The sequence below is a fragment of the Trachypithecus francoisi genome, unplaced genomic scaffold, assembly GCF_009764315.1.
Source record: "Trachypithecus francoisi isolate TF-2019V2 unplaced genomic scaffold, Tfra_2.0 Lachesis_group5, whole genome shotgun sequence".
Lineage (NCBI taxonomy): Eukaryota > Metazoa > Chordata > Mammalia > Primates > Cercopithecidae > Trachypithecus > Trachypithecus francoisi.
In genome coordinates this window covers 127658510-127802688 of record NW_022681470.1, presented here as the reverse complement: position 1 = coordinate 127802688, position 144179 = coordinate 127658510, and the positions used below count along the sequence as shown (strand labels likewise).

Sequence of the window (144179 nt, the reverse complement as noted above, 5' to 3'; positions counted from 1 at the left end):
AAAATGGAATAAAATTACAAACCAGGAACACCTCCTTGTTCTTCCCCCCTGTTATTCTTCCCAGCGCAACTTCTAGAGCAAACACTGATGTCTGGCAGTTCATCACCCCTTGTGTTTACCTCCTTTCTTTTCTTGTTTTTTTTTTTTTTTTTTTTTGTTTTTTGTTTTGAATGGTTGATTATCTTTTAGAAATGTTTTCTTAACTTTTCACAAAGTGAAATTGTCTTTTTTCCCTGGAAAGGTTGTAAGTTCCTAGGAAAGATGACAGAAGCAAAGCATTGCCTTTGCGATTTTCACCTACCCCTTTGCAGTAGGCAGGACCATTTTAAAGGTGAGGAAATGGAGGTTCTGGAGAGGTCAACTAAGTTGCCCAAGATCTCTCAGCTGATTGATGATGGGACTGGGATTCTTACTGAACATGCCTGGTTCAGAACTGCCAAATCACCAGCCTGTCTCTTAGGGTGCCAGAGCTGGTGGCTCACACTTACCTGAGTACCCTAGAGAGCTGAGCTCAGAGCTGGCCCACAGCAGACACTCGAAACTATTTATGGACTTGACTTGATTTAAATAAATGCAGTGGTTTGGCTGATGCAAGGCAATTAACCTGACAGCACTTCTTCCCTCATGTTATAGACAGATGGTGGCTCTTCAGGAGAAATGTGAAGACCTGGAGTGTTGTGAATCATTATCTCTTCCTCTCCCCAGCTAACCGAGATAAAAGCTGCAGGCTTGGCCTTGACATTGCCCTTTTTCAATTTCTGTCAGAACAAGCCACAAACCTTAATGCGTTTGAGTAGCCCTCAGCCAGCTTGCAATTATTTGTGGTGACACGGAGCAAGGATGGCAACCACCAACCCCACCAAGTTTTCTTTGGACCACAAATGTCATCGTCTCTCTCCTGCCCTTAAAGCAGAGGTTTGCGGGCTGCAGGATGTTGGGAGGGCCCAGAACAGGTTTGCAGGAGTGAGAGTGCAAGATGCCACCAGGAGTGGGCTCAGAAGGAGCCAAGAGCTAGCTGCCTATGTCTTAACACACTCTAAAAACACAATGGCTATTTAAATGCTCCTTTGGTGTTGAAAAATGAATTCTAACAAAAGACCTTTTGCACTTTTCTAATTTTGCACCATGTGTATGTATTATTTATTCAAAAATAAGTGAACTTTAAAAGAAGATCTGCATATTCTTACATCCAAAGCCTGAAATAGCAATAGCATACAGTTGATGTCACAGTACTGGCCTGAAGTCAGTGGAACTGGGTATTAGTAGTTTCTACTTTGCCACTAATATGGTTTGTAAAAAACCAATTCCTCCTGCTCAAAACCCACTGAAGCTCAGTCACCTACAAGATAAATTCAAACTCATTAGCTTGGCCTATGAGATCAGGGGTGATCTAACTCTTAGCTCTCTGTCTTAGCATAGATTTCCCCAAAACCAGGCCCTAAAAGGATTTGGTTTCAAGTAGGGCAAGATCACTTGAGGGAGCTGATCCCCAGAGTGTGGTAAGGTAGAGAGGACATGAGACAACAAAGGGAATGCCGAGAAAGGGTGCCTCACGAGCAGGTGACCGCCTTGGGAAACTTGGGTTCCATCTCCCACAGCGCCTTGGAGAATCTGTATAGAACACACCTTGAAATTATCTGAATAAGGGAAAGGAACCTGGGGGATTTGTCCATTAGCTCCCCTCCTCATTGGTTGAGGGCTGACTGGAGGGCATCCACTCTGATCTTCTAGTCTGCTTTATGCAGGAGATGGACATGCTCTCAGGAGCAGAGCGTGCACTCAGGCAGGGAGACGCAGGTGCGCGAGCGGGGAAGCTGTAGATGGGCTCAGTAGATATACACTGAGGCCACAACACTTTGCAGTTCTATCAACAGGTGGAATCAGTTTCTCTGCTCCTTGAATGTGGGCTGGCTTTTGATGAATAGAATGCAGAGGTTACAAGGTTGTAGAGGTTCTTAGCTAGAACTCAAGAAATCGCACAGTATCTACTTATACTCTTAGATCTGTGCTGTGCCATGTGAATAAGTCCAGGCTAGGCTGTTGATGGATGAGAGACCTCATGGAGCAGAGAAGAGTCATCCCAGCTGAGTACTCCCAGATCAACCAGTCCCCAGCCAACCTGCTAGCTGACCACAGACACATGAGGGAACCCAGCCCAGCCCAGAAGGAGGCCCAGCTGAGCCCAGTCAAAATTGCTGAGTTTGTAAACATGAATTAAATACATTGTTGTTGCCTTGAACAACTAAATTTGGGGGCAGTTTGTTAGGCAGCAAAAGTTAGTTGATTTCGCATTTAGGCCAAGGGCTACACGGAAGTAAGAACTGGAGATAAGAGGCTGGACGCAGTGGCTCACGCCTGGAATCCCAGCACTTTGGGAGGTCGAGGCGGGCAAACTGCCTGAGGTCAGGAGTTTGAGACCACCCTAGCCAACATGGTGAAACCCCGTCTCTACTAAAAACACAAAACAATTAGCCAGGTGTGGTGGTGTGCGCTTGTAATCCCAGCTACTCAGGAGGCTGAGATAGGGGAATTGCTTGAACCAGGGAGGTGGAGGCTACAGTGAGCTGAGATCACGCCACTGCACTCCAGCCTGCACAATAGAGTGAGACTCCACCTCAAAAAAAAAAAAAAAAAAAAAAAGCGCAACGAAAAAACAAAAAAACAAACAAACAAAAAAAAACAAAATGGAGATAAGAAAACTGTGCACAAGCAGACTCCTATCTTCAGGTGACAGGATGGTTTCCTTTGCAGGGTTGTTATTGGGGCTGCTCATTATGGAAAAGATACGTAAGAGTCTGAGAGTGTGGCCTGCGTTTTTGGAGGGGTCTAAGCTTAATATTAAAAACAAAATCAAAGCAATTGCAAATCTCTTTTATTCACGGTGGCAGAGGGTTGAACTTTTTGTTTGTTCATTCGCAGATTACCCTAAAAAGACAGGGAAGCCTAAAGTTCACTTCACTTGGTTGTCACTTGGTTCTGTTTGTCACATTTAATATTTCCAAGTGTCTAAAGACTTTCACTGGAAACTTCCACCTCTTAAAGTAAAATAATAAATTTAAACATACTCCTGTATACTTGTAGCAGATGCTGAATTCCAATCAGAGGATGAGGAGAAGTTTCATGTCAAAGGATGTTATTTGACCAGAGTCTGGTTAAATAAATGGGATCTGGGCAGGTAGAAAATGAAAGAAGACAGAAGTAGTTTTCTAAACTTTGATACATATGATGAGACACTCCCTAGAAAGACGGAAGCCACTAGACACCAAAGATGAAAGTAGAATGCGTACTAATACAGCAGGGTGAGAAAGCGCCAGCATGCGGTGCAGAGGGAGGCTGCAGCCTGAGGAGCGATGCTGGGCCAGGACACTGCGGTATGATGGGAGAAGGGCACGGATTCTGGGGTCAGGTTTAACTACTGGCTCTTCCATATCCTAGCTGTGGCCTTATGCGCACTACTTCACACCTCTGGGTGGGCCTCGATTTCCTCAACTATAAAATGGAGATGACAGATACATCAAAGGGCTGTCATGAAGATTAAGTGAACTGATGTAAAGTCCCTCCAGGATGCTTGGCCATAAAGTAAATGCTCTCTAATTTTCACAACCATCTGAAGTACATTCTTCTTCTTCTTTTTTTTTTTTTTTTATTCCGAGACAGGGTTTGGCTCTGTTACCCATGCTGGAGTGCGGTAGTATGATCTTGGCTCACTGCAGCCTCAACCTCCCAGGCTCAAGCAATCCTCCCATCTCAGTCTCCTATGTAGCTGGGACTACGGGCATGCACCACCATACTCAGCTAATTTTTTTTTTTTTTTGTAGAGACAAGGTCTCCCTATGTTGCCCAAGCTGGTCTTGAACTCCTGAACTCAAGCAATCTGCCCGCCTTGGCCTCCCAAAGTGTTAGGATTATAAGCGTGAGCCACCATGCCCAGCTGAAGAATATTCAAAGAGATGTCAATAGCTTCCTGGATGATGGTGCCTCACATGGTCACTTGCCTCCCCAGACCACCAATGGAGTTGCAGGTTTATTAGTTTATCTTTTTCCCCCTGTAAAATCGTTTCCGAGGAAAAGGGAAGCCTCCAAATAAACCCCACTCTTATCTCCAGGTTCTCATAGAGTCCACTACACTGGAAGGTCCAGCTGGGACCCTGCCATTAGCAAATGGTTGATGCTCCATGTTGTATGAAGGCCCTATATTGCATCAGCTTTTGCTTTGACAAAGAAATTAAAAAGCAGTAAGTTAGTCTCCATATTTAAACTTTCTTTTTTTTTCTTTTTTTTTTGAGACGAAGTCTGGCTCTGTCACCCGGGCTGGAGTGCAGTGGCGAGATGCCGGCTCACTGCAACCTCCGCCTCCCGGGTTCACGCCATTCTCCTGCCTCAGCCTCCCGAGTAGCTGGGACTACAGGCTCCCGCCACCATGCCTGGCTAATTTTTTTGTATTTTCAGTAGAGATGGGGTTTCACTGTGTTAGCCAGGATGGTCTCGATCTCCTGACCTCATGATCCGCCCGCCTCGGCCTCCCAAAGTGCTGGGATTACAGGCATCAGCCACCGCACCTGGCCTCTATATTTAAACTTTCAATGTGGAAATGCAGGCATGTAATTAGTTTAATGAGCTAAGCACTGGTGATAAATGCTGAACTGCAGTGGAGAAGTCCTTTGAACATGTACATAGACAATCAGCAAGTGTTTCATTATGTTCATGTTTATGGCAATTCTGATGAAGAGAGAATCTCTGATCGCTCTGGGAAGAGGAATTGGTTCCCTTGATGCATGAAGATTTGAATGTTCACTTATGATTTGCTCAAAATTGAACTTTACAATTTTTATTTTAGAGACAGAATCTCATTATGTTGCCCAAGCTGGAGTGCAGTGGCTGTATTCACAGGTACAATCATAGTGCAATATTGCCCTGAATTCTGGGCTCATGTAATGTTCCTGGGCACTGGTATGTTGTAGAGTAAACCGATGGGTCTTTCTTATAAAAATCCTCAGTCAAGCAAGAGACTGGGATTTGTGAAGCACTTCCTTGGGAAGCCCTCTCCTTCCACCTGTTTCTCCCCCGAAGTTCCACAGGGTTTTAGGATGCTTTGGGCTGCCTGGGGCCTCAGCTCTGTGGACCTGCAGCTTCCCCTGCATGTCGCATCTCTGAATGAAAGCTTCCTCTGGAGGTTTTAAGAAAAAAGCGTTAAGACACAAAGAGGACAAGTTGAAACCGTGAGCTACTGCAGAAAGGAAGATCCTGGACTTTGAGTGCCACTCTTTCCTGGCTGTGTGCTCTTGGGCACAACAGGACCTAACTTCGGAGGCTCCTTCTTCACTTGCTGATACAGGGGCCTGCAGGAGCACTCAGTAGAGGGGCTTCTGCCTCCAGACCCTGGTCTCCCTGGACGGTGGTGCCTTACACGGCCACTCGCCTTCCCGGAGCACAGCACCTGATGGAGATCTGAAGTCAGGTCGATGATCAGTGCTGCGACTGCCTCCTCCACAGGCCAAGACTTAAAACTCCTACTGCCTTTGCTCCTTGTGTGTTTGTTTTTTCCTAATAAAAACTCAGAATCACTTTGTTAAAATAAATGAACAACTACAAACAAAAGGGAGAAAGGAGGAGGATGCTCCCAGGAGCCAGAAGAACACAGACCCACCCGCCCCTACACCCCCTGGGCCTGAAGGCCTGAACCTTTGGCCTTCCTTGTATCTTTTTTCTCACCTGGGGGGAGGGGAGAAGAATGAAGAAGCTGCCGGAACCCCCAGGCCCTGTGCTTTTCCCTGTGCTCTCATGGTGTCTGCCTGCCCTGCTGTTAGCCTGCCGGGGTGGCTGGAGTGGAGCAGGGTTGGGAGTGCATCAGGGTGTTGGGCAGCAGGGCAAGCCTGAGCCAGCTCCGCAGGTGCTTCTGGCCGAGGCGAGGCTGACCCTGGGAGCACCGCTGGAATAGCGGCCACTGGCAGCGACTAGATTGGCAGCTTTGGGCACTTGAGAAGTTCAGGGATGCCTCAGACTGGAAGGGTGGCATCTAGGTGGGGCAGGAAGGAAGAGTAGGAAAGGTTCCTCTGAAGTCAGCATGGCGGGGATTAATAGTAGCTGGGAGGGGACAGTTACTCAGTTCCTGCCATGCCCTACAGACTGGAGCCCAGGGCCCAGTGGCTCCGAATCGTTGGGAACAAAATCCTCAAGAACATCTTGAACCCGGTGGAATACAGCAGTGGTTTGCCCAAATTGTCCCCTCTGCCCAGAGAGTTCACCTCCACTTTGTCAACCCAGAAGAATCCTGGCATCCGTTAGGATCTAACTTGAATGTCCCCTCCCCTGGGAAGCCCTCCCTGACTGCATGCAGGAAGCATTCCTCTCTAAGAGCACACTTGACTTTGTATTGTTATTCTCCTGGAAATACAACGGAACTTTTCTTGGTGATCCAGGGCCCAGTGGCCAGGAGACCTCTAGAACAGACTGGAAACCTTGGTAAATGTTTGCTGACCTAAGTATGATGGAGAATGCTTGAGGCACACTTCTATCTGTGCTCCAAGAAGGAGAACGACCCCTCACCAGGCCTGTTCTCATGGCCTCCACTTAGGAACTGATGCCTCTCACCGATTCCAATGGGAGCTGTTCTTTCTGAGCCTTTAAGTTCTGCCGCTGCTCACCTCCTGAGACGCCATGAGACAAAGTAGGGGAGGTGGCCTCTGGAGCAAGGATTCCTCAGGTCCAAATTCTGTTTCCACCACCTACTAGCCATGTGGCTCTGGCTGGGTTAGAAGATCGCCAGAGTGCCTACTGGCTGTGAGGACTAAAGGAGTTACCACATGCAGGAGCACTTAGGTCAGTGGCTGGTGTATCACAAACACTCAGTAATGACAACTATTATTATTATTGTCTCCCCAAATCACAGAAGCAGACCTCCACACTGCCTCAGGGACTGTCCTGAGTGCATCGGGGGACAATGGGTGTGTGGGGACTGGCCATCCTACAGCTCTCCACAGCCTCAGCCAGGTCCCATGGGGGAGGGGCAGCCATGGCCAGTGGCTAAGGACAGGTCTATGGAAGGGAGGGCCTGGGAGTGACCTGGCTCCTGGTACCGGATCCCATGCACTCATAAGCCTCTTCAGAACTCCCGAGTGAGGGCCTCCTAGAGCTCAGGACTGCCTTTCTGTTTTTGGCTTCTTGGCCTTTACTGCGTCCTTAGGGACAGGCTACTATTTTAGGTAGCAGTCAAAATAAAACTGAGATTAACCCAGAATTCTTGGCAGTCAAACAATACCATAATTATGTGCTTTTTAACTTCAGAAATCAGGCAGCCACAGCTGACCTGCCGCAGGCCATGGGGTGCCCTGGGGATACTAAGGCCTCCGTCCTGCGCTGGGTCACCTCTGCACACTCTAAGCTGCAGGCAGCCACTAGAGGACTGTGGGGCTCTGAGGGATGCTATTTCTCCTCCTGGGAGCCATTGTCTGCACAACAGTACAACTTGCTTTCACACCAGACGTTGCCAGGTTGGAAGGGTGACTTTTTACTTTCTATATCATAAATCCTCTCGCCTAAGTCCCAGTCCCAGGGACTGGTGGGCTGTGAGGGAACAGAGGAGGTTTGTGTTCCGGGCTGGGCTCTCAGGGCAGGAAATCACCCGGAGGGATATGTTTGTGCTTTGATTGCCGACAAGGGCAGCAGACCCTTTAGTCGGGCGAACAGGCCCCTTCCTCTTTGCGGGAGCCGAGGGGGAGGGGAGGGATTAGTCACACGCAAGAGCAACAGGATTAGGCCCCTGAGAGTAAAATCCTTCACTCTAACCCAGAAAGAGGAAAAAAGAATGGGAGATTCAAATAGATGGGGGTTGAGATGATGTCAGTAAAGGTCACTGCCTGAGGAACAAAGAAGCAGCCGAGATTAGAGGCTTGAGCAGATCTCTAAACTCTGAGGCAAGACCTCAAAATGCCTGGAAGAAAGAAAGGAACCAATAGACCCCAGCTCCAGGGGCAGTCCCAGAGGTGTAGCTGGAAAAAAACAATTTTCCTTGAAACACTGACTTGGCCCCAGGAATAAGGTACTTCTGGAAACCTGATGCTCCTAGCAGGGGTACACATCTTAGTGAGGAAAGTGGTTTGCAGGGAGTTTTGAAATAGAAAAAGACACTCCAGTGTCCTCTGGCAGAGCTGCCCTGTTGGCATGGAGGCAAACAGATACCCTGCATGGTGACAGGCCTGCATTCCTTTAGGGAAAGGCCATCTGGACGTGGGCACCCAGCATTCAAAGGAGCGATGTGCTGGAATGGCCTGGCTGCTCCCTCCCCAACAGGATGGAAGCCGCTTTTGCTGATGACTGGAGCTGCGCACTGTGCTCGTCTCAACCTTCAGCATCCTCCATTGACTCCTCGCCGCAGCATCCTCAGGCCCAGTCTTTTCCACCAGCTCCCTGGGAGAGTCTCCTGGGAAGAGCACATCTCTTTAAAGATGGATTCTGACTTTCCACTTGGTTTTAGTTTGTTTGATTTCCACCCCATTAACACCTTTATTAAATGTCTTTCTCTACCACAGGAGCCTCAGGAACAACAAGCCTTGGGAGGTTGTTCTTGGGGACTGAATGATCCCGAGACATGAACCTTGTCTCAGAGACAGGACCTTGAATTTGATCCAGGAGGCAGGCAAAGGAAAAAGAGGCTGTGATAACCACTGAAGGAGGCCAGGAGTTTTAAACAGCTGGGACTGGAATGCAGGGCCTCTCGGCGGTTCTCTTGGTAAAGGCGGATGGGTTTTCACGCTAGAAGGACTGCCCTGCTCTTATTTTCCCATCCTGTGTGGTCGCTAATTACAAGGAGATGTCAAATTCCATTATGAAAGAGAAGCCACTTGGCCACCTCCCTCTGGGGACCTCATAGCAGTGCCTTTGTCCCTGCAGATCTGGAAGAAATGAACTGAGCCTCTGTCCAGGGCAGGAGGAGCTTCTGATGAGCAGGTTGGGGGGGCAACAAAGTGATTAAAGAGGGCTGAGCACTAATCCCACCGGGCTGCAGCCTGTGCTCGGGCAGCTTAGCCAAAGTGAAAACAAGGGGAGCCACAGAGGGGAGCCCCGCACAGTGGAGTCGAGGCTCCCAGAGTTAGGATGCCAGTGCTGGTGGCTGGGGGTCCATGTCCAGCCTCTCAGGTGGGGACATTGGTAAAGAAAGGGCCGCCATCACACCAGTGCCATTGTGAGTGACTTCCAAAAGGCTGTGTCTGTTACTGGCCTGCAGTGCCTTCCTGGGCTGTTGCTGCTGCTGGGGGCACCCTATCTTTGGGCTTTCACACACAGAAGCCCTTGTTTGTTGGACTGTTATAACTCCCAAGGAAGAGACACCACCAGATCTGTACATGTAAGTGGTGCCTGCAGAATTCAGAATGCTGCCATAGATTCTTTCTAGTGCAAAAGGGGTGCATCAAAGGATCACATTGCAGAAAATGCCTGCTTCCTGCAGCGCGGTGAGCCTTTGTCTACAGGGATGACCGGCTGTCCAGTCTGAGCTACTTGGCTCCCCTCCTGCCACCCAGCCTGGTGTCCAAGGACCCTTGTCTGGGAAAGGTCCCATCTAGTGAGTCTTGGAGAGGTGGGCTTCTTCTCTGGGATGGGCCACAGGAGAGGGAGGTGCTGGAGAAGATGGCGGGAAGCTGATGCAATGTCCTTCCTACCCGTGACCTGCCATTGGCATCTGAATAGGATGGGGCTGGTGGAGGTGTCCTCAAGGGTTTCTCTCCACTTCCACCCACCTACCCATAAAGACCTCTGAGAGGCATTAGCCCTCTAAACTGTTCTTAGCTGATACCCCAGGAAGAAACCGCCTGAAGGAAGGGTCCAAGGGAACTGATGCATGAGGGAAATGCTGTGAGCACCCGTGGGGTAAGTCCCACCCGCCAAGAGCCTCTGTCCCTGCCACCCACTTCTCCTTACCCTACTCTGCTTTGTCTTTTGTAGGCTGCAGCACTCGTCACTTCCCACCACACCACTACATAGTTCACCTCCTTCTCTTCATTGTCTATGTCCCACTCACATGTAAGCTCACGGGGCAGAGACGCTGTCTCCTTCGTTCAGCAATACTTCCCAAGCACATATAACATTTCCTGGCAACAGCAGGCACTCAAAAATATATACTGAACAAATTTCATGTGGGATGTGAATGCATGATAGTATGTGAAATATTACAAGATTAGGCCTCCAGAAATAAGCATTACGTAGGGCCTGTGAGGGCCTTAAAATGGCCCAGCCTGCCTGTACTTCCTTTGCTAATGATTAGGCTAAGCATCTTTCCACATATTTATCATACATTTGTGTTTCTTCTTTTGTGAAATGCCTGCTTATGTCTCTTGTTCATCTTTTCTCTTGGGTTGTCTATTTCTTTCTGATTTGTAGAAATCTTTTACATATTCTGGAAACAAATCCTATATTGATCCTATTGTGTATCTCCCAGTTTGGAGTTTGTCTTTTCTATTTCTTTGTGGTATATTAATTTTAATGTAGTATAATTTATTAATCTTTTATGATTAACGCTATCTGTGTCTTATTTAATGGATTTTTTGTATTCTGAAGCCATAAAGATATTCTTCAGTATTCTCTCTAAAAGTTTTAAAGTTTTGTCTTTCACACTGAAATCATTAATCCACTAAGATTTGATATTTGGGTAGGGGTAAAGTAGCGATCCAATTTTTTGCCTTATTAACCACCAATTATTGTTACTTATTTACTAGTCTGTTCTTTTTCCAGGAATCTGCAACTTTACTTCTGTCTTATATCAAGATTCCATATTTGGCAGGTCTATTTCTGGGCTCTCTATTCTGTTCCATTGGCCAGTTTTTCCATTCTGGCATCAGTACATTTTGTCTTGATCACCACTTCATAATAAGTCAATAATATCTGAAATTCCCTCTTCCTTATTCTTCTTCTTCAGAGGTTATTAGTTTTTTGTTTGTTTGTTTTTGAGACAGGGTCTCACTCTGTTGCCCAGGCTGGAGTTCAGTGGTGAACACAGCTCAATGCAGCCTCAACCTAGGCTCCAGCGGTTGTCTCACCTCAGCCTCCCAGGTTCTCCCACCTCAGTCTCCCGAGTAGCTGAGACCACAAGTGCATGCCACCATGTCCGGCCAATTTAAATAAATTTTTTTTTTTTTTTTTGAGAGAGACAGGGTCTCATTATGTTGCCAAGGCTGGTCTCAAACTCGTGAGTTCAAGCAATCCTCCCAGCTTGGCCTTCCGAAGTGTCAGGATTACAGGCATGAGCCACTGTGCCTGGTCTAGTAGCTATTCTTAATACTTTACAGTCCACCTAAATTTGGAATTATCTTGTCATATGTCTCAAAAAAATTCTATTGGGATTGTGAGGCCAATTGCACTGGCTTAATTGCTTTAATTAATTATTTTAGGGAAAGCTGATGTTGTTGCGATAGGGAGCTTTCCTGTCTATGAACTCAGATTACTTCTTGACTTTTAGAACTTCTTTAGTACCTTTGAATAAAGCTATACTTTTCTCCACGTAGCTCTCATACTTTTGCCCACAATCTGGGTTGTGTCTTATAGTTGATGGCATCTAGAAATTATAATTGGTAGTCTTTTTCCTTTCTTAGAGTGTATAAAGTCATGGTTCATCGTATCACTGATGGCGTCTTAGATTCTATGAAATACACTACTTTTGTTGCTTTGCAGTAGTATCTTTTAAAAAAAAACCACTAAATTTCTGCTCACACATGGTGACTACAATTAATTTTTGTGTATTGATTTTGTATTCAACAGCCTGTACTTCCTTTACTAATAAGGCTGAGCATCTTTCTACATGTTTATTAAACATTGGTGTTTTTTTCTTTTGTGAAATGCCTGTTTCATGACTCCTTTCATCTTTTCTCTTGGGTTGTCTTTTTCTTTTTGATTTGTAGAAATCCTTGCAGAACTTTTATTTATCTAATAATTTTTAATCTGTTGTCTGTTCCTTCCACTGACTCTTGTACATGGTGGCTTTGTTTCCTTGTGCGTTTGGCTTTCTTTCATTGTAGGCTTACATTGTCATAGTCTTAATCTGTGGAACTATGGTCCTAAAGTGGGGATACTTTCCTGCATAGGGAGTTTGCATTTGCTTCTGTCTAGATCCAGAGGATGCATTAATCTGGAACCACACAAGCCCCTTAAGAGGTCCCTGGACTTAATGTGGCAGCCTTACCTTACCTCTAGCCCAAGCCTTTTTCTTCTGGACTAGCTCCTAGATAGGCACTTACTCTCAGGTCAAGTTTCACTCTTGGTTATTTACTGCTTTACCCAGGTTTAGTTTCAACTCTTGAATTTGGGTCAGAAAAAACTGGGAGAGAACTTAAGGATTCACCATACTTTTTGTAAGCCTGGCAATGTATTAAAAATTGGACTTTATTCAAGAATTTGGGATCCAGTCATTTTTTAATGGGAGAATCCTTCAGCCTATCTGTGGCCGTTACCTCTTGCCCTCCACTCACGAGGCAGGTACCTTTTAATTCAGACTGTGCACTTTAGGCTAAACCATCAACTCTAAAAAATTACCATTACAGAAGTTATACATGCTTTCTGTACAAAATTTGGAATAAACAAAATAGTACAAAGAAGAAAATTAAAGTTACCTGTAAATCCCATTCCCACCCTGGGATATAATCACTTTAATATATTGGTGTACGTAGCAGGTTGACTAGTGGCCCCCCTAAAAGACACATCCACTTTGGAATCTGTAATTATAATCTTATTTGGAAAAACGGTCTTTGCAGATGTAATGAAGTTAAGAATTTCAACACGGCCGGGCGCAGTGGCTCAAGCCTGTAATCCCAGCACTTTGGGAGGCCGAGACGGGTGGATCACGAGGTCAGGAGATCAAGACCATCCTGGCTAACCCGGTGAAACCCCGTCTCTACTAAAAAATACAAAAAACTAGCCTGGTGAGGTGGTGGGCGCCTGTAGTCCCAGCTACTCGGGAGGCTGAGGCAGGAGAATGGCGTGAACCTGGGAGGCGGAGCTTGCAGTGAGCTGAGATCCGGCCACTGCACTCCAGCCTGGGCGACAGAGCGAGACTCCGTCTCAAAAAAAAAAAAAAAAAAGAATTTCAACATGAGAACATCCTAGATTCGGGTGGGTCCTAAATCCAATGGCAAGTCCTTATAAGAGAAGAGAGGGGGCAAGAAACAGACACCAGGGAGAAAGCCATGCAAAGACCAAGGCGGGATTGAAGTGATGCTGCCACAGACCAAGGAACGCCTGGAGCCGCCAGAAGCTGGGAGAGGCAAGGAAGGATTCTCTCCTCCACCCTCCAGAGGGAGTGTATCCCCACTGACACTTTGATGTGAGGCTTTTGGCCTCCAGAATTGGGAGAGAATACATTTCTATTGTTTTAAGCCATCAAGTTTTTGATAATTTTTTTACAGCAGCCGTAGTGAAATGGGAAATTCCTTTGTCCCCCTCGCAGGGCGTGTGACAGAGAGAGTGCCTCACTTCCTTAGTACCCCGCTGCTCAAGCCTCTAGGGGAGCACACAGAAGGGCAGGTCATGGGGCTCCGACCCCATGGCAGTGTTGAGGGGTTGATGTTCACAGCTCCTGAATCCCCAGTGGGCGTGTGTTACAGGGTGCTCTTTTAGTTTTGCTGTCTATAGGTGGCTTGTGTTAACCAGTTCAATTGGACCCTCTACCCTGTTGCAAGGATAGAGAGCTTTCTGTATCCCGGGTTCTTGCCTTGGTGTACCAGAAGAATTGGATCCCACGTGGGCTTGGAGAATGAGTGCAAGGTTTTATTGAGTGGAGATAGCTCTCAGCAGACAGGGGAAGCCAAAAAGGGATGGAGTCAGGCTACTCAGCTGCCTGGGCTCTCCTCCAACTGCCCCAGACAAACTATGCCTTCTTCCAGTGCTGGTCGATGACCTGCGGGTGTGCCGGTATCTGTCATGTCCTCTTTTGCCAGCGTACTTCCTCGACGTCCTCTTGAGGTCGAGCCGCTTGTGTCTTCCTCCACCGATCTGCTCCTCTCAGTGTCCAGCTGTCTGTGTGTCTGCCTGCTAGGGTCTCAGGGTTTTTACAGGCGTAGGATGGGGGCGTGGCAGGCCAGGGTGGTCTTGGGAAACACAACATTTGGGCAGGAAAAAAAAAAAATGCTTGTCCTCACTTAGGTCCGTGGGGGTGGTGCCGTAGCCAGGGACCACGCCCTCCTCTACCCAGCACTTCCCTTCCCCGCTTCCCTATCATTTAAAGGAACCATGCTCTTCCTTTCTGTATCACTAGGACTCTAATACAGTGTATATCTGCTGTACACTGTATTTTCTGGGGTCAAATTCCCCAGGAAATGCATTCTGAGGCAGAGATTTTCATGTAGGCAGTTTATTGGGGAATGCTCTTGAAAACAATACAGATGATCTGGACTTACGGGGTTATGTCCCTATAAACCTATTGTGAGTTGAAAATATCTTAAGTTGAAAATGCACCTAACCTACTGAATATCATAGCTTAGTCTTGCCTCCCTTAACTGTGCTCAGAACACTCACATTAGCCTAGAGTTGGGCAAAATCATCTAGTACAAAGCCTATCTTATAATAAAATGTTGAGTATCTCATGTAGTTTATTAAATACTGTACTGAAAGTGAGAAACAGCACAGTTGTATGGATACTGGAATTATGGGTTCTACTGAATGTAGATAGTTTTTGCACTGTCAAGAAGTCTAAAAATTGTAAGCTGAACCATGATGCTGGGGACCAACCGGATCCGACAGGCTGTGAGAGGAGCAGCACTGGGCAGAGGGGAAGTTGAACTGTGGTGCAGTTGTCACAGAGGCCTTAGCCCACCCCGCTGGGAGCCCTGATGCTGGGATGGCTTCTCAGAGTTGTCTGAGATTGAGGCCAGGGAGCCAGGCCTTGATACCTCTGCATCAGCCAGTCATCAGGAGGGGTATACTGTGAGTGGGCAGCTCCCCTCAGAAGAAGGCAATGCTGAGGGCTGTGAGCCCTCAGCAGGCACCACTCCAGCATCTGGAGAAATGAGAGCCTCTGTCCTGAGATGGAGAACTGGGGCCACATCAGCTTGCACTAAAATACCCTTCCAGTCATTTCTACGCTTCTCTGTAGTACACATTTTCAGTTTTAGCACTTAATTTCTGAAACACTTGAACTTTATGCATGTTTATACATAAATTTAGCAGAATACTAAAGCATAAATCTATTATCAAACACTAGTGCGTTTTATATCTTAATTTTATAGAACAGGCTTATTTTAAGAAAGTAGAACTATTCCATATGACTAAATAATCATGTGATTTTTTTCCAGGAAGCAGTTTTCTTTCCATATAAGCATCTCTCAGTTCCTCCAGATGTCCCTCTTGACACTAGTTTGTTTTTAACACATATTGTTCTCGCCTGGTGAGATTTCTCCTTGGAAGCCCTCCCTGCCCCTCCCCTGCCAACACCTGGCTCACTCCTGCCCATCCTTCATGTCTACAGAGAGGCCTTCACTAACTCCCCTTACCTGAACTCTCCGACAGTACCTGGGACTTTCTTTCCATCTTATTGCTCATCACGCTTCTAACTGCTGCTTCAAAACTGGGCTGACAGTGGGTGTGCAGAGATATCTGGTGAACTGCATGGCATTCCAGCCCGCCACTCCTGGGACCTAGATTGAGTCTTATTTGCCACTCCACACCTTTAGCACCCAGCAGAGTGCTGTGCATTTGTGTACCCTTGCTAAACATTTTTTAATGACTCTGTGATTTTACACAGTGGTTACATGTTTATACACATACGTCCTGTACTCTGCATATCCAAACCGGTTTCTCTCATACCAAGGAACTGAAAACCCCCAGGGTATGGCCCCATGAGATGCTCTACTTGAGGTCTGTGGCACCAGCCTGGCAAAATCCACACATCCAGTACCACTGACCTTTTAGTAAGTGCTGGAGGGAATGTCTGAGTTACTTAAAAAACATGTCTGGGATCTCCCCTACAGAAGATTCCAAGTAGTAAGTGTCATACTCCCTCAACGAGGAGGTGGAGCTTACCTCCTTCCCCCACATCCCTTGAGTGTGGCTTGCTTCAGAGAGTACAGGACGGAAAATGGGGAAAGAACTTGGCTGTAGAGAACCCTGGCAAGCACTCTTCAGCTAGGTGATTCAGGTGAATGGACATAAGGAATAAGTCGCGTGGGCAGCATGTGACCTTGGTACACTGTGATGAGAAAGGTACTGCACCTCCATGGTCTTCCTCCACAGAGTTCATAACCTTAGTCTAGCCATGGGAGAAACAGCAGGCAAATGCAAACTAAAGGACAATCTACAAAACACCTGACCAGTAAATAGTCCTCAGAACTGCCAAGGTCATCAGAACAAGGAAAGTCAGAAACAGGCCAGAGGAGGCCAAGGATAACTCTGTGCAGTGAGGTATCCTGGATGGGATTCTGGAACAGAAAATGACACGGGGAGAAAACTAGTGAAATCCAAATAAAGGGTGAACACAATGGCTATTTAAATGCTCCTTTAGTGTTGAAAAATGAATTCTAACAAAAGACCATTTGCACTTTTCTAATTTTGCACCATGTGCAAAAGGATTTGGTTCCCTAAAAGGATTTGGTTTCAAATAGGGCAAGATCACTTGTTGCCTTGAACAACTAAATTTGGGGGCAGTTTGTTAGGCAGCAAAAGTTAGCTGATTTCGCATTTACACCAAGGGCTACATGGAAGTAAGAACTGGAGATAAGAGGCTGGACGCAGTGGCTCACGCCTGGAATCCCAGCACTTTGGGAGGTCGAGGCGGGCAAACTGCCTGAGGTCAGGAGTTTGAGACCACCCTAGCCAACATGGTGAAACCCCGTCTCTACTAAAAACACAAAACAATTAGCCAGGTGTGGTGGTGTGCGCTTGTAATCCCAGCTACTCAGGAGGCTGAGATAGGGGAATTGCTTGAACCAGGGAGGTGGAGGCTGCAGTGAGCCGAGATCACGCCACTGCACTCCAGCCTGCACAACCGAGTGAGACTCCAACTCAAAAAACAAAACAAAACAAAACAAACCACGAAAAAACAAAAAAAACAAAACAAAACAAAAAAAACGGAGATAAGAAAACTATGCACAAGCAGACTCCTATCTTCAGGTGACAGGATGGTTTCCTTTGCAGGGTTGTTATTGGGGCTGCTCATTATGGAAAAGATACGTAAGAGTCTGAAAGTGTGGCCTGCGTTTTTGGAGGGCTCTAAGCTTAATATTAAAAACAAAATCAAAGCAATTGCAAATCTCTGTTATTCATGGTGGCAGAGGGTTGAACTTCCATGGGAATATAACAGGTTAACAACAGGGAAACTGAGTGAGGAGTTTATGGGAATTTCCTGTACTATCTTTGCAACTTTTCTGTTCATCTAAAGCTAGTTTGTTTTTTCTTTTTCTTAATCTAGGAGAGGCACAACAACGATTCTATGCCAGGGAAAAGCCGCTGGGCCTGCTCCGCCCTCCCATTAACCCATTTGATCTGAGAGGCTGGAAAGGAAGAAGGTACAAGGCCAGGGGCTCAGCTATAAAAACATGCTCTAGATGGGATAAAAACATCAGTGGGAAGCCTGTGTCTTATACAAATAAATAGTAGATGTTAAAGTAAAATAAAATAAAATAATTCAAGTGCCACCTGAATCCAAGCAATCTTCTCTCCCTTTGGCACAGTGCATGGCTGAGAGATTCCAAAATGAGGTTCAAAATCTCCCAAACAGTCCTTTTCAGGCATAATGCCCCAAGCGCCTGGGGAGTAGGGAGTGGGAATATTATCCCCCAGATTTCAAAGGGCCTTCTCCTTGCCCGCCCCCACCGCCTCTAGGCAAAGAAAAGGAAGGCAGCAAGGGCTCTGACCCTGGAGCTGGTAGAGGCAGAGGCCCTGTGGGTGAGGCTCAGAGGTGGGCCTGGCAGGCAAAGCTGGGAAACAAGAGCAAACCGCGAGGACAGGTGACTTCTTTCTAGTGTCTGCACATCCAGGAGAGACTCTATACTCTCCAGGGAAAGTGAGAAAGAAAAAGGGACAGAATTGGCATATTTAAGGAATAGAAAGAGGTTCACAGAACCGGTGGCTTCACAGTGTGGAGCCAAAATTAGCAGGGCTAGTGTTTAGGACAGGGCCCTGGGGGTGATACCTGTTCCTAGACAATGTGTTCAGTGCCAGGGGATGCTCTGTAAAGCCAACGAAGCCTCAGGACAAACAAATCAGCACCAAGAGGTGGAGGGAGACAGAGAACGAAAGAGGTTTGAAAAGGAAGATCTGGCCGGCCACGGTGGTTCATGCCTGTAATCCCAGCACTTTGGGAGGCCAAGGTTGGCACATCATGTGAGGCCAGGAATTTGACACCAGTTTGGCCAACATGCCAAAACCCTGTCTCTACAAAAAATACACAAATTAGCCAGGCATGGTGGTTGGTGTCTGTAATCCCAGCTACTCCCAGCAGGCTGAGATACAAGCATCACCTGTACCTGAGAGGCGGAGGTTGCAGTGAGCTGAGATTGCACCACTGAACTTCAGCTTGGGCGACAGAGCGAGACCCTGTCTCAAAAAAAGAAAAAAGAAAGAAAAGGAAGATCTGATTTGAAAGGACTGAGAAAAAATACTTCAGCAGTTGCCTTGAGGCCCTCCAGGGGAGATCCCACTATCCTTCAGCCATGATGCCTTCTCCAAAACCCCAAACTCCAGAAAACAGCCTCAGGAAAGTAGAGATATCACTTCCTCCCAACCTGCCTGACTTCTCAGGGCAGCAATTTCAGAAACCTTCCATATATACTGAGCACTGCAAAATGGTGCCCCTTCCTCCCACACCTGCAGCAATGATCATTTTTAGACAAAGACCAGCTAAACACAAACAATAACTGCAGAAGGAGAAGCATTTGGACTGCATCCAAACTCTATCAATGGAGTTAATATCTGAGTCCCCCAGCAAAAAGAGCAAAATACAAAACTGAGACCAATGCAGCATTTTACTAGGTCTTCTACCAGAGCAGAATTTTGGACTATGGATCCTTGCTAGACTGCTTTTTTTTATTTTTTAATTTTTTTTAAGTCCCTGAGGAATAAGTGCACTGAAAACTCCAAATATTCTAACCCTCCCCACCAGCAGCTGAAGATTTGTCTCCTATTCAGGCCCACCTGGGGACAAGTTCCCTGGAAGTACAGACACACCAAACCAGAAGAGCCACAGGAAAGATAAAGTTGCCCCAGCTTACTTAGTAGTTTGGATTTTTTTGTACATTCCCTACCCCTGCCCACCCACCTCACAGACAGTAGGCAGGACAGTGGAGGGGGATTAAGGACAAAATGCCCAGGAACAGGAAGCTGGTGTTCAGGAGGAGGTTTGGGCTGGGGGTAAAGGAGAGCTTAGAGGAGACACACAAGGCTCTAGCGGGATATCCCCTAGCACTTGATTGGGGCGGCTGCCTCCCAGTGGGGTGGTGAGGAGTGTGACAAAGCCTGCCTTCCTTGCCAGGAACTTTGTGTACCCCAGATGAAAGGCACAATGCAAACACAGGCCAGTACCCTGCTCTCTAACCAGAGACTTCAGAACAGCTGGATGATGTGTGTGTGTGAGAGTATGTGCACACGCATGCACCTGTATGGGCACTCTTAGAACATATGTGTGCACACATGTGTATGCACGTGGGTTGTGTGTGTGCATGCATGCATGTGTCTACCCTTCTCCAGATCCTCTCATTTTCTCAGAGCCCTTGGCCTGTTGGGTACTAGTATAAAGGTTATTCATTCTTTTTTCTTTTAAGCATGAGGCCAGATAGGCATAGCAGACAAGTTAATTTGAAAAGCAGAACCTAAAACCAAAACCCAGTCTCTGAGGAGTAGAAACCAGTTACCCTTCTCCTGAATATCTGGCCTTATTTTATCTCTATAGGGAGAACTGGGTTTTCTTTGGAGGAGAAAGTTCCAGGCTGCTGAGCAAATGTGGGCTGGCTGTCTCTCTCAGCTGGCAGACAGGATGAAGACAAATAATAATACCCATTTGTAATTACATGGCCTCTTCAGATGGAGTCCCAGGCGTCTTATGTGCCTCACCTAGTCTCTATGAACAACATTTGTGAAGTGTGCAAGAGTACTGACATGAAGTGTCGAGGCACACATTTGTGTTTGCTTTAGAATCATGTCAACTAGAAGAGACTGCATTGTCTTTCAGTGCAGTGTTCCTCAAACTGGAGTGCATGGATATATTTTCAGGATGCATTGGATTCCCTAGTTTGGGAAACGTTGCTCTGTGACTCCAGCATTCTTGTAGGATCTGTCACATGCTGTGGTTGAACCGGGGGCCTGAGCCGGAAGGAAATGGTGGGACTGCAATAGGGTAGATGGCTGACTCCTGCAGTCACCAAGGCCAAAGGAGGGTGACACACAAGGGTGTGCTCTGACCTGGGCTGATCTCTGAGGAGGTCAGATGGGGTGGGAGGGAGTGTGGTGTTCCAGGGCAGTGGCGGCGCTTGGGAACAGGTGGCAGCAGCAGTACAGCTTTGCATGGGCCACCCAGGGCAAGCCATCTAGCGCAGAGGCTGTTACGTCCAGGCAGGGAGGGCCCCAGCAACGTCGGCAAGGCTAGCTGTAGTTCCAGCACTCAGGACAAATCAGGAAGCCAAGGCAGGGATTCGGAGGTGTTACTGGGCCAATCAGAAGGGGCTTCAGAATAGCGGGCACACAGAGGATGCCCATTCCTGGCATCTGACACCATGTTAAGGCAGCATGGGGCTTTCTGTGCAAATGTTTTCCTGTGGCTGACTCCTACTCACCCTTCGGTTATCACACTAAATGTTAGTTCCTCTGAGTGGTCCTCCCTCACTCCTAGACTAGATTAACCTCTCTACCAGACACCCATGATAACCTGCACATCCCTTTGCAATCCTTCTTGACTGGTGGTGAGCTTCTTGGAGTTTGTTTTTTTAACTGCTCTGTAAGTTCCTTGAGGCAGGGATGGTGCCTATCTTGCTCACTGTGGTGTTCCCCATCACTAGGAGAGTTCTAGACACATAACAGGGCTCAGTACATATTTGTTGAGGAAATGCAAACAATGTGTTTTAGGCCCTTTGGGTTTGATGGATCTGGGCCTCTGGTGCCCACTCTAGCCTGATCAGAATTGGCTTGGACCTCAGTGCTAAAAGCTGAGCAGCAATCATCTACACAAATGTCTTTCACGTGTGGAACCACATCCCAAAAGCCTGGATTGTGGGATAATTTTCCATGTGATTCTCTGGATCTGACTGTCCGGATAAGGACCCTCCTCTCTTCCTCTCCCACTCCTCACATGGACTCCACTCAAAGCCATGAGCTCTGTCATGGCAGACAACATGGGATCATTTTGAGAACTTCCCAAACGTCAGGCACTTTTGCTTTCGGAGACCACATCCCATATAAAACATTGTTAAAATGTGCTCCACATGAAATAGAACATACATAACCACATCAGAATTGAGCTCAGGTGTAGTTGGCTAGTTGGAATCATTTTATATTTTGTAGACATTTAATTCAATTTATCAATTTTGATTCTGGAGTTTCCTTTCCTTGTTTTTAAAAATACATACAGTTTTACAAGTCTCAAAAATCTTTATAGGCCCATGAAAAGCTCATTTATCCATTTATTGCATAAAGTGGTCTTGAGATAATATTCTCAGAGAGAAAAGATGATATTTTAGGCCTAGGCAGCTAGCTTCCATGGCCTGCACCACCATATAAGCTTCTAGCTTCCACTGGTAGGAGCCAGACTTCCTTAGGAGACTCAGACACAACTCTTTGAAGCACAGCATTTGGTGGCTTTCCTATGGATTCTGTAGGCAGAGCAGAGAAAGAACATTCCTGCCACCAGAATTGAGGGTAGTATCTATGAGTGGGTGGCAAGCCCTAGCTAAATAAGGTATTTGGAATGCAAAACATCCAGCCAGACTAGTCACTGCACACTGACCACAGTGTGAAACTTGGAGCATCTGGTAGAGAGAAAACAGGGAGTGTGGTAGGAAGAAAGAAGAGCTAGTATAATTATTGAATTAAATTAAGAAAAAAACATGCAATTCCATTTTAAAACAATAGATTGAACATTCATTGTATGAAGATATGTGATAAGAAGTTTATTTTTTTGTTTGTTTTTGAGATGGAGTTTTGCTCTTGTTGCCCAAGCTGGAGTGCAATGGCGCGATCTCAGCTCACTGCAACCTCCACCTCCCGGGTTCAAGCGATTCTCCTGCCTCAGCCTCCTGAGTAGATGGGATTACAAGCGCGTGCCACCACGCCCAGCTATTTTTTTGTATTTTTAGTAGAAACGGGGTTTCATCATGTTAGAGGCTGGTCTCAAATTCCTGACCTCAGGTGATCTGCCTGCCTCAGCCTCCCAAAGTGCTGGGATTACAGGCGTGAGCCATGGTGCCTGGCCAATAAGGAGTTGAATTATAAAATATGCCAGACACCCTACTAAGCCCTACAGAATGGTAGGTGTCCTCAAACTGTTCATGTATGTAGACAGAAATATGTGTGATTCCTTTGCATAATATGGTAATGGAACAAAGAATACCAGCAATAATTATGGGGGAATGGACAAGAAAACAGTAACTAAGGGGGCACTAAGGGGGTCCAGGAAGATTTTACAGAGATGATGGCCTCTTCACTGGATTTTGAAGGATAAAAGAAATTATTCCAAGTGATAAAAGGAGGGAAAAAATTCCCAGGAAAAGTAGGTAAAATGAGCAAAGCTATGAAAATAAAAAATCATCATGGTTAACTTTCATCAAGTGCTTTCTATGTGCTGGGTTCTGTTAGGCTTTTGTATTTTATGCTATAGACCTTTCTGAAAGCATGGCCTCCAGTCCATCTGCATCAGAATCATCTTACGCATGTTGAAATGCAGATTCCAGCTTCTCCCAAGGCCCGCTGAATCAGAAGCTCCGGGATGGAGATCTCTAACCTGAGTTTTAAGAAGTTCTCCAGGTGATCCTTTTGCACACTCAAGTTTGAGAACCACTGCTAGAAGCCATTTAGATATGTGACCATTTTTAAGTTGTGGAGTGCTGTGGTCAGATTTGCTTTTCAGAAAGCAAATTTTTGAGCAATGGATGAATTGGAGAGGGGAAAGCCTCAAAGTGGAACAGTGGTGATGGTGAAAGTCTGGAGTAGAGAGATAGCAGTTGTACTGGGTTGAACGGTGTCCCCCAAGAATTCCTGTTCACCCGGAACCTCAAAATGTGATCCTATTTGGAAATAGGGTCTTTGCAGGTGTAATTACTTAAGATGAGGACACAGCGGATTCGGGAGGGCCCTAAACCTAGTAATTGATGCCTATATAAGAAAGAAGAGAGATAGATGTACCTAGACACAGAGACATACAGGGAAGAAGCCATGTGACAACATAGGCAGAGCCTGGAGTGGTGCAGCTACAAGCCAAGGAATGTCGGGGATGCTTGCAATCACTGGAACCAAGGAGAGAGGCACAGGACGGTTCTCCCCTTGGAGTCTCCAGAAGGAACCAACCCTGCTGACATCTTGATTTTGGACTTTTGGCCTCCTGAACTGTAAGAATAAATTTATGTTGTTTTAAGCCACCCAGTTTGTGGTCATTTGTTACAACAACCCTAGGAAGCCAATACAGTGGTATCAAGAGGCATTTCAGTGGCAAAATCATAAGGACATAGGATCAGATGGGAGAAAGAGTGAGGTATGAACAATTAATTATTCAAAAGTTTCTGCTTGGGTGGCCAGTGATGAAACTATGTAATAATAGAGCATGGGCTTGGGGTAATTTTTTTCAAGATGGGCTCTTGCTCTGTCACCCAGGCTAGAGTGCAGTGATGCAATCATAGCTTACTGTCACCTTGAAATCCTGGGCTCAGGTGATCCTTCCATCTCAACTTCACAAGTAGCTAAGACAAGCAAACACAACCATGCCAGGCTTATTTTTTATTTTTACTTTTTAGAGATGGGGTCTTGCTTTGCTGCCTTGGCTGATCTTGAACTCCTGGTGTGAAGCGATCCTCCTGCCTTGGCCTCTCAAAGTGCTGGGGTTACAAGCATGAGCCACGGCACCCAGCCCCTGGGCTTGAATTTAGAAGACCAGAGGTTAATTCAAGCTTTGAAATCTACCAATAGTAAGATGGTGGCACCTTAGTTTTTCCATCTTCAAAGTAGGGACAATATTACTGACCTCATAGTATTGTTACGAGGATTAAGTGACATATCATCAAGCAATGTGCACATTCCTGACATTCAATATTTTCATGCTCATTTCCAAAAAGGGAAATTTAAAATGAAATGAAATTGAGGAGAATAACTTGTCTAACAAGCATTCCCAAGCCACAGTCACCACTTCAATGCACTCTGAGCCTACCCTGTAGGCCGGTGATGGAGCTAAGCCTGTGCTCTCCACCCTACCCCGCCACAGGTCTCAGTGCCAAGGATGAGCTGCACTGGGAAGGAATGCACAGAGGTCCTGGCAGAGCTGACCACAGGTCAGAGATGAGTCTCCACCTGGCACTGGCGTCTTCCATGGTGGTTAACAGCTTGTTTGTGAAGTCCCCATCAGAGGACTGGGCAGGGCAGGGCAGGGCAGATCAGCTAAGTCTGAGGAAGCCTGGTGGGAGATACTGGTGGGGAGATCACTGGTCTGGGAGCAGTTACAGTCATGAAGAAGCCAGTCCTGAATCAGCCAAGACAGGGTAGGGTGGGGGGTGCCAGGGTTAGGACTGGGGGTGCCAGATACAGTCTATCCAGTTAAATTTGAACTTTGTATTTATTATTAGCTGAATGTGGCAACTTTAGTTAGGACCCTTCAGGTGAACAAAGGATAACCCGAGAGCCAGGGCCAGAGAAGAGGAACCATGGGAAGAGCAGAGGGGCAAAGCCTTGACCTCAGTCCTCTGAGGATATGTTTTCCTGACCCCACCCACGCAACTGGTGGAAAGGCACCTGGCACTGCCTCTAATCTCCTGGAATTCGCACCTCGACTTGCTGGACAATACTGAACGTTTTTCTTCCTCTGTGCTGTAGGTGTTAATCTCCCAGGTTCTGCTGGGTTTCAAGCTGTACAACTGGGAAATAAACTTCCCTTCCCCAGGGAAATGGTCCTCTCTGGGTGGCATGGTTACATGACAGCTACCACATCCTTAGATGACCCCTGCTCCAGTTAAGAGGAGACATTTCAGAGCCACAGAGGAGCCTGTGAGATGGGAAATGCAGTGCTGCTCAAGGATGGGAGAAAATTACGGTTATGTTAAGTAGTGATTAGAATCAGTTAAGTGTTACTAGAAGGAGTGCCTAGATGTTCATATCTCCCAAATGTAAGGACCTCTATATTTAAAAAATAACTAGTAATGGCTGATTAAAATCTTTATGTTTTAATCTTTTAATACAGTATTAAAATATTCTAAAATTTAAAAATGACCAAAAATGTATAGTGTCATCTTTGACCCAGTTAACCTTGCCTATAGAAATGTAGCCTCTTAGAACGCATGCAGGGCCCTGAGCTGGAAGGATCCCATAGCAGGTTTAATGCTCTGCGATTGCCATCTTGTAATTCTTAATAACTTTAGAATGAGGCCCTCCCTGCATGTTCATTGTTAACTGGGACCTACAAATTATGTACTCGGCCCTGCCCTAAGAGGATGGAATATGCCTAAAAAGCAAGTATGGTACATGGAAGAAGAAAAGAGCTGGCCAGGCACAGTGGCTCATGCCTGTAATCCCGACACTTTGGGAGCCAAGCCTGACCTGAGGTCAGGAGTTCGAGACTAGCCTGGCCAACATGGTGAAACCCTGTCTCTACAAAAAATATAAAAAATTAGCCGGGCATCATGGCCCGTGCCTGTAATCGCAGCTACTCGGGAGGCTGAGGAAGGAGAACTGCTTGAACCTGGGAGGCAGAGGGTGCAATGAGCCAAGATCATGCCACTACATTCCAGCCTGAGTGACACAGTGAAATTCGGTCTCAAAAAAAAAAAAAAGAAAGAAAGAAAGAAAAAGAAAAGAGCCTCCGAAATACCAGCCGAAATTTGATATGTGGTGGCACAAAATCACAACAAGAAGGCATTTTCATCTGGGGAGAAAAGTCAATTCAAGCAGGTATCTTGTCACCTAGGAATCTGATGGTAACACCAAATGCCGACAACAATGGCTAGGTGTGTGTGGCATCCAGGCCTAGGAAACTCAGCATGTCAACCAAGATGTTCTTTCCCACAGACAGAGGCGTTAATAGCACAACGTCAAAGGGGCATGCTGTTGAGGAAGAGGCTTCCAGCCTCAGCCACAAGCTGGGCCATCCACTTTTAACTGCACAGAGATCACTCTTTAGATCCTCACCCAGAATCTCCCTGCAACCCCTGTCCCATCAGCCTGTCAGGGTTTGTCCTCACCCAAAGACAGACTTGCTCAGTGGGCCCTGGGTGGGTCTGAACTTCCAGCAAGATGCAGGGAGACCACTAACAGGAAGGGGTCCTTGAGCTTGTCTGCTCTGCTCACTCAACATTCTTTCCTTCTTTTGTCTTCTGCTCAGTCCTCCCCTCACCCCACATGCTGGCCCCTACCCCTTCCAGCCCGCAAAACCCTGATGCATCTAGATTCCCACAGGATCAGTCGCTCAGTGGAGCAGAGGTCAGGGAAGAGGCGGCCTTTCCTATCCTTTTTGTTCTAGTCCAGCAGCCCGGCCTAATATCTTTGCTATCTTAGGTGATAAGCAATAGGGACTGGCTGCCAAGCAGAGAAGCCAAGTGGGAAATTCAGTAGGGCGGGCTTTTTATTTATTTCTAATAGGAAGTTAGGAATTACCCAAAAGCACTGGTTGTGTTTCCAGCTGACAGCCTTATGTTCGTTCAGCCCTTAGATGCAAGCGCATCTGCTGACTTCCACATCCTCTGCAACTGGCTTTATTGATAACAGCTGCAGATGGCCAGGGTGCGAGCTTGGCTTTTTGCCTGTCTGTCTCTGAACTAGAGTCCTTACTTGGCTGACATCAAGTGACCAGTGCCTAAATCTGTTGGGTGGCTTCAGGAAATACGCTCAATGGAACCAGAAATGTAATGGAGAATGTGGCACTGGAAGGAAGTTGTAACTACCATCAGTTGAAGGTAGGGGTTGGTGGTTGGGCCCCAACATCCCAATGACAGCAACGGGAACAGGGCCCAGACTTTTACACTAGCTTGCAACTTGGGGAAAACATGCTGAATAATAATGGCCGATATTATTATTAATGCCTGATACCTCCACAAACCCATTACAGTTCAATATGAAGATCATGGACTCAGGTCAGACTGTTTGTGATGCCTCGCTGTGACACTTGTTAACTCTGACCATGGGGAAGTTACTCTCTGTGCCTGGGTTGTCTTTTCAGTAAAACAAAGATGATGAAAGTGACTACTTCATAAGGTTGTTGTAAGGATTAAATGAGCTAATATTCATAAAGCACTTACAATAATGCTTAGCACATAGCAAGTGCTCAATAACTGGAAGCTATTTTTGTTGTTGTTGTTGTTGTTGAGACAGAGTCTCGCTCGTCGCCCAGGCTGGAGTGCAGTGGCCGGATCTCAGCTCACTGCAAGCTCCGCCTCCCGGGTTTACGCCATTCTCCTGCCTCAGCCTCCCGAGTAGCTGGGACTACAGGCGCCCGCCACCTCACCCGGCTAGTTTTTTGTATTTTTTAGTAGAGACGGGGTTTCACCGTGTTAGGCAGGATGGTCTCGATCTCCTGACCTCGTGATCTGCCCGTCTCGGCCTCCCAAAGTGCTGGGATTACAGGCTTGAGCCACCACGCCCGGCCGGAAGCTATTATTTATTATTATTATTATTATTATTATTGGAGATGGAGTTTCGCTCTTGTCGCCCAGGCTGGAGTGCAATGGTGCTATCTTGGCTCACTGCAACCTCCACTTCCCGGGTTCAAGTGATTCTCCTGCCTCAGCCTCTCAAGTAGCTGGGATTACAAGCGTGCACCACCATGCCCAGCTAATTTTTTTGTATTATTAGTAGAGACAGGGTTTCATCATGTTGGCCAGGCTGGTCTCATACTCTTGACCTCAGGTGTTCCACCCGCCTTGGCCTCCCAAAGTGCTGGAATTACAGGCATGAGTCATCACACCCGTCCTTATTTTTTAAATTTGATCCTCACAATGATGTGGTAAGGAATGCATACTGATAGATTAAAAAGTAGCTCCAAAGAGGTTAAATCATTTGTCCATCTAACCCAGATGATGAGTGATGGAGTCTTAATTTAAATCAGAGCCCATGTACCTGCCTCCACCACACGGTGCTTCAGTGTAGACAGGAGAATGGAGAGTTGTCTAGGTCTGGCATCTCCAACCAGCGTTCCTCACTCCTAAAATGTCCGTTTGAATTTATCCAGGGCACTGGAGAAGGGGAGGTGGGTGGTGCAGGGTATCAGAGTGAAGACATCTCTTTTGAAGAGCAATTTGCTAATCAGAAGACTTAGGAGCAGGAGAATTAAGGTGAGGGACATTATGCTTGCTGGATTATGCCTCCTGCTATAATCCAAAGAGCTCTCTGGAGTGAGAATTCAACAAGCAGAGTTGCTCCATATAACCACTAAAACTGTGTCTTTATAGTCTTAGGAAGAAAGTAGAAAACTACAGTTCAAAGTTTAAAGCAAGAGGCTTACTGACTCCTGAGTTGACAAGGTGCTAATAGTTTCTAATAATCTCCCAAATCTCAGTTAAGTGTTCCTCACACAGGCTGTGATTAAAACCCGCCACTCCCAGGGGACCCTGGAAACAGTCTCTCCATTTGCCAGGTTCCATTTTCTCTAATTGGCTCGCACACCTGGGTCTGCTTATAATGGGATTTACACCCATTAGAAGCAGTTTTCTATCTACATAGATTTCATCCTTGTTGTCTATTTTTGGTGAACTCTTTCCCATGCTGAATTAGTCTGGGAATAAAATTGCTGGTACTAAAAATCTCTTGTGTTTAAAACCACTGACAAGACCTTCCTAGGTTTCTGCTGAAGTAGATTATTTTACAAATTGAAACAGGGATCTTTTTTTGTAAATCTACTATTTCAAAAACAACAAACAACAAACCCACATATAATTATTTCAGAAATGGTACCACACAGAAAAGAAATCCTCTTGCCAAAATGCCATCACACAAAGAAGGGAACCGAAGAAAGGACATGTGTTGAAATGCCACCTCTTTCATACTGAGTAGAATTGAAAAGAAAATGAATATTCTGCTTAACTCCATAAGTTTTCAAGTAATTCTTTATTTTAAAAAATGCAATCTATTTTATTAAATCATATGTATTGAATCATAAGCAATCAAATTCTTTATATAGGTTAATCCAAATTATTTGATCAGTTTTTGGTATCAGAAAAAAATGTTGATATGGTGCTAAAGTGAATACAGTTGAGAGATTGCTGGGTTGGGTAACAGAAGACCTGTTTTTAATATAGGTGCCAGGTGCATTTAAAAAAATTATGCTGTGTATTTTTTCTTAAAACATTTCATCTAATAGGGAATGAGAAATAGACTATAAATTAATTAATTGCACTTTCTCAAAGTTTTATCATCATGCAAGAGAGAAAAATTGAGTCCAGGAAAAAGACAGATCTGGGGGTGACCCTTCTAGATCAGGGGGCTAGTAATACAGGCAGAGCTTAAGAGTCCTATAAACAGCCCCAACTGCTCCATAAATCTCACATATTCTAGCTTAGTTTCCACTGCTCAGGAGCATACAGCCTCTGCATTGGGCGGTTCATAAAAAATAAATTCATTTAAACTTACCAAATATTCCCTGTACACTGTTAAAACATGGACCTTAAAGGAGAAAGTACTGATACGGTTTTTCCTTGAGACACTTGTCTAATTTGGATCTAAGCACATGGTGTTTTCCCAGGTTAACTCTGGAAAATGTGGTAGGGACTTTGCTAAAAGCACTCAATCAGCCAGGAAGTACAGACAAGCCCATTCTTACCCAACTACTCCTAAGTACACTGACTACATTATTTGTCTATAATGTAAATAGGTATTTATTTAATGTGTCTCTTTGTATAAAGATCGTAGATTGGTCTGTGTGCCTGTCATCTCTCAGTCCACATTACTGTTGTTTGTTTCTTAATATGGTGCCAACAGTATGATATCACGATGTCACGTAAAAAGATGCTGGGGAAGGGCATGGGGATGTGTAGTGGGAGGGGACAGAAAGTGCAGGGAAGACCTATGGATCTAACCTAGCCAGGCCTGATTAGCCTGAGGCCTGGGAGTCAGCAGGCTGTATGCAAGAATCGCCCCCACTGGCCGGGCGTGGTGGCTCAAGCCTGTAATCCCAGCGCTTTGGGAGGCCCAGACGGGTGGATCACGAGGTCAGGAGATCGAGACCATCCTGGCTAACACGGTGAAACCCCGCTTCTACTAAAAAATACAAAAAACTAGCCGGGCGTGGTGGCGGGCGCCTGTAGTCCCAGCTACTTCAGAGGCTGAGGCAGGAGAATGGCATAAACCCAGGAGGCGGAGCTTGCAGTGAGCTGAGATCTGGTCACTGCATTCCAGCCTGGGCGACAAAGCGAGACTCCGTCTCAAAAAAAAAAAAGAATCACCCCCACCACCCACACTGTACATTACAGTAACCCAGGGCATTCATATCTGCAATCTCCCTTCACCCTGACAATAGCCCCGTTATGTAAGCATTATTATCTGCACTTTACAGATTGGAAAGCTAAAGCTCAGAGCATGATGACAGTCTTAGTCACATCAGAATTTAGTGGCAAAATCATTTATTCCCAACAGTGCTTGATTGCAGGGTTAGGCCCAGGTAAAGTATGAAGTTGGCAAGCTGTCCTCATCAGTCCCTGTCTTCCTCCTGAGGATACACTTCAACAAGGCCCATAAAATGAGCCTACTGTAGAGGTAGTCATATTGAGAAGACCATGTTGCTAATGTAAAGTGCTTCTCCAATAGGAGCACTTTACATTAGCAACAAATGAGTACAAGAGAGAATCTAGGAACTTCCTTGGATCTCAGGCCACCAATCTGTATTGTATGATGAAAAGGCTGGCCTTTCTGCACACACAGGAGCTAGAGCCCTGCTCAAGGCAGAGGTAAGCTGGGTTTGAAAGCTAGAAGCATCCCTGAGCTTCCCTCTGGGCTCTCTCAGGCACATCCCATGAAACCTTTGTCTTTCCCACTGTACTGTTGATCATAAAGGGGACCAAGCCTGAGGCCAGCAGAAACCCCTGTCCCGCCTTCCTTGGCTCAGTTCTCTAGACCTCCCTCACTGACATGCTTTATTGCTTTCATTAAACAGGATGCTCAGCCAAACGCAGTGGGTTTCATGTCTTCCCCACAAGGAAATCCCCTTAGGAAGAAAGCTGCCATGGTGTCTGAGAGAAGAAAGAAACTACAAATGAAAGAGATTTGCCCAAACTGCAGTTTCTCTTTCCCCTTCCAGGCCTTCTCTAATTTTACTTTGAGCTGGGCCAAAACCCAAAGGCATTTCTTTTTTACTTAATTATCTCCAGGGAACCATAGCTAGAAATCAGGCAAGCACATGTCTGCCCTACCCAGCAGGTACACTCTTGTTGGATGGCTGGGGTCAGAAGTCTTATGGGTGACAGCAACTCTCTTTCCCACAGACAAACAGACTCTTTCAAAGAGTTAGTGACAGAAAGTCTCCCAGGTGGAGCCCTCCATGTGGGGCAGAAGCAGATGCTCCAAGAACCTGCTGGTTTGGTCATGTGACTGGGAGTGGAGGGAAAGGAGTGATGCTGCCAGCTTGGCTGTGCAGATGGGAGTTGGCAGTTGGATTCAGCCTCTGCCCACCTCCAAGGAGTTAGGTGCTTTGAAGACAGATGAGTTCACCGTTCAGCAAACGAACACAGCCTTTATCAACAGCATTTGTGAGAAAAGCAAAGGGGCCCATGGCTCAGCTGTTTCCAGAACTGCTTTGTCATAGGCCCTTGTAATTATTCAGAAATTACCAAATGTTAGCTTCTTGAGCTGAAATGTTTTATGCAAATTAAAGGTGGGAGATCAAGATGCTTTTATCTTTCTCCTACCCTCCACCATCTTTCTTCTCCTCAATCAATCCCCTCTATTACCAGCACAATCAAACATTCCATAGCCTGTCTCTTGCTACTTGATATGCAGAAGAAAGTGTCCTGAATTCTCATCTTGTCTCTTCCAGGTGTTCACAACCAGGTGTGGGGCGGGGAGGCAGGGGCAGCAGGCAGACAACCCTATCTACTTGTTCATTAGTTCCCCATCTGGAAAGTAAGGCTTTTAACAAATTTTATGGCTCGGCTTGATGGCTTACACCTGTAATTCCAGCACTTTGGGAGGCCGAGGTGGAAGGATCACTTGAGACCAGGAGTTCAAGGCCAGCCTGGACAACACAGTAAGACCCCATCTCTATTTTTAAAAATTACAAACAAAACCAAAAATATTTTACTCTGGGCATGTTTCTGGGGGAGTGTGATAAGTGAAAGTGCTTAGAATTCTTCAGAAGATAGAAGCTTTTATTCACTTAAACGTAGTATTTGTGTGAAACTAAAGGTGAGACAGTGGTCTTGGGATGATAGAAGGTTGCAACTTGGATGAAAAATTGAACAGAAGCCTAATGCTTTCCTTGTGCTCTACTGGGTAAAAGGCAGCTGGCTGTGGATCAGCTCCGGGATTTGCAAGCATGTGGGTAGGAAGATGTCAAGAGCATCTAACTTGCCAAGTCTTCTGGGACAGGCACAAAAGGGAGTGGCAGCAGCAGCCACCAGCCCACGTCCAAAGGAATATGGGCTGGGTGCCAGTCCTGTCTAGGAGCTGGAAAGAGATGCACTGGGCTAAAATGCTACAAGGCTGTGCTCAATTCAAGCCTCCCCGCCAACCCCCACTCCTCCCTCCAGCCTTTTAGAATGCCTCTTGAAGTAAACATTTGCAAACACTAGAGTGAAGTGTTTACTCACTAGAGTAAAGTTGAGACTTTCTATGTTCTTAATCCTTAAAGAAAGAGAAAAAAGAACACTAATACCTTTTGTGGAACAGAGCAATTTTCTCAGAGCAGCAGAAAGGGAGAGGCCATTACTAAATTTGTTCTCCCCACAGCCTGTGGGCATCCTCAGAGAACACAAGGTTTGCCCAGCACGTACACCTATAAATGTAGTCAAGGCGCCCCAGGCTCAAAAACCCAACTCCACACCCTACCATTCTATGCCACTCCTTAGTTTCGACTTTCTCTTTGTTTTTCCCTTTGCAGTCAAATTTTTAAAGGTGATCCACACTCTGTCTTCACTAACACAACTCCCACACTCCTGAGATCCCTGAAGTCTGGCTTTTACCCCCACTTGCCCCTGAAAGTGCTCTCCCACAGGTGACTGGCTACCTCCTAACTGTCAAATCTAATGGCTGCTCAGTCCTGCTCAAAGCCCTCTCTTCTCAAGGCTTCTGCAACATTCCTACTCTTCTCAATCTCCTTTTATCTTGTTTCTTCCTTCTCCGTTTCCTTCACTGACTCTTTCTCCTCTGTCCCTTAAATATTGGCTTTCCTCGGGCTCTGGTCTTGGTTTTCTTTGTTTTCTTCATTCTTCGTATTTTTAATGGACATTTATCATTCTTTACGCCTGACCAGCCCCTCTAAACAGGTTTCTTCTTTGAAGTCTCCACCTTAAGAGTTTAGGTGGGAAGGAGAGGTAGTCTGGATACTGGTTCCTGCTTCCCTTGCAGCTAGGGTGCACACATTCAACCTTGGCTCTGGCAACCAGATGCACCTGAAAGCCACCTTTGAATGGGAAACCAGGCTCAAAAGGCATGCACTGGCAGGCTCCATTCAGGTGAGGATTGATGCTGCTATGTCCAGGTTCTAGAAGTAGTGTTCAGTGTCCAATAGCACAAGCTGTGGTGTCTGTGCCCAGCATTGTTGCAGACAGTATAGGGGCTACCCACTACTTTCCACAGGGATCCTTCTCTTATACTTCCAATCTTGAGTAACAGCATCACATCCTATTTGCATCATCTTCACCCAGTGACATTAAATGAACCTTGAACCTATCTCTTGATTTTGTCCTCTCCCCTGTGTCCCAGCACCACTTTGTCAGTTTAGGGTCTCATTAGTGCTCACCTACCCTATCAAAATAGCCTCCTAGTGAGTTTCCCTGCCTCTCATCTCTCCCATTCCATCTAATTTGAGCTGCTACCAGAACTGTCTTTCCTGAATGTAAATTGGACCTTGTTACTTTGCTGTTTAAAATCTTTCAGCACCTCTCTATTGCTTTGAGGATAAAATCTGAACCCTTTAGCATGACACTCAGGTTCCATCTCCTGCCACTTCCCTGAGTGCACTATGCTCCAGCCATACTCAGCTGCTTGTGTTTCCTGTACATGCCACGCTGATGAAAACCTCTAGGCTTTTGTTTACTATAATTCTGGAGAGTCCTGCCTGTTCCAACCTTACCCACCTGCCAGCAGTAATGACCCAGCAAGTGCCTCTGGTCCTGACTGAGAACCAACCCTGGTGGTTCATTGGAAGGGCCTCACCTTTAGTGAGTAGAAATGTCTGCTTCCCTGAGCCCTGGAAACAACAACCCTAGAGTAAACAGAGCCCTAGGTGCCTCCTTTTCTTCCTCATTTCCTAATTCATTCATTTATTTATTCAACACTTCTTTATTGAATACCCACTCAATATTAGGTACTGAGTTAGGTGCTCAGATTGAGCATAGACAGATAGCCATTGCTCATCTTGGAGGGCAGAGCCAGCTGAATGCCCACTTTTGGGGCTAGCTTGCTTGCCTGGGCTTTTGCACTGTCTTCTGAATTCCATTTCAGTGGCCAGCTCCCCTATACGCCACTGACCAGCACCCATCTCCCTCTTTACTCTCCACTCACAAAGAGTTGCATCCTAATTGCCACATCCTTTCCTTCACCTAACTTGATCTCCAACTCTGTCATTTACCCATTCCCAAGATGTATTTCCATCTAGAAGCCCTTAGCACTGTGCCTGACTCCATCCCTTGGATCAGATACTTTGATTATTAATGCCATTCCAGACTGGACTTCGGTTGGCCATATTCAATGATCTTGTGATTTTTAACTTCTGACTCTTCATTAAAGGGAAGTAGCCCCTTTGGTCACCATCCTTCTCAATATTATTTCTCACTGCACCAATCTTCTTTTGTCCTTACTATCTGCACAATTAAAAGCACCTCAAATACTGACCTATATATTCTTATTGTCTGCACAATTAATAGTACTTCAAATACTGACCTATATATTTTTCCATAGTGTCGCATGGCCTGGAACTCTATTCTTGCTTTACATAATGTTGTATACAAACCTGGCTTGTTCACTGTGGACTGTGTGTATGTCTCAGCCCTCCAGCTAGATTGGGGTACATGGGAATAGTAACTGTGTCCTATGCTTCTTTTAACTCCCACAATGCCCAACACAATGCTAAAGACAATGAAGGTGCTGAATCAACATTTGACTGGGTCCTCAAGTAGCCTCACCACCATAATGTGCCAGTTTAGTTTTAAAAACTAAATTATCATTAAGTTTAGAATTACAAGATGATCTGCAATAACTACAGGGCATTGTATAGGTCTCAAAGAAATGTTACTGTATCCTTCAACAAAAGAAATAATGGTATGTGTGTGGGGGGTGTGTGTGTGTGGTAATTGCATATTAATCTCGCACAATGGCTTTCAGAGCCACTAATGAAGAACACACTTGGGTTTAAGTTTTGGTTAATGTTTCTTCATGGTTCTCCTTCCTATTACCCTTCCCTCACAGCACTTTTCAAAATATAAATCATGGGCTGGGCGAGGTGGCTCATGCCTGTAATCCCAGCACTTTGGGAGGCCAAGGCGGGTGGATCATGAAGTCAGGAGATCAAGACTATCCTGGCTTTAGTAGAGACGGGGTTTCTAAAAGTACAAAAAATTAGCTGGGCATGTTGACGGGAGCCTGGAGTCCCAGCTACTTGGGAGGCTGAGGCAGGAGAATGGCATGAACCCGGGAGCTGGAGCTTGCAGTGAGCTGAGATCGCGCCACTGTACTCCAGCCTGGGCGACAGAGCAAGACTCCGTCAAAAAAAAAAAAAAAAAAAAAAAAGAAAGAAAGAAAAAAAAGAAAATCCAATCTCTAGAAACCCAAATTAACAAAACCGAAACTAGGAAGTAAATTTGCACAGGAGCCTTTACTAGGAAATTCCCCATTCTCATATTACTCTCAAGTCAATTTAAAATAGACTAAAGTATAAATGTTTAATTTCCACTCATCAAATCAGGAACACAAGTATTACATAAAGCAAATTGCACCTGCACAAGTTTAGTAATTTTATACTCTTAAAAATCTTCGTTCTTGGTATTTGCTCAGTGAGTAATTTGCTTAAAGATTATTTGATTTTTTTTTTTTTTTTTTTTTTTTGCTTTTCCTGCTTTGGTTGAAATGTTTCAGCTTAAAGATATATGATAGGCCGGACGCGGTGGCTCATGCCTGTAATCCCAGCGCTTTGGGAGGCCAAGGTGGGTGGATCACGAGGTCAGGAGATCGAGACCATCCTGGCTAACATGGTGAAACCCTGTCTCTACTAAAAATACACACACACACACACACACACACAAAAATAGAAAGTGCCTGTAGTCCCAGCTACTCAGGAGGCTGAGATGGGAGAATGGTGTGCACCTGGGAGGTGGAGCTTGCAGTGAGCTGAGATCGCGCCACTGCACTCCAGCCTGGGCAACAGAGCGAGACTCCGTCTCAAAAAAAAAAAAAAAAAAAAGATATATGATAAATGAGGGTTTCCTTATCTTAATATGAGGCACCAGAATTGGTCTCAGTTGAAGGAATTTGTACTACAATTGATCAAAGATTATTCTTTCAACTCTCCTTTGATATTTGGCACCAGACCAAAGAATCTAAAATTAGCTGCCTTCAAGAATCCAGGTGTGAGCTAAGTGGAAGCAATTCGGTTTGGCCCAGGAAGTCACAAAAGTTGTTCAAAGAGCAAATAGAGTTCTGATCAGACTGCTTCCTTCACTAAAACCAACTGCTCAGGACTGTCTCCTTCAGCAAGGAACGGAAAACCACTGCATTTCAGGCACCAGTGAGGGCATCCTGTATAAACTCTTCATCTTGTGGCTCAGGGGAATGAAGTTGTGGCCTTTCTGAGGCTGTTTCCACATCTGCAAAATGGGATTTTGCTACCTGTCCTGCTCACCACTCAAAGGCACTGTGAGGATCAAGTGAATGGGCTTTTGAAACTGTAAACATTCCGTGAGCATAAGGCATTATAATTTTCTGTAGTCACTATGATGGTTTTAAAATTCTTTAACAGTCTTCCCATCTAGAGCTGCCTTTTCTTTAAATACAGACAGCTGACCTTAGAGACTCACTTACAACCAACAGAATGCCACAACTTTCTGAGGCTAGGTCAGAAAAGGTGATTCTGCTTCTGCCTGGTTCTCTCAGGACAGTTGCTCTGGGAGAAACCAGGCACTGTGTTAGAAGTCTAACTACTCTGAGACCACCATGCTGTGGGGAAGCCACACAGAGAGGCCACGTGTAGGCCCTCTGGCTGGCCGTCCTAACCGTCAAGTCCCTCCCAGATCAGGCTCAAGACATGTGAGTGAATGAGCTTTGAGGTGATTCCAGGTTCCAATAGTCAAGATACCCTGGATCTTTACCCTCCCAGATGATGCCCCAGATATCGTGGAGCAGTGACAAGTCCTCTTTGCTGTGCCATTTCTGAATTTCTGACCCGTGGAATCTATGAGCATGATAAAAAATAGTTGGAGTCTTTCTGCTACTAAATTTGTGCTGTGTGTGATGCAGCTATGGTCATCAGAATAGTCACACCGGGTAACAATGACCATGGTGACCAAGAAACAACACCAAACACCAGGCACAGTGGTAAGCCCTGCACACTCACCTCCCTTCATCCTGACCAGAACTCAGGGAGGAAGTCATCATTTTCCTCTTACACAGCGAGGAAACTGAAGACCAAGGGGCTGACAACTTCAGTTCCATGGGGAGGAAGTGGCAGAGCCGGGGCTGTTACCTCGGCTTGGCTTAACTGTGAAGCTCACCCCTAAGCTGCAGCTGACTCCTCCCACGCAGCGGGCGACAGCAAGACTGTCAACATAAACCTCTGGACTTCCACTGTGACGGCCTTCCCCTTATGCCCTTAAATATTTGGTTCCTCTGGTTCCTCTCTTTTCCCACTTGCTACCTACAATTCCCTTTTTTCAAGAAAGGAATGAAGCCTCTGCATTTTCTGACCTGGGTAACTTTATACCTGGTACCAAGCTGGCCTGGAATCACCAGAGAGGTTTACAGACTATGGCAGCAATACTGCCATGCCTCAGGCTCAAACAGCCATGCAGCTTCACCTCAGAAGCCCTGCTTTGCCTCATAAACCTTGGCCAAGCCCATCAGACCTAGTTTTCTTCTAAACTGCAGGAAGAAAATATCAAATAATTCACAGAGCAACTCATTTACACATTCCAATCTCCAAACATGCTGTATCACCCCTTTCCTCTTGGCCCCCAGAGCCATTAGCACATTTGTGACAAATTATCTAGAAGATTCCCCACATGCTGGTGCTCTCAGCCAGCCCCACAGACTGGCAGCCTCCAGACTGCTCCAACACAAGGGCGTGTGGCTGGGGCTGCTGCCCTGGCAAGGCCTTCCCAGCCTGGCGGGGAACAGCCATGCCAACTTTGGCCCTGGTATCTGTGGATGCCCTGGGTTACAGATCCACCCACATGACCCAGATAGAAGCATGTGATTTTGAATGTCATTAGGAACACAGCTCAGAATGCATCTCTTTGCTGTGCGCTTGCAGGTTTGCTTTGGCTTTTCACATTTATTCCCTGGGCAGTACCACTTGCACACTCATTTCATCTAGCTCTCACCAAGCCCAAACCTCAGACACTTCTTGCTGGCAAGAGGTCACCCTCTTCAAAGGCAGGCATGAAAGAAGCTGGGCACTTACTCCTCCACTTAACACTGTCACTACCACAGAGTGTGAAGGGAGCTGGTTTGTCCTACATTGAAATCTCCCGTAGAGGCCATTTCTGGTCTCCTGTCATGACTGTGATGCTCCTAAAAGGGCTATGACTACCCAAATAGCCCCTCTGCATTAGGAATGGCCCCAGAGCTCATGGGTAGGGAGCTGTGAGATTTCTCCTTCCCAGGCTAGGGCCAATTCAAGTCAGCGGTGAGCATCTACCCAGGCATTGGAAATTCTAAGATGCATAAAACAAATTCCTGCCTCCACCCACGGTTGCAGACATTTGCCTCAATCCTGACTTTCAGTTGTGCCATCACATGTCAATCGGTTGTGAAGTGAGTCATAAGTCATTTGTTATCAATAATAAGAAGTACCAAAGGTTTGAAATAGGAGTGAATTCAAAATAAGAGTGAGTGAAAAGTGGATTCCTGGGTATGCATACGATATCATTGCTCTCATTTGCATTCGGACACACTTTCTTTGATGAAGGAAAAAGTGTTGGAGGTGATCTGAGCTCTGACATTTCCAAGTGTTGTCTGTGAGCCCAGGGAAGGCAGGACATTGGCTTGATCCACACTGGGCCACTCTCCATAGCTCTAACAAAGAAAGTGCCTCCTTCACCATTTCTCATAGAGAAGGGACTAAGCTTGAAGAAAGGCCGCCTTTTGAGAAAACAGAAAAAACAGTCGAAACCGTTGCCTTTTGACTCTGGCAAGATTTGTTTGTTGTTTGTTTAGGAAGGGAACAGTGCAATGGTTATAGCTATGGCAATATTTTTTATTGCTGTGGGCTTCACCTGTCTATTTGCTATCTCACAGATGGCCCGTGATGAATCATGTGATGCACAGTGCTAAGTTAATCTCTTTAACGATATTAATGCTATTTACTTGTATAGTGCTTTAAAATTACAGTTTAAATGTGAACATTTTTGCATTCATTGACTCAGGTAGGTTCAACTTTAAGAATCTTTGAAGTAGGTCTTATCTCTACCTACTGTGAAGAAATAACCTCAGAGAGGTCTTGCTCAAAGTCTATAGCAGGTGAATGATAGAGCTGCGATTCAAATCCAGATCATGTGTTTCCAAGTGGTGTTTTTGTATTCCACTCGGGCTGTGTTGCACCCAACTTCATAACAGTGAAGAACAAAGATGCAGCTACACTTTCAACATTGACATCTCAAGGGAATGTAGCCAGTTTCATGTTGTTGGATGGAATGTCTCACTGGTTCAGAGAAGCCTATCTCTTGGTAGTGGAGACACATCAACCTCTCTCTCCTCGGTCTGTCTTCTTGACTTTGTCTAGTGAGGTAGCCATTCTGCAGAATTTCATCTGCTTTAGGCATGCAGACCCTATACTGCATGTGCTCATGCACACATGGGTACACACACACACACACACACACACACGGGACCAGGACTATTCCAGATTTGGCAGGGGAAACATTTCCATTAGGAACTTTAATGGGGAGCTCAACCCGGTGACTGCCTGAGAGCCCAGAAGTGTCACTTCTGACTATCTAAAGACCAGCACCTACTTGCTGCCATGGTTAGCTGCTGGGCTGGTTTTGGGGTTCTTCTGCATTATGGGCTTATGGGCGCTTTAATGTGACTTAAATCACAGGAGCAGATAAGAAATGCTCCCGCAACCTTGCTCCCTTCCCCCAACACACACATACACACACACACACACACACACACGAACAGACACACGCGTACCCTTCTGGAGCCCTGCACCCCTACAGCAGGCACTGGCTCTGTGACTAAGATGCCCCTCCCAGGGAGTCACCTTTGGCAGGTGCCCAGACTGTGACATGGGCCACTGAACTGCTCATCATTCGTCTTTCAAAGCCAAGGACTTTTTACCCCTCAGCAAAGTATTTCTCAATCAAAATGCTTATTGAACTTAAAACTGAATGGCCATCTAAACGGTGGGTCTAGCACTCCCACAGTTGAAGAAATGAAACTTCTGGCTTTGCTGATGCTGAGTCTTGGCTCAAGGTTCCAAGGCTGGATGAAATTCCCCCCTGTACTTGCAAACACATTTGCAGAACTGCTCAGTCAGCCTTCCGGGAAAACCATGCCCACATCCTACGGATTCCTCTAGCTTTGGTGTTGTCAACACGGAGATCGCTGAGAGTTTAAATCGCAGGCCTCCATTGTTCCCTGAACACAAAGGGCAAGGTAGAGAATAATCAGATAACAAGTGATGAAATTATGGTTTTTGGTGGAAATGCCTTCCATTTCTACAGCACTTCATCTATCTTTCTGGAGAGCTTGCATAATATGATTTGACCCATACAACATATCTCAGAGGTGAAACTGAGCCAGACTTTCTTTTTTATCTCCATTGTACAGATGAAGAATCAGAAACACATAAATACAGTCAGTGATGACTCACATCTATGACAGTGGTCCCATAAGATTGTAATGGAGCTAAAAAATTCCTGTTGTCTAGTGATGTCATGGCTGCGGTAACATCGCAGTGCAGTGCATTCCTCACATGTTTGTGGTGATGCTGGTGTAAACAAACCTATTGCACTGCCAGTCATAGAGAAGCCTAGCACATACAATTATGTAGAGTACATCATAATTGATAATGATAATAAATGACTATTATATTTGTTTATGTGTTTATTATACTATAATTTTATGTTATTTTAGAGTGTACCCCGACTAAAAAAAAAAGTTAACTGTAAAACAGCCTCAGGCAGGTGCTTCAGAAGGTATTCTAGAAGAAGGCACTGTTATCCTAGGAGAGGACAGCTCCATGTATGTTGCCCCGAAGACCTTCCAGTGGGACAAGATGTGGAGGTGAAACACAGTGATACTGATGATCCTGACTCTGCCTAGGCTGAGGCTAATCGTGTGTGCTTTTGTCTTAGTTTTTAACAACAACAACAAAAACTTTAAAAGTAAAAAAATTTAAAAACAGATAAAAGCTTACCAAATATGAATATAAAGAAAATATTTTTGCACAGCTATACGTTTTTGTATGTTAAGCTATGTGTTATTATGAAAGAATCAAAAAGTTAAAAAAAAAAACATTTATAAAGTTAAAAAGTTAATGTATTATTGAAGAAAGAAAAATAAAGTTTTAAAATAAATTTAGTGTAGCCTGAATGTATAGTCTTTATAAAGTCCTCAGTAGCGTACCGTAATGTCCTAGGCCTTCACATTCACTCACCACTCACTCACTGACTCACCCAGAGCAACTTACAGTCCTTCAAGTTCCATTCATGGTAAGTGCTCTATACAGGTGTACCATTTTAAATCTTTATATTGTAGTTTTGCTGTATCTTTTCTATGTTCAGACATGTTTAGATACACAAATACTTAACATTCTGTTACAGTTGCCTACAATATTCAGTACAGTAACATGCTGTAAAGGTTTGCAGCCTGGGAACAATAGGCTATACCTTATAGTGGAGGTATGCAGCAGGTTATACCATCTAGGTTTGTATAAGTGCACTTTATGATGTTTGCACAAGATAAAATCACCTAATAATGCATTTTTCCGAATGTATCTCCATCATTAAGCTATATATAAAAAGATATAGAGTGAAGAAGTATGTGTGTGGTGTGTGTGTGTGTGCATGTGTGTGCGTGCATGCAAAAGGGAGGAAACATTTAATCACTTAAAATTATCTCAGATAATATCTGATGACAGGGACTTTTGTATCATTTAAATTTTTTGTGTGTCCCATCTCAAGGTTATCTGGAGTCACACTGACTCCAGGGCTCAAGCCAAACAGAGTGGGAATTCCCACAGCAGGAGCCAGCTTGTTACTGAAGTTCACCTGCCCTTGACAAGTAAGAGTAGGGAGAATATGTCCCCAGTTTCACAGGCTTTGTGGCTCTCCTGTCTAGAGCCTCTGACTATTTCAGTGGATTGTGGATAACTGCCAATAGCACAGACAGAATGCACAGAACTGATAAGCAGGATTTGAGAGTGATCTATAACCTAAAAGAACCAAACTAAGCTGCTCTTTAATTGCATGCAGTGGTCTAGAATTGTTTTCTTTCCTCCTTGTATGTTAGTGCCCTTGGTGGCTTGGGTTCCCCTTCTTTTAGAAAACAGTGGCTGGCCCAGGGTCACCCAAAGGCTGTTACTGGAGTGCTCACTCTTAACTCCTTCCCAAGCCATTCTATCTCTGTAATACCACTCCCTGGTCTAATAATCAACACCCCACCACCCCAAAGTCATCCAGAGCCCTCCTTGGCATGGGACACGAATGGCTGGTGCTTCATGCCAGGAACCACCCTGGTGACTAACTGAAGAGCCCAGCACCACTTTATGTTATACAAGTTCTTGTAAAGTTTGCATTTCATTTCTCCTATTCTCTGGGATCTCTTAAAGGTTGGGGAAAAGCTGATGAAGCAAGTCAGTATATGTGCTAATTTTCTAATTCCAATTAAAATGGTTATAAAACACATTTTTAAAAATTACTTTTGAACAAAAACCTTAACAGAAACTGAAGGGGCCTTGGTTAGTTCCTAAGAGGCAATATTCCATTTGGAAAGAAGTGTGTCTGTGCCCATTGTCCGTGCTCCATAAGGAACACTCCAGGGAATTCCCAGGTGCAGCCTCTGGGAAGGGTTAGAGTGATTTTTGGCACCAACAGTACTCAGAGTCTCATGGCTTTGATGACTATCCCTGGCATTCCTATGGCTGCTGTGCCAAGTGCTATGTAATGGTTATCCCCAAATGTGGGGGTGCCTGGCCTTACACAGTTTACACTTTAGGCTTTTAGAGTTGCCTGGAATGGGAGAGGCAGAAAGGCTGAGCTGGACTGGCCTCTTTGGAGTCAGGGACGGGTGGGGAGGACCTGCAGGCATGTCCCCTGACTAGCTGCAGTTCCAGCTCAGCTCCCACATAGGAAAGTCTCTGCTGGTTGGGGTCTGCTCTAGGTCTAGGTCTGATGGGCAGGTTAGTGTGTTTAGCCTCTGGAATCCATGTTGAGATGCAAAGAGGAAGACGTTCTTCACTCCTGTTCTCTGTTATAGTGAGGAATGGTCTTCCAAAAGGGGCACACAATCATGGGGCCTGGTGGCTGAAGCCTGGCCAAAGAAGTGGGGCCAGGCCTACCTGATGATCTCTCTCCTCCACACCCCTGTTCTCCCACAGAGGAGTGGAGCAGACAGCAGCTGCCCCCATTTTCTCTTTTCTCTGATGTCCACTTTGTGTTCACATCTCGCTCCGCTGAGACAGCTGCTGGGAAGTCTCACTGCACCAATTCCCAGGCCAACTTTCAACGGAGAGAAGCCATGACTGGGAGGTGAGTTTGCCTGGGCAACAAGGAGTAAGATCATTTTGCAATATGTGTTTGATTAACTGTTGTATAAATAGTTGACCCTTCAGCGAGCATCACGACTCCTCTGCACTTCTTTTTCTCTCTTCCTTCAGTTGGGAAAAGGCAATCCTGCATGGGTTGCAGAGGGCAAGGCAGGCATCCTCCAGAGTCAACTCTTCCTCCTCTAGGTCATTCGTTCATCAACCTCCCAAACTCTTGGGTGTACAGTCTCCAGGCATTGCTTCTCTCACCACACAGCTTCCTTGCTGGTGTGAGTACAGCCTGCAGAACGCACATGCTGACCTCTGTGTTGGCAGCCTCTTGCCCATTATTTCTAAGTGCCATGGGTCAGGTTGTCTGGGAAACAGATTTTGAGAAGGAAATTTATGTGCAGATGTGATCTTGGGAACAACACCCATGAGGGAGTGAGAGAAGGGGGCTCGGACACAGGGTTGAGTAGTGCACAATTGTACTAGAGGCCTCAGCTGATCTCACAGGGAGCTCTGAGGCCAAGTTGGCCCTTCGGAGATATCTTGAATGGAGGGAAAGGAGGAGCCCTTGGTACCGCTGCATTGTCCACTTGTGCCTGAGGCATGTAACCTTTGGGAGGCAGCTCCCATTGGCTAAGGCCAACTCCCAGGGAGGGACCCATCAGCAGGCAGCACTCCTGAAGTTAGGAGGACGAGTGTCTTGGTTCATAAGGGAGATGTGGGCAGTCTCTCCAGCATTTGCTCCTGTCAGAGACCAGAGAAAGAGGAGTATAAAGCTGTGGCCTCTGGTCTGCACTGCTCTAGGTCAATGCCTTGGCCTGATCCATCAGGATACAGGGCCGGGGGGGACAAAGAAGAGTTTCCAGGGAGCCCCGCCAGTGCTTGCTGGAAAAGAACAAGTGTTACCTGGAAGCTGCAGGGCAGACCCAGTATGAAGAAGAACTGGCCGCTATCTTGTAGATGGAGTCCAGGTGACCAGCTTAGGCCTAAGAGGAGAGTCCCAGTGCAGACAAAGAGTTGGTCTGGAAAACACCCCTAATCGGGAGCCGGTTCTAAGATGGTCTAAACCTATGACACTTTCACTAGATTCCCAAAGGTGATTTTAACCTTACTCTGCGTTGCACTTCCTAGTGTATGTCATTTTTAAAGCATAGCAGACTCATAGGCACTGGATGAGGAGAACAGCTGAGAAACGTTCTTGGGAACTGAGAAATACTGACCAAAGCTAGGGGTGATGTCTGCCTATCAGTGTTCACCAAGTCACTTTATCAGGTCCAATGTGGTTCTCTGCTCTCTGTTCACCCCACTGGGCATCATTGCCACTTATCTTTATTTTTCTGTTGCATTTGGGAGGGGGGACAGAGGGTGGCAACGGAGGAGAGTCTGTTTGAGAACCGAATAGGAGAAAAGTCTGGCTGTCTGCACTGTGAACCTTTCTCAGGCCATCATGGGGGTGGTTGGCCAGATGCCAGGGAATGGTGGAAGGTTCTGGGCCTGCATTCCCTAGCCAAGAGCATTCGGTGTATAACTGTTATCACCCTGTTACCCCTCTCCCAACACTATTATGCAAAATTAGGTATAACCCCAGCCAGTCATTATCCCCAAACTAACCTCACAAGCATACACACAGACTGATGCAACCACAGCCTATGGCACAGTTAGCTGGCCCCTGACAACAAGGTTTAAAGTGTGACCAAGGGTGAAATATTGCCTCACTGGTCTGAAAAGGCTTTTGCTACCAACAAAGAACCATTATGATAACAGGAAGGTGCCGAAAGCCAAGCATAGTATAGACAGGAAAGATCTCTCTTTCTCTACCCTTCACGAAAAAGAGAGAAGTTTTTTAATCCTCCAGTGTCTGGCTAATTTCCTAAGCAATATTGGCCAGGGGTAACTGCAGTTCCACAATGAGCTGGGCATTCAGCAGAGGTAGGAGCAGTTCTTGGCTGGAAGCCTGTCTGCCAGACAGCGCCAGAGGTGGCACCTGGGTGTGTTACCAAGTGGCCTCTACAGGTGCTAGGGAAAGGAGTGTGTGGAGCAGAGAGTGCCACTGGGGCCTCACAAGCAATTTTTGTTTTTTAAGTTTCCTGCTTTTTCTTCATTTTCATGCCAACTGCATCAATCAAACATTTAAATAACCAAATGACAAACATTGCTGGAAAGCCCACTAGGTGTCAAGCACCACACTAAATGATTCAGGGGAGAGAAGGAACACACCTGCCCTTGCATTATTTGGAAGGAGAAGATAAGTACACATAAGAAAGAGAAAATGAGTGGCTCAAGCCTGTAATCCCAGCACTTTGGGAGGCCGAGACGGGCGGATCACGAGGTCAGGAGATCGAGACCATCCTGGCTAACACAGTGAAACCCCATCTCTACTAAAAAAATACAAAAAACTAGCTGGGCGAGGTGGCAGGCGCCTGTAGTCCCAGCTACTCGGGAGGCTGAGTCAGGAGAATGGCGTGAACCCGGGAGGCGGAGCTTGCAGTGAGCTGAGATCCGGCCACTACACTCCAGCCTGGGCGACAGAGCGAGACTCCGTCTCAAAAAAAAAAAAAAAAAAGAAAGAGACAATGATAGCCTGACGAGCTGCTGTGAGCATACCAGAAAGCCACACAGGAGGTGCTGCTGAGGTCCAGGGCTGGAACAGACCAGTGGCTCATTTTTCCTTTTAGGTCCCACTGTCTACCATAGTCCACGTGGACCATCAGTCACATGCCTTGCTCCTCTCTGGTCTCAAAGGTGGCAAGAAATGGAAATTTGATCAATCAGAGATCTCTATTCCTTGGGTCACAGTGAAAGATCCAGGGATAAACTGGACCTATCCAGTGAGTGGGTCAGTAGGTCAGGGAAAGCTTGCTGGAGGAAGGGTAACATAAACTAGGTGTGAAAGCAGGAACAGGATTCAGATAAAAAAGCAGGTGTTCCAGGCAGAGACCCAGCAAGTGCCTGGCATACAAAAGGCCATGGTGAATGAATGAATAAATGTGGCCCACAGAAAAAAAAGGCATTTCTGGAGTTTTCAGGCTAACCATTCAGAGAGGTCATCTAAGAGACAAAGGGGAAAAGGAGGGTTGAAAAGAAAGACTAGAATTAAAGGAAGTCTTGCACTAGGAATTAAGGTATTAGACTTTGATCTTTCATGATTTTCAATGCGGGCTCAGCAATAATCCCGCTTATAAGGTGATAAAGGTCTGACTTTGGGTGAGACTCAATGAGAAATGGGGAGCAGGAGGGTGTCTTCCAGGTATAAAGTATGATGAAGCATGGTAGCGGGTGCTTTACTCACTCCAGTGAGGATGAAAAGGAAGGGACAGATATGAGAGACATTATGGAGACTAATAAAATAAAGATAAGTTTGAAAAATCAAATTTGGATGTTGTTGTGGCTGCATTAGATTTAGTTGCAAATGGTAAAACCCTATATAAATTGGCTAAAAAAAAAAAAAGAATGTATTAGCCATGTCACTAGGAAGTGTAAGGAAACTTCTTGCTGCAGGCACAGCTCCACTCACGACCAGGCTCTTTCTGTGGGCAGGCAAGTGTTCTAGGCAGCCCCAGACTCATCTCCCAGCAAACACAGGTGAGCTTTCCCATGACCTCTGGTAGAAAGGTCCTAAGAAAGACTCTGATTGGCCAGGCCTTGGTCAGGAGTTCATCCCTGGACCTATCACTGTGGCCCAAGGAATCAAGGTGTCTGATTGACCAGATTTCCATTTCATGGCACCTTTGAAGCCAGAGAGGAGCAAGGCATGCGACTGATGGTCCACCTGTTGTAGACAGTGGGACCCAAAAGGAAAAATAAGCCACTCTTGTTGGAAGGAGTGAGATGGGACAGCATGTAGGACACTCAGAAATGATAACTACTGTGGTTCTATGCTGGGACCATTAACACAAATATGGAAAGAAGGAATTTAGGGTCAAGGAGATGATTTTAGGCATGTGGAGTAGAATCCTGCTGGGACAGAGCTAGTGGTAGGAGTCTGACCCCAGTAGACACGCAAGGCTGAGATGACAGGGGGTGTGGAGCCTCCACTCCCTAGAATACTAAATCTCCACAGCAGTTTCCACCTATTTCTGCTGACCCCAGTGTCCTGAGCCAGCTTTGTCTTTACAAAGTTGGAACCAGTGAACACAACCAGTATAGACCTGCTCAGAGAGGAGGTCTGGCCTCCTGATGCTGAAGTTCCAACCCTGCTTCCACAATTCACCCAGCCCTTCCCCACTGAGATTAATTCCTAACACCTTAGTAGGTGCCATCCTATCACCAAAGGACACTCCAGCTCAGGCAGGGGCCACCCTGGACCTGCTGAAATCACAGGCTGGTCTTTGGCTGAGGTATTTTTCTCTGTTTTCACCATAAGAGCAAGTGTAAATGGTGACCCAGACAGACTTGGAGACAGATGAACTACCTTGAGAGCACCCAGCCCTGCAGTTACCGTGTGCCCTGAGCCAACCCAGCTGGGGCAGCCACGGCAAACCCCCAAGCTCAAGCCAGCCAAGCCAGCATGAATGTGGTCTTCTAATGTTTCACTTTCATGAGTAATCTGAACATCCCCAGGCCACCTTCCTGTGGATCCTGTTTAATTCCAAAGAAATTCAATAACACAAAGATGATGTTCTTATCCCTCTTGCCTACATGCCCATGAGCCAGTTCATTGATTACATCAATAGCATCCTCCCTGCTATTCCTGTCCCCTTCCAGTTTTCTCTCATTGATACCCTCACCCAAGAAGCCACTTGAGGGTACCATACTGGGCAACATGGCGACATACTTTGCTGTCAGGGTTTATGATAAGAGCACCAGCATGCAGGCCCACAGCGCTGACTTCTTGCAAGAGTTGGGATTGTGGTTTTCTCCCTGGCTCTGTGCCATATCTTGTCACCAGGGTCCCACAGAAGCAGAATATGTGCTCTAAGTATCACAAAGTCCCTCATGAAAATAGCTCTTTAAATTTTTTCCTCCAAGCTCTCTCTTCATAGGGGCCTAAAACAGCAGCACCAGGGACCAGGCTGAAGACAGACACATCTCACTCGTCCATGGTCCTTCTCTTACTTTCATGATGCACAGTTAACAAGCAAGACATCTTTCCACCTCCTTTGCTAAGAAATGAAAGCCTCCACGCACATCAACTCACACCAACAGACCCCTGAAGGGTCACTGTCCCCAGCTCTGCTCTGTGCACCATCCACATACACGGCAGACAAAACTGCCACGCAAGGCTCCCCATCATGCTGACCACAGAATTGGGTCAGAACTCGGAACCATCCTGCTGAGAGCTCGTGTACACCCAGTGGCAGCAGCAGTGGATGCAGACAAGTTAGCAAGGGCAGCAGGAGGACGTGTGCTGATGGCCACACCTGGCTAAGACCCAGAGCCAGGCAAAGGCAGGCCAGGCCACAGAGGGACCTGACTGTGCTATGGACTCATGCTCCTCTGCTGAAATGACACCCTTCACCCCTGAACCCAATCATTGTCACGCCCTACCAGGTACTCCATCCCCAACCCCAATACTCTCTGAAAAACACCTGTTCTCCTCCCATATTCCTTCCTCCTCCCTCTTCTCTGCAAAGATAGACCTTCAAACTCCAGCCTGATCCCAGCCTCTTTCCCAAAGCCTTTTCTAGTCACCTTACCCACTCTCCCTCTCTCCCTCCTGAATCATAGTCAATAAATCTCCCAGTCCCCTCCATTCCACCTCAAGCTCCTTCAAATCTCCTCTCCTCTCTCTGCCTTAGCTTAGGCTCCCCCCATGTCTTGTCTAATGATTGTTCCTTGCCTGCTCTTCCTGCCTTCTCTCTTGCCTCTTTCAATGTATTCTCTACACTATGGGGTTCATTCCAAAAGACAAATACAATCATGTCATGATCTACACAGCCAACACTGTTTTTCTGTTTTGTTTTTTGAGAAGGGTCTTGCTCTGTTACAAGTGTGGTTGCATGAAAACAGCTCACTGTAACCTCAAACTCCCAGGCTCAGGCAATCCTCCCACCTCAGCCTCCAGATTAGCTAGGATTACAGGTGCACATCACCACACATGGCTAATTTTTAAATGTTGTGTAGAGTTGGGGTCTCACCATGTTGCCCAGGCTGGTCTTGAACTGCTTGCCTCACATGATCCTCCTGCCTCAGCCTCCCAAAGTGTTGGGATTACAGGCGTGAGCACTGTACCCAGCCTGCTAACACTTATTGTTGAATGCTTACTGCATGCTAGGTTCTGTTCTAAGTGCTTACATGCAAAATGTGTTGAAATCTCATAGTAACCTCATGAAGTAGGCATTATTTCTGCTATTTCATAAAGGAGAAAACTGAGGCCAAGAGAGGTTAAGTAACCTGGCCAAGGTCATACAATTAATGACAGAGCCAGAATGTGAACTCAACCCTCCAGGCTTTAAATTCCTCACTCTCAAGCAATGCACTGTAATCATACTGCTTCTCAGTTGTTCTCCAGTCTTCTTAGCTCATTTTTCTGGCTCCTGCCCACCTCTGTCTCCAGACTCATCCATTTTCACTTGCCCACATGCAACTTTGCTCCCCCTTCCACCCCAGTGGTGTGCCAGTGAATATTTAACATTGGCTTTCTAGAAAATAAAGTCCTGACTTGCAGCATTTGCTAACCTCCATGGTGTAAATGTTCCCATCATGGCCAATTTCAAGCTATGAATATGATGTCACTGAATGCAGAGGTGGGAAGAGATGCGCACAATCAGTCTGTGAGCTGAGCTGGCAGGAGCTGACTCCAGCACACCACTGATGGGATCCAGCTCTGTCACCCTCCGTGACTGCTCGTCAAGGATGGAGTACCTTGGCCCTCACACATCCATCCACCTGATCACATGTAGATCCGGAAAGTGCTGTTGAAAGCCCACATTTGTTTCTTTGCCCACCACTGGAAGTCTTAAGGCAGAACTGAAGGCTGCTGTCATTTCCAGACAGGCCCCTGTCTCCTACTTGCCACAACAGATTTGACTCATCACAGCCCCTGCCCTCCTCCACCAAAACACCCCACCCTGCTGCCTGGGTCTGTGCGTCTGTGCTTCTCCATCCTCTCACACTTCCAGGGGGCCCATCTCTTCTCATTCCTTCCTATGAGGATGTTTCGGGAATATGGATGTCCCATAGGCCCCTCCTATGAAGCCATTCTTAGGCCTCCTTGATCCTCTTTCTCCACAGACTCAACCCTTCCTCCATGTCCCAATCTCTGACTGACACCGCCATTCATCACATCAGCCAAGCCAGGAACATGGGCATGATCTGAGACCTCCCTCCCTTCTCCCACTTCAGCCTAGGCACCAAGCCCTACAGAGTCTACCCTTGTGATATCTGTGGCCTCCATCTCCTGCCTCTCACGGTCCCATCTCTGCTGCGGCTATCACCACTCTCTTCCTGAATTGCTGCCACAGTCTTACACCTGCGTGCCTCTGCTCTGGCCCATCCCCACATCGCTACCAGAGACCTGGCTCCCCATGATACCGAGCCTGCCCGTCCTGCTCCTCTCCTCAGTGCTCAGGGTGCCCAGAGTCCTTGCCTTTCACCTGGGCTTCCACACCTACCTGGGTTCTTCAGTGTGGGGGACCTGGTCAGAATGCTTCCTCTCTTCAATTTTAGTCTCTAGCTCTCCTTTGGTCTCTGTCTATGCCCTTGATTGAGCACTTCTGCCCCCTAAGTGGGAGTCTGGGTCCAGAGGTATCCTCTTGCCCAGTCTACCCCAGGCCACATCCACAGTCCTAGGGGAAAGTGTCTGCCCAACTGTAGCACACATGTGTGTTTGCATCTCCTGTTCAAGTGGGAACTCGCTCTTATGCCAGGCAGCCCCAAGGATTGATCTCCACTGCTTAGAGGTCAGAGGATATTCCCAAGGTCAGGATGAGCTTCAGTGGACATCCTGGGGGCTACTCCTAGGGGAGGTGGCTAAAGGTGGGCACAGCTGATAGCCAGGACCCTGTATTTTCCTCCCAACTCCTAATTAAAGACCAAGGGGTTTACCCAAAGAAAGTGCTTGCTTTCCCTTTGTGTGTCTCCAGTGCTGTGTACAATAACCACTTCTACTAGGTGTGGCTTGGGAGTAACATTTTCTTAATAAATATTTAATGTGGTGTTACCATAGAAACCACACTCACCATATAAGAATGGTCAGTTTTCATAGCCTCACAATCAAATGTTAATATTAATACTACCGACTGAGACTACAGCACACTTCCCTGGTCTTGGTTATTCTGAATCTTGTGGGACCTGGGGCCATCTCTAGGATCACCAGTCAGCATCTCTTTTCTTTAAACCACTCTACTGAGATGTGATTGACAGGTAGAAAGCTAGACATAGTTAATGTATACAACCTGATGAATCTGTAGGTATCACTGTGAAACCATTGACACCATCCACCAAGACCATCATCACCTCTCAAAGTTTCCTCCCACTCCCTTTATTATTAATATTATTATTTTTGTGTGTATGGTAAGAATACTTAACATAAGGTCTACCTTTTTAGCAATTTTTTTTTTTTTTTTTGACAGAGTCTTGCTGTTGCACAGGCTGGAGTGCGGTTGCGTGATCTTGGCTCACTGCAACCTCTGCCTCCCAGGTTCAAGCGATTCTCCTGCCTCAGCCTCCTGAGTAGCTGGGACTATAGGCACCCGCCACCATGCCTGGCTAATTTTTATATTTTTAGTAGAGACAGGGTTTCACCATATTGGCTGGGCTGGTCTCGAACTCCTGACCTTGTGATCCACCCACCTTGGCCTCCCTAAGTGCTGGGATTACAGGCATGAGCCACTGCTCCCAGCCTGCAAATTTTAAGTATACAATATAATATTCAAAGCTACAGGCACTAGCTGTATAGTTGATCTCCAGAACTTGTCTTGTGTAATGGAAACTTTGCACCCTTTGACCATCATCTCCCCTTTCCCCTTTTGCCAATCGCTGGCAACCACCATGCTACTCTGCTTCCATGAGTTTGACCAACATCTTTAAATGTGGTGCCAGGTCACAGAGATGTATGGGATAGTCAGTTTACAGAACGAACCTGTGGAGAGAGTTTCCTCAGAGGAAACCACATTGGTGACCCCTCCTGACTCATCCAGAGCCACCTGAGCCAGTGAATTAAAAGCTCTTTGTAGAGAAGTGATGACTTGGGACAAATGCATTAGGTGACACTAAGTGTGCATGTGTTTGGGGTAAAGTGTTGGAGGACTGTGCTGGGCAGTCTTGGAGTCGGTGCTGACCATGACTGAGCTAGCGGGGTCCTTCCTCCAGACTGAGAGGCAAGAGCGCCCAGGAAGTGGGCAGCCAGAGCTCTCTAAAGGTCCCTCTTCCCAGGTGAATTTTCTTTCTGACTGCAGGAATGCTGGGCTCTTGTTGCCTGCTTTGCTGACCGCTATCCAGAGCCAGTACTGGCCACAGCACACATCCAGCCTGAGCCTGAACATGGCTGCCTGTCCACACTCCTGATGCCTTCCTCTTCCTTTTTTTTTTTTTTTTTTTTGAGACGGAGTCTCACTCTGTCGCCCAGGCTGGAGTGCAGTGGTCGGATCTCAGCTCACTGCAAGCTCCGCCTCCCGGGTTTACGCCATTCTCTCGCCTCAGCCTCCCGAGTAGCTGGGACTACAGGCGCCCGCCATCTCGCCCGGCTAATTTTTTTGTATTTTTTTTTTTAGTAGAGACGGGGTTTCACCGTGTTAGCCAGGATGGTCTCGATCTCCTGACCTCGTGATCCGCCTGTCTCGGCCTCCCAAAGTGCTGGGATTACAGGCTTGAGCCACCGCGCCCGGCCCTTCCTCTTCCTTAGAGTCCACTTCAAGTTATTCAGATAACCAGAGTCTCCTCCATCTTCACTGTATCACAGCTGTAATCTTGTCAGGATAAACCGATTGTGCTGGATCTTTTAAAGTCTATCTGTTGGAGGTTTCCAGGGAATTTATTTAGTGCTTATCTGATTAACTGGGGCCAATTCACTAAGCTTCCAAGTAATGGAATCTGCTTTAAGCTTCAAGACATTGAAACAAAGAAACTTAGACAAAGATGGCTGAGATAAAAATTCATAGTACAACAAAGGCTACGTTGTAGACTGTCAGAAACAGAAAAAGTTTAGGACAGAATTTATATAGCTCTCAGGGTAGGGAACAGGGCAGTTAATTCAATCCTAAGCAGCAAATGTGTGACAGAGTGAAAAAAAAAAAAAAAAAAGAAGCCTCCTTTTCTATTTAAGTAGCCAGTATGTCATTGTTTTTGAAGTAGTTGACTGATTTTTGAATCAGGTACGAGACTATCAAGATCCATCTTAAACACAAGAAGCCAAGAACAGTAGTTACCTAGGCAGGGTGGGAACTGGGCAGAAGGGAACAAGATTGGGAGAAAGCATTTTTGCTAAGAGTATTTATACTTTTTGGCTGGGTAGAATGGCTCATGCTTGTAATCCCAGCACTTTGGGAGGCCGAGGTAGGCAATCACTTGAGCACAGGAGTTCCAGACCAGTCTGGGCAACATGTTGAAATTCCATCTCTACAAAAAATACAAAGATTAGCCAGGTATGGTGTCATGTGCCTGTAGTCTCAGTTACTTGGGAGACTGAGGTGCGAGGATCACTTGAGCCTGGGAAGTTGAGGCTGCAGTGAGTCATGATCACACCACTGCACTCCAGCCTGGGTGAGAGTAAGACCCTGACCCCCCAAAAAAAAGTTTATACTTTTTGTGTTTCAAACCATACAAATGTATTATGCCTTTTGAAAATTAACCCATTTCCTGTTTAGAAAATAAAAGTGCAACTCACTGCCAGCAATTTTACATAAACATGCTCTTTGAGGCTGAAGGAAATCTGATTTTCAGTATGAAAATAAAATATAAAAACTATTCTTGGAGTTATTTCTAAGCAGAACTTGTCCCTAATCCTAATGTAACAGAAATATATGTGATGTTACATTAGGATTAGAAGCAAGAGTATTCTCAGGGCAAAGAGGAAATGGGTTAAATGAAAATAACAGTTTAATTTACTTTGCTATTTTGAAAAATAAATATAGCATCCAAGACAACATTTCAATTAGGCAGATCTTCTGAAACTAGATAGGGGTTACAAAAACATATATTTCTAGTCGTGGAAAACATCATTTATCAAAGAGTTCTGAGCCTCTTGGTTTGTGCTCTGCCTTAGTTTAGGCCTTGAAAAAGACGAACATAACAAGGCTGGTGCCTGTCTTCAGGCTTTGCCGAGGTACACTTGGTGAAAATCAATGTGACCTGATGGGACTACGTGGCAAGCAAGTGGCTATGTGCAGGTCTGTCGGATTAGAGTCAATGGCCAGAGCAGCAACGAATCACCCCATTTGCAGAGAGACGTTGTGCCGGAGAAGCCAAGTGCCAAGGAGGAAGGCTGGCAGAAACTCTGCTCAAAAGACTGAGTGAGTGTGTGTGTGTGTGTGTGTGTGTGTGTGTGTGTACAACAGCCCAACAAAAAGCAGGTATATAAATAAGAAGCAACGAACAGTAGAATCTATGCCCAAGGTTGAGATAAGTGAAGAAAGAAAATTGTGCCCTGATGGGTTTGAGTTCAAATTGTGTGGTAGAAACCTACACCACCCATTTGGGCAAATCAGACAGGCACTAGCCGCGCAGCTGAGCTGGAAAAGTGTCTGTGGGAGGATGCCAGGAAAAACACCATCACCCACCCTTTGAAGGAGGGGGATGTGCTGAATCTTGACAACCAGGAGAACTTAAAACTGGAGCCGGGAGTGTGATGTGATCACCCAGAGGGAGAATGCACAAACAAAATATGAAGGGGAAAAAAGTTTAATTAAAAAGACAGCAGTGATGAGAGATTTAATTTCAGCCATGCAGCCAGCCCAGGGCCCATGTGGGGAAGTAGAGATATTGCAGGAAGTGGGGCAGGAGGGGATGCTGGAGGCCTCTCATTTCATGGAGATAAGGTATCTGGCAGCCTGTAGAACAAACAAGGCGCTGCCTGGGAGAGATGCAGGTATCCCTCAAGCCATAAAATCCCTCTTCTGGTCCCCAGCAAGCACTGATTCTGCGGTAGGTAACCTGAGGGGACTGAATAGTCACAGATGAAAATAATCCCTTTAGTTCAAAGGTCATCTCTGCCACCCTGCTCAAGGACAGCAGGTTTCAAGACCTGAGATTTGAGTGTCGCCACCTTTGTTCCCAAGGGCCTTTGAGCACTGGCCGGAAAAGGCCCTAGAGCATCTGGGGTTCTACAGGGTAAAGAGAGCAGGGTCTATAATTTCCCAACCCTAGGGGAGGAGAGAGAAGGAGCAGCAGACATACAACTTCCCGAAAAGCACAGCTGGCAAGCACACGCACACCGTTAAGCTGCAACTCCCTGAACTAATTAAAAGGCAGAGCAGTGGGAATTTCTGTATTGCTGCATAAGCAGCTCTTGGGGAAAATATGCTCATGGTATTGCAAACACAGGGCTCCCTCTTCACTTCCAATAGCCAAGTCGGACACAGGTGATTACAGTTTAGGACTAAATATGTGGGTAGGAATGTGTGTGTGTGTGTGTGTGTGTGTGTGTGTGTGTGTGTGTGTGTGTGTGTGTAGGAGGTGGGTGGAGAAGAACTCAGCCAGAGAGAAATGCAATGTGATGGAAATACTTAAAAAGGCTATGATCTTCTCTCTGATTCCCCTTGAGGACAGAACAACAGGCAAAGGACTCAAATTGTACCACTAGAGAATTTGTGTGGCCACTAGGAGAAAAAAAAAAAAAAAAAAAAACCCTACAACTTATAAGGGAGTATTTTTGCATTGCAATCTCTAGGAGGTGTTTTCCTCTCTTTCTAAGTTTAAAGAATTATTGTTTGAGTTTAACCCCGCTTGGAGCCAGAAAGATGGGCCAAATCAACACCAAGAGTGTTTTTCTGCTTTGTGAATCTATGGAAAGGAAAATTTTTTCCAACTCTTTCCTCATAATAACACTCTATCAATGTGGAGAACTCCTCTGGTGCAGAACTTTCATATCTTGGATTGGGGATCCCAGAGGGAGCCCAGCTGACAGGATGCCCTTAGGAGACCCACTTGTGGGCCACCAGGAGAGTTATTTGATGAGGGTGTTGGGAATGTAGCTGAGCTGCAGGATGTCAGATAAAAACCCTGACACCAAGAAAGAGCACAAAAGCAGCGCATCCCCTCTGTCTTCCCTGGGGAGGGCCCAGTGGAGGCTGGGCTTTATCCTGGGACAGTGATGGATTGCACTGTCTGGGCTTATGAGACAGAAAGGGGAAAGGCTTTTCAGCAAGATAGTCAGGGACAGAAGGTGGCTCAACTGTCACTTGGCCCAGACGCCACTGGAAATCAATCCCAAGTCCTTGGTCGAGAAGATTTAAAGTTGAAACAGCAAGAGAATACTTTGAGGCATCTAACAGAAGAGCTGTGACCCTGCTGGGGGAGTGCCCTGCCCTGTCCCCACCATAAGGATTACCAGAAAGGAGGTATAGCATCAGTAATGGCAGAGGCAATGACAGCTCACGTAGGCCACCAGGAGACAGTGCAGAGAATGCCTCTGCTCTGATCCTGATCCTGGCCTCAGAAAAACTTGAATGATTGCTAAAAATCTGTGCGGGCCCCCTGGGACTCTGCAGGTAGAAACTGGGCTATGCCTTCAGTGGGCTTGGGATTCCAGTGACTCTACTAGGAGGGAGCTCAGAGGCAAGCATATTTTGTTGCCAGTATGTTGCCCCTTTCTGACTATGTCCCTCAGGCAGGCATTGAGGGAGGAGTTTATATATATAGGATGGCACATAACCTGGGAGCATCCCCATGAACATACAGAGGGAGTGTGTAGAAAATACCTATATTAAAATATAAGGAACTAATGCTTCAATAGGTTATCAACAATTTATCCAAATAGTAGTTGGTGGGAGAACTAGTCATAGGCAAGGAGTTATTGAGGAGGGAGGAAAGACATGGGGCAATAGAGTACCTACCAGTTTTCTAGAGAATTAACTAGGTCCTACTAACAAACTGTATTTCAGGACCACAGACAGCAGCACAGGAGCACCATTTTGGTGCATACTCTCACTCCATTTATTTAACCTATGTCAGTAGTGTCATCTCTTACCCATTAAACCCAGTCCAGGCTCTCAGTGGAAGCTCTGAGGAACTTCTGAGGCTACACAGAAAACAATCTGAAGACCACTGTACTATACTTTTCACAAGGGAATGATAAATCAACTATCTTTATTTCCAATCCAGTCCTTGTCCAGTACTAGTAATACCAGCTAATGTTTATTAAGCATTTACTATACCCATGTACTGTGTTCTCATTTTATCCTTATAACAACCCTACAAGGTTAATTCCATGATCATATCCATTTTATAGATGGAGAAATGGAAAGATGAGGAAACTAAGAGAAGCTGAAATAGGAGAAACAGCAAAATTAAGTGACTTTTTCTGAGGTCACATAGGCAATCTAATTCCAGAACCCATACCCACAGTCACCCTGTCAGAGTTGTGTTCTTGAACTTTATACATAGAATTCAGGCAAAAGGCCAGGCACGGTGGCTCAAGCCTGTAATCCCAGCACTTTGGGAGGCCGAGACGGGCGGATCACGAGGTCAGGAGATCGAGACCATCCTGGCTAACACGGTGAAACCCGGCTCTACTAAAAAATACGAAAAACTAGCCGGGCGAGGTGGCGGGCGCCTGTAGTCCCAGCTACTCGGGAGGCTGAGGCAGGAGAATGGCGTAAACCCGGGAGGCGGAGCTTGCAGTGAGCAGAGATCGTGTCACTGCACTCCAGCCTGGGCGACAGAGCGAGACTCCGTCTCAAAAAAAAAAAAAAAGAATTCAGGCAAAATGGTAAGAGACATGACATAGGGCAACTTGGCACATGAAGTCATCAGGGACCTGGAAAAGCATCTGCTTTAGTGCCTAGGAACTGAGAGTTCTATTTCCTATTAAGATTCTGCCTCTTATTACTACCTGCAAAAACTACAACAAGTTATATAACGTTTCTATGTCCCTTTTTCCTTTCCCAGTGGAACAATGAAGTGAACCAGGCATCAAGGGCAGATTTGGAATAGGTAAATACCCAGAAGCTGCTAAGGAAAATAAGTCGTAAGTTAGAATGTCTGTTTAGTTTCCTAAATTGTGTGGTGGTGTTTTAGAGCTGTCAGGGACCTGCAGATCTTAGAATCCATGTTCTGCAGGATCTTTAATATTTTATCTATATGAACACCTCACTCAACACAAGAATCCTTCCAACCACATTCCTGAGATGGTGCTGAGGCCTTCTAGGGCCAGGTTGCTCCTTGGGTCACCAGGAAGCCATCCCTTCTCCATAGTACACCCTTCCTCTACCAAATGTACCCAAATGTAGCACATCATAGCATTTTCCAAAGCTGCTTCTAAGATTGCACCATATCCATCTCCCGCCCACCAGAGATACTATTTGCGCCCTCTGCTGCGGCCAGAACAAATAATATCCCACTTCCTCCTGGCAGCCCTTGGCATGAAGGTGAGTTATTACGCCTCTCATAATGTCAATGGAAGGGTAGGCATTTCAAAGGGAACAAGTGAAATATGATTTGCTCTAGCCTCATCAGAGGTGAGGGTCATGGATCAGTGGAGTATAAGAGATAGTCTGGAGATGTCAGCAGGGGCCAAATCACAAGGGACATTGTATGAGATTCTATGCTGAGGGCAATGGAGAGCCACTGAAGGCTTTTAAGCAGGAGAGTGACACAATCAAATTTGGATTTTAAGAAAAATCACTCTGACTACAAGTTGGAGAGAGGATTGGAGGCAAACGTGAGACTGGGGGCAGGACATGCCATGGCCAGACCAGGGCACAGTAAAGCAGGCCTCTAATCTCCTAGCTTCTAGCAATGCTGCCAGTGATGGTGAGCTATACCAGCAGCCATAGCTCACTCTTGTTTCACATTCAGCTCTGGGCAACAGAGCCTTTCTATAGGAATAGCAATGTTAGCTCTTTCCCAGCATCTATCTCTGCAACTAACTGTTTTAAATATAATCTTGTTAGTTTCAGCTCTTCTTTTTGGGCTATTGAAATCCTTGTGCATCTTGATCCAACTTCTTTTTTTTTTTTTTTTGAGATGGAGTCTCACTCTGTAGCTCATGCTGGAGTGCAGCGGCGCTATCTCGGCTCACTGCCACCTTCGCCTGCCAGGTACAAGCAATTCTCCTACCCTCAGCCTCCCGAGTAGCTGGGACTATAGGCATGCGCCACCACACCCAGCTAGTTTTTGTATTTTCAGTAGAGATGGGGTTTCACCATGTTGACCAGGATGGTCTTGATCTCTTGACCTCTTGATCTGCCCACCTCAGCCTCCCAAAGTGCTGGGACTACAGGTGTGAGCCACCACACCCAGCCATCAACTTCTTCTTTTTTACTTAAGGGGAAATACTGAAAGATTTGCTGAAGGGCCATGGATAGTCATTGGTGATAGGGACAATACTGAACCCAGATTTTCTGACTCCTAAACTAGGCACCCTGGTATTCTGTCTCTCTAGGAAATTGATCTGTTTACAGGAACTAGAATCAAAATTGACTAGAAGATTGATAGGTTAGTAGGAAAAACAGGTTGTAGCTTACAGACCCCAAAGGCAGGGAGAGAGGACCCTACATCCCTTTCTCATGTTTCCTCCTGTTGACTAAAAGATGCCCGAGTTTGAATCTACAATCCACAGGGATGGCATAACAACTCTTCAGGCAGCTGAAAGTCACAGTTGTTCAAACTAATCATTGTGGCACTTGACAATATCAAAAGACTTGAGGGAATTTCATAGGTGAAAAAAATATCTTACAAGCTAATGAATGCTTAACAAAAGCTTCTCTATGGAGCTGAACTAGTTCAGAACATAAATGCTGTTTAGGGAGACTGGACAGGAAATGGGACACCCCTGTGCAGGTGGGAAGGGGATGGGGGCAGACAGAAAGCTTCCCTGGATGATTTCCTAAGAATCAGTGTCTGTCTCCTGGGACCTAATCCACTTGATTTCTGGTCAGGATTTATTTCCACGACCCCATGAAACCTGGTGACTGGTCCCTGCTCATGAAAGTCTTGGACCAGGCTCCAGTTGCACAATCAGCCAGTGCCCAGTGCCTATAAAGTCTAGGACTGGATTTCCACATGGTGCTGGGAATCAGCAGTGAACTGTGTCCAAAGCTCTGTCTCAGCCTGACCAGTACCTCTTAGGTTAGTCCATTCCCCCACCCCAGCCACCACACCTCCATTAGCTCTTTTTTCTTTTGTTTTCTTGATATTAATGCATATATATATATATATAAAACAGAACAGCCTTCTCCTTCTAGCCAGCTTATCCTACATCTCTTGTGTTGGCCTCATAGGACTTCCACTCAACTCCTTCTCTATTGCCCACTTGAATCCCCTCCTCAAGTCCTGCTAAAACGGTGATTTCTGAGTAGCCTTATTTGTAAGCCAGATGCTGTTACTGAAACATCAAAGTTGTCAGACGATCAAAAACTTTGTTGGTCCCTTTAAAGTAACCATATGCTTCTCTTCCAATAACTATCAGTTGGCCACGTTTCACAAAGGAAGCTAACAGCAATCAGGAGTAACTCCAAAATACACTCTTCAGGGAGAGACTACGTAAGCCTGCATTGACTTTTCAAACAGGCACATGAGCATTATTTAAAAAAGGAGAAGCGGCTGGGCACAGTGGTTCATGCCTGTAATCCCACCACTTTAGGAAGCCGAGGTGGGTGGATGAGGAGGTCACGAGATTGAGACCATCCTGGCCAACATGGTGAAACCTTGCCTCTACTAAAAATACAAAAATTAGCTGGGCTAAAAAATACAAAAAGTAGTGTGGTGGCATGCACCTGAGTCCCAGCCACTCAGAAGTCTGAGGCAGGAGAATCACTTGAACCCAGGAGGCGGAGGTTGCAGTGAGCCAGGATTGCACCACTGCACTCCAGCCTGGTCAACAGAGCGAGACTCCATTTAAAAAAAAAAAAGAAAGAAAGAAAAGAAAAGAAAAGAAAGAAAGACAAGCAAACCAAATTATGTACGTTTTGACCCTAGCCCTGATACTTATTGTCCAAGCTGTAAAGGAGGCCCCACATAGCCGGTACTGAGACAGTTGACCATCACCCAAGCCCTGTCCCTATGGTCTAACAAACCTCTCCTTGGTAAAGCAATGGCCCAAAGTTATCTATCCCATTCAGGAGATTGGATGGCAAGAGCTTCATTAAGCAGTCAATGAGGGAATACTTTTTCAAAGAGCATTTTCTATAGCTTTCTACCTGGTTTCTCACACATCTTCAATGACATCTGAAAAGCTTTGTTGAACTGAAATGTATTTGTCTGTGGCCAGGTTACTCACATTGCCTCTCTTCCTTGCCAGGGAATTCCAAAATCTGGCAAGAGATGTCTTGTATAAAGTCTCACACAGCAGGAAAGAAAAGCCATGCTGACACAGAGGACTTCCAGAGGATTAAACACAAACCACATTTTTAAACAAAATAGAGTAAGCTAAAAAGTAAGCTAAAATAAAAGCTTACTCTGGTTACCAACTTTCAGAGAAGCCGCTAAGCCATCAGAGGCACTGGTGCTGCACATTAACATTTTAGCTTCTTAACTTGGACACACCACCAGCTGAGCAATTGCTGCGTCCAGGTAAATTTAATTGAGTTTAACATCCCTCAGTCCTAGACTCTTTCAACGCCAGTGCCTGTGAACTTAGCTAATGACCGGAGGCAGGTGAATCTCATGGTGCTGATGCTTTTATCTCTCCTAGGCTTGGGCATCATACAAGAGGGGATTCAGGGGTGTATCAAGCACCCTCAGCCTGGGGGCAGCTGTGTGCTTTTGGCCACGGGTGCTCTCCACAGAGAGGCAGCAGGAGCCAGGCATGCTCCTGACCACTCCAGCCTCTACCTGCCCAGCGCTTGCGTGTCTGGTGAATCACAGGGTGATGTGGACAGGTCCAGGAGGTTTGTTGTGTGCTTGCTTCTTATCATAGGGCGCTTCCTGTCCTGAACTGGAAGGATAAAGGAAGGGCTTTCTTAAGAGATGCATATTTTTTAAAAAATTCATTTTCTATATGTTTTCAAGAAGGTACATGGCAGCATTCTCTCTAAGAGGAAATCACTGGAAAAAAAAGTGCCTGCCATTCAGGGACCAATTTGAAATAAATATGATTTTCCACATAATGGAATAAAACAGAGGAGGATGTGTATTTCCTGCTATGAAAATGTCTCTAAGATATATTGCTGGGTGGAAAAAAGTAAAGTTGCAAACATACTTAGGCTTACAGTAAGGTCCAAATCATGCTTATTTTTGTATATGCTTAGAAAAATGCCTGGAGCAAATCACAAGAAACTTGAAACAGTGAAGACTCTAGGAAATAGAACCAGGGAGGAGTGATCTTAATTTTTCTGCACTTTCTGAATTTTCTTTTTGACTCTGTATGTACATAGGACTTTTATAATAAAAGCAGTTTTGAAAAATTCTTTTCTTGCCTAATGAAAAAATATTCTTGTCAGCTAGCCAGGAGCTTCCAACAAACAAAAGGTCTCCATCAGCAATCAAGCTGCAGTGAATAAGCTTGACAAGAGAAACTCAATTTCCTAGGAAAGTATCTAGAACAAAAGATCTCAGTGAGGCTGAGGGAGGGGGGTATCTTCAGCAGCATCAGGCAGGTTCTGATACTTCCCAAGCTGAGAAGCATTAACTAAACATACTGCATGTTAACTCTTTTTAATTTTATAGGCTAGAAAATGTCTGCATATGAAGCAGAGAAAATAATATAATGAACCCCCATGTCCCCACTACCAATGTCATTAATTAACTTGGCTAACCTTGTTTCATACCCAACCCACCCCCTACTGTCTTCCCACCCCCAAACATGCCATTTTATCTGAGGAAATGTATTACTGTAAGTTAAAGATTCTTCCCTTTTTAAACATTACCACAATATAATTGTTTTTTAAATTGTCAATAAGCCATTATTTACTAAATATCTAGTAAGCAAATTTTCAAACAAAATCTATATATTGTATTTGGTTGTTATTATGTCCATTTTATTATAATTTACAGAGCTCTCTCCTGGAATTTCCTTGCAATTTATTTCTTGAAGAAATCAGGTCATTAGTTCTGTAGAGTTTCCCACATTCTGGATCTTGCTGATTCTACTGCCTGTGGTATTTTTTAACATGCCTTTCTGTACTCTCTACTTCCTGTAAATTGGTAGGTAGATCTAGACTTACTCTGATTTATGTCCAATTCTTTGCCAATGGGTGGTATACCCTGTCAGAAAATATATAAAGTCTATGTCTTCCTATTTATGATCTAGGCTGCCCGTGATGATTATTATGGGTTGAACTGTGTTCCCGAAAAAGATATGTTGAACTTTTAACTACCCACCAACACTGTGCCTGTGATCGTGACCTCATTTGGAAATAGGGTTCTTACAGATGGAATCAGGTTAAAATGAGGTCATACTGGATTAGGGTGGGCCTTGATTCAGTCCTTATAAGAGGACAATTTGAACACAGGTAGACACAGGGAGAAGACAGCCATGTGACCATAGAGGCAGAGAAGGGAGTGATGCTTCTACAGGCAGAGGAATGCTGAGGATTGCTTGCTGGCAAACAAAAGGAAGAATTCTTTCCTAGAGGCTCCAGAGGAGCACAGCCCTGTCAGTATTTTGATTTCTGATTTCAGCCTCCAGAGCTGCGAGACAATAAATTTCTGTTGTTTTAAGCCACCCAGTTTGTGGTACATTGTTACGGCAGCCATAGGAAACTAATACAATTATTTTTACCTAGAATAATTATTTCTTTAAGAGCTTGCAAATATTTCTTCTTCCTCCTCTTCTTCTTCCTCCTCCTCTTCCTCCTCCTCTTCCTCCTCCTTGTCCTCCACCTCCTCGTCCTCCACCTCTTCCTCTTCTTCTTTCCCTCTTCTTTCCTTCTCCTCTTCCTCCTCCTCCTCCACAGGCATGCACCACTGTGCCTGGCTAATTTAATTTTTTTTTTTTTTTGTAGAGATGGGGGTCTCGCTATATTGCCCAGGCTGGTGGCAAACTCCTGGGCTCAAACAATCCTCCTGCCTTGGCCTCTCAGAGTGCTAGGATTACAGGCATGAGCTACCACACCGGGCCCAATACTTCTAAATTATTGGCTGGAATACTCCTATAGAAAGAAACATTCCCTCCTCTACCATTTGGTTACCCTGAGGTTCAATTTATATGGCAAATGTAGATTCCTTTTCTTTACTTTCCTGTTTTCAGAATAATGAGTTGGTTACCCTGTATCATACAAAGGTGAACAATGGTGTTTATTTATCTTTTTTGAACATCATTATAAACTTGTGAATTTCCAACAGAATTCACGTGGATTTCCGTCCTTTTTAGTTATTCTTATTCATATTCACATTGTCCCATTTGTGGCCAGTGAGAACCTTGACAAGTTGACTTCTGAGTCCTGTTGACATGACCCCAGGGATCTTTGACACTTCCCTCACTATCTGGTATATCATGTTTCAGTCTCATCATGTGCAATTCCTCCTCTGGACCATCCATTTCTGAAAGAAACCCTGGTTCCATTTGGTGGGAAACATAATTTAGAGACTACAAACCGGTACTAGGGGCATGGACTGCATTTGACTAGTCTTGTTTCTTAATCAGAGATAGAAAACAGATTTAAGATAAGAAAATGTATCATTAAGTTAACACTAATATATTTTATTCAATTTAAAATTATAGAATTTTTACTAATTAAAATTTTATATTTGCATCTCTTTTATAGTGAAGAATCTTGGTTTCTATCAACATTAGCCTAATTACTTATTTACTCTATCCTATAATATATATATAGTGAATAGTGTCAGAATAATAATACCAATATTATTACCAGCAATCTGATTACTAAAATCATGGAGTCTTTTTTTTTTTTTTTTTTTTGCTAACCAAACCAGCAGCAGCAGTGAAATGGAGTTATATTTGCCTTAGGATAATCTGGTTCTAACGCTTGTTGCAGCCCTGGTTTTAGCCACTACTCACACCTCCTACTGGGTTCCCAGCCACCTGCCAGTTCTGGCTCCTCCAACACAACCCACTTCTCTAGGATCAGGGATTTTCCCTGCTGTCCACTTTTCTCCAACCCTTCTTTGCTCAGCTGAATCCTACTCATCCGGCAGTTTAATACTCAGGTAGTGTTTCTCGAGGGAAGCCTTTCTGAAGGTAGCACCTGCCCTGCTGTTGTTCTCATGAAACCATTATACAATCACCATGTTTAATTATCAATTCCTTCACAACATATAGGCTCTTGGAGAAAGGAGGGTGTCTGTCTTTGTTATTGAAAGCCTCAGGCTTTGGTATGGGGTCATGGTAGGAGCTCAATTTTCTGATACTGATCTCAGGTTCTGATATCTTGGCCAACATCAGAAAAAGCAGTTAAGGAGGATGGGAGGAGGCAAGATGGGAGGAGGAGTGGTGAAGGCAAACAGCTGAGTTTCTAACAGTCAGAGTTTATTGTCTAAAACTTTGAGGGAGAAATGAAGGTGCTGAGTTTTAGGCAATTCACTTTTGCATAGGAAGCATGGTGAAGAGAGGCCACCTAATGGTTAACAAAATCATTAGAGTAGCAACAACTTCTAATTGAAAGATGCCATTCCTGAGGTCCAGTGACTTGGCCCTGGCCAAGTCATTCATTAATTCCTTTGCTCACAGCTGTTTATTGAGCTGTGCTCTATGCCAGGCACTTTTCGGCAGTGGAGAATAGGGTAGAGAACAAAAGGAAACTCCTAACCTCATGCAGCTTACATTCTAGTGAGAATGACAGGTACCAACTAATAAACAAATATAGGATGAGTCGGTGGACATAAGTAAAATGAAGAAAAATAAAGCATGGCAAGGGGATAGTGAATGATGAGTAGGGCTATTTGGGTACTGGGATCAGAGAAGGCCCCTCTTTGAGGGAAACTTGTTTGAAGAAGAAAGTGAGCCATGCAGATACCTAGGGGAAAGGTGTTCCAGGGTAGCATTAGTCATGTTGACAGAATGTCATTAGAAATCTGAGCCTCTTCCTTCAGCGCTTTTAAGTAATTGCTTAGTGCGTTGTTCAGGAAATGAGAACAAACTTACCAATGCACGTACTCCTGGACATTCTGCTAAAAGATTTTACAGCAAGGGAATGGCATGTGGCAGCTGCAATACCCACCTCCAGCCCAGCAGGGCCTCTCATGTCCACCTCCTTCCTCCTCCCCCAATCCCAGGATGGGAACAACCTGACCCCAGTGCTTCATTTACAATTTGGGACCAGCTAATCCTAGGTGACTCCGGTTCCTGTTGCCCTTGGCCTCCACCCAAAAGGTAAACCCCTCAGGACATGTCTTTTCATTCTCAACCCCACATTGTTTCCAACCTCCTTCCCACTGACCTCATCCCCCACTGCTCCTGGAATTCCCTCCCACCCTCAGGGCCTGCTTAAGGTAGACAACACCCAAACCTCAGCCTTTTCTCCTGTTCCCTTAGAGGACTCCTCTGTGGCCTTCCTTTGCCACCTTTTTCATGGAAGGCTGCTCATTTTTCCACATCCTGTGGGGACTCAGAGGCGATCAGCATTGTCCTAGGTCCCCCAATACTTTGCTCATCTCTCCTCTGTACAAACGATCTTTGATTCTTATGCCATCTATCTCTTCCTTTTGCTTTTCCTACCAAGTCCTGGTTATCCCAAAATAGTGACTGAGGAATTGACTCGTAATGTTCTTTCCACTCCCAACTCTTACCATCACTTGGTATGTCTACGCTGGGCTGATGATTCTCTTTTTTTTTTTTTATATATATATATTTTTTATTATACTTTAAGTTCTAGGGTACATGTGCATAACGTGCAGGTTTGTTACATATGTATACTTATGCCATGTTGGTGTGCTGCACCCATCAACTCGTCAGCACCCATCAATTCATCATTTATATCATGTATAACTCCCCAATGCAATCCTCCCTCCTCCCCCCTCCCCATGATAGGCCCCGGTGTGTGATGTTCCCCTTCCCGAGTCCAAGTGATCTCATTGTTCAGTTCCCACCTATGAGTGAGAACATGCGGTGTTTGGTTTTTCTTCTTGTGATAGTTTGCTAAGAATGATGGTTTCCAGCTGCATCCATGTCCCTACAAAGGACGCAAACTCATCCTTTTTTATGGCTGCATAGTATTCCATGGTGTATATGTGCCACATTTTCTTAATCCAGTCTGTCACAGATGGACATTTGGGTTGATTCCAAGTCTTTGCTATTGTGAATAGTGCCGCAATAAACTATGTGTGCATGTGTCTTTGTAGTAGAATATTTATAATCCTTTGGGTATATACCCAGTAGTGGGATGGCTGGGTCATATGGTACATTTAGTTCTAGATCCTTGAGGAATTGCCATACTGTTTTCCATAATGGTTGAACTAGTTTAACCCCACAGTGTAAAAGTGTTCCTATTTCTCCACATCCTCTCCACACCTGTTGTTTCCTGACTTCTTAATGATTGCCATTCTAACTGGTGTGAGATGGTATCTTATTGTGGTTTTGATTTGCATTTCTCTGATGGCCAGTGATGATGAGCATTTTTTCATGTGTCTGTTGGCTGTATGAATGTCTTCTTTTGAGAAATGTCTGTTCATATCCTTTCCCCACTTTTTGATGGGGTTGTTTGTTTTTTTCTTGTATATTTGTTTGAGTTCTTTGTAGATTCTGGATATTAGCCCTTTGTCAGATGAGTAGGTTGCAAAAATTTTCTCCCATTCTGTAGGTTGCCTGTTCACTCTGATGGTAGTTTCTTTTGCTGTGCAAAAGCTCTTTAGTTTAATTAGATCCCATTTGTCGATTTTGGCTTTTGCTGCCGTTGCTTTTGGTGTTGATGATTCTCTTAAAACTCTTCTCTCACATTTCCTTGGCTTCTTCAAACACAATGACATTCATCTGCTCTCTGCTCTGGCCATCCAAAGCAATCAAGTGGCCCAAAGCACAAGCAAGCACAGAGACTGGAAAAGAAAATGGAGATGGTAAACAGGAAGCAAAGAGGAAAGAAAAAAAAAAAAAAAAAAACAAGATGGAGGAGCCAGGATTTTCTTTGCAGAAAGCGCTAGAAGCTCAAAACTCCATTTTGGGGGTGGGTTTGCCATGCATTGTGGATGGTTTCATTTGGTTTAAAATCTTTTTTGATCTGGACAGAAATTAGGGTATTCTGGTTAATAATACATTTTGTTAAAAGTGACCATAAAATACATTACTAAATTTAAGAAGAAGAATAAAATACATCCAAACCTCACTGATAACCATTTAACCATTATTTGCTAAATAACATCCCTTGCATTTACAAGTACTTTCACACATTTTATTTCATTTTAATCTCAAAACAGCTTGTCCTGATTCCCCCTATGATTCTGCAATTATTTGGCTCATTGTTCAGAAATCTAGACCTCAGTGCCCTGGGTCAAGTGGAGTTGGCTTGACCAAAAGGGACTCTGGAACCCCAGGGGAGGGCCAGTAGGAAAAGAGTAGCCAACATGTGTAGAGCTGTGGAGTGGAGGAGATTGCTCAGTTCTCTAAGGTCCAGCTGATTAAAGCACCTGCCCCTAGTCCACTTGGCCTATGCCAGGAGTCAGCAAACTTTCTTGGAGAGGCAGAAAATAAGACAATACAAAAGAAACAACTATGGCTATGTTCCAGTAAAACTCTATGGACACTGAAATTTGAATTTCATGTCATTTTCAAACATGAAATAATATTCTTCTTTTGATTTTTTTTCAACCATTTACAAATATAAAAATCACTTTTAGCTCATGGACCACATGGCCAATAAACTGGATTTGATACACAGGCCATAATTTGCTGACCCTCAGTGTGTGCCAGAACAGCCATAAAGGAACTGGGCAGCTGGTCCTCTGTTCATTAGTCCATTAATATTACCATCAATTAATATTGATAATGCCCATCATTTTGAACAGTTACTCTGTTAAATACTATGCAAATGCTTTACATATTTATCATCATTTAATCTTCGTACAATTGAGCAAGTTATTACACAAGCCCCACTTTACAGATGATGAAAACAGGGTCCTGGGAGGATAACCTGCCTGAGGCCACACAACTAGTAAGGTTAGGAGATCCTTGCCTATCTACAAAGCCCATGTTCTCAGCCATTATAATGCCTCCCATGCTGGCTCTGCATCATAGGCATACATTTTGGGTTCTCAAATCCTCCTCTGTCTACTTTTCTATCTCTTCCTGCTGTTTGGCTTTTTAGATTCTTTCTTTTACCTTCTCCATGTTCCCCACTTTAAGATTTATCTTCTCCCAAGCTCAACAACTGTTCAAGTTAGGAACCTGGAATCGTATCTCTTCAACTTTATCTAGGTCCTTGGGTTTGGGTCATCATGACTTGAGCTAGGATAAGGTGTCTTTCTTGGGGCAAACAGGAGCTGCTGGAACCAAAAGGTGGGTTTTGCCCAAAGCCCTTACTGAGTGTGAAAGCCAGGGAAACCCAGATGAATGTGAAGTCTAAAGGATGGGAGAAGGATCCAGAAGAGAGGACATTTCAGAAGTCAGGATGTGGACAGAACGGGAATGGAGAGAAAAGGAAGCAAAATTAACTCTGAATGATTTCCCTGGATGGAGCAGACCACACCAAGGCTGTCCTTTAATCATGGTCAGCTCTGAGGGGCCCTGGGTAGGTAGGCCTGGCTAGAAGGTAAGTGGTCAGAGCACACAGGCTCATCTTGGGGTGTCCCTCCTGTGAGCAGCAGTGTTCCTGGGGACCACTTGGCATCTTCAGCTTTGCCCCATTTTTTATTTTAGCCCTAGAGGAGAATACCCCACATGAGTGCAAATGAAACCATCCAAGTACTGTAGAAAACTGGGGCTCAGTCCTGGCATGGCTAATCTCTAAGGGACATCTTCAGCAGTGCTGATACTAAGTGGGGCACTATGGTTCCAGAGAAGTCAGTTCATTTTGAGGCCAGTCCCGAGACAGTAGAGTCCAGTCCCAGGTAGAGAGGCCTAGAGAGGTTGTAGAAAGAGCCCAACAGAGAAAATGGAGTACATTAGGAAATACAATCTGAGTGTTCATAAGGACGGAGCAAACACAGTGGAGGATAAGGAAGGCCAGGCACCTCTGGGGTCAGCAAGAGGAACTCCAGGTCTTGCCAGCTGGAAAAGATAAAACCCCAAAATGCTGCTAGGCTTGGGAAGCAATGATAACCTCAGGGCAGGACATTCTTTCTTAAATAATAACTCTAAATCACAAGCCTTGAAGGATAGTATAAGATTGATGGATTTAACTACATGAAGCTTAAGAACATCTGTTCATGAAAAGAATCAGGAAGAAGTGAGAAGATAAGCCACAGACTGGGAGGAGATATTTTCAACAGATACAACCAACAAAGAATTAGTATCCAGAATATATAAATAATGCCTACAAATCAATCCTATAAAAATGTACTCTATAAAAATGGACAAAGCATACAAACATGCATTTCAGAAGGAAAAAAACATGAACTGGCAAAATCTAAGAATGACATTATCAGAGGATGTGGAGCCTCCCTTTGGTAGAAGTATAGACTTGCTCAACCACTTGGGTAAACAATTTAGTATTAGAAAGTTGAAATTGTGAATACCTATCAACGAGAGAGAATTCTACTCCTCCATATAAACCCTAAACTAGGATTTTTCAACCTCAGCACTATTGACATGTTGGACCAGCTAATGGTTTTAGGGGGCTTTCCTGTAGGATATTTAGCAGCATCCATAGTCTCTACCTGCTAGATGTCAGTATCAATGCTTCCTACCCCAGTCATGAAAACAAAAAATGTGCAGGACATTTGCTAAATGCCTCTGACATTGCTAAAAATCACCCTGGTTGATAATTCTTGCCCTAGGCTCATGTGCAAAGTTCTATAAGAATGTTCAGATCAGCTGTACAAAATAGCAAAAGGCATAAATATATAGAAAAAAAGGGTTAGAAACATATGGAAAAAGCACAAACATTCAACAAAATAACAGACAACTAAATTGTAGCAAATAATTGCAATGAAATATTATACAATTCTAAAAATGAACTCCAGAAATATAAGTGACTCATAAATGTTGAGGGAACAAAGTTGTAGAAAAACATTCAGTATGGATGTTTCTATAAAGTGTAAAACATGCAAAATTAAATAGCATATTGCCTAGGAGTACATACATATGTGTTGTGGTGGATTGCACTTCCCCAAAATGGCTACAACAACATTTCTGGTCCCATCTCTCTTCCAGAACCTTACCACCCTCCCATCAAGGAGAGTGTAGCCAGTATCTCCTCCCCTTGAACCCAGGTGGGACTTTGGGACTGCTTCAATTAATAGACACTATGTGATTTCTGAGGCTAGGTCACAAAAGGCAAGTTTTGCTCTCTTGCCTGGTTTTCTATCTTGGGATGTTTACCCTTAGAACTCATCCACCATTTTGTGAGGAAGTCCAGGCCACATGGAGATGCCAATGTGGAGACAAACCAAGGCCCCAGGGCCTCAACCCAGCATTAACAGCCAGCCAGCAGTGAGTCATCTTAGAAGTGGATCCAACAGCCTTCAGTTGAGCAGCATGGCTGATGCTGTATGAAGTGGTGATGAGTTTTCCCTACAGAATCCTGCCCAAATAATGGATCTGTAAAGAAAGAAAGAAAAAAAAGATTGACACCACTAAATTTTGGGGCATTTTGTTATGCAATAGGTATCCAGAATAGATAGTAAAATATCTAATGAACAGTAAGGGAATAAACATAAAATTTAAGATTATGGTTATTGATGAGGGGAGGACAGGGAATGTGATGGAGCAGGATCAAGTGGGGGAACTGCCTGCCCCAGAATGTCCTAATTTGGTGGCAGAGCCTACTCAGAAGGTTAAGAGGAGTAAAACCACAGACCTTTCCTACTCCTAAGCACCAGCAGTGCTGAGGGTGAGCAGTTCTCCCAGCACGAAAGAGCCAGAGAAAAACCCAAGAGCCAAAGGGGAAGAAAGTGTCCTGATTAGACAGAGTTGCCTAGTCAGGCACAGACTATCCTTTCTGTGCAGGCTGGAGCTTCTCTAATGGGCTTGATGAAGACCGCGCAGCCAATGCTCTCCTTAGGCAATGCTCTTGCTTGTTTAATCAACACTTAGAGTTACCTGTTGACATTTTGGAAACAAAATCAAGAGCCTTTGACAGGACAAAGCGAGCATTGTGACATTAGGAATATTGAGAATTGGTTCTCAACAGTGGATGAACACTGGGCGCTTATCTTCCAGAGAGGAGGTCTTTGTGTGCAGACTTGGCTCTAGGCAAGATTGTGGTGTTAGAAAACTTTGACGTTGGTGCTCCCTGTATGAGCTTCCCTTATTCCTGTTGAGAATTCCAAGTTATAAGGATCCAGTGTTGGTCAGGCAGTGAACATAGCAAATTCAAGGGATTAAGGATAGTTCTGCTCCATCCTGGGGATTCCCAAAAGGGCCAGCTTAGAAGGGAAGGGCTAGAACTGGGCAGTTGGGCCATTCTGGGAGTTGGGGCATATCATTCATTGCAGTCAGTAGAGAGCTGAAGGTGCCCTTCAAACAAGAAACAGCAACCTGATGGTCTCCCCGAGAGAGAGAGGATTAAAAAAGAAACCCCACAATGCAGCTTTCTATAGCAAGTACTTTGGAAACGCCAAATGAAGGGTAGGCTACTATAATTTTCCATAGTAGAATCTGGGCCTATTTTTTCTAAGGTGGAAAACCTCAAAGTCAAATGCTTGTGAGACATAAAATGTAATGAGTTAAGTGGTAACAGTGAGTGGTGGGGACTGTGGCAAACAGAGAAGGTAGGCTCTTACCTAGGGAGCCACCACTACTCAGCTGCAGCTCACTGCTGTTAGGAGGAAAGCTTGGCCTAGATTTATCCAATCCTATGATTGTGAAGAGAAGCCAGAAATTCAGATACTTATGTAAGAATTCACAATTTTTAAAATAATGTGCTAGCTATACCAAACATGTCTGTGAACCATATTTGGATGTATACAAAAAGATCTAGCTACATCACAGGATTGTGAAGAGGATAAAATGAGATGGAATAGAACCAACAATAATTAACTAGTGAATATGTATCATTAATGCTTTTAAGAAAAACCCACAGACATAATACAAAACAGGTCAGGGTCTGGTGACAGGTTGTACTTTCCAAAGATGGCTGCAATAACATCTCCCATCCGCATGCTATTTTTATAAGGTAACCATGACACTTTTTCTATCAAATGGTGGAGGTTACTTTTCCTCCCCTGAATCTGAGTGGGACTTTATGAATTCCTGAAACAACAGTATAGTGGAAATCATACGATGTGACTTCCAAAGCTAGTAAGTCATAGAAGTGTCATGCATTTCTGCCTTACTCCCTGGGAATGCTCACACCTGTAACCCAGCCTCAATACTATGAGGGAGCCCAAGGCCCCTGTGGAGTGGAGAGGCCCATGTTGAGAGGAACCAAAGCACCCAGCTCACACACTTAGCTGGGTTCTTAGCCAACAGCTAGCTCTAACTGGCCAGCGATGTGAGTAAACTATCTCGAAAGTGGGTCCTCCAGCTCCCATTTAAGCAGCTCCAGCTGAAACTATGAAGAGCAGAGACAAAGTCATTCCTGCTCAGTCTTGCCTAAATTACAGATTTATAATCAAAATAAATGAATGTCATTGTTTTAAGTCACTAAGCTTTGGAGTGACTTTTTACACAGAAATGTTGAATTTGTAGCCAGAGGCACTACTGGAAGGGCAAAGAAAGGCCCAAGATCAATTCCGAACCTCCAAAAGCACAGATACCAAAATTTTTAAGTTAAAAGGAAAAGGTATTTTATTTCCAGGTTTCCAAGGCTGAGAGAGAACTCATTGAGACAAATAGCAGGGGGAAATGGACAATCTGAAGCTTAATTTGAACCTGACATCAGGCTGAGGAAGGAGTGGTAACCCTTCCATAGCTGAATGTAGCATTGCTCCAAACTCTCTTTAAGTGTGAAGACTAAACATTTTAGTTGATCATCTGGGCCAGTGTTCCTCCAACTGTGATTTTTCACACTGTCCCCTGCAGCCAACTGTCAGAATGGGCCCTGGGAAGCTGCATTTTTCAGTCACTTTCCAGATGATTCTTTTGCACCTAAGAATCACTGATTGTTTCTAAGTTTAGAGATCTATACTTCACACATCTTCCATGTAACCCTTTAAGACATTTTTCCTGCAGTTTATTTCTTAAAGAAATGCTCATAATTTAACATTTAAGCCGTCCGCGTCTTGTCAGGGGAGGAAGCAGGGTTTCATTTCTCAGCTGACAGAGGACCTGTGTCCCCAATGACTGGATATAGTGGGCTTGGCATTAAGCTTGAAGGAATGGAGGAAAAGGGGCATCTGAGACAGATGGCGGGTAAAAAGAGGAATAATCATTTAGTTATGCTCTGATCTTTGTTAATTTCTTTTATTCTGCTGGTTTTGGGTTTGGTTTGTTCTTGTTTCTCTAGTTCCTTGGGGTGTGACATTAGATTGTCTATTTGTGCCCTTTCAAACTTTTTGATGTAGGGATTTAATGCTATGAACTTTCCTCTTAGCACCACTTTTGCTGTATCCCAAAGGTTTTGATAAGTTGTGTCACTAATATCATTCAGCTCAAAGAATTTTAAAATTTCCATCTTGATTTCATTGTTAACTCAAAGATCAATAAAGGGCAGATTATTTAATTTCCATGTATCTGCATTGTTTTGAGAGTTCCTTTTGGAGTTTATTTCCAGTTTTATTCCACTGTGGTCTGAGAAGATACTTGATATGATTTCAATTTTCTTAAATGTATTGAGACTTGTTTTGTGGCCTATCACATGGTCTATCTTGGAGAATGTTCTACGTGCTGATGAGAAGAATACATATTCTTCAGTTGTTCAGTAGAATGTTCTGTAAATATCTGTTAAGTCCATTTGTTCTAGGGTATAGTTTAAATCCATTGTTTCTTTGTTGATGTTCTGTCTTAATGACCTGTCTAGTGCTGTCAGTGGAGTATTGAAGTCCCTCACTATTATTGTGTTGTCATCTATGTCATTTCTTAGGTCTAGTAGTAATTATTTTACAAATTTGGGAGCTCCAGTGTTAGGTGCATATATATTTAGGAATGTAATATCTTCCTGTTGGACTAATCCTTTTATCATTATATAATGTCCTTCTTTGTCTTTTTTTACTGTTGTTGCTTTAAAGTCTGTTTTGTCTGATATAAGAATAGCTACTCCTGCTTGCTTGCTCTTGGTTTCCATTTGCGTGGAATGTCTTTTTCCACCTCTTTAAGTTTATGTGAGTCCTTATGTGTTAGGTGAGTCTCTTGAAGTCAGTAGATCCTTGGTTGCTGAATTTTTATCCATTCTGCCATTCTGCATCTTTTAAGTGGAGCTTTTAGAACTTTTCCATTCAACATTAGTATTGAGATGTGAGGTACTGTTCTATTCATGTTAGTTAGTGCCTAAATACCCAGTTATTTTTCATTGCGTTATTGTTTTATAGGCCCTGTGAGATTTATGCTTTAAGGAGCTTCTATTTCAGTGTATTGTGAGGTTTTGTTCCAAGACTTAGAACTCCTGTTAGCATTTCTTATGGTAGTGGTTTGGTAGTGGCAAATTCTCTCAGCATTTGTTTGTCTGAAAAAAGACTTTATCTTTCCTTCAGGTATGAAGCTTAGTTTTGCTGGATATAAAATTCTTGGCTGACAATTATTTTGTTTAAGGAGGCTAAAGATTAGACCCCAATCCCACTGGTTTGTAAGGTTTCCGTTGAGAAATCTGCTGTTAATCTGAGTTGACTGTGGGGACAGGAGCCTCTTCTGGCTGGCAGAGATAGACCATTGCCACTCCCTGTTCAAATATTCCTATAACTTCATTTTTTGGGCACTGTTTGGGCATCCTTAATCCACACCAAGTCACTGCTCAGTCCCAACTACCACCTAGAGTCCCACTGAGTCCTGCTTTCCTTTCAGTAGTAGAAAGAATTTAGGCTGCAAGAACTTAGGCTAAAAGTTAGAGAATATGTGATTTTAGTAAAAATAACAGCAGCAAATATTATTAAAATATTCCCTGCCTCCCTCCCTCCCTTTATTTTTTCTTCTACTATCTTTCTCTCTTTTTTGAGAAATGATCTCACTGTCACTCAGGCTAGAGTGGAGTGGTGCGATCCTAGCTCACTATAACCTCTAACTCCTAGCCTCAAGCAATTCTCCTGTCTCAGCCTCCCAAGTAGCTGGGACTACTAAAAATTAGCACCCAGCTAATTAAAAAAACATGTAAAATTGTTGGCCAGGCTGGTCTCTAACTCGTGGCCTCAAGCGATCCTCCCTCCTGGGCCTCCCAAAGTGTTGGGATTACAGGCACAAGCCACTACACCCAACCTATTAAAACACTGTCTTTTGGTGTAAGAGGAAATGCTCATCAGCAAAGAAAGACACTGAATCTAACATGTAAAGACCTATTATATGCAGGGTTCTTTGCTAAGCCCTCCCTCTGGGGGAAAGCAATGGCCCTTTGTGGGAGCCAAAAACCTTAAAAATGTTATAATCAAGTTGCAAGAATATGTATGTAGTAACATTCCACATCCACAAAAATTGTATGCACAGATACATATTAGTATATTTATTAGATAATCTGGAAGATTCTAATCACCATGGCTGTAACTTGGGGTGGGGTAGAAAGACCAAATAATAAGAAATTTGAAGAGAACAGGTCTCATTTGTTTAGAATGGTAGGGCATGCAGGATCAAATCAGAATTCCGAAATGTCCTTAGGCTATTGTTCACCCCTACATGAAGTGCCATCATCTGGTTTTCCAGTGAAGATGCAGAGGCTCCTATTTTTCCTTCTGGAATGCCAAAGCCCCTTGTTTTATGCTAATGTCTCCTCATTAGCATAGGGAGAAATAAGATCAGGATTGCAATTAGGATTATTTCCTTAGGAGAGATTCTTTAGGGGCAATGATCTATTGCATGGTCAATCATACTGGTGAGGGACCTTGAGGAGTCAGGTGGAAGAATATCCAGCTTGATGTCTTTTGTAAGTCTTGGGACTTTAGGGCTAAACAAAAGTTAATGGGAAGCCCTTCCCCATTTGGTCAGAAGTAGAGGAGGGACTGTGTGGGACAAAATGGGCCATAGAAGACTGCCTTTACTTACATTCTATGGCTATTAGTTCAAATTGATGAACTAACATAATTTTAGCTGGAATTCTATTTTTTCTATGATATTTGCAATTTCTGCAGCATTTATAACATTTGTAACAGAAATATTAAAATAATAAACAATACGGTGAACAACTGAGAGGTTCATTTAGCTAAAGACAATGAAGAAAAGAAATAACATATTATAGAAAAAACCCTGAACATACCTTTTGATAGTTTGTGCTTAATAGAATAATCATCCTTCTCCCTTTGCTTATATATGTACTTTATGATATATTTGAGTGGATTTATCCAGAACTGTAATTAACTGATGATTTATAATATCTAATTACTTAACTTACCATTCATTTTCTGCTGGGAGTACAACTTGAAGAGGGTTGAGTTCCAATTGCCAAAAATATTTGATTATCAGTGTCCTCATTATTCTATGGGTTATTCTGTCCTAAAGGTAGCTTTCCTATGAATCCAGTAGTGCACCAAATGGCAGTATAATTTAAATCAAATACTGTCTGCTTTCAAGTAAGATCTAAAACACTTACAGTCTTATTTGTCTTCACTTCCAAACAAAAATATCCATTTCCTATATATTATTTTGAATAGGGGTAAAAATTAGGAACCATGTTTCCATGATCTCAGGATTCCAGATGTTTTGGGGACAGAACCACTTTCTGAATTTGTTTGCAATCTAAAACTGAAATTGGATTCCAAATATTATTATTTAGTATGGTTCCATCAACTGCCCTTTGGGAGAACATGGGTATTATTAAAAATGATCCCTATTTCTGCTAGCTGTACTGCATTATATTTCTGGTTACTGCCTATGTGGGTTGCTGAAGCTCTAAGAGTACAGGCTGTGTACCCTGGTAGCAATTTTCCAGGAAGAAGAGGGCCCATATGTTTTCCATAAATGTATACCTTGTGCTTCTGCATCCAAAATGACTGGCCATGTTTTAGAGGCCACTTCTGCTTCCATTTGGATTAGCACGGTCAATAACCTTGTTGAGTCTGACCCCATGCATTTTCTGATTGTTGGGCTTTGGCATAGTCCCTTGTTAGCTGGGCAGTTTGATTCACCCATTTAGCAATAGCATCATTATCTTTCCATGCAGCTTCTCAACCCTCACTTTCCTTTTAAAAGAGTATGCTTTTTATTCTACCTAGGTTGGTAACTATCAACTTTTCTTGTAAATGTCTTTCTTCATTAAATACATTCTCAACTTGTCTTAATGTCCCAGGTCCTGCCTCTATTGCATTTAAGGCTCTTTTTACAATTTAGTTTTTTTGGAAAAGAAGTTTAGTTAAGCTTTGTTAATAATGGAGTATATCTCCTTTTAGTAAAGTTGGTTCATACAAACTGCCATTCACTTTCATAGGTCAACCTGTAATTATCTCATGGAATAATTGATGTATTATTCCAGAAGGAGCTGCTCTTAGATTAAGCAAAACCAGTAGAAGAGCCTTGAGCCAAGAAATAGGAAAAGCTTTCGATAATTTTCTCGCTGGGTTTTATTTTTGATATGTTCATTCCACCAATCAGAAGACTGGGCATGGGATGTACAATAAAAATATTGGAAAATAGGCCAGATTATACAAATTGAGTGAATTATCTATTCAGTGAAATGAGTTCCCTATTTCTATGTAATTTGGAAAGAATTCCTCAAAAGGAAATCATCCATTCCAACAAACATTTTCCTACTGCTTACACTGTGGCTTTTTCTCAAGGAAATTCTTCAACACAATGAGAGAACATATAAATCATAACCAATACATATTTATAACCCTGAGCTGGAGGTAAGTGGATAAAATCCATTTGTCAAATATTGAAAGGGCCAGTGGGCAAAGTTAAATGCCCTTGAGATCTAGAAGAGGCTTTTCTGGATTACATATAGGACAAATTGGACATTTAGCATAAACCTTATGAACTACTGTGGGTGAGGGTTTCCAGTAATAGTGTTTTCCCCAGGCAAATATTTTCTCAGGTCCCCAGTGAATGAGTTCACCGACATGTTGTAATATAGGAAATTGATATCCCAAAGGCAAAATAGGGATTTGCTTTTCTGTCACTGGGTCTATATTATATTTTGCAAGTTGGGGGAAAAGCATTCTCCTTTAGTTAGTCATATTTGCTTTTTCCACTTTGGAGCCTTTTCTTGAGCCCCTTCACTTTAAACATGGCCATCTCTACAGTTTCATTTGATATTAGCATTAAGCTATTTTTTTTTTTTTTTGCTCAGCATCAGCAAAATTATTTGCTTTACTCCAGGGAGTCATGTTTGGAATGTCCAGGACTCTTAACAACAGCCAATTTTTTTTTTTGGCAACTGGATGGCTTCCAAAAGATCAGAAACTTGAGAGCCATGTTTAATAGGATGTCCAAAGGAGGTTAAATAACATCGCTGTTTCCATAACATTCCAAAGACATGAGCTGCACCAAAAGTGTAATGGCTGTCAGTATAAATATTAGTTATTTGACTGTTGGCCAGTTAGACAACCTCTGGTGAGTACTATTAATCCAGCCAACTGTGCTGACTTGACTTTAGGCAAGAAATTGCTCTCTATGATGTCTACATGAGACACAATGACATAGCCTGTTTGGTATTTTTCAAATTTATCCTTTAGATATGATGCATCTGTGGACCAGGTAACATCAGCATTTTGTAGTGGTATCTCCTATAAATTCTGACTGGGCATCAAAAGCTGTTCTACTAGTAATAGAACTATACAGCATATAGAGTGTATGCTGTTTTATATAGTCATGAGGTAATCTCCTCAGGTGCTTCAAGAAGTAACTTGTGAGATTAAGACTATTACAGCAAGAGAAAGTAATGTGTGGAGCAGAGAATAAAAGTACATTGTAATAAAGCCAATCAGTTGACAGAAAAATATTGTGTATGATGTGAATTCAAAAAAGCTTCTGCAGAATGAAGTACATATATAGTCAAGGGAGCCTCCATTGCAGTTTCCTGCGTAGCCTTGAGAAACATGATAATGCCTGAAATGGCCCTACAACAAGGCGGCAGCCCATGAGCTAGAGAGTCTATTGCTGACTATCAGAGTCAGTAGTTCTATATTTTCCCCTGTGTTTTGGGGCTGGAACACCCAGGATGATGTCATGGCTTCCATAAACAAAAAAGAAAAATGGTAGCTGATAATTTGGATGGCTCAAAGCAGGGGCTCTTGTAAGATTTTCCTTTATTACTGAATAGTTATTTGTTCTTACAATATCCAATGTATGGGGTCAGGTTGATCTTTCATCAATGCATATAAAGACTGTTCCATGGGAGAAAAATTGGGTATCTAACTGTATCAGCAGCCAGCTAAGCCTAAAACACTCCTAAGCTGTCTTTCGGTCTCTGGAGTTGGGTATGCAAGAATTCCAGTTACTTGATCTGAATTTATATGTATTTCCTCCTTAGAAATTAAATGTCCCCCTTTTCCCACCCCTAGCGCTGCTGGGCCTGCAGGTCTCTGTCGAGCGGCGGACACGGGTCTCTGTTCCACAAGATGGGGTTTGTTAAAGTTGTTAAGAATAAGGCCTACTTTAAGAGATACCAAGTGAAATTTAGAAGACGACGAGAGGGTAAAACTGATTACTATGCTCGGAAACGCTTGGTGATACAGGATAAAAACAAATACAACACACCCAAATACAGGATGATAGTTTGTGTAACAAATAGAGATATCATTTGTCAGATTGCTTATGCCCGTATAGAGGGGGATATGATAGTCTGCGCAGCATATGCACACGAACTGTCAAAATATGGTGTGAAGGTTGGCCTGACAAATTATGCTGCAGCATATTGTACTGGCCTGCTGCTGGCCTGCAGGCTTCTCAATAGGTTTGGCATGGACAAGATCTATGAAGGCCAAGTGGAGGTGACTGGTGATGAATACAATGTGGAAAGCATTGATGGTCAGCCAGGTGCCTTTACCTGCTATTTGGATGCAGGCCTTGCCAGAACTACCACTGGCAATTAAGTTTTTGGCGCCCTGAAGGGAGCTATGGATGGAGGCTTGTCTATCCCTCACAGTACCAAACGATTCCCTGGTTATGATTCTGAAAGCAAGGAATTTAATGCAGAAGTAGACCGGAAGCACATCACGGGTCAGAATGTTGCAGATTACATGCGCTACTTAATGGAAGAAGATGAAGATGCTTACAAGAAACAGTTCTTTCAATACATAAAAAACAGTGTAACTCCATACATGGAGGAGATGTATAAGAAAGCTCATGCTGCTATACAAGAGAATCCAGTCTATGAAAAGAAGCCCAAGAAAGAAGTTAAAAAGAAGAGGTGGAACCGTCCCAAAATGTCCCTTGCTCAGAAGAAGGATCGGGTAGCTCAAAAGAAGGCAAGCTTCCTCAGAGCTCAGGAGCGGGCTGCTGAGAGCTAAACCAAACAATTTTCTATGATGATGTTTCAGATATAGGCAATAAACTTACAGACAGAAACTAAAAAAAAAAAAAAAAAAGGAAGAAATTAAATGTCCCAAATGTTTTATTTCTGTTAAGAAGTATTGGAATTTTTCTTTAGATAACTTATGTCTTGTTTTAGCTAATTGTTCCAGCAACTACAGGGTGTGATTTTTACAATCATGTAGAATGGAAAAGCATAACAAGAAATCATCCACATACTGGAGTAGAGTGGAATTTTCCTCAAAATTTAGCTCACTCATCTCAGCCCTTAATATTTTGAAAAATAGTTGGGCTTCCAGTGTAACCTTGAGGCATAGCGGTCCAGGTATATTGACAGTCGTTCCAGGTAAAGGCAAACAAATATTGACTGTTGGGATCTACTGGTATGCTAAAAAACAAAAAGCACTGCATAAATCAGTTAGTGAAATTCACTGCCTACTGGTATATTAAATAAAGGAGTGTGTAGGGATTTGGGACTACTGAATGATGGGGAATCACAGTCTTGTTAATGTTTCTCTAATCTTGTACAAAGCTCCATTCCTTCCCATTAGGTTTTCATGCTGGGAGGATGGGAGTATTACAAGGACTGGTGGAAGGGATAATCCATCCTTTATCAATAAAATGTTTGAATATTGATTTTATTTCTATTGTTACTCCTGATATTGTTTAATATTTGGAAATGGAAATGGTTTATTTGGATCCATTCATGTCCACATTGGGGTAGCTGTTAAGATTTTAATGACATTGGTAGATGATTCAGACCATAAATAATTAGGGATTTGGCTTAATAAAGCATCAAGATGGCTGGCATGGTGGCTCACATCTGTAATCCTAGCACTTTGGGAAGCCAAGGTGGGCGGATCCCTTGAGGTCAGGAGTTCTAAACAAGCCTGGCCAACATGGTGAAACCCTGTCTCTACTAAAAATACAAAAAAATTAGCTGGGCGTGGTGGTGTTCATCAGTAATCCCAGCTAGTTTGGAGGCTGAGGGAGAAGAATTGGTTAAACCCTGGAGGCAGAGGTTGCAGTGAGCTGAGATTATGCCACTGCACTCCAGCCTGGGTGACAGAGTGAGACTCTGTCTCTAAATAAATAAATAAATGATAAAGAAAGAAAGCATCAAGTTTTTTTTTGTCTTAATACTTGATGATTGAATTTGGATGACTATCTGCTCTGAATTTTCTGATTTATCATTTTGAATCAATCCTCTTTCAGTTATTTTTTAAAACGTTTTTCTTCTTTTTCAAAAAGAAATATGAGCATTACAAAGTTCTAGAAAATCTCCTCCCATAAGATGTATTGGTGTAGAAGGCTCCAAAGAAAAGAAGGATGTCCATCTAAATTTCCCTACTAGAAAGGCAGAGATTCTGATTTGCATATAGTCACTGGTTGAGTAGATATCCCTACCATTTGAACTGTTTGATTACTCTGAGGAAGAAAATTCTTTAAAAAGGTAGGGTTGAGAACAGAAAGGGTAGCTCCCATGTCAACTAATGCTTTCATTTATTCTCCATTTATACATAGTTTCACTTCCTGCAAAGTATTGCAAAAGAAAAGGGAAAGCCCTCTTGATTCCCTCGGAGCCCCTATTCCTCTTTTCCTTTTCTTCCTTTTGTTTCTGTACCCATTTCAGTATTCTGCAATTTTTCTTTTCTTTTTTTTTTTCTGAGACAGAGTCTTGCTCTGTCACCCAGGCTGGAGTGCAGTAGGGCGATCTCAGCTCACTGCAAGCTCCGCCTCCCAGGTTCACGCCATTCTCCTGCCTCAGCCTCCAGAGTAGCTGGGACTACAGGCACCCGGCACCTCGCCCGGCTAATTTTTTTTTTTTTGTATTTTTAGTAGAGATGGGGTTTCACCATGTTAGCTAGGATGGTCTGGATCTCCTGACCTCGTGATCCACCCGCCTCGGCCTCCCAAAGTGCTGGGATTACAGGCGTGAGCCACCGTGCCTGGCCTCCGTAATTTTTCTTTAGATGTCCTGTTTTCTTGCAATAACAACAAACATCTTTAGATGTTTCTGAGGCTTCTTTTGAAAGCAAGGCCTCTGTTTAGATCAGGTAAACTGAGCAGTAAGTTGTTGAATCTGTAAATTCATGATTTTAGCCGTTTTGTTGTCTTTCTTATTCTGTATAACTGGCCAATTTATCAGCAAGTTTCACTAGCTCCAAACTGTGCACAGAATCCCAGTTTATTTGGTGCATTTTGACCACCTTGGCCAATTGCTCATCCAATCTCTTAAAGAAGGTTAAAATTAAAATAGAATCATTCTGATGATTCCTTAGACTTTCTTCATTCATTTCCAAATACTGTCTAAACCCCTTTTCAAATCTTTCATAGTAGTCCAGCACGATCTTGTTTGGTTTTTGTTTACATTGCTGGACTTTAGACCAGTCAGAGGTCTCAGGAAATATCAGGCAAATTGTTTAGGCTAAATGGTTTGTCAGTTCTCAAGCTTTTGCTTGGTCTGCAGCTGTTTGTTTATGAAGATAATTTCTCAGGCCGGGTGTGGTGGCTCACGCCTACAATCCCAGCGACTTGGGAGGCCAATGCAGGAGAATCATTTGAGGCCAAGAGTTAGAGACCAGCCTAGGCAGCATAGTAAGACCTTATCTCTACAAAAAATGTTTAAAATTGGCCAGGTGCAGTGGCTCACGTCTGTAATCCCAGTACTTTGGGAGGCCGAGATGGGCAGATCATGAGGTCAGGAGATTGAGACCAGCTTGGTCAACATGGTGTAACCCTGTTTCTACTAAAAATACAAAAATTAGCTGGGTGTGGCAACACGTGCCTGTAATCCCAGCTCCTCAGGAGGCTGAGGCAGGAGAATCACTTGAACCTGGGAGGCGGAGGTTGCAGTGAGCCGGGATTGTGCCACTGCACTGCAGCCTGGCAACAGAGCGAGACTCCATCTCAAAAAAAAAAAAAAGTTTAAAATTTAAAAAAATTAGCCAGGTGTGGTGATGCATGCCTATAGTCCCAGGTACTCAAGAGGCTGAGGTGGGAAGATCATTTGAACCCAGGAGTTAAAGGCTACAATGAGCCATAATCACACCACTGCACTGCACTGCACACCAGCCTGGGCAGCAGAGTCAGATCTCAACTTTAAAAGAAAAAAAAAAAGAAAATTGTTTAGTGGATCTTTCCAGTCAGCCTTTGACACCCATTCCCTTGCTTTTCTTTCAGATACTAACATGTGAACCAACTGACACAGAGCTAAATGGCCAAGATTCATATTTTCTTGTGACTAGACTAAACTCCTAAGTATAACCAGTAGGATCCTGGGTAGGATCTGGAAATTCCTTAGTAAGAGCTCTAAGTTCTGCCTTGGTCCAGTGAGTATGGGCCACTGAAGGTTTTCCCCTTGGGTCAGACTTTTCTTTAATGCATGCTATCAAAACCTCTGTGGGTTATGGAAGAGGGAGTAAACTCTAGGCCAGCAGTTTTGAAAGCAAAGAATAAAAGGGTTCTGGAGGATCAGAAGAAGGAATGGTCAGAGGAGGAGGTGAGAGACAGTGGAAACTTCAGATAATTTTTGCAGTAGAGAAACAGTTTCCAAACTCTTGTGTCCCACCTTCTGAATGGAAGCAATTGTATCATTCCCTCTTTTAGAAACTTCTAAATACCCCTGGAAAAAACTATTCCATTCTTGTTGTTTCTGAGCCAGCTCCTTCCAATTGTGCACATAAAGAGACTCCCCCCTTCTCCTTTGTCTGCAACCAACTAATTGTGTTTAGGGTCAGAAGTGTGCTGCTTATGAACTTCACTTCTCAGGCTCTTACCCTGGAGTTAATCTTCTCCATCTCAGGAGATGCTAACCTGTTGAAGCAGTGAGGTGCTTCAAATGTGAGGTAATCAACCTTTATGAGCATCCCCTGGAGGATCTATTGCAATTGAAGTATTTTTCTGTTGATGGTGAAGCCCTTTGGGACCAAATTACATGTCAGGAGGATATCTCCTGCAGTACCTCCATAAGATTTTTAGTCACCTAAGAATACCCAAGATTCAGGCTGGAGGAAGCAAGTGTCCCATACTTTCAGAGCAATTCTGTCTCAGTGGTTCACATATAGAATGTAAGGGTTGGACCAGACAAAACAGCTTTGAAAACATTCAGCTGCTCAAAGAAACTGCCACTCCAACCTGCAGCAATGCTTAGTTGACCTTTTTCCTTTCTTCCTTCCTAGCAATTTAGAATAATAATAACAAGCATAGGAAGAATTTAGCAAACCTAGGATTTACTATTCCTTTTACTGATTCTGGAAATATCTCAGAATAAAGTGAAATAGACCTCTACCAAAAAAAGAGAGAGGTCCAGATTCCAGGCAACTCACCCTGTATACCTAGTGGCTCCTCCAGAGTCAGTTCAAACACAGTAAGTTCATTCTGGTACTAAGTGCTGAGTCCCAGAGAATGAGTCCTGGGTGTCCATGGATTCTGCTAGAATCCTGCCAACTATGTCATCTGTGGACCCAAAAGGTTAAAATAACTGGCACTATAGACTTAAAGAAATCAAAGTTAATTTTATTCTGAGCCAAGTGTAAGAACTATAGCTTGGAAACACAAACTCAGGGCACACCGAGAAAGGCGTCCCCAAATGGGTACAGGAGGCACAGTATTTATACGTTTTGCCACACAGAAAATGAAAACAGGGAGCAGTGAAGCCAAGGTGACATTCTTAAAATATGTTATTGATGTATATAGGGTAAAAGTTTAACATGTATGTAGGCATCTTAGGTTCTGAAGAGGGATGATTGATCCTATCCTGCCTCTGTGCTTCATCTGATAGGCAAAGTGGCCATAAGTACATGTCAGTGAAATATCTGAAGGCTGGTTATGGCAGCTTATGCCTGTAATCCCAGCACTTTGGGAGGCTGAGGTGGGAGGATGGCTTATGACCAGGAGTTTGAGACCAGCCTATACAACATAGTGAGTTCCCATCTCTATTTCAAATACATTAAAAAATAATTTGTGGCCGGGCGCGGTGGCTCAAGCCTGTAATCCCAGCACTTTGGGAGGCCGAGACGGGCGGATCACGAGGTCAGGAGATCGAGACCATCCTGGCTAACACGGTGAAACCCCGTCTCTACTAAAATATACAAAAAATTAGCCGGGCGAGATGGCGGGCGCCTGTAGTCCCAGCTACTCGGGAGGCTGAGGCGAGAGAATGGCGTAAACCTGGGAGGCGGAGCTTGCAGTGAGCTGAGATCCGGCCACTGCACTCCAGCCTGGGCGACAGAGCGAGACTCCGTCTAAAAAAAAAAAAAAAAAAAAAAAATAATTTGTTTTTAATTTTGGCAAACTCCAACCTCACAGGTGAGAATTCAGCTTTAATTCGTAGGCCTAGCTTCTATTACCCATATGCCTAACCTATAGCCATTTTGGACCTCTTGTAAAAATGAAATTTTTGTTCAAATTTTTCTTCTTCTGAGATAGGTATCATGCATACCTATGATAAAGTTTAATTTACAAACTAGGCACAGTAAGAGATTAACAACAATAACTAACAGCAAAATAGAACATTTATAATAATATGCCAGTATCACTACTCTTGCACTTTGGGGGCAGTATTAAATAAAACAGGGATTCCTTGAATACAAGTACTGTGATACCATGAGGGCCAATCTGATAACCAAGATGGCTATTAAGCGACTAACAGACAGGCAGCGTATATAGTGTGCATGTGCTGGACAAAGAAATGATTCACATCCTGGGCAGGACAGAGTCGGCCAGCATGAGATTTTATCGCACTATTCAGAACAGGATGCAATTTAAAACTTGGAAATTGTTTATTTCTGGAATTTTCCACTTAATATTTTTGGACCCAAGTTCACTGCAAGTAACTAAAACTGCAGAAAGTGAAACCGTGGATAAGGAGGAACAACTGTGTAACAATTTGCTTATCCATTTATCAGTTGATGAACATTTGAGTTGTTTCCGGTCTTTAGCCATCATGGATAAAATAAACTTGTTATGAACACTTGTGTACAAGTCTTTGTATGGGATTATGTTTCACTTCTTTTGGGTAAATACTTATGAGTGGAATTTCTGGACCCTAAGGTAAATGCATGTTTAATTTATTTTAAAACACAACTGTTTCCATTTTAATGCAGCAATTTTTCTCACAATTTATTCTAAATAAAAAATCATGGAGATGTGTAATGATTTAGCTACCAGGATCTTCATCATAACATTGTTTATACATTTGCTACAATTTAACATACAACCATGTTATAGAGTACCATATGGCAATTTAAGTTCAGGAATCTTCTAGCTCAGGAATTAAAATGTCATAAGCCTACAATAAAGAAGAATACAGGAATCTGCTTTATAGAGATTTCAACAGATTTCTTGGAAACAGAAATAGTTGTATGAATATTGACTAATACAGCAGGGTGGAGTGAGCTGCAGCTAAGAGCTCAAGGTCTCTCCACAGAAGGTGAGAGGTGCTTCAGTCTGGAAATGTAAAGGATCCTAGATAGCAGTAATGGAAAATGAGGCTGAAACCCATTGAAGTTCTATATGTGCAATAGCTGACACCCTTGCTTGTATAGACTAGACAGCTGTCAATCACTTCTCAGTAAAACACTGGAGAGTGTGTCTCTGAAGAGACTGTATAGACAGCCTGTGGAGAACTAGGACAGCCAATATGGGATTTGGAAGTCCACAGTGAAGCCTTCTGCATTCCTGCCTTTAGGGACTCTCAACAAAAAGAATGACTTATTGTCAACACTGCCTGACAGTGGACAAGCTCTCCCTATGTTCTTAAGATTTTCTATCAGCCTCCTTATTGCCTCAGTCTTAAACAGAAATGAAAACCCAAGAGTAAACAGACATGAGAGGAAAGTCTGCAATAGGAAAAAGGAAAAATAAATCAACAAACATAATTTTAGAGGAAATAGAGATAATTCATGGGGAAAAAAAGGATTAAACAAATGAAAAAAAACTTTAAAAAACCTTAGAGAAAACTAAGAAAAATATGTCACAGTGGCAAAACAAGAAGAGGGTGTTATGAAAAAGAAACAGAGAACAAGAAAGAGCTTTTTGAAATTAAAAATATGGTTTCCAAAATAACAATAATAAGGTTAAACAATGAAGTCAAAGAAATCTCCCAAGTATAGATTTGAAAAGAAATATAAAATATGATTAAAAAAAGACAAAAGGTCTAAAGGGGTGATGCAAAGATTTGAGATCTAAATGACAGGAATTTCAAAAAGAGAAAAATGTTAAAAGGAAAGAAGCATAATGTTGAAGAGCAACAACTTTGCCTTCTACCGACTCTGAAAGTTTGCTAGAATGATCTAACCATAGACAGATTAATATGAGAAAAAGGCATACAAATTCATTTGATGTGCATAAACACAGGAGCCATACAAAAGCATGAGACTCAAAGAGAGGCCAGATGGTTGAGATTTAAATATTCTCTTCATAGGAGAGTGATATTTGAACCTGGGAGGCAGACACTATTTTATAAATGATTATCTTTGAAAGCTGGATGGGACTAACATGGAAGGTGAGAGGTTAAACTATGCAAGAACAAAGGTTGTCTTATTATGTAGATAAAGTGTCTTAGGTAATCTCTTGGAACTGTTCTCAGAAGAACAAATGAAAACTCTGTTGAGGTGTGGCGACAACTTTTAGTGGTTAATCTTTCCTGGCTATTTGATGAGATTCTTAGGAGGGGGTTTTAAGACAATTGTGTTTCCTTCAGAAGTTTTTTTCAGTAAGATAAAGAAATTTCTAGAGAGAGCCCTTCTCAGTGCTTCCAGAAAAAGGATCAGAAAGATGAGGCTGGGGAAACGTCAGAAAGAGACCTTGATTCTGTAGCTTATTTCTTAGGTCTTTCAATTTTCTTTAACTCAAAGCACTCATCATGTCAAAGCACCATATTTTGGGTTATCATTTTCTGAACCTCAATAGCAGTTATAAAAGAACAGTAGAAGGCTGGGCATGGCAGCTTATACCTGTAATTCCAGCACTTTGGGAGGCAAAGGTGGGCAGATCTGAGCTCAGTTGTTCAAGACCAGCCTTGGCAACACAGCAAACCCCCATCTCTACAAAAATTAGCTGTCATGGTGGTGTGCACCTGTAGTCCCAGCTACTTGAGGGGGTTAGGTGGGAGGATTGCTTGAGCCCAGGAGATTGAGGCTGCAGTGAGCGGAGATCATGCCACTGCACTCCAGCCTGGATGACAAAGTGAGACCCTATCTCAAAAGAAAAAAAAAATAGTAGAATTTTCTAAAATTTAGAAGAGCACGTGTCTTTGATTGATATGGCCTGTAGGGGTGGAGGAAAGCCTCCTCTCTATCCACTGAAGGTTCACTGAAAATGAACTGAAAAAAGATTAATAGGAGAAAAAGACATACAAAATTTCTTTAACATCAGAACAAGGATTGTTGAGGGGGAAAAAATTATTTAACATGCCGAAGCACAGGAAAATCCCATGAGAACGACCACCGAATAACCCAATGAGGGTTATATATCCTTTATCATAGAGGAAAGGGAGATGGAGAATGATGGGTATGGGAGTAAATGATTTGCAGGGGAAATGAATGAGCACAAAGAACACTGGCCTGGGAAAAACTTCCTTTGAGCTCTGCAGGAGGTGGTGGGAAGGCTAGGGGTGGAACTTCACTATGAACAAAAGTTGTCTTATTATGCAGATTAAGTCCCCCAGGTAATCTCTCTGTGCTACTCTCAGAAGAACAGATTAATAGTCTGTGTGGGTGTGGTGATGATCCCCTGTTTCTTCTCTCCAGTGGTTAATCTTTCCTGGTTAGTTGGTGAGATTCCTAGGGAAGGAGTCTTAAGACAACTGCACTTCTTTTGGAAATAAATTTTCTGGGTCAGATAAGAAAATTCCAGTGGTTCGTGGCTGTACTCTCAACACTTTGGAAGCCAGAGGCAGGAAGACTGCTTGAGCCCAGGAGTTCCAGGTCAGCTTTGGCAACATGGCAAAACCCTGTCTCTACAAAAAATAACAATAATTAGCCAGGTGTGGTGGTACAGACCTGTAGTCCCAGCTACTTGACAGTGAAATTGGGGGTCTGAGGTGGGAGGTTCAGGGAGGCAGAGGTTGCAGTGAGCTGAGATCACACCACTGCACTCCATCCCGGGTGACAGAGCAAAACTCTTTAAAAAAAAAAAAAAAAAAAATTGCAGAGAGAGTCCCTCTCTGTACATTCAGAAAGAGGATCAGAGAGAAAGGGAGATGGAGAAAATCAGAGAGAGACCTTAAGTCTGCTTCATTAGTTTAACATGTTAAAGCACCTTATTTTTGACTATTGTTTTCAGAGCCCCAACAGGCCCAATGAATGCCCAGAACAAATGAATCAAAAAGACCCACACATAGACACACCACTGAAAACTTTCAGAGCACCAAGAATAAAAAGCAGATGCTAACAGATTCCAGAAAAAAACCACAGATTCTATTTTGAGTAATATAGTATTTGACCTAGAATTTTATACCCAGCGAATTTATCAGTTAAGTGAAAAGTCGAATAAAGGCATTTTCAGATATGAAAACTGAATTGTACCTCCTGTATGGCATTTTCTAGAAAGTTACCTAAGAATACATTCCAGCAAAATGAATGTACAGATTAAGAAAGGAAGCTGTTGAAGACTTGAAAAACGTGACTCTGAACATTGAGAGAAATGAAGAGAAATTGGAGTATGGCAACCATGTTACAGACCCAGAGGAAACGAGAGAAGATAGAGAGCTACAGAGTTTTCTAGTTTTGTTTCGCTTTTGGAGGGGAGCTAGAACAAACAGAAGTAGAATCAGTTAAAAAAAAATAGCTTGATTAAAAGCATGGAAAACATGATATAAGGATAAGATAAAGAAAATTGGTGGGATTAAAAACAAAAGAAAATAAGATAATTTGTTCCACAAATATTATCTATTGGGTAGGGACATTGGTTCTATAAAGAAATGTAATCCTAGTTCACTACTTTATCTGCTGTGAACTATATTTCTATAGACAAAATAAGATAAATATTATTTTCTGGTCTTCAACTTGTAGAATCAACATTAGACAAACATAACCAACTCAACAATGATTTCAAAACAAAGTGTAAAAGTATATAACAGGCTGACAGAGGTTGGGAAGTAGAAGAGAGAGAGAAGTGGGAGGGAAAGGTAGGGTGCCAAGTGCTCCTTTGACAAAGTGAAGAGTAAAGAGATATTATTTACATTTGATGGAACAGGAAATGGGGGTTTAACTGTGTTCTTTGAAGTTGAGGTGGAGATGGAGAAAGATCTGAAAATAATGATTTCACTATATTTAGAAGGATAGGGGAGGAGGCAGGAGTGGGATAGAAGTAGCTGACTCCTCTATCACTGTAGAAAGTCAATAGAAAACACTAAAGTTGCTAAATTAATAAATAGCATCTTCTGTTGGAGGTAACCACCAAAGAAACTCAAAACAAAGATGCTTAAAATTTTCTTTGGGGGATCAAGGCTGGGGGATGTTGAGGGGGGGAGTAGTGGGGAAGGTAATTTCTGTTTTTCATGATAAAGTCTTTGGTACTATTTGATCTTAAATCATTAAAGACCTGCTGGGCACGGTGGCTTACGCCTGTAATCCCAGCACTTTGGGAGGCTGAGGCGGGCAGATCACCTGGGATTAGTAGTTTGAGACCACTCTGACCAACATGGCGAAACCCCGTCTCTACTAAAAATACAAAAATTAGCAGGGCGTGGTGGTGGGTGCCTGTAATCCCAACTATTCGGGAGGCTGAGGCAGGAGAATTACTTGAACTCCGGAGGTGGAGGTTGCGGTGAGCCGAGATAGCGCCTTTGCACTCCAACCTGGGTGACAAAACAAGACTTTGTCTCAAAAAAAAAAAAAAAATCACTGAAGACCTAATAAAGGTCTTTAATGAGGAATTCTCCCAAACATTCTAAGATAAGCAGTTTGTAAGACTGTGTAAAACCCGATGGCTTACAGTTAGGGGGATGTAAATGAAACTGCTGGCCCGATGTGGTGGCTCATACCTGTAATCCCAGAACTTTGGGAGCCAAGTTGGGCAGATCACCTGAGGTCAGGAGTTCGAGACCAGCCTGGCCAACATGGCTCTACTAAAAAATATACAAAAATTAGCCAGGCATGGTGGCATGTGCCTGTAATCCCAGCTACTCGGGAGGCTGAGGCAGGAGAATTGCTTGAACCTGGAAGGCAGAGGTTAGAGTGAGCCAAGATCATGCCACTTCACTCCAGCCTGGGTGACAGAGTAAGACTCCATCTCAAAAAACAAAAAAAGAAATTGCTGTTAGAAGTTATCTCCAGGTCTTTGGTTAACAGATTATTTCACTTTCTTCTTTATAGTTTATAAATATATGCATCTTCCACAGCAATTACTCTTTTATTGTTACCATAAAAGAAAAAAGACTTTTGACAATTAGCCCTCAAGTTTTCCCTGAGCACAGGGAAAGCATCTCCCAGGGTGAATACTAAAGGTGGTTATGACTGATGAAATGTTCATCTCTTCCCATCCATCTCTCAAAGTCTCAGACAGGAAACTGGCCCACATCAGCACACTCTGATGCCAGGTCAGGAACCCTAGGACACTTTCATGGCTTCAAAAATGTTCATGAAAACCTCACGTCCCTGCAGCATCATCCTGCTCCATGCATGCCAAGGCCCATGGTCAGCAGCCTTTCAAAATTCTACACAAGTTCCAGGACCCTCTACCAGACACCAGGCGAACTAAGGTATCACCTCTGCCCAGATGGGATTGGCTAGGGAGTTAATCAGCACTGTGCGAATACTATCCAAAGCTCTCTGGTCATTCAAATCAACTCATTTCTGACTAGTGGAATTGAGTGGGCATTTAACTCTAATATACTCCCATTAGGCTAAAGATATGTAGAACAGAGCGGTACACTGGTGCTAAAATTCATTTACATTCACTTGGTTCATCGGTTCATTTTACAGATGAGAAACCAAGACCCAGAAAGGTGGTCATTTGTCCAAGGTCAGAACTCAAATCTGATTCCTGGGCCAGTGTCTTTTGTCTCTACCAGAATTTTTGAAGGAAGATAATTAGGGTGTCTCAGCTCTTTGGGTTACAGGTAACAGAATCCCAATTTTAAGCCAAAAGAAAAAATATTCAGAAAAAAGAAAGACTAGAATCCAAGGGCAGGAAGTACAGCTTGTGAGGGACCAAAGCACAGTCACGAAAACTGATGGGGACACAATCAGCTCTCGCTTTTCCTTCTTCTCTGCAGCAGACTGGCTAATGTGGCTTCCAGATCGACCCTGAAGGTGTGGGATATCCCTCAGCACGAGAGGATGGGTTCTATAGGACAGATACAGGGTCTGGGGCAGCATAAACCTAAGTGGAGAAGTGTGAATGCTGTAGCAGGGAAGAAAGGGAGGGTTGTGAAGTCTGACTGATATGGAATGCCTTCTGGGCTTTGCATGGAGCTGTGTATACTATTAGTATTGTCCTTGCTTTCAAAGACACAGGGTGAGGCTCAAAGCAGTTAAGCACACAGCTGCTAAGTATGAGAGATAGAGATACGTTCAAACACCAGGTCTCTTTCCTGTTAGTTTTAAGACTCTTCCCTTTCCTTTATGCTTCTCTATTATGTAAAATAATCCTCCTGGCTTTGGGGCTTTAGAACAAATCCAACCTATTTCCATTCTTTGGATAGAACCATTTTCCATTCTTTGGAAAGAACTGTTGTTAACTGATGCTCCAATGCTTGGGAACCAGTCACCTGGCCTGTGAGCTTCTTCCACACAGGTAATCCTGGTTCTCTGGGTTCAGAAACCAATGCTGAAAAGAAACGTACTCACTACTTATGCAGTGGCTCCAGCCATTTCCTGTCATTTGTTCTACATTCTGGAGTGTGCTAGAAACAGCTCGTACTGGCTCCCAAGAGCCAACTGTTACAGTTTTGGAATTTTACAAGCTAGTTGACATCATGTTGTTAGCTTGAAATCGGCCATTATGAGAGAATTTTATAGGTTGGAAATTGACATTCGCTACAAATCAGGGCTCTCCTGACTCCCAGCCTGTTGGTAAATGTTTCCCAGCACATCACTGTCTCCATCTGCCCACTTGCTATTTAGGAGACTTTTGAATATGTTCACCTGAAAGCTCACACTTAATTTTCAGTAACAAATGTCCTGTAAATACATTTAATGGCTTGATTTCTTAAAAAACATCTTTGAAGACTTGAATGCTTCATATCAATTTTGGTGGTAACTCAAGGACAAAAGTCTAATAGAACAAATGGATTCTTCGTGTAACTCTACTTCCCACTTAGCTAGAATGCTCAGACTCCCTTATTTTCCATGCACCCTTGCCATCCCCTTTCCCCAGGCTCTTCCCTCCCAGGAAGCCCACCGCTGGGACCTCCTGTCTAGTTTTCCCACCTCAAGTCTCCTCCTCTCCTATCTGCCCTTCATACCTCTACCAGGTCAATCTTTTGAAAGCCCTCTCTCTGTCATGTCTCCACCATAGGGTCTGCACCACCTGCCAAATGTTATCCAAACTCCAAACTAGGACAGTTTCTCTCTCTCTCTCATTCACTTTTAATACGGATACAAGGCCCTTCAACTGCCTTTCTGCCCACCATTTCCCTGGGGAACCCAAATGACAAACTGGACTGGACTGTTTTCTGTGTCTTTGCTTCCTTAGAAGGCCCTCCCCTACTCCAGCTCCTCTGAAACCCAGTTTAAGTGGCATTTCATCCATGAGGCTGTCTGTCCCTAATCCCTACTGCCCAGCTAGAGGTACCGCAGGGTCAACCCTGGACCTCTTTGAATGTGACTCTCACATGTTCCTCACAGGCATTATTCCTCCAGGGTGGGCTGGACACAACCATCTGTGACACCACTGCAACTCACAGTGTGGTCCAGACCAGCAGCACCAGGTAGTTTGTTAGAAATGTAAATTCTCTAACCCCCATCCCAGGCCTAAAAGAATCAGAATTCCGATAGTCCTCCAAGTGGTTCTAACACACATCATTTGTCTATATCATTCCCATCGGCTTTTTCTACTCTGTCCTTTTTCATGGCTACCCCTCCTAGCAGTCTTTTTACTGTTAATATTTCCCCTGCTCATTCAGATTTCAGCAGTCTTACCTTTTGGAAGGATTGCCCCAGCAAAGCTGTAGGTGGTGGTTCCACCCTGCATGCCTTCCCATGATGACCCTCCTTTCTCCTTCTCTGTATTTCACAGGCCCTGGACTGCTCCCTGTGTCCCCAGCCCCCAGAGCTCCATTCTGCCTTCAGCTTGGTCCACTGTTCCTCCTCCGCCTATAGGTGTGAATTATATTCACTCCCTTAAAATGTTTAAGCAAAGGCTGTCTCCTAGGTCAGGTAAATCTATTATCAGGTAAGCTTTGTGTGCAGTCACTCTGGCCAGTCCAGGGCAAAGGTCAGCACTCCACAGTGGTCTGAAGCCACACTTTACTAAAAAGAGGCCGCTCCTCACTGTCCCCGCCCTCTCACTGAGAAAGCTTTCACTGACTCAAATTGGGTGTGGCCACCACAAGGCCAAAGCTCTGGAAAACTAGGACAGTTTCTCTCTCTCTCTCTCATTCACTTTTAATACAGATACAATTTAAAAGTTACAGAAAAATTGTAAGTATAGTATAAGGGACTTCCATGTGCCCTTTGCCCAGATTCACCTATTGCTTACATTTTGCTCCATTTCTTTTGTGACCTTATCACTATCTCTGTGTTCTTTCTTGACTATTTTAAAGCTAGTTGGAGACATTGTACCCCTTTACCCCTTAACATTTCTGAGATCAAAGACATTCTGTTATGTAAACATATTATGATTACAACTTTAGGAAACTTAACATTGATACAATACTACTATCTAAACCACAGTTCAAATTCAGATTATATCAATTGTCCCAATAATGTCCTTTATATTTTGTATTGCTTTTTTCTCAGCCCAGGATCCAATGAAAGATCAATCATTTATTGCATTTAATTGCATTTAGCTGTATGGCCCTCCTTTAACCTGGAACAGTTCTGCCTTTCTTTAACTTTTTGGACCTTAGCAATTTTGAAGGGTACTAGCCAGTTGCTTAATAGACTGCCCCTGATTTTGAGTTTATCTGGTATTTCAGGATTAGGTTTAGGTAAGCTTTTTACAACAGGAAAATCACAGAATTGATGTTGGATCCTTTTCGGTGTATCTTGTCAGGGATCAGGAAGCCCATGGTGACATATGCCCCAATACTGGTATGTTAGCTTTGATCGCTGCAAAGGCAGTAAATGGCCTCTTGGTGGAGGCTGTCCTCTGCTGGTTATTCTCAACATTGCGTCACTCCTTGGCCTTTTGGCTAAGATCAAGTGTATTCTCAACATTGCAGCTGCTATGCCTCTGCTGATGTGATTGACAAAGCACCAGATGCTCTGAGTACGAACTCTGACACTCCATTGGTTGTGTGACCTTAGGCAAATTATTCAGCCTTATTGAACCTCAATTTCCACATCTCACAGGATGGTGAGGGTGAAGGGGTCCCACAGAGATGGTCATGCAGTGTATTCCTAAGCTAAAGTCTGCACTGGCTTCTATGACTTCTGGGCGGGCAGGGCCTCGTGGTCCCTGGAGTGCCAAAGCTGCTCTTCAGGACTCACGTCCACTACCCGCAAAACCTCCAACGGGCTTGGGCTCTGCCTTTGTCGCTGTTGTGAAGGAACTCTGGGCAGCCCCCAGGGAGAAGGAGGCCTGGCCTTTAGTGTTTCTGCCCTGTGGGCCCATCTGGGGGTCACCACTGGTATGTGTACCAGCTGTTACATCGGCATCCACTGGGTTAACAGCCACACAGCTGCTCCCAGGCTGATATGCACCTGTGAGATTGAACACAGCTCCTGTGTGGCAGCCAGCAGAGGAGGCGCATGCATCCCTTGACTCCCACAAACCAGGCGTCAAACAGGTTTTATCCACAGGGCTTTCACCTGAACTAACCCAGGGATTCTGTCTTAAAAGACGGAGTGCAAACTCCGCTCTTACCTAGACTTTAGGTTTCTGTCCACATTTTATGTACAACCTCAGAAGCTTAAGTGCACCCCCACACATTTCTTCCTCCTTGCCTGCCTGCCTTCCTTCCTACTTTTAATAACTATTTATGGAGCACCAGGCGCTGCATTAGGGCTATATGGACAGCACAATATACAACTTGCCCCACAGAGTTACAGTTTATTAGGTAAAGGAAACAAGCTGAGCAACAATTATATCACACCTGAGATCTTTGGGCTGTCTGAACAGGCATTCAGGTCCCACTGGGCCTCTTGGCTGCACTTATCACCTCCCAGGTGGCCCAGAGCTGCCTCCTCCTCATTATTGCTTTATGTTTATTCAGTGCTCTCCCAGGATGCCAGTGAGATGCATTTTGTAGGCCCCTGGGAGAAGCTCAGAGACGGGGAACTATGAGAAATAAGCAGATCAAGGAGGAGAGAAAGAAGAGAAACATTTCTCAGCATAAACATAATTAGTTGTTTCTTTTCTTACTCAAATTTACTCTTCAGAACAGAGGTGTCTGCAGTAGTGAACTTGAGCCTTTCTCTGTGGGGTCTCCACATTTTGGGGATCTTGGGGTTCCTGGGGATTGATGACTCAACGAATGGAATTAGGAGCATGTTCAGAAGAATGTCTTACACGTAGCAGGTGATCAGTAAATGCTAAACATAAAGTGAATCTCACTTGGTAAAGCTGGTGCTGCAGGTTGTGAGAGGTGGGGCTTCATAAAGCGGGGAAGCAGCCTCCACAGTAGGCACATAATATAAACTAGCTGCCCAGGACGCCCCCTATGACTAGTTTATTCTATCACTGTAGGATAATTTTTGCTCAGGAATTGACAGGAGAATAGAGTTTTATGTTTTCTCGTGATCATATCCTCCAAGCAATATTTTCAAATTATGCTGCAATTTCTAGCTTTGCTTTCATCAGTGAATAATTCACAAAACCCTTTAGAAATTAAAACGCTGGGCTGGGCACAGTGGCTCACATTTGTAATCCCAGCACTTTGGGAGGCTGCGGCGGGCGAATCATGAGGTCAGGAGTTCGAGACTATCCTGGCCAACACAGTGAAACCCTGTCTCTACTAAAAATACAAAAATTAGCTGGGTGTGGTGGCGGGCGCCTGTAATCCCAGTTACTCAGGAGGCTGAGGCAGGAGAATCACTCAAACCCAGGAGGCAGAGGTTGCAGTGAGCCAAGGTTGTGCCACTGCATTCTAGCTTGGGCAACAGAGCTAGACTCTGTCTCAAAAAAAAAAAAGAAAGAAAGAAATTAAAACTCTGTTTATGACAAGCAATAGACGGTAATATTGAAGGCATTTAAGCTATTGCCCACTGAATTCTTGATTGACAATATCAAAACAATCACCATAGCTAGGAACAAGATATTCAGGAATATAACAAAAAATGAAGATAGAACAAAACAAAACCCCCCAAACTAAAACTATCTTAGCTATACTTACAAAAACAGGTGCTAACTTGTATTTTGCTGAAGTCCTGAAACTGCCTTCAGGGGCAGGCAAGTAATCAGTACATTAAACCATACCCCTCCTCCCCACAAAAAAAAAAGTTATAATAATAGAACTAGCTTCTCTGTCCTGAGCTTGGGAGGGCAATAACTTCCTGGATGGTTCTGCAATATCTGCCTCTTGGCCATCTGTTTCCCTGGTCCCCCCACATCCTGTTCAACCAACACTGTTCTGGTAACAGGAATCCCTGCTTCTGCTTTATGTTATCTTTTCAGCTTCCTGTCGTGTTTCTGCAGGAGTTTGATTTAGCCTTATATGTGAGCAGGCACTTGTGAGTATGAGGGAAGGAATGGGCAGCTGGGCACCAAAGCAGGGGTTGAAAGGGGTCACCCCCCAGTGCGGGGGCAGCAGGCACCATGGTCTGGCATTGCTCTCTGGTTCTCAGGGCTGAGAGCCCAGCATTCCCAGTGGGTCATTTTCATGGTTTTTGAAAGCTACCATTTATTGAGTACTATGCTAAGTATTTTACATATGTTATCATATTATCTCACTGTATTAACCTCACAGACATTCCATGAGACAACTTTTTTCTTTTTCTCTCATTTACAGATGAGGAAATGAGTCTGAAAGTTGAGTGTCACAGTCTTTCATACAGTTCAGAAGTGGCAGAGGTAGGGGTGGAAGTCAGGCTGGCTCTAAAGCCTGTGCCCTTAGCCATTTGGTTTTCTGACCTTCCCTGTGCTTCTCCATGTCATCTCTGGCAGCATTCCCAATCTTACTCCTCTTCTATTCTCCTTCCCTGTAAGTCTCTGAGTTGCTTCCCAGCTTAAGGTGATATCTGTGCACAAACTACGTATGACATTCTCCATCCTGGCTTTGACTGGCTGCAGCTGACTAGCCCTGTTTACCCGCCACGTCCCTGCCTATCACCTTTGCAGTATTTTGCCCTACAGCACTTTTTGCCAAGGGGCTCTCCTCCTCTGTGCTTTCCTACCCTTCCAGTTCACCTTCCCCTAAACCTCCTAAGCCCTCATGGCTTTGCCAGTCCCAAGGAAGCTTTGCTCCCTACCACCCCACACCACACAAAGCTTCCCAGCCTACCGAGGCTTTGGTGACTGCTCCCTTCTTAGGGATGAAGACTGGTTCCCAGGGCCCCTGGTTTGGTTGTTAACCACGTGCCACTTTACAGTACTCTTAATACTGCTGACTTTGCTATTTTATTTTTCGTATGCTAGTGCTTTCCACAATTAGATTATAAGCTCCTTGAGTGCCAAGTGTCTCTTTTTGTACTTTGTGACAGTTTTCTTAACACCTACATCAGTGCTTTACACACACAAAGAGTTCAGAAATATCTGTTGGTTTCTGTGTGATTATATTCATGAGAGACTGATATCAGCACCGTTAGCCAGGATCAGACTAAAGCACAAGTGCCGCAAAGCTGACGTTAATCTTCAATGCCTACTGCCTCCTTCTCAGGGCCTTCCTCTGCTTCCTACAAGCTAAATACCTTGGTCTATGCCTACCACACAAGCCTCCATCTCAGGCCTGCTCTGATTCAATGCTGTGCACCTGGGCTGTCTACTGTCATGGTTGTAGGCATCTCCAGAGCAGAAGTGTCTGGGTTTGTATCCCATTCTGCCACTTCTTAGCTGTGATCTGAGCAAACTACTTAACCACTCAGAGCCTGTTTTCTCCCCTGTAAAATGCGAAGTAACAGTACTTTCCATCATTAATCAAGTATTTACTGAGGACCAGGCATTTGTTTCATTATATGTCAGGCATTATTCTAGGTGCTGGGTATAAAACAAATTCTCACCATCAGGGAGCTTACATTCTAGTGGAGAGACACAGACAGGTAATGAAGAAACATAGTTTCTCAGAGAGTGGTAAGTGGAGGAGAGTAAGTGGGTGGGTGACGAATGGTTTTAAAAAGTAGGCTAAGGAGGCACTGGAATACAGCCCCGTGGGTCAGTAATGATTAAATGAGCAAATGAGTGTAAGCACCTAAAACAGTGGTTGGTACATAGTTAAGTGCTGAAGAATTGTTAGATATTAGGTATCAGCAATGTATACATGATATTTTTGTAAATAGAAAAGTATCAATTAAATGTTATAATTGTGTTGAGATAGAAAGGCACTGATCCACATGTTGTTATAATTGTATTATCTGTGGGTTGTCCTTTTTTTTTTTTTCTGAGACAGAGTCTCGCTCTGTCGCTAGGCTAGAGTGCAGTGGCATGATCTCGGCTCACTGCAATCTCTGTCTCCCCAGTTCAAGCCATTCTCCTGCCTCAGGCTCCCAAGTAGCTGGGATTACAGGCACATGCTGCCACACCCAGACAATTTTTGTATTTTTAGTAGAGACAGGGTTTCACCAAGTTGGCCAGGATGGTCTCAATCTCTCGTGATCCGCCTGCCTCGGCCTCCCGAAGTGCTGGGATTACAGGTGTAAGCCACCGCACCTAGCTGGGTTGCCCATTTTAAACTGACTTTGCTAACCAATTCATACTTCAGGAGCACCATCCTTGGCCACTCTTCCCACTGGTTACTAAGCCCACTTGCTTTTGCTTTTAACTATTAAAATACATGTGCCTTAGAGAAAGATATAAAGGTAGGTTGCTTCCTACTCTTAGCTCTTTTCTGGATCTTTTATTTTTATTTTTTATTTTTTGAGGAATAAACTTACTACTTGAAAGTGGATTAAAATTCTAATCCTAAAATGTGACCTGTATTAAATATTCGACCTCTGCAACTTACAGAGAAAATTCAGGCAGATGCTGCTAGATGCGAGTATCTTTTCACCTACCACAAACACTATAACTTTGTCAGATTTATTTATCTATTTCCAGTTATTTATTTATTTATTTTTCTTTCCAACTTTTATTTTAGGTTCGGGGCACAAATGCAGGTTTGTTACATGGGTAAATTCTGCATCGCGAGGGTTTGGTGGACAGATTATTTCATCACCCAGGTAATGGGCATCATACCTGATAGACAGTTTTCTGGTCCTCACCCTCCTCCTACCCTCCACCCTCAAGTAGGTCTCAGGGTCTGTTGTTCCCTCCTTTGTGTCCATGTGTACTCAATGTTTAGCTCCATTTATAAGTGAGAACATATGGTATTTGGTTTTTTGTTCTGGCATTAATTTGCTTAGAAGCCAGATTTATTTAACAGTAAACTCTAAACCCAGACAGAACACACTCAAACCAACACAGTTGAAGATGCTACTCAAGTATCCAGAGTCCATCAGTACCTCAATTTCTGCAGAAATTGGTAAGAATACCAAAAGAAAAACTAGTTTTCGATGCTCTTAATACTTCTGACACCAAAATGTGTAGGTTTTCCAAACTAAGTACTTCTTCAATTCTCTGCAAACACCAACTAGGATCTTACCATTTAACTCAATTCTGATACTAACTACCTGGAATTAGCACAAACCCCACAGGTTAAGGGATCAGCCCCATAAAACTGACTCCCATTTCAGATGCCAATCACAAGTCTCATCAGGTCTCCTGTATTCCTGACTGACTAGCTATAAATTGGGGGTTCTCAAAATCCCCTCCTCAGGTTCAAAAATTTGCTATAGTGCTTCTCATAACTCAGTGAAACACTTTGCTTACTCTGATTAGTTTATTATGGAGAATACAACTCTAGGAGCAGCCAATGAAAGAGATGCATAGGTCAAGGTATGTGGGAGGAGGTGAGATGCTTCCACGCTCTCTCTGGGCATTTGCCTTCCTGACATGTGGCTGTGTTCACCAACCTGGAAGCCCTCTGAATCACATTGTTTAGGATTTTTGTGGAGGTTCCATTACATAGGTATGATTGATTAAATCAGGGGCCATTGGTGATTGGACTCAGTCTCCAACTCCCCTCTTCCCAGAGGTCAGAGGATGGGGCTGAAAGTTCCAACCCTCTAATCGTAAGCTTGGTTCCTCTGGTAAGCTGACCTCATCCTGAAGCTGTCTAGCTCCCCCACCCCCACCCCCACCCAACCTAGAGTCACCTCATTAGCATTACAAATTGACATCTTATCTCTCCAGAAATTCCAAGGGTGTTAGAAGCTCTTATATCAGGAACTAGGGACCAAGACCTAGTTATATTATATAAAAAAAAATACTCCTGTCACCCCTACCTCTCTGGAAATTACAAGCGTTTAAGGAGATCTGTGCTAGGAACTGGGGCAGAGACCAAATGTATATTTCTTATTATGTCACAAGTACATAAGAGCCTTACTTCAAATCACCATTTGCCTCTTGAAGGTCTTTCTTCAACACTGAGGGGAATGGAGAGGGCAAATCGGCTGTCCTCCCTTGAGATTCCCTCAGGAATCCTTCTAACCCAGATTCCACTGAAGTTCAGAGATTAGAGGGCAGGAATCTCCTGCAGAGGCCAGGAGCAGAGCCTCCTCTGACCTCACCAAGGAGATGACCGATAAGGGAAGGGCCTGTAGAGAGCTCTGTGAAATTGTGGGTGGATGTCTTCGATTTCTCTTTAGAGATAGCCCTTGGATGCAGACAGAGTTCAGAGGTGGTGATAAAGAAACTTTCAAAAATGTCTACGGTACACACCATGCTGTTTGCCCACACGAAATACCATAGCCCCAAAGACTACAGGGGCCTTTCAACATGCAGTTAGTGGGTGGTGAAATGTTAGGGCCATTTGAAAAGTGAGCAGATGTCTTGGAATCACATTTTGGCATGAGGTTGCTCTATTTGTATGTGTGTTTACAGTTGCCCCTCCGTTAGGATGCTAATAATAACCACCACCAAATAAAAAGAATTGCATTTACTGAGTACTACACATATACTTAGCACAGTACTCCATGTGCTGTGCTAAGCATTTAGCATACCTTATAATCCTCACAAAAATTTAATGAAGTAGGTACTATTATTAGACCCATTTTTACCATTATTATGCCCATTTCACAGAAGAAGAATCAATTAGGAGCAATCAATTAGATTGCTCAGAGAGTTAAATATCTTGCCTGAGGTCACCCAGCCTGTAAGCACGAGAGCTTGGCTGTGTGCTTTCTGTACCTTGTATTTAACCACTGTACCAATCTGCAATAACTGAGCCACTTGCAAAGGAGCACAAAGGAGTGGGGGCCAAGCAAGGTTAGGGAAGCTGGGATATGCTTGAGGAGAGTGTTAGTATAGCAAGGGCTGTCTCAAAGAACAAGGCAGCAAGGGCCAGAAACAGTGTGGGCAAAGGCACTGAGGCATTAAAGAACTGAGAAGGTTGAGATGAACATTGCAATCCATCTTTGTGGTGTTTTTTTGTTTTTTGCGACAGTCTCACTCTATCACCCAGGATGGAGTGCAGTGGTGTGATCTCGGCTCACTGCAACCTCCACCTCCTGGGTTCAAGCGATTCTTCTGCTTCAGCCTCCCAAGTAGCTGAGATTACAGGCACGCACCATCTTGCACAGCAAAAATTTTTTTTTTTTTTTTTGAGACAGAGTTTTGCTCTTGTTGTCCAGGCTGGAGTGCAATGGTACGGTCTCAGCTCAACCTCTGTCTCCTGGATTCAGGCGATGCTCCTGCGTCAGCCTCCAAAGTAGCTGGGATTACAGGCGTCTGCCACCACGCCTGGCTAATTTTTGTATTTTTAGTAGAGATGGGGTTTTGCCATGTTGCCCAGGATGGTCTTGAATTCTGAGCACAAAGTAATCTGCCCGCCTTAGCCTCCTAAAGTGCTGGGATTACAGGCATGAGCCACCATGCCCAGCCAGCAATACTTTGGATATGGCTGGAGAAAGGCACTTGAATACTGTTGAAAAGATGAGGGTGGAGGAGCAGGCACGGACCTGAACATGAAGGGCCTTTTATGTCTTGCTACAGAGTTTGATTTTTTTTTTTTTTTTTTTTCTGAAAGTGAGACAAAGTTATCTGTAACAGACACCTGTGGTTGCCTACCCATCAACTCATCACTACTCACTCTTGACTCATTGACTAACAGAGTTCCCTTTTTAGATCAGGAAATCTGCTCCACCCCTGGCCCTGTGCTTCTTAGAGGCAACCATGGAAATCCAGTTCCCTTGGCAGTGAGTTAGGAAGAGGCATCACTCAAGTCCAGCCTATGAGTCGTGAAGGCAATCTGCTGGAGCCTTGAGAAGGGTCCCCTCCCTGCTGTAGATGCCCAGGGAGGAGTGTCTCTCCTCCTGCTGAGTGCTGTGGTATCTGTGGTATCTGGAAGCAGTAGCCATCATGCCACTCTGAAGGGGTGCAGCCTGGAAACGACAGAGCTGAAAGAGGGGAAGGACTTGGGCTCCTGGGAGTCAATCACTCAACCTACCAGGAGGCACCTTCCCCAGGTTACTTGCTGGGTGAGGTGCTAAGGGTCTTTATGACTGTGCCAGCTGAGTCAGGAGTGTAGGAAGGTGAATGGGGGGAAGCTGGTGGAAAGAATACAGTTAGGAGGCAGTGGTCTCTTCTTCTGGAGCTACCTGCCCTCTGCAATCTTCCTTTTCCCTCCCACCCCTGAAGGGATTATTGAGTATTTTGGAAATGATGAGTGGAAAAATGCATAAAAGTGTTGTGTAAGTCAAAACGACATTGACAGGCAAAATACTGACTGTATTTCTGCTCTACTGATGCTGTCAGAGAAGACAGCCCCAGCAGCCTCAACCTGGTTGGGAAGCGAAGACAAACAAGGAGCTTGTTTAACATACATAGAAAAGTATCTCGGCCCGGCGCGGTGGCTCAAGCCTGTAATCCCAGCACTTTGGGAGGCCAAGACGGGTGGATCACGAGGTCAGGAGATCGAGACCATCCTGGCCAACATGGTGAAACCCCGTCTCTACTAAAAAATACAAAAAATTAGCCGGGCGAGATGGCGGGCGCCTGTAGTCCCAGCTACTCGGGAGGCTGAGGCAGGAGAATGGCGTAAACCCGGGAGGCGGAGCTTGCAGTGAGCCGAGATCGCACCACTGCACTCCAGCCTGGGTGACAGAGCGAGACTCCGTCTCAAAAAAAAAAAAAAGTATCTCATTGTTTTTTTGTTGTTGTTATTGTTTTTTGAGACAGAGTCTCACTCTGTGGCCGGGCTGGAGTGCAGTGACACGATCTCGGCTCACTGCAACCTCTGACTTCTTGGTTCAAGCGATTCTCCTCCCTCAGCCTCCCAAGTAGCTGGGATTACAGGCACGCGCCACCAAGCCCAGCTAATTTTTGTATTTTAGTAGAGATGGGGTTTCACCATGTTGGCCAGGATGATCTCAATCTCCTGATCTTGTGATCCACCTTCCTTGTCCTCCCAGTGCTGGGATTACAGGCATGAGCCAACGCGCCCGACCAAAAAGTATCTGATCGTTTACTTGTCTGTCACCCCTCACTAGAAGGTAACCTAGAATATAAACTAGAATCCAGAAGATCGGGGAGTCTGTCTTGTTTGCGGTATTCCTAGTAGACATTCAACTAATGTTTGTTGAGTGAACAAATGAACCCTCAGCCACTACCCTAGGTCTGGCCAGCATGGCCTGGCCAACTTTACCACATCCTCTCTACATCTTGCCTAAAGTGCCTCCTTCATTACCATTGCAAACTTTTCCTGCAAGCACCGTTTAGGACTCCTAAAGAATAAAACAGTATGGACATAAACAGCTTCTGTCCACATTTTCCCTCAGAACCCCTAGTGCTGCTACACTCTCTAAAGCACTGTTGGCACTGAACACACCGGTCAGGGGCCAGGAGCAGGTGCTCATCCATCCATGGCTGGTGGGTAGGTGGAGGCTGACTCCTTCAGCTAAAGGGCCCCATTCTTTCTTCTCCCTCCAAGAGGGCTGGGCTGGGCTCCTCAAACACGCAGGCTACAGGCCTCTAGTGACAACTCTCAGTGCTGGGGAAAACACTGACCAGGGTCCGGCAACTCTCCTTGCATCCCTGACCTTACCCCCACCACCTCTCTCCCTTTGTTCTCCCACCTCCTCTTGGCAAAGACCCTCCTCCTTTCTTAGTGGCCCTCTCTCCCTCCTACTCTGTTTCCTGGCTTTATTCCCCCCAGGCTTCCTGTCACACTAACCTCTTTGTCTCCTCTCCCCATTCCTCAGATGACATATTTTTCATGCCCTCTGCAAGCCCAAAGCTGCCCACAGGGCCTTTCTTCTTCATTTCTTCTGTCTCTCAAAAATGCACTTAATTTGGATTTAACCAAGTTTCCCTTTGGGCACTTTGTTCTGTGTGCCCAGGTAGCCTGGGGGGACCATCCCTCTCCATGGGATAACCAAGCCATCCCAAGAAAGAATCTCTGAAAGAGGCAGCTTTGTTGGGCTTGGCTGCGAGCCACCTGCCTGGGTTTTGTTCCAAGCCATACCCATCTGTGGCTCTCTCGTAACCTATCAAAACTCACGAGTGCATACAGAGACCCCCTCAATGGGTTTAGTCAGCTCTAGAATGGATTCTCTGGGTGATGTATAAGTATATGACATTACCTCCACATCCAAGGTCAAGTTCAGGAAGCAGTACACACAAAACCTGACACAGTAATACACGATACAATACTGGAGTGCTAATGCCTGTGTCCCCTACTCAGCCTCAGGGTAATCTCATTTCCAGGGCTGCCAGCTCTGAGTGTCCACTTGGCCGGCAGCTTCCCCCAGCACAGCTGTCCACCTGAAGTGCACTCACCATTGGCAGCCTGGCCTTGAGATCCCATCCTACCCACCCTACTTTCCTTTTAGGAGCTGTATAGCAGCAGCCACCCTTGGCATATTATTCTGCCTCCTACTTACACGGAGGTTTTGCAGGCTTGAGCTCCTCCCTGATCAAGAAAAGCAACATAAACAGTTAAAAGTTAAGGTCTCTTCAGAGAGGAAAGCAGAGGTCACCCCAGCAGGAGACAGTACAATTTCTTTTGTGGAAAGGGAACAGGTCATGCTCCCTGCCTTTCTGCACTCTCTGCCTGCCCCTTGCCATGGGGATTCCAGATGCCCCTTTTCTCTACTTTGAGCTCGGCCTTCCATCCTCCTTTCCCAGGGTCAAACCTTTGGAGTCAGCACCCACTGGTGGGGCACTTGACGACCAGCCCCCAGGCCGTGCGAGCAGAGGAGAGGGCATCATTTAAAGAGACCACAGCAGCAGAGAGGCTTTCTCTGCTCTGTCTTTGACTCATCTCTGTTCTGGGTAACTTCACTAACCTGGTCCCTCTAAATCTGTACCTACTTTAGGATCCACCAAGAGTCTGTTTCTGCCCTAATTTGCCCACATGCCAGCTCTCATCTGCTTCCCTGACCACAGTTCCAGCCCAGTGGAACCATTTTTGGTTTGGAGCTGGATTCATCTTTCAAAGCAGAGAGTGAGGAGAAAATTCTCTAACTCTTGATGCACAGAAGGAGTTCAGTAAATGTGAGTTGAATTTGATGAAGAATGAGAGAAGGGAAGACAGGAAGCAAGGGAAAGAGGGGAGAGGGAAGAAGAATTCTGTTCTTTGGGGTGCCCTGCCATGGTAAGGACTCCAGAGTCAAGGATTCTGTAAGTTCTGATGCAAGGAGGAGGGCAGTGTCTGGGAGCTCACAGCTTCTCCTGCCAGCCTCTGATGTTCCACACCTGCCTCATGAACTTCTCTCCAGACCCTGAAAACACCAGGCCCACCACCTCCTGTCTTTATTCATGCTGTCTCTTCTGCCTGAGCTGCACTTTCCTCTCCTCTTCACTTTACTCGTTCCTTCTTCTTCAAGATCAGGCACAAATTTCTTCTGAGACCTTGCCACCCATCCCTTCCCTATCATAGCAGCTGGGGTCCTTTTCTATGGGTCTACCAGTCTTTGCTCCATTCCTTCTGTGATCTTGACAGGACATATCCATCTCTGTCTATTCGTCTCTCCCTTTCACAGCTTCGTTCATCTCATCCACATATTCATTCATACTTCATTTACTGAGGGCCTGCTGAGTGCCAGGAAGTGATCCACATGCTGCCAGGTAGTTTACAGTCCAGTGAGGGAGAAGACTTAAAAAGGAGTTACCAGACGGAGAATGTTTTGATAAGGAAAGTCAGGGTGCTAAGGGAATATATAACAGGAGTTGGCGGCAGAACACTCAGGGAAGATCTCCTAAGGAAAGTACACTTAAGTCGAAACTTGAAGAATGGAGAAACCCATGGCTGGGGAGAGAGGTAGGGGGATGTGCGTGTGCGTGCATGTGTGCGAGCATGTGTGTGTGTGTGTGCATGCATATATGTACCTGGGGAGGGCAGGGGTTCCTGTTCAGGCTAAGCATGTGCATGTGTAAAACCTCCTCAGGGAAAGGGACAATATGACAGGGAGGAGTCCTCAGTGGAGGGAAATAAAGCTGGAGAGTTAGGTAGGAAGAGATTCTGGAATACCAGGAAGGCCATGGTCAGTGCCAGCTCCAGAAAGGAAGGGACTGTGACCTATTTGTTTTGGTATTATGGAGCCCCTCAGAGTGCCAGAGCCATACAGGTACCTGAGAGGTGTTTATCGAACAAATAAAGAAATGAAAACACCTTAACTAGAGAAACAGAATTGAAACAGAACATGGTGTCTAACAAGTGAAACAAAAGCACCTCTACAGGCCAGCTATGCCATCATGAAGGCCATTTCAACCTTTAGCTGGGAGACCAAAAAGTACTGCATCCATCTGGCTGGCACAGGGACAAGTTTGTAATGAGGCACATATGGCATGATTTGAGTTGGTCAGATTTAGCAAAACAGGAGTGTCATTTATCCAAAGCAGGTCTATCTGGAGCCAGTGCGGGAAATCTAAGTGACATTTGCCAGAATGGGACTTTACACAACAGGGGAGTCTAGCAGACTGTGACCCAGCTCCCTCCGAGAGGGTTGTCTCAGCTACTTCCTGAAGTCTTATGGATCTTGGAGGACCAAAGCATTCTGGAGCTGGGCAGGACCCTAGGCATCCTCCCTTGTTCAGCCCCTAATTTTACAAGTGAGGACACTGGGTCCAGAAAGGCTGAGTTACTTACCCTAAGTTAAGGACAAGACCAGGCCAGGTTTCTAGGTCTCCTGATTCTATATCCAGCCTTCTTGTAAACACATCTAAAAGGAAGGAGAGAGGGAAGGAAAGAGAGAGGAAGAGAAGGGAGGAGGGAAAGGAGGAGAGAAAGGAGAAGGAAGGGAAGGAGAAAGTATGTGGGGGAGAGAGAGAGAAGTGATGGCCAGTGTTGGGTCTCAGAAAACAATACCTCAAAGTAAGACACTTTGGCATGCTGAGTACCTCAAACTAAAGGAGACCGGACGGCCTCAGAAGCAGCCCCAGAAGCAAGTTCTCTCTGACCTTCTCCCGCCCTCATGTCTCTTGCCCCTCATTCTTTCCAGTCATAGAAATCACAATTCCTGGCGGGGCATAGTGGTTCATGCCTGTAATCCCAGTGCTTTGGGAGGCAGAGGGCAGGAGGATTGTTTGAGTTCAGGAGATTGAGGCTACAGTGAGCTATGACTGCACCACTGCACACCAGCCTGGACTGCAGAGCAAGACCTTTACAAACATTAAAAAAAAATTAGCTGGGCATGGCAGCGTGAGCCTGTAGTACCAATGACTTGGGAAACTGAGGCATGATCACTCACTTGAGCCCAGGAGTTTAAGGTTGCAGTGGGCTGTGACTCCCACCACTGCTCTCCAGCGTGGGCAACAGAGCAAGACCCTGTCTCTTTAAAAAATATCATAATTCCTCTTCCTCAAGGCAAGTCATAGAAACTAGAATCCCTCTCTTCCAAATTAAGCCATAAAACCTAGAAATATTACTCTGACCTTCCCTTGCCTTTCTGTGCAGAAGCTAGCCATAAATAAATTCCCTGACCTACCTTGTCTGACTGCAGGTTATCCTTGTTCCAGAGGGGTTCTCCCCTCTGCCTGGGAGGAAGGAATGCTACACAGTAAGACCAAGAATCTGAGCAGACAGGCCTTGCTCAGTTCCTCCCGCTCAAGTTTATTACCTTTAGACCATATCCTTTTTGTGCAATCACATTTCTACACAGCTGTTCATCTTCATCAAATCTATGTGTACAAGTGGACAGTTTTCTCTGGGTCTTCGTGTATGCATTTTTGAAGTCTCCTGCATCATGTAAAACTTTTCTTTTTGAGACAGGATCTTGCTCTGTCACCCAGGCTGGAGTGCAGTGGCACAATCTCGGCTCACTAAAACCTCTGCCTCCTGGGTTCAAGCAATCCTAGTGTCTCAGCCTCCCAAGTAGCTAGGACTACAGGCACACACCACCACACCTGGCTAATTTTTGTATTTTTAGTAGAGATGGGGTTTCACCATGTTGCCCAGGTTGGTTTTCAACTCCTGGGCTCAAGTGACCCACCCACCTTTGAAATGGCTCTATTGTCTGGGGTACATGCCCTGGGTTTTGGTCTCACTTGAGAAAGAACTCAGGACATGGACACACATGAGGAGTGGGTTTACGAGTGGAAAGTTCAATAGAAAAACAAGAAAAGAGAGAGAAAAAGCTTTCTCATGCTGAGAAAGCAGGTCGCCCAAAAGAGGGTCTCTGGTCTGCAGTGGAACGCAGTTGGTTTTGTACAGGCTTGAGGAGGTGGTGACTGATTTACATAGGGCTCAGGGGATTGGGTTGACCAGGTGTGCCATTCACATAGCTGGCGGGGGGGGGGGGGACTGGCCTTCCTACCCTAGTCTTTTATTATGCAAATACAGCCATCACCTGGTGGTGGCCATGATACTTGTACACGTGGTTTTATCTGGAGGCTGCCATGACACCCAAAAACCTGCTGACAAGGAAAAGAGGGTTGGAGACCTGGTGACAAGGAAAAGAGGGTGGGAGATGCCATACTGAATGTACCTGGCTTCCAGGTACAGCTGTCTGCATTTACATATAAAAGTTCCTAGTTTGCATATCTATGCCTTACTTCTCAGGCTGCTTTCTGTTAGAGAAGAAATGGTTTGGGGGCTGCTTTTTATTAAAGGAAAATTCCACCAAGAATTCTCACCCTTTCTAGCTGCCTAAAAATTACTTCTTAATAACTCCTGTATTACCTTGGCCTCCCAAAGTGCTGGGATTACAGGCATGAGCCACCACACCTGGCCTAAAACATTGATTAAATAAGTTTGCTATGCTTTTCCCTTGTTAACTTGTCTTTTGTTATAAAAGTGTTGGCTGTGAGCCTCACGATGGGTGAGAAAGGGTACCACACATTTCTGCCCCTACAATGGCTTAGTTCCAGACTTTGTTACTGAAATGGTTTTGATCTGTGTCCCCACCCAAATCTCATGTTCAACTGTAATCCCCAGCATTGGAGGTGGGGCCTAGTGGGATGTGACTGGATCATGGGGATGGAATTCTCATGAATGGTTTATCACCATCCCTCCTTGGTACTGTATAATGATAAGAGTTCTCACAAGATCTGGTTGTTTAAAAATGTATAGCACCTCCCCACTCACTCTCTCTTCCTCCTACTCTGGCCATGTGAAGTGCTTGCTCCCTCTTTGCCTTCCACCATATTTGTAAGTTTTCTGAGGCCTCCCCAGAAGCCAAGCAGATGCTAGCATCATGCTTCCTGCACAGCCTGTGGAATCATGAGCCAATTAAACCTCTTTTCTTTATAAATTACCCAATCTGGCCGGGTGTGGTGGCTCATGCCTGTAAACCCAGAACTTTGAGAGGCCGAGGTGGGTGGATCACAAGGTCAGGAGTTCAAGACTAGTCTGGCCAACATGGTGAAACCCCATCTCTACTAAAAATACAAAAATTAGCTGGGCGTGGTGGCACGCGTCTGTCAGGCTTCTGAGCCCAAGCCTGCATGTATACATCCAGATGGCCTGAAGTAACTGAAGAATCACAACGTAAGTGACCTCTCCCCTCCTCCCCAGGCTGTTCCCTGCCAGGCCGAGTCAGGTCCCAATTCTTCCTCAGCCTTTGCTCCCCTACCCTATAATCCTTTTATCACCCCCTCCTCATACCTTGTCTGGCTTAGTGTTTCTTTCCACGATTAGCCCTCCCCAACCTGCCCAACAATTTCCTCTTAAAGAAGTGGCTGGAGCTGAAGGCATAGCCAAGGGTAATGCTCCTTTTTCTTTATCCCAACTCTCCCAAATCAGTTAGCATTTAGGCTCTTTTTCATTGAATATAAAAATTCAACCCAGTTCACAGCCCATTTCGCAACAACCCTTAGATGCTTTACCACCATAGACCCAGAAGGACCAGAAGGCTGTCTTATTCTCAACATGTATTTTATTACCCAACCTACTCCTGACATTAGAAAAAGCTCCAAAAATTAGATTCTGGCCCTCAAACCCCACAACAGGACTTACTTAACCTCGCCTTCAAGGTGTACAATAATAGAGTAGAGGCGGCCAAGTAGCAAAGTATTTCTAAGTTGCAATTCCTTGCCTCCACTGTGAGACAAACCCCAGCCACATCTCCAGCACACAAGAACTTCCAAACGCCTGAACTGCAGCAGCCAGGCATTCCTCCAGGATCTTGCTTCAAGTGCTGGAAATCTGGCCACTGGACCAAGGAATGCCTGCAGCCCAGGATTCCTCCTAAGCCATGTCCCATCTGTGCAGGACCCCACTGGAAATTGGACTGTCCAACCCGGCAGCTACTCCCAGAGCCCCTGGAACTCTGGCCCAAGGCTCTCTGACTCCTTCCCAGATCTTCTCGGCTTAGTGGCTGAAGACTGACACTGCCCAATCACCTCAGAAGCCTACAGGACCATCACAGATGCTTTGGGTAACTCTTACAGTGGAGGGTAAGTCCATCCCCTTCTTAATCAATATGGAGGCTACCCACTCCACATTACCTTCTTTTCAAGGGCTTGTTTCCCTTGCCTCCATAACTGTTGTGGGTATTGACGGCCAGGCTTCTAAACCTCTTAAAACTCCCCAACTCTGGTGCCAACTGGACAACATTCTTTTATGCACTCCTTTTTAGTTATCCCCACCTGCCCAGCTCCCTTATTAGGTCGAGACATTTTAACTAAATTATTTGCTTTCCTGACTATTCCTGGGCTACAGCCATACCTTGTTGCCACCTTTTCCCCCAGTTCAAAGCCTCCTTCACATCCTCTCCTTGTATCTCCCCACCTTAATCCACAAGTATAGGACACCTCTACTCCTTCCTTGGCGACAGATGATGCACCCCTTACCATCCCATTAAAACCTAATCACCCTATCGGGGGAATCAGCCCCCAATATTTCAACATAGGTTATTTTCTATTTTCCCTAAGTGTCGGCTGGTCTGAGAAACAAAGAGAAAGAGTACAAAAGAAAGAAATTTTACAGCTGGGTCTCTGGGGGTGACATCACATGTTGACAGCTTCCGTGTTGCCCACCTGAGCCACAAAACCAGCAAGGTTTTATTAGCAATGTTCAAAGGGGAGGGAGTGTATGAATAGGTTGTGAGTCATAGAGATCACATGCTTCAAAGGCAATAAAATATCACAAGGCAAATGGGGGCAGAGCAAGATCACAAGGCCAGGGTGAAATTAGAATTACTAATGAGGTTCCATGTCCCGCTGTGCATGCATTGTCATTGATAAACATCTTAACAAGAAACAGGGTTCAACAGCAGAGAACCAGTCTGACTAGAATTCACCAGGCTGAAATTTCCTAATCCTAGCAAGCCTGGGGGCACTGCAGGAGACCAGGGCATATTTCATCCCTTACTTACAACTGCATAAGACAGACACTCCCAGAGTGGCCATTTTAGAGGCCTCCCCCTGGGAATGCATTCTTTTCCCAGGGATGTTCCTTGCTGAGAAAAAGAATTCAGTGATATTTCTCCTATTCACTTTTGCAGGAAGAGAAATATGACTCTGTTCTTCCCAGCCCTGCAGGCAGTCAGACTTTATGGTTATCTCCCTTGTTCCCTGAAAATCACTGTTATCCTGTTCTTTTCAAGGTGCCCAGATTCCATATTGTTCAAACACACATGCTTTACAAACAATTTGTGTAGATAACGCAATCATCACAGGGTCCTGAGGCAACATGCATCCTCAGCTTATAAAGATGACGGGATTAAGAGATTAAAGTAAAGACAGGTATAGGAAATTATAAGTATTGATTGGGGAAGTGATAAATGTCCATGAAATCTTCACAATTTATGTTCAGAGATTGCAGTAAAGACAGGCATAAGAAATTATAAAAGTATTAATTTGGGGAACTAACAAATGCCCATGAAATCTTCACAATTTATGTTCTTCTGCCATGGCTTCAGCTGATCCCGCCGTTCAGGTTCTCTGACTTACCGCAACATCACCCTTACCCCACTAAATGCCAATATCCCATCCCACAGCATGCTTTAAAAGGATTAAAGCCTGTTATCACTTGCCTGTTACAGCATGGCCTTTTAAAGCCTATACACTCTCCTTACAATTCCCCCATTTTACCTGTCAAAAAACCGGACAAGTCTTACAGGTTATTTCAGGATCTGTGCTTTATCAACCAAATTGTCTTGCCTATCCACCCCATGGTGCCAAACCCATATACTCTCCTATCCCTCAATACCTCCCTCCACAACCCATTATTCTATTCTAGATAAACCTAGCTGACCCCATGGATCCTAAGTCCTTTCCCTACTCCTCTTTCCATTCCTTAAAAACAGCCCTAAAAGCTGCTCCCACACTAGCTCTCCCTAACTCATCCCAACCTTTTTCATTACACACAGCTAAAGTGCAGGGCTGTGTGGTTAGAATTCTTAGCCAAGAGCCAGGACTGTGCCCTGTAGCCTTTCTATCCAAACAACTTGACCTTACTCTTTCAGCCTAGCCGTCATGTCTGCGTGTGGTGGCTGCCGCTGCTTTAATACTTTTAGAGGCCCTCAAAATCACAAACTATGCTCAACTCACTCTCTACAGTTCTCATAACTTCCAAAATCTATTTTCTTCCTCACATCTGACACATATACTTTCTGCCCTCCAGCTCCTTTGGCTAAACTCACTCTTTGTTGTGTCTCCCACAATTACCATTGTTCCTGGCCCGGACTTCAATCTGGCCTTCCACATTATTCCTGATATCACACCTGACCTCCATGACTACCTCTCTGATCCACCTGACATTCACTCCATCTCCCCATATTTCCTTCTTTCCTGTTCCTCACCCTGATCACACTTGGTTTATTGATGGCAGTTCCACCAGGCCTAATCGCCACTCACCAGCAAAGGCAGGCTATGCTATAGTATCTTCCACATCTATCATTGAGGCTACCACTCTGCTCCCCTCCCACTACCTCTCAGAAAGCTGAATTCACTGCCTTAACTCAGGCCCTCACTCTTGCAAAGGGACTACACGTCAATATTTATACTGACTCTAAATATGCCTTCCATATCCTACACCACCATGCTGTTATACGGGCTGAAAGAGGTTTCCTCACTATTCAAGGGTCCTCCATCATTAACACCTCTTTAATAAAAACTCTTCTCAAGGCCACTTTACTTCCAAAGGAAGCTGGAGTCATTCACTACAAGGGCCATCAAAAGGCATCAGATCCCATCACTCAGGGCAACGCTTATGCTGATAAGGTAGCTATAGAAGCAGCTTAGCATTCCAACTTCTATCCCTCACGGCCAGTTTTTTCCTCCTCTTCGGTCACTCCCACCTACTCTCCCACTGAAACTTCCACCTATCAATGTCTTCCTACACAAGGCAAATGATTCCTGGACCAAGGAAAATATCTCCTTCCAGCCTCACAGGCCCATTCTATTGTGTTGTTATTTCATAACCTCTTCCATGTAGGTTACAAGCTGCTAGCCCGACTCTTAGAACCTCTCATTTCCTTTCTATTGTGGAAATCTATCCTCAAGGAAATCACTTCCCAGTGTTCCATGTCCTATTCTACTCCTCAGGGATTGTTCAGGCCCCCTCTCTTCCCTAAACATCAAGCTCGGGGATTTGCCCCTGCCCAGGACTAGCAAGTTGACTTTACTCACATGCCCCAAGTCAGGAAACCAAAATACCTCTTGGTCTAGGTAGACACTTTCACTGGATGGGTAGAGGCCTTTCCCACAGGGTCTGAGAAGGCCACCACAGTCATTTCTTCCCTTCTGTCAGATATAATTCCTCAGTTTGGCTTTCCCACCTCTATACAGTCTGATAACGGACTGGCCCTTATTAGTCAAATCACCCAAGCAGTTTCTCAGGCTCTTGGTATTCAGTGGAACCTTCGTACCCCTTACCATCCTCAATCTTCAGGAAAGGTAAAATGGACTAACAGTCTTTTAAAGACACACCTCACCAAGCTCAGCCTCCCACTTAAAAAGGACTGGACAGTACTTTTACCTCTTGCCCTTCTCAGAATTAGAGCCTGTCCTCAAGATGCTGCAGGGTACAGCCCATTTAAGCTCCTGTATGGACTCTCCTTTTTATTAGGCCCCAGTCTCATTCCAGACACCAGCCCAACTTGAACTGCATCCCCAAAACTTGGATAGAGCCTAAAAACTTGCCAACAAAAAAAGTAATTATGCTGAACTCCCTTGGGCACTCTCTAATTAGATGTACTGGGTCCTCGCAATTCTTAGTCCTTTAATACCTGTTTTTCTCCTTCTCTTATTTGGATCCCATGTTTTCTGTTTAGTTTTTCAATTCATACAAAACTGCATCCAGGTCATCACCAATCATTCTATATGACAAATGCTCCTTCTAACAACCTTAATCTCTCCCACTGTAGGTTCCCACGCCACCCCTAATCCCTCTTGAAGCAGAAACATCACCCATTATCTGTCCATACCACCCCCCAAAATTTTCACTGACCCAACACTTGACCACTATTTCATTTTATCTTTCTTATTAACATAAGAAGACAGAAATGTCAGGCCTCTGAGCCCAAGCCTGCATGTATACATCCAGATGGCCTGAAGTAACTGAAGAATCACAACATAAGTGAAAATGGCCAGTTCCTGCCTTAATTGATGACATTCCACCATTGTCATTTGTTCCTGCCCCACCTTAAATGAGTGATTAACCTTGTGAAATTCCTTCTCCTGGCTCAGAAACTCCCCCACTGAGCACCTTGTGACCCCCACCCCTGCCTGCAAGAGAAAAACTCCCTTTGACTGTAATTTTCCACTACCCACCCAAATCCTATAAAATGGCCCCACCCCATCTCCCTTCGCTGACTCTCTTTTTGGACTCAGCCCGCCTACACCCAGGTGATTAAAAAGCTTTATTGCTCACACAAAGCCTGTTTGGTGGTCTCTTCACATGGACACGTGTGACAGCATCAGTAATCACAGCTACTTGGGAGGCTGAGGCAGGAGAATCACTTGAACCCAGGAGGCAGAGGTTGCACTGAGCTGAGATTGCGCCATTGCACTCCAGCCTGGGTGACAAAGCAAGACTCTGTCTCAAAAAAATAAAAAATAAAAATAAATAAATAACTAAATTACCCAGTCTGAGGTATGTCTTTATAGCAATGTGAGAATGGACTAATACAGTTACCTAATATAGAATAAAGCTCCAGTTCATTTAAGCCTCAGTTGCTCTGTTTTGTGTTTTCTGCGTTTCATTCACTTAGCTGAATGTAATTGATGCACCTTCTTTCTTCTTGCTCCCTCTTCATTTCCCCAAACTTCAGTGAGCTTCTACCCACTCAGCTCCTGTTCCTGGTCTCTCCTTCCTTTTTACTTCTCTGTTGCTTCCAAATTTTGCCTCCAGATTTACTAGAGACCCATATTAATCCATTCTCAGTTCGACTTACTTTAAATTTTTATTCCTGCTCCAAGATTCGTCTTGTTGCAGCTCAGAGACTGCTGGGTCCCACCCCTTCAAGATTCCTAGCCAATCAGGCTCCACTTCTCTCCTTCTAACCTAAAAATAAGTCCTATAAGTCCTATAAATAAGCCATATCAGGTTGGGTTTTAAACATTTCTTTGTTTTCTGGCTTGCAACATGGAGCCACATTCTCACATTCTAGGTCCCATCTGTAATGAGTGGTACAGTGTGGGTACCAGCCCAGCAGAGTGGTGGGTAGTCTGCTCAATGGGAATGGGCTCTGGCCCTTACTCCATGTTAGTACCTATGAGCTCAGTATCAGCCCCAGTCATAAATGTACCTGAAGAATTAATTGATCCATCCATCCATTTAATACCCACATGAGTCATGTTCAAGGCTCTAGCATGGACTCTGTTAGGACAGTATCTACAGGGTCTTTCCATGTATCATTATTGTTTGCACAGGCTTAGAAATGATAAACCCTTGGCTAGCAAGTAAGATCATCCAGAGAAACGGGGGAAGGGATGGCCCCTCTCTTTCTCTCTTTATGCTCCTGGCCTTAGTCTGTTTTGTATTGCTATAAAAGAATACTAGAGACTGGGTAATTTATAAAGAAAAGAGATTTGCTTAGCTCACAGTTCTGCAGGCTGAGCAGTTCAAGGGCATGGTCCTGCTTCCCACAAGGGCTTTTGTGCTGCATCACAACATGGCAAAGGAGATCAAAAGGGAAGTGGACATGTGTGAAGAGGGAGAAAAACCTGAGGAGCATCCTATCTTTATTACAGCCCACTCCATGGGAACCAATCCATATCCATGAGAAGTAATCCAGTCTAGCAACAGTGAGAACTCATGTACTACTATGAGAATAGCACCAAGCCATTCATAAAGGATCCAGCCTCATTACCCAAATACCCCCCACTAGGTCTAATCTCCAACATTGCCACTCTGGGGATCAAGTATCAACATGCGTTTTGGTGGGAACAAACTAACTCTATCCAAACCATAGCACCTCTCCATTACTAGTGTTGAAAAACTTGACACTAAGTAGCCCTCCCTTTTCTGGTCATTTAGTCTACTACTGAAGATCTGAGAAAAAAAGGGATGCTGATCTTACCATTCTACAAATGAATTTGCAATTATACAATTAGACCGTCAGGGATCCAGAAGTAAATAATTTGCATTCAAGGGCAGACATTCCGAGCAAGGAGGGCAATTTCAGCCAGTGTATTTGCTACTGGTTGTGACTATCTACCTGATGTCTTGAGATATAATAAAATGTACAGAATGGATCATTTCAAGGAAAAGTGGACAAAGACTAAAAAGCGAAATAGTGAAACATGGAGCATCCCAGTTCTTCAGATGAACTGGGATACATTCTGAGTCTAGTTTCAAATTTCAGTTATTTAGTTATAAATAAACAAAAGCAACGGCAAATAGAAACTAAAAAGTGCCAGGCGTGGTGGCTCACACCTGTAATCCCAGCACTTTGGGAGGCCAAGGCAGGTGGATCGCCTGAGTTCAGGAGTTTGAGACCAGCCAGGCCAACATGGTGAAACCCTGTTTCTACTAAAAACATAAAATTACCCGGGCATGGTGGTGTGTGCCTATAATCCCAGCTGCTTGGGAGGCTGAGGTGGGAGAATAGCTTGAATCGTGGAGGTTGCAGTGAGCTGAGACTGTGCCACTGCACTCCAGCCTGGGCAAAAAGAGTGAAACTCAGTCTCAAAAAAAAAAAAAAGAAGAAGAAAAAAAAGAAAAAGAAAAGAAAAAAAGAAAAAAACTAAATTAAACTAAACTAAAAAGTGGGCAATGTATCTAGTTAGATTCAGAAAGCTGAGTGACAAATAACAAGATCTCAATTGGGACAAGGATTGCTGGTGTCATCTATGGGTCTATAACAGGAATATATCTTGGGGAAACAGCAGAAGTTGTGAAAGCTTAGATACCTCTGGTTGGAGGATTTTCTTTATCAATCAGCTTGGTACTCAAGTACGGTCATTGCCTAACTGAGGTCGTAGGCCTGATCCTTCTGACTCAGAGGAAGGAAGGCAGCCAGGAGTTACTCATCTGCCTCTTCTAGATTGGACTGAACCTATATTCTCTTAGACACCATTAGCGATATAACTTTTCTTCCTCACTTCCCTCACACAATGAGAAGTAAAAGGTTATAGTTTCCTCTGAAGTAATTTTTTTGGGCCAATATATCAGATTGATTCTGAGCTTTTTGATGGAGTTCTGAGATGTGCTTATTAAGGATTTAAATTCATGCTAATAACTGACACCCAAGTGGAATAATGAGAGCTCGAATACCTAAGCCCTAAACCAGTGCATCTTAAACATTAGTGCAAATGAGTCACATAGGGGATCTTAGTAAAATACAGATTTGATTCAGCAGGTCTAGGGTGGGGCCCGAGAACCTGCACTTCTAATCTGCTCCCAGATCAAGCTGATGCTCCTGGTTCATGGTCAGCATTTTTGCAAGAAGGGCAGAGGGCATTATTTTCAAATTTGGCTACCTATGAGAATCACCTAGGGAGTTTTTTAAAAAAATGCTGATGCTGGGGTCCCATCCCCAGAAATTCTGATTTAACTGGCTTCAGGGTGCATCCTGAGCATCAAGATTCTAGAGCATGATAGAGTTTGAAGACCACTAGTCTAACAAGTCTGCTTCCAGTTGCTTGCTGATTCTCTCCTGATTTCTTTTCTAGGAGAAACTGCTGCAGTCCAGGGTATATGTGAATTTGGGGACAGGCGCCTGGATTCAATCCTGCTGCTTTCCGTGTGGTCTGCCTTCCCATCTGGGAATGGGGCAATGATCCTGCTATCTTAGAGGGTTGTTATGAAAATTAAGTGAGGTCTGATATACATGAAGAACCCAGAAAAGTGCCTGGTATGATGTGTTATTACTTCATTATTATTTTCAACAGCTAAACAATTAAGATTCACTAAGCTTTAATAGATGGTTATTTGTTGTGAGGCCCAAGAGTGGGGCTCAGAATGCCTTTCCTCCCAAATACGCTTACCAAAAGAAGTCATCCTGCTAATTTGTTGAGAACTTAAAAGGCAGAGATGTCATTCTGAGGGGAAGAAATTTAAGACCTACTCCCCAAACTGGGTCACTGAAAGCAGGAATTAGGACACCAAAGATCAACTTCTACTTCCACAAAGGCATTCAGGCAACATTTATGGAGTGTCCACTGTGTACAGGGCATTCTGCTAAGCCTTGGGGAGAATTACAAAACAGCTAGAAAGCACGGATGTTTAGCTTTCAAGAGCTTCTGGTCTAATACAGAAGATAAGTTAGGCACATAGTCAAGTAGCTTCCTTATTGCCTACAGGACTCATTCATTTGTTCAGTCAATATCCAAAGCTGCTTGTTGTGAGCTAGCCACAATGCTAGGGACTGAGGTTACAAAGATAAAGAAAAAGAAGACGTGTTTCCCCCACCTTCCTCCCACTCCCCCAAGATGCTTATTGTCTGGGAGAAGAGATAGAAAATCACACAGAAAATTATAGAGCTTTGAAAGTACTTTGGGAACCCAGGAGGCCCTCCCCACCACCAGGAGACTAGGCTGTAGAAGAATGTCTGGGAAAATTCTCGGAGGAAGTGACATGGGGCTGTTCTACCCCAGGCTCCTTAGCTTTGCATCTAAAGCGCTTCCGGATCTCTGCCCCACTGATTTTCTCAGCTATATCTCTTAAGTCAAGCCCATTTCCTATACTCATCCCATTTCCTATACTCATCCATGCTCTGTGTCTGACTTTGCTCAAGATTACAAGGTCCATGGCAGCAATGATAGCATTTGTCTTTTTCACCAAAGTGTCCCAAGAGACTTGTGGACAGCCTGGCTAGTCTTAATGCTTAAATGAATGAATGTGGTCTTTTGTTTGTGCAGGGACAAGCTTGACCAGCCTTGAAGACCCAAGTAAGGCTCCGCCTTTGTTTAGCCATCTCAACAGCAGACAGGTAACTGCCACTTACAAGATACTCCTACATCCTTCCTGAGCCCTACTAGGCTTGGAAGCCTGGTCAGCAGCCCTAGGAAACCAGCCATGAGATCTGGAACTGGTGGTACTGCCTGCCTTAGACACGATATACCTGCATCTGCCTCAGTTTTCCTTCATGACTAGACCTCTTCTCTGAATACCACCCTACCAGTCTAAGTCTTTCAGTCAGCCTCCCAAGCCTTCCCCTGTCGGGGCCAGATCATGTTCCCTTTATCCTTAGCTATGATTCTTGTCCTCTTGTGAACAGGCTGATGGCACAGAACCATGCCTTTGTCATCAGTACTCCGAATCCCAATGACCTTCTTTACCGGCACCTGCTGCAACCAAGACAAAGTTTGCGGCACCCTTTTAGACACTGTGCACTGAACTGCTCAGCCTCCATTATTTTCCCAGCCTTGTCCTATCTTCTTCCTCATAACCCCTGAGTCTGGTTTCTACCCCTGTGCCCTAGCCACAGCATTCCTTGTATGCAAGTCAGTCCTAGATTAGCTAGCCCATTTCAAATGCAGCCTCCCTGTTTAATTCCCTCTCAGAATGTAATCTCTCTCTTCCCTGAAGTCCCGTATCACCACACCTGCACCTCACTTAAAGACCTTTTTACTTTACATCACAGCTGTTTGTGTAACTGTCATCCTTTCTTTTTCTTTTTTTTTCCTTGTTCTGGAGATGGAGTCTCACTCTGTTGCCCAGGCTGGAATGCAAATGCTGTGATCTTGGCTCACTGCAACCTCTGCCTCCCAGGTTCAAGCGGTTCTCCTGTCTCAGCCTCTTGAGTAGCTGGGATTACAGGCACGTGCCACTATACCTGGGTAATTTTTGTATTTTCAGTAAAGATGGGGTTTCACCATGTTGGCCAGGTTGGTCTTGAACTCCTGAGCTCAGGTAATCCACCCACCTCAGCTTCCTCAAGTGCTAGGATTACAGCCATGAGCTACCACGCCTGGCCTATCATCCTTTCTATAAGGCTTATAAGCCAAGCACATGTGTTTTTCATCTTTGTATGCCCCAAGGTCACTACAACTAGACCCTCAGACAGCTTGCTGAAGAGATGAAGAAATCATACAAATTAAATAGGATGCAGTAGTCTCCCTGACCCTCTGGCCCCATTCCATTCTGCCTGCACCTTCCCTCCTATAGTAATCACTCTAAACACAGCCTTTCTCATGCCAAATGCCTTTCCCATTGCCACATTCCTTATCCTGAATCAAGTCTGCCCCTACCCCTTTTGCCGTATCAGGCCTGGATCCTACCTTCCCAACCTCATCTATTGACACATCTTCCATCACCCCAAACTATACTTCCATAAGGACCCATTCAACCCTCATTTTTGTCTTGATGTTCTGTTTTTCTTCATCCTGGAAAATTTTATTTTCCTTCCCCTATTCCTGCCTGGCCATCTAATGTGGTTTGGCTATTGGCCTGGCTCAATAATAACACTCAGCACTAAGATATTTGAGGATGAAAAAGGCCTTCATTTCAAAGTTGTGAGTAGATTTTAGGATGTAAAAGGCCTTCATTTCAACGTTGTGAGTAGATTTTATCTAACAAGAAATGAGTCTTCACAAGTCCTTAAGGGTGGATGGTACCCTTGTTTTGGGAAACCATGTGGTGGGTAGGGCAAATGAAAATAAAAATGTGCCTAAGGTTCTTGAACAGAGAACTGTGAGGAATTGAAGCTGAAGGAGATGTCTTCAGTCTGAGAAGCTAAGTGTTCTGTTTGGTAACAAATGAAATGTACAACTGAGTAGGAGTTGGGTAGGGAGCTGTAGAATGTCCCTCCGGTTGCAACAAATTTAGCTGATGCTGTATCTGTACTGTCCATTGTTTCTGCAGGATGTGGGATTTCTTTATTAAGAGCTGCTTACTAAAATAATAGCAAATATTTGTTACGCCAGGACTGAGATAAATCCTTGAGAGGATTAACTACTGCAATTCTCATAACAATTTTATAATTTTTCAGGCAGAGAACTTAAGGATCATGTCCTACAAATAAACGCAGAACCAAGATTTGAACGACAGGGTCCTGACTCCACAGGCTGTACTCTTAACCCCTACTACCACAGTTTTTTTTTTTTTTTTTTAAATCTCATCCTTTAAAAATTCATTTTTAGATATGTTTTATAATTAGTACAATAGAGCATCCTTGTTCCTTGGGGGACCAAACTCAAAAAATTTTTACTGGTAGGAATGCCCAATCATATTATGCCACTTTTTCACATGCTACCTTGCTTCATTTGCTTATTGCTTCATATTCATAAATCGTATTTCTCCTAGGAAATTTTCAGTGTCCTTGAAGGTAGGAATTATGTCTTAAACTTTCACTTTATTCCCACAGTAGGCCTAACTGTATTGTCCCTACTCATTGAATTGAACAAAACTGGTACTTCAGCAATTTTATCCCTCTGGAGTAAAGCAAAGCTAGTGAAAATATATACAGTAGAAGTATAGTCGATTTCCAGAGCTTCTGGGAAGGCCGAAATCACTAACCACCGCAGTAACTTAAAAATAATTCTGCTGGCCGGGCACAGTGGCTCACATCTCACTTTGGGAGGCCGAGGCAGGCAGGTCACAAGGTCAGGAGTTCAAGACCCACTTGGACAACATGGTGAAACCCCGTCTATACTAAAAATACAAAATTAGCCGGATGTGGTGGCACATGCCTGTAATCCCGGCTACTAAGGAGGCTGAGGCAGGAGAATCACTTGAACTCGGGAAGTGGAGGTTGCAGTGAGCCGAGATCACGCCATTGCACTCCGGCCTGGGTGACAGAGTGAGACTCTCCAAATAAAAATAAAAATGAAAAAAAATAAAAAAAATGAAGTTGTATTTAATTTAGGGCTTTGCTGTCCAGCGAACTCAAACTGCAGATGTGCAGAAATCAGCCCAATTGAAGGTGGCTATAACCCATGCTTTGACTCCCTCTGTTGGCAGGAAGAGGTTGCTTTCTCACTTGCGGGAATTCCTGGCTCAGGTTGTATCATGGCTGTTTACTATACATACAGCCTGAGAAAATTTAGCCAGATTACAAAAGAGGAAGACAAAACCCACTGAATCTTTCTCCCCAGATGGCAACGAAATACTCTTTTCATTTTTCTTACATGCTAGCATTGCTACCTATAAACGGCTTAATTGTTCAGAGAACCACCACACACCTGATCTTGTTCGGCTGTGACTTTCTTTTTTTTTGGAGATGGGGTCTCACTCTGTCACCCAGGCTGGAGTGCAGTGGTGCAATGATAGCTCACTGTAACCTCAAGCTCCTGGCCTCAAGTGATCCTCCCGCCTCAGCCTCCTGAAATGCTGGAATTACAGGTGTGAGCCACTGCACCTGGCCCCAGTCTTCTAATTGCAGGGCATAAAAAGTACAACCGTGATAGCTCACAGCAGGCTGCACATGGAAAGCCTGGCTTTCCCACACTCTCTGCTAACACGGTATCTCTAATATTTTCCATGATATAGAATTTTTTTTTGGTCTCATCTAGTGGAATATCTAAAATTATTCGTTCGATTCATTAAGTGGAAATAAACACATACACATCTTTCCTTAGCACATTGTTTCTTTCCCAATTCTCCCTTTCCAGAATTTTTATGTATATGTCTCAATTGTCATTTAATCGCATCAATGGCTCCTCATCATTTGAGATCTGGCTCCAATACCCCAGGCAGAATTCCTCCGTATGGTTTTCCCACAGGCATACAGAGCATCTCTTCTCCCATTTGGGCTGTGAGCAACTCCTAGGACCAGTGGAGACCCTGAGATGCCACCAGTGCCTAGCATATTTCAGAATTCAAAAAAGATTTGTTTAAATAAATACAATTTAAAACCATATTCCATTTTAAGGGCTAATTTTATCCATGTGAGAATTCTCCCTGCATGCAATGTGAAGACATTTATTTCACTAAAGGGGCATAACAATTATATATATATGTGTATGTGTGTATATATATATATATACACACATCTACCATGTTAAGAAACTTTGTTTACATTAGAGTAGAATTAAATAGGCCTGGCACCAATCAGGGCTCTGCCACTTACTGTTTGGAGAAGCGATTCACAATCGGCATCCTTGCACGTTCTTGCTAGATGTGCCAAGAATGCAAGACCCTGATCACGCTTTACTTGGGCCATTTCTCGGGCCATTTCTCGGCGTTGTGTTTGCAGCGAGCAATCTTGAGGGATGAGGTAATGTCTCCCTATGGAATAAAGAGCAGGCTTGCTTACCGCTCACTATAACATGGTGGTTTCCCCAAGCTCAGCATTCCTCTTCTGTAATGCAACCCATCTTGTGTGTAAGCATGCATCTGGGTCCGTGTGCTTCGTTCCTGTGAGAATTGGGGTCCAGAGAGCCAACTCAAACATGGTGACACTCTGGCTATTGCTTTTGCTGTAATAGTCTTTTATCTCTGACTCAGAAGTCTGGTGTGTTCTGTCAGCATTCACGAAACCGTGAAAGCTACCACGTTAGTTTGCAAACATAACAAAATATCAGTTTCATCACAGTTCTCCACCCTCACTAGTCCTTACACAAGTTTTTCAACCTCTCTTAGCTGCAGTTTCCCTTCTTTATATTGTAAAGGGGACAGTGGTATGTACCCGCCTCATAGCTTTGTCTTGGGGTTAAGTTAAATAAGACCGTAAAATCCCTACCACACTAGACTTTTCCCGGGTGTTCCCTCTCCCTCTTTGAACTCTGCCAGAAACTATTCCGCATTGAGGCCTGGCGATGCTGGGCAGGGTCGGGTACGGGTGGAGCACAGAGTGGGCCGCGGCTGGCGGGTTTGGTGCAGAAGCAAGCTGTGGCCAAGCCGGGAGAGCGCGCCCAGCGGCCGCCCTGCGAATCTTCCGTAGGCGGGGCTGGGGCTGCGGCGAGCTAATAGGAGCGGGAGCCGGACGTTCGGTCTCGCAGCGGCAGTAGCAGAGCAACCACGCGGCTTTGAAAGTCTATTTCAAAGGACTTCGGGGTCTTGCGGATGGGGATCACTGCGGGCACTGGAGACCTGCAGGGCCCCACCCATCCGCCTCTCAAATTCGTGGCGACCGCACCCTTCCGGGCAGCGGTGCCAGACCCTCTGCAGTCCCAGCCACTGGGAAAACCTGGCGGCCGCGCTCCAGCGCGCGCCCTCCGGCCACATGCACCCGCACACGCATGCTCCCAGCGCTCCCACGCGTGCTGGCACCCTCTCAGCGTCCGCCCACGCAGTCGCGGGCCCCGGGCGCGCGGGCTCAGGGCGGCTGCGCCGCGTCCTTGGAGGCAGGTGCTGGCGGCAAGACGAGCTGTCGGAGGATGCTGCGGCGCGGGGCGCGTCGCCCCCCTCAGTCCACCAGAGCCCGGATACCTCAGAAATTCGGCTCTGGGTCTGTGGGGAGCGAAATGCAACCCAAACCCCATTTTTCCGAACCCCGCGCGAATAAACACGCACAAGCACGCACACAGACGTCGCCGCGGCTGGCGCTCGCCGCCTCAGGTCTAGGCTGGCCGCCGGCCGGCCCAGGCCGCGAGGGAAGAGCCCAGGCCCGAGAGGGGTCGCCGTCTACGTCTCGTAGCCTGAGGGGTGGCCGCTCGGCCTCGGCCGCTCACAGGCGCGACGTAAGTGCCCGGCGTCACCGGCCCGGCTTAACGGTGCAACGGCCGGCCTGGGCCTGCAGCTCTGGGGTCCCGGTCGGGCTGGAGCGGCCGCCGGAGAGACCTGGTAGGCGGGGCGCTTGGGGCAGGAAGGGAGCCGGGGAGGGAAAAGCGCGACTGTGATTTGTACGGCTGGGTCCGGACCGTGAAGGAGACCGGGTTGCGGCTGCCCTCACACCGACCACCTGGGACCGGCGGACTGCGGCCGCTCTTCGCTCAACTGGGTCGCCGACCTTGTTGAGGGGCGACCACTGCGAGGAGGCCGGGAGCCTGCGGCCCGCGTTTGAGGTGAATGGCAGTGCCCTGAGTGCGGCGGCTGGGTCTCGGTGACACTGACGACTGGAGGGGCGGTCGGAAGAGCGCGGGGCCGTCGCCTCTGGCTTAACATGGCAGATGCGCCGAGACTCCAACAGGTGGCTCCGTGGCGCAATGGATAGCGCATTGGACTTCTAGAGGCTGAAGGCATTCAAAGGTTCCGGGTTCGAGTCCCGGCGGAGTCGTAACGCTTTTTATCCCTCCCCCTCACAATCTACTTTCTTCCCCTGTCATGTCTCCTATTTCTTTCTCTTTTTTTTTTGGCTGAACGGTTTAACTTGTCTCTCATTTCCTGCTCTCGCAGTTCACTGCATTCGGCTCTTGCAGTCCCTTGCTCTTAAGCGGCTCGAACGGTGCCGAGCCCCTCAGCTCCCGGGGCCTCGGTGGCTCAGGGCCCGGTCAGCCGACTCGGCAGTCGATCTAGGTCCTGAGAAGAGCGATGGCGGCAGCGGCGAAGGAAAAGCGACAGCGAAGCGAGGCCTCGCGGTTTCGGCCTAAAGGAAAGTGTAGGGGAGGCCCGGGTCTCAGGTGACACCCCCACGCCTCTAGCGGGATTGTGGCTGCGAGGGAGGTACGAGAAAACGCGCCTACACCCTGCGTGCGCTGTGCTGACTGCCTCTCCAGCGTGGAGGCTTCCAGATGAGCAGGCACCCGAATCCCAGCGGGAGCCCGTCAAAAATGGGGATTTCTGCCGTCACTCTGGGACTCTTAATTCGGTCCGTCTGGGGTGGAGCCCAGGAATCTGCATTTCTGATAAGGTCACCTGCTCCCCTCCCCCATTATTCCAGTGCAAAGAGGTCCTAGGCCCACTACCCATCAGCTCCTCAAGACAGGAGTTACTATATCTTCTGACAACTGTTAGCTTTGCACAAGATTAGCAAATAAATCCAGGAATGAATGGAATCTTAAACTCGTAAAAAACAATGAAAGATAATTCACACAAAAGATACAAAATCGAAAATTGTCAAAAAAGGTACAGGGAAAAGTAAGCATCCTTGTTATTCCTATAGGCCAGCCTCGCAATTCTCTCCACAAGCCATTAGTGGTAATGGTTTCTTGGAAATATTTTCAGATTTATTTTATGCCCATAGCAGCATTTTTAACATCTTTTGTCATAAATATGTCATAAATAACAGTGTTATTGATATATGTGATATGTATCCTTTTAAAAACACAAATTGTAGTATGCTATACTTGCTTGTTTTACTTATGAATACATGTAGAGCTGCCTTGTTCCATTGTACATATGATTTAACAGTCCCTAATAGCTGGACATTTAGATTTCCAGTATTTTCCTATTACAAACAATGCATCAGTGAACATCCTTGTTCTTATATTATTGTATACAAGTACAGGTACATGTATCTGTAGGATAGATTCCTAGAAAGTTGAATTGCTGGTTCAAAGTTTTGTGCGTTCTTAATCTGTACTTTTTTAATATATATTGGCAAATTGCCCCTTAGAGATCGTATCCATTTTTCTCTCCCTAGCAATGTGTGAGAGTGCCTGTTTCCCCACAACCCACCTGTTCTCAAAAGGTGGTTTCTAGCTGTGATTTTAATTCATGTCTCATATTGATTTTTAAAAATTTGTATTTAGGCCGGGCGCGGTGGCTCAAGCCTGTAATCCCAGCACTTTGGGAGGCCGAGACGGGCGGATCACGAGGTCAGGAGATCGAGACCATCCTGGCTAACATGGTGAAACCCCGTCTCTACTAAAAAAAAAAATACAAAAAACTAGCCGGGCGACATGGCGGGCGCCTGTAGTCCCAGCTGCTTGGGAGGCTGAGGCAGGAGAATGGCGTAACCCAGGAGGCGGAGCTTGCAGTGAGCTGAGAGCCGGCCACTGCACTCCAGCCTGGGCGGCAGAGCGAGACTCCGTCTCAAAAAAAAAAAAAAAAAAAAAAAAAAAAAAATAAAAATTTGTATTTATATTATTACTATTATTTGAGACAGGGTCTTGTTCTGTTGCCCAGATGGGAGTGCAGTGGCACTATCACAGCTCATTGCACCCTCAACCTCCTGGGCTCAAGCAGTGCTTCCACCTCAGCCTTCCAGGTAGTTGGAACTACAGGTACATGCTGACATACCCGGCTAATTTTAAAATTTTTTTGTAGAGATGGGGGTCACTCTATGTTGTCTAGGCTGGTGTTGAACTCCTGGACTCAAGTGATCCTCCCATCTTGATCTCCCTAAGTGCTGGGATGACAGACGGGAGCTACTATGCCTGGCCTATGTCTTTTATTATGAATCAAGATGAATATCTTTCCATACAGAGAATAATTTGGAATTTTTTTCTTGTGATTTATCTGTTCTTCAGTTGTGTTCATTTTTCTGTGGTATCATGGAAAACAGCCCTTTGTGATATATGTTACAATTATTCTTTTTCAGTCTTTTTGTCATTTGATTTGTTTATAGTATTTTGTTTTGTTTTTCTGTCTGACAGAAATTCATGTATTGGGATTTATCAGTCTTTTATGGCTTCTGGGTTTGGAGCCATACTACACTCAGATTCTTATTTCTTTAATGGCTTTATTTTTATGGTTTTATTTATCTTTGCTTCATCTGGAATGTGTTTTTGTGTAAGGAGTGCAGTGGGAGTTTTGTCCCAAAATCACTTTTAATGAACACTCCTTATCTACACGATGTCATTTGAAATGCCACATTTATATATACATATATATATATATATTTTAAGCAGAGTCTTGCTCTGTTGCCCAGGCTGGAGTGCAGTGGTACAATCTCAGCTCACTGCAACCTCCACCTCCCAGGTTCAAGCGATTCTCTTGCCTCAGCCTCCCGAGTAGCTGGGATTACAGGCGCAGGCCACCACACCCGGCTAATTTTTGTATTTTTAGTGGAGACGACGGGGTTTCGCCATGTTGGCCAGGCTGGTCTTGAACTCCTGAGCTCAGGCGATCCACCTGCCTTGGGCTCCTAAAGTGCTGGGATTACAGGTGTGAGCCACCACGTCCGCCCCACATTTATAATTTTCTAAATTCCCACATGCATACGGGTTTCTGGATTCTCTTCTGCATATGGGTTTCTGGATTATCTGCTCTATTCTACTGACTTTTCTGTCTTAATTTTGATTCACCAGAACTGTGCTGTGTTACCATTTACTAGGGTCAGTCCTCATTACTCTTTTGTTTTTTTTTTAAAGATTTTTCTACCCGTTCTTGAATTACTATTTTTCCTCAGCGAATAATACTAGTTAGCATTTATTTGGCACTTGTTATATGCCAGGTACTATTCTCAGTGCTCTATGTATCTTCATTTAATCCTCCTGACAGCCCTACCAGGCAGATACTATTATCCCCTTTCATGGGAGAGGCATCTTAGACAGCGAGGTTAAGTCACTTGTGCAAGGATATGCAGTTAATAAGCAACAAGCCTGGATGAGAACCCAGAAAGGCTGGGTCTATGGGTAAAACCACAATTCCTTATCATCTTTTCACATGAGCTTTAGCTACAGCTAGTCTGGCTCTAATTTTAGGAGGTATTTTTGTTGGAGTCATGTTATATTTATAGATTAAAATAGAACTGGGCCAGGTGCTGTGGCTCATGTCTGTAATCCCAGCATTTTGGGAGGCCAAGGCAGGTGGATTACTTGAGGCCAGGAATTTGAGATGAGTCTGGCCAACATGGCGAAACCCCGTCTCTCCAAAAAATATAAAAATTAGCTGGGCATGTTGGCACATGCCTGTAATCCCAGCTGCTTGGGAGGCTGAGGCATGAGAATCACTTGAACCTGGGAGGTGGAGGTTGCAGTGAGGTGAGATCGCGTGACTACACTCCGGCCTGGATGACAGAGCCAGACTCTGTCGAGAGAGAGAGAGACAGAGAGAGAGAGAGAGAGAGAGAGAGAGAGAGAGAGAGAGAAATGAGAATTGAACTAATTAGGATGTTGAATCTTCCTGTGTAAGAGCAGCAGGAGGAAATAAAGAACAAGTATGCCTTTTCATTTTCAGTCCTTCTGTGCTCTTCTGGAGTGTGTTAAATATAAATCTTGACTTTTTTTTTAAAGTTTATTCCCAGATAGTTTATCTTTTTTTGTTGGAATCTTTTCCTCCACTGTATTTTGTAACTCGTTATTATTTATATATACGAAGGCTTTTGATATTTTAAATAATAATTTTGTATCTCATTAAATTATCTTACTATTTAAAATAATTTTTCAGTTCTAAATCACAATGAGATACCACTTCACACCCAGTAGGATGGCTGTAATAAAAAAAGACAGACAATACAAGCATTGGCAAGGATTGGAACCCTCATACATTGCTAGTGGGGATGTAAAATGTGTGGCCTCTTTGGAAACCAGTTTGGCAATTCCTCAAAAAATTAAATATTAGAGTTAGGACCCAGCAATTCCACTTCTGGGTATATCCCCAAGAGAACTAAAAACATATGTCCACACAAAAATACGTACAGGAATATCCATAGCAGCATTATTTTTGTTGTGGTGATTGAGACAGGGTCTCGCTGTGTTGTCCAGGCTGGAGTGCAGTGGAGTGCAGCGGCATGATCACGGCTCACTGCAGCCTCGAACTCTTGAGCTGAAGGGAGCCTCCCATCTCAGCCTCCCAAGTAGCTGGGACTACAGGCGTGCACCACCACGCTCTGCTAATTTTTGTATTTTTTGTAGAGATGGGGTTTCGCCATGTTGCCCCAGGCTGGTCTCAAACTCCTGGGCTTGAGTGATCTGCCTGCCTCAGCCTTCCAAAGTGCTGGGATTACAGGTGTGAACCACCGTGCCCGGCTAGCATTGTTTTTAATAACCAGAAAGTAAAAACAATCCAGATGTCCATCAAATGATGATTGGATACACAAGATCTGGTATACCTATTGATGAAATATTATTCAGCAAAAAAAAGGAATGAAGTAGTGATTCATGTTACAATATTAATGAGCCTTGAAAGCATGCTAAGTGAAAGAAGCCAGTCACAAAAGACCACATATCGTATGATTCCATTTATATGAAATGTCTAAAATAGGCAAATCCATAGAGACAGAAAGTAAATTAGTGGTTGCCAGGCATTGGGAGTGGGGAGAATGTGATGTGACTGACTGCTAATGGATATGGGGTTTCTTTTTGGGATGACGAAAATGTTCTGGAAGTAGTGGTGATAGTTGCACAATTATGAATATACAAAAATCCATTGTATTATGCACTTTTCAAATGGGTGAATTTTATGATAAGTGAGTTATATCTCAATTTAAAAAAGGAAAAATAGTTTTTCAGTTAGACTAAGTTGTGTTACCTGGAAATATACTCAAATTATAAGTTTACTTTTTCCTTTCTAATTTTTATGCGTAATATTATTTTTCTTGTAATAGCATCAGTTAGTACAGTATATCCAGAAAATGTTAAATAACTTTTCATGATAATGATGATAGTGGACTTCTTTGACTTGTTCCTGGTCATTATAGAAATAGAAATGCTTCTCCACTAAGCATGACGCTAGCTTTTGGGGTTGGTGTGGCATGAGCACACACATGTTTTATCACATTAAGAAAATACTTATCCCTATTTGTCTATAATCTATGGAGATTTTTCTTTGATCTAATATTCCATGATATTAACAGATTTTCTAATATTTAACTCATTTTACATTCTTGAAATGATGCTACCTGGTTGTGGTGTATACTTATTTTAATATTTTATAATTTTTGCATAGTTAGAAAGATTGATATTTAATTCTCTCTCTCTCATAAAATGAATAGCAAGTACAGCATTGTTTGTAATGGCTCCCAAACTGGAAATAACCTAAATGTTCATCAGTAATAGTCTGTTTAAAGAAAGTGTGGTACATGTATAGAATTAAATACAACGAAGACATTTAAAAAATGAGAAAGATCTATATATACTGCTATATCCAAGAATATCCAAGATTATGTGAAAAAATAAGATATGCAGATGAATATTTTAAATGAGATTCCATTTGTGTTAAATAATGCCCATAGTAACAGTAGAAATTATGTATGTTTATTCCTATCATTGTGCATGCATAGATGATTTCTAGAAAGATATTCAAACAATTAGCAGTGGTTACTTTAGGGTAGTGCTGGGTTGGGGGAAGCAGTGGTATGAAGGGAGAGAGCCTTCCTTTTTACTGTATACCTGTATGTAATGTTTCAAGTTTTTTCTTAATAAGCCCATCTTACCTTTATAATAAAAAGTTAATTTTTGGCCGGGCGCGGTGGCTCAAGCCCGTAATCCCAGCACTTTGGGAGGCCGAGGCGGGCGGATCACGAGGTCAGGAGATCGAGACCCTCCTGGCTAACACGGTGAAACCCCGTCTCTACTAAAAATACAAAAAACTAGCCGGGCGTGGTGGCGGGCGCCTGTAGTCCCAGCTACTCGGAGGCTGAGGCGGGAGAATGGCGGGAACCCGGGAGGCGGAGCTTGCAGTGAGCCGAGATCGCGCCACTGCACTCTAGCCTGGGCGACACAGCCAGACTCTGTCTCAAAAAAAAAAAAAAAAAAAAAAAAAAGTTAATTTTTAAAAAGTTAAAGGTAGGCCAGGCATGGTGGCTCATGCCTGTAATCCTAGCACTTTGGGAGGCGAGGTGGGTGGATCACCTGAGGTCAGGGAGTTTGAGACCAGCCTGACCAACATGGAGAAACCCTGTCTCTACTAAAAATACAAAATTAGCCAGGCGTGGTAGTGCATACCTGTAATCCCAGCTACTCAGGAGGCTGAGGTTGGAGAATCGTTTGAACCCAGGAGGTGGAAGTTGCACTTCAGCCTGGGCAATGAGAGCAAAACTCTGTCTCAAAAAAAAAAAAAAAATGCTAAAGATAAAGGAAAAAAGAATACCTACCTGTTCCTGGATCACTTTCAGACAGGTAGCTGTAATACTGCTAATCCATTAAATATTTCTCAAATTTGGTTTTTAAAATACATTTATTGACCCCTTATGCTCTACTATATGCCCAATCTCAGTGATTAATAAGCCCATTAGGAGCCCATCTGTTAAGCATCTCTAGGAACTCCTCCTGATACTATTGGAGAAACATATAAATATGTCTTTTCAGAGTGATTCCAGCAGGGATCATATCTTGGAAGTCTTGTACACTGTGTTGAAGAGTGTGGACTTTACCCTAAAGGCAATGGGAAACCACTGAATAGTTTTTAGTTGAGAAGCAGTAGGATTAGATGTGTGTTTTGTACCATCTGACTGCAGTGTGGATCACGGGCTGGAGTAACACAAAACTAGAAGTTGGAAGACCAGTCTGAGGCAATCGGAGATATCTAGTTAAGAAAATGATGAGGACTAGAACCAGGGAGGTGGTTTGGAGAGAAGGTTAAGTATACAAACTGGAGATGTTTCAGGGGAGGCCAAATTGATGGGCCTTGATGAATTAAGGGATGTCAAGGAGAGAGGGAGCAGTCAGAATGACTCCCATTCCTAATTAGGCAGATGGGTGGGTGCTGAAGTAGTCACTGGGACCACAAACAAACTAGCAAGAAGTGGGTTTGGGAATGGAGGATGGAAATGAGTTCAGATTTGCAGATGTTGAGTTTGAGGTCTGTGGAGCATCCTGGCAGCTGGATATACAATGCCAAACACATAGCAGGCTCTCAATAAGTATTTATAGAATGAAAGAATATCAGAAAGAGGAGAATTATAGGAAGGGAAATGTATAGGGAGAGGGAAGGAAAAGAAGAGAAGGTCTGGAGCTCAGGAGACAGATCTATGCTTGGGATTTAAAATTCATTATGGTACAGATGGCACTTGAAGCTCTGGACATAGATGAGATCGTGTAGGGAGAGTGTACGGTAAGAAAAGATGGGCCAGGCGCGGTGGCTCACGCCTGTAATCTCAACACTTTGGGAGGCTGAGGTGGGTGGATCACGTGAGGTCAGAAGTTCAAGACCAGCCTGACCTACATGGAGAAACCCTGTCTCTACTAAAAATACAAAATTAGCTGGGCGTGGTGGCACATGCCTGTAATCCCAGCTACTTGGGAGGCTGAGGCAAGAGAATTGCTTGAACCTGGGAGGTGGAGGTTGCGGTGAGCTGAGATTGTGCCATTGCAGTCCAGCCTGGGCAACAAGAGCAAAACTAACTCTCTCTCAAAAAAAAAAAAAAAAAAAAAAAGAGGACTGAGTATAGAGGACAGAAACCCAGCACAGACATTTGAGGTATAGGCAAATAATGAGTCCTTCAAAGAGACCAGGAGAGGGTGTCTAGAGAGATAGGAAGAGATGCAGGGAAAAGGTGTTTCCCCAAGAACCAATGGAGCACGTTTCCTCTGGAGAAGAAGGGGGTTAAGAGGAAAAGAGAATCACCTAACATTTTTTGAACACCTGCTTTATGCCAGAAAATTTATTTAACCCTTGCCATTTAATTATCCCCTAATTCTAAAAGTGTGAATTATCCCCATTTTACAGATGAGAAAGTTAAGATGCAAAGATGTTCTGGGAGTCAGGTGAAAGGATCAGCCTAGGAATGGTAGAAAAATGCCTGTCCTTCTGAGGCAAGTGGGAGGGGGGCAGAGATAAAAAAAAGCATGAAGGTAGACGGGACAACTGAAGGTGTTCATGTTGGAAGACCTAGTTTCTTTGTGCTCTCTTTTACAGCCCTACCTCATACCTAGGACCCAGGGAAGGTATTGACAAAGCAGAAGCTGCCTTAAAGGATGAGACACTCCCACCTTTTTGTCACCTATGACCAATACAGATTCTAAAAGACCAGAGGTCAGGAACGGTTTTATACCAATTTCCTCCTTATCTGGGACCTTCTGCATCTATCCGTTTATATTTTATAACCCACTCACCCTCAGCATGTAGCTTTTGAGTAGTAGTTTGTGCAAGGAACTATGCACGAAGGAAATAAAAACATGAGTGAGATAGAGTGAATTTTCTTAAAAGTTGAGCCTAGTGAGGGACAGAGAGCATGGATTGGTGATTTCATTAATTAGGATCAGTTTCAGCTATGAGTGTGACAGGACACCCACAATAACAGTGGAGTTTACAAGATAAAGGCTTTTTCTTTCTCATGTAAAAATGACAGCTGCCAGGGAATAGCAGCTACTTAATCATGAGAGATCCAGGTTCTTTCTTATTCTCCCATACTCAAAATGCAGCTTCCACTTCCTGCTCCAAGATGGCTGCTTCTGGTCAACATAACAGGAGCCATCAGTTCAACATACTAGCTTGTGGGAAGGAGATGAAAGGACAGAGAAGGGCCCTACTCCAACCTCATCCATCTTTGAAGGACACTTCCTAAAAGCTGCACATACTACTTCTTTCTACTCACATCCCATAGGAAGGTGGGAATTACAGCTTTTTTCCCCCAGGTGGCCACATTCGCAGCCAAAAATCAAGTGTCCTGTAACTACAGAAGAAAGTAAAAGTCCAGCAATTTCTGCCAGTGATGCTGAAATAGGTGTGCAGATAGCTGTAGTGCAAGACAAGAATAAAAGTGTGACAGAGATTTACACTTACTAGTTCTGTGACCATAGGTTAACCTCTGTGCCTCAGTTTCTCACTTATAAAATGGGATAATAGCACCTACCTCATAGGTTTACCAAATGCCTAAGTTATTACATACAAATATAGTGTTACATATGTACATACGAACTTAGGTACATAAGGGTAACATAAAAATAAGTTATATGTGTAAGTCCTTAGAACAGTCCCTGACGATAAGTGCTATATAGACATTTGTTAAATAGAAATAAGTGGAGTAAAGATAAGCACAGGCAAATAGGAGTATATACATCAGTGGAGAGAATCTGAAAAAGGCGTTCTGAAGCATGTAGACTGTCAGCTCTGTGATGACTAGGATGACCTCCTTTCCTGTGCACCCCTAGCACCTAGTGTGGTGCCTTGCACAGAGGTGATGCTCAAAATATTGGTTGCTGAATAGGCTTCAGGTCAGTACAAGTTTGTTAGGTGAAATGGAGGCAGGAAAGATATTTTAGGTGGAATTAACCATATGAACAAAGACATAAAAGCTGAACCTGTCATGGTACTTGGTGTACATGGAACTCAGTATATGTTGACTGAATGCTCAGTATCAAGTAGTTTGGTTTGGCTGAAATGTTATCAGTCAGGTTTGGACAGAAAAATACATTGCTGTAGATAATTTAATATAGGGAATTGTTCCACAGGTGACAGAAATGTTGAAAGTGTTGGCAACTCAGATACTGCAACAGTAGGAAACCTCTACTACCTCTAGTGCCAGAGGGACAGTGGGAGATGGTGTTACCAGAACCTGGAAGCCTGAGTCATCTGGCTGGTGGGGGCTGGGAGCATGGTGGGGCCGCAACCCAAACCAAGGCAGAGAGAAATACCCTGGTTTCTCTCCTCTTCCTGCCCCTCTGTCTTTTGTCAGTGTCTTACTGTGAAGCCAGTTGGCAAGGCAATCTGGGAAATGTAGTTTCCTGCAAACCAGAGAAAGGGCTGTGAAAAGAGCTGAGAAATAGGCAAGTAAGTTGCACAAGTAAAGTTTAGGGCATGAGTAGGAAAGCAGTGAATACAAACCTGTGGTGGCGTCATTTTGTGGAGGGGCTTGAATGTCGGGTCTTGAATGTAGGGTTTCTGTATGTGTCATTAGGCAGAGGTGAGCCATAGAGAGTAAAATGCAGTATGGCCTCATTAAAACTGTTCAATGGGGAGGTTGCGGGAGAAAACGGAAACGGTAGCTTCGCTTTGAGTACTTGTTATTTGCAAGGCATGGTGCTAGTTTTTATTTAATCATCTCAGAAAGATGATGTGTCTGGTTCCGGATATGTTCAATTTGAGATAACTTCCTAGTACTTCATATGGTTAATTTATTTGCACAGTTAATTGGAAATGTGAGTCTGCAACAGAGGGTGGGGGATAGAGATGTAAGGATGGAGAATCTGGAGTCATCTAAAGAGGTGAGAGCATAAGTTGAAGGAGAGGGAGGACAAGATACTCAAGTCAAACAGTATAGAGAAAGGAGATGAAGGCAGGCATTAGGGAAACCAACAATTTAAGTGATGGACAGAGTAGAGTAAGAAAATAAAGACTAGGTAGGAGAAGCAGAAAAGCTGATCTTGCTACCACAGCAGAGCAGCTCAAACTTCAAGAAGGGGAAGATCAGTAGTGTCAGAAGACATTGTCTGGTTAGAAGGATGAAGACTGAGAAAAGAATTGAATATAGCAGTAAGGAGGTATGTAGGAAGTTTCTCTAGACTGGTGGGGCCATGAGGTGGTAAGGCAGGCTTCATCAGATGGCCGTGGCTGGTTTAGTGAAGGAGTAAGTAGTTTGCTGAGGCTACGCGTGGAAGTTGGGTTCTGGGAGAATGGAAGTGTCTGGTATCTCCTGTATGCTCTTTGGGTGTAGAGGCTGCATTAGCTTCCCTGCTGTACCCAAGTGCTTATATAATGCACAGGACTCAATTATTTGTGTTAGCTGACTTGCAGGATTAATGAATGAATTTGGTGGAAAATATTTAAAATTTAATAAATAGATTGTGGAGTAGCAGTGAAAACCCAGCTGAGAGTCAATAGCTTCATTATACTTTCCTGAATCTCAATAATCTAGACTGGTAAGAATAGTGTTTCCCTGACTGGGATTGGTGAGGTGAGAGTAACAGAAACAGATGAATTGGGTCTAGATTGGTTAGGAAGAAAAATGTATCTTCATGGGGATAGAGGATTCAGAGAATGAGTGGCTGAAAGGCTTGAAATCATGATTTCACAATGTTTGGAGGGGGAGACCCAGGCATCAGCCATTTTGAAGTCACCATAGGTAATTCCAAATTGCAGCCAAGGCTAAGTTGGAGAGAACTGAAGTAAAGGCTAACAGGATAACAGATTGGGGTAGTCTGAGTTAAGAATCTTGACCACTGAATTCTGAAACAATGAGTCTAAGGCCATGATAGTGATTCACTAAAGTGAACTGGAATTGAGGGTAACTGGAATTGATAAAATTGAGCTTGAGGAACTACAGGGCCATCTTGATTTGAAGGTATATCTTGTATATCGTCCTAGAAATCCTCTATGCACAAACTTACCTAATTTTACATTTCATTGTTCATTTGAGATGTCTCTAGAACACTGATCTGCTTATGACATTTAATTATAGGTCATGGTATTGACCCTACTTCTTGGAAGCATTTCTTCACTTCAAAAACTATGTGACAATGAGAATAATTGCACTTTACCTGAGAGACTGAATACCTGGTACATGTTAACTTTTTTTTTCCCATTATGATATTTTCTTTAACTTGCTGTTTCTAAGAATGGGATCCTATTAATGTGTATACCAGTTACTAAGGTTTTGTTGAACTTTTTTATATAGCCTCCACGCTCCCGACTCCTTTTGTGACATCCTACTTACGGGACCCAAACTAGACATTTTCCCAGGTTTCAGTAAGAGGAATATTGGTGTTCCTCTAGAGCAGTTGGCTTATCATACAGCAGAACACTGAACACAGAACTCATTGTGTTAGATGCTAAGAACCTAGCCCAGAGCCCACCTTTATCAACTGTAGTCTTACAGCATCTACTTTGTCTTAAGAACATTTTGGGCTGGGCGTGGTGGCTCCCACCTGTAATCCCAGCACTTTGGGAGGCTGAGGCAGGTGGATCACCTGATGTCAGAAGTTCAAGACCAGCCTGGCCAACGTGGTGAAACCCCGTCTCTACTAAAAGTACAAAAATTAGCGTGGTGTGGTGGTGGGTGCCTGTAATCCCAGTTACTCAGGAGGCTGAGGCAGGAGAATTGCTTGAACCCAGGAGGCAGAGGTTGCAGTGAGCCGAGATCATGCCACTGCACTCCAACCTGGGCGACAGAGCGACACTCCATCTCAAAAAAAATAAAAATAAAAAAGGGATTTTGAAACCAGATGATGTATAAATACAGCATTCTTTTAGAAATCTTTCAATATCTTCTCAGGGGTATTTTGAAGGTCTCTTTCACCAGCACACCTGACTGTGGCAGCACTTTATATTCTTTACATTTTTCTGGTATAAAGCCTTCAAATAGTTCCAGTTGGCCGGGCACGGTGGCTCACACCTGTAATCCCAGCACTTTGGGAGGCCAAGGTGGGTGGATCACTGGAGGTAAGGATGGCAAAACCCCATCTGTACTAAAAATATAAAAGTTAGCTGGGCATAATGGCATACCCAGTAGTCGCAGCTACTTGGGAGGCTGAGGCACGATAATCACTTGAACTTGGGAGGTGGAGGTTGCAGTGAGCTGAGATGGCACTGGGTGATGGAGTGAGACTGTCTCAAAAAAAAAAAAAAAAAAAAAACCGTTCCAGTAGGTGAACTGAGTTTAGTGACACAGGCCAAAGTCAGTAAAACCTATTTCTCAAAAGACTTGCTTATTAAAAAGCAAAACATAACTTCATCCATTATTTAAATATCCAGATATTTGTAGAAGGCCAGAAGCACTAAAGGAGACAATTCTCTCATACTAGGTCCTTATTTTATCCAGTAGAAGGCAAAACATAATACTCCAGAAACAAAAGTAGTTTTTTATAAAAGAGAACAGACATAGATGCTTCCCTAACTCCACCTATGAATATTACTGTCAGTTCTGCTATTACTAGGTTGTGACTCCAAGCAGTAAATATGAGATTTCGGACATAGGTGTGGGCAGACTTCATGACTAAAACACCAAAAGCAATGGCAACAAAAGCCAAAATTGACAAATGGGATCTAATTAAAGTGCTTCTGCACAGCAAAAGATACTATTATCAGAGTGAACAGGCAACCTACAAAATGGGAGGAAAAATTTGCAATCTATCCATCTGACAAAGGGCTAATTTCCAGAAATCTACAAAGAACTTAAACAAATTTACAAGAAGAAAACAACCCCATCAAAAAGTGGGTAAAGGATATGAAACGACACTTCTCAAAAGAAGATATTTATGCAGCCAACAAACATGGAAAAACACTCATCATCACTGGTCATTAGAGAAATGCAAATCAAAACCACAATGAGATACCATCTCACACCAGTTAGAATGGTGATCATTAAAAAGTCAGGAAACAATAGATGTTGGAGAGGATGTGGAGAAATAGGAATGCTTTTACACGGTTGGCGGGAGTGTAAATTAGTTCAACCATTGTGGAAGACAGTGTGGCGATTCCGCAAGTATCTAGAACCAGAAATACCATTTGACCTAGCAATCCCATTACTGGGTATATACCCGAAGGATTATAAATCATTCTACTATAAAGATACATGCACACGTATGTTTACTGTGGCACTGTTCACAAGAGCAAAGACTTGGAACCGACCCAAATGCCCATGAATGATAAAGAACATGTGGCACATATACACCATGGAATACTATGTAGCCATAAAAAAGGATGAGTTCATGTCCTTTGCAGGGACATGGATGAAGCTGGAAAGTATCTCA

The 144179-nt window shown here is 44.3% G+C and overlaps 1 protein-coding gene, 1 long non-coding RNA gene, 1 other non-coding gene and 2 pseudogenes across 5 annotated transcripts; 3 read left to right on the top strand and 2 right to left on the bottom strand.

Annotated features, from left to right (window-relative positions):
- Nucleotides 1–39831: 39831 nt before the first annotated feature.
- Nucleotides 39832–40470, bottom strand: LOC117074798 (annotated as a pseudogene).
- A 28484-nt stretch (nt 40471–68954) lies between these two features.
- On the bottom strand, nt 68955–129425 carry LOC117074797. 2 transcript variants are annotated; one of them, XR_004433712.1, is made up of 4 exons: nt 129311–129425; nt 127916–128073; nt 72612–72830; nt 68955–69172 (listed from the first exon to the last, which is right to left on the bottom strand). It is a non-coding gene; the product is annotated as an uncharacterized LOC117074797 (long non-coding RNA). The 2 variants fall into 2 exon arrangements; XR_004433711.1 differs by lacking the exon at nt 129311–129425 and adding an exon at nt 128528–128660.
- On the top strand, nt 81778–82831 carry LOC117074795 (annotated as a pseudogene). The gene has a single exon (XR_004433710.1). The product of XR_004433710.1 is annotated as a 60S ribosomal protein L5-like (transcript).
- Nucleotides 128941–131405, top strand: LOC117074796. Its single transcript, XM_033196635.1, has 2 exons — nt 128941–129570; nt 130123–131405. The coding sequence occupies exons 1-2, from the start codon at nt 129027–129029 to the stop codon at nt 130314–130316; spliced, it is 738 nt and encodes a 245-aa protein (XP_033052526.1). The 5' UTR covers nt 128941–129026; the 3' UTR covers nt 130317–131405.
- Nucleotides 129919–130003, top strand: TRNAR-UCU. Its single transcript is given in 2 exon segments — nt 129919–129955; nt 129968–130003. It is a non-coding gene; the product is annotated as a tRNA-Arg (tRNA).
- Nucleotides 131406–144179: the final 12774 nt, after the last annotated feature.

Excerpts from the sequence above, each read along its gene's own strand:
- LOC117074796 (XM_033196635.1), top strand. The coding sequence starts at position 129,027 with ATGCTCCCAGCGCTCCCACGCGTGCTGGCACCCTCTCAGCGTCCGCCC. Across the intron at positions 129,571-130,122 it reads GCGGCCGCCGGAGAGACCTG|TTCACTGCATTCGGCTCTTG; the intron begins GTAGGCGGGGCG and ends CTGCTCTCGCAG.